General features: G+C 40.4%; 1 protein-coding gene and 1 long non-coding RNA gene across 4 annotated transcripts; one reads left to right on the top strand and one right to left on the bottom strand.

The window, feature by feature from the left end:
• Positions 1-57,103: 57,103 nt before the first annotated feature.
• Positions 57,104-89,977, bottom strand: LOC125921219 (uncharacterized). Of its 3 annotated transcripts, XR_007457343.1 has the most exons (8): positions 89,842-89,977; positions 87,566-87,659; positions 84,913-85,937; positions 82,077-82,156; positions 61,324-61,432; positions 60,082-60,156; positions 58,568-58,692; positions 57,104-57,858 (listed from the first exon to the last, which is right to left on the bottom strand). It is a non-coding gene; the product is annotated as an uncharacterized LOC125921219 (long non-coding RNA). The 3 variants fall into 3 exon arrangements; XR_007457342.1 differs by having other exon boundaries at positions 58,568-60,156; XR_007457341.1 differs by having other exon boundaries at positions 58,568-61,432.
• Positions 89,978-90,087: 110 nt separating this feature from the next.
• Positions 90,088-120,573, top strand: TIPARP (TCDD inducible poly(ADP-ribose) polymerase). The gene is made up of 6 exons (XM_049628656.1): positions 90,088-90,349; positions 93,625-94,582; positions 110,542-110,710; positions 112,044-112,204; positions 117,569-117,847; positions 118,525-120,573. The coding sequence occupies exons 2-6, from the start codon at positions 93,666-93,668 to the stop codon at positions 118,970-118,972; spliced, it is 1,974 nt and encodes a 657-aa protein (XP_049484613.1). The 5' UTR covers positions 90,088-90,349; positions 93,625-93,665; the 3' UTR covers positions 118,973-120,573.
• The last annotated feature ends 23,606 nt before the right edge of the window (positions 120,574-144,179 follow it).

Genomic DNA, 144,179 nt, shown 5'->3' with positions numbered 1-144,179 from the left:
GGTAGGAGAAGTAGGGTTCTCCAAACAAGGAAGAAATGCCGGCAGTCATGTCCAAGCAGGTAACAGGTCAATGGTCGCAACATTGCAGGCAGCAGGATCCTGAGAGGGCAGAGAGGAGCAGTCTGGGAGTAATTCTGGGTCTGAGTGACCAAGTACATTCCTACATATTCAGGAGCCAAGAGCAGGAGGTGTGGCCATTATGGAGATGGGACATATGAATGTACTTTTATTTATTTAACTGCTCCATATTGTTTTTTATTTAAGCTTATTTATTTATTTATTTTGAGAGAGAGAAAGAGAGCACAAGCAGGGGAGGTGCAGAGAGAGAGAGAGAGAGAGAGAGAGAGAGTCCCAAGCAGGCTCCACACTGTCAGCATGGAGACTGATGTGGGGCTTGAACTCCCGAACCATGAGATCACGACCTGAGCCGAAATCAAGAGTCAGCTGCTTCACTGACTGAGCCACCCAGGTGCCCTCAATACTCCATATTGTTAAGTATTCTTCCACGCTTCCCTTTTCATCAGTTACTATGCTAAGAACTTCCTTTTTCATTTATTTTACTATAATATTTATTCACTTATGGTATAAAATAAATACATGCTCATGAAAAAATACAGAAAGATAAATAAATACCTATATTTCTACTACCCAGGAGCAACCAAATTGTGTGTGTGGTTGTTTTATCTGTGCATTGTGTGTATATATATATATATATATATATATATATATATCTGCGCACATATACATATATGTCCACATACAAAATTGATATCCTACTTCATGTAGAATTTCCATTCATGATTTTAGTTAAAGCTGAATTAGAAACATTTTAGGTAGTTGAATATCCTTTGATATTAGCATTCTGATAGATACGTATTTCATCATATAACTTATCAGAAAATTTTAGCCACTTCTTGATTTGCAGACATTTAGGTTGTACCCATTTTTTTCACTATTACAAGTAAGTCTATATTAGGTATAACTATTCATCTGCATCTCTGATTATTTCTTTAGCAGAGTCCTAGAAGTGGAGATATCGGGCCAAAGCATGTGCACAGTCTTAAAAATACAGTCACACAAATTGGCCTGGGGTCAGCTCTATCAAGGTTTAAGGTGAGAGGAAATGACAACATTTGGAAAGGCCCAAGGTGGTCAGAATGGGGATGGTGGGAAGCCAAGAACTAACTGGAACATGAGGGCTGTAACAGTGGCCTCATGGGGAAAAGACAAGATTTGTGTAGGTTGCCATTCAACGAGATCAAATCTTAACATAGATGATGTGGATTCTCATTTTAACTTACACAGCTGTCACAAGTGGATGGACCAATGGAAAAACAAATCCCTCTTCACCCCTTACCTCCATTTCACTTCTATGCTGGCTTGAGCCCCATCTGCCCTCAGAGAGAATTATCTCTACCAAGGAATGCAAGTAGAACAAAGTAGAGAATTTTATTTGCCAGAAATGTTCCATAGTCTTTTTTCCCACATCGGTCAAAAAGAGAACAACACTCCCCAGAGGACTCTACAAACTCTGCTCTGTGGGAAACGAGAATAAATGGAGTTCTCCGGCCTTGTAGAGCAGACGGACAGAGTCGGCAATTAGGAACAGGAGTCCTGACAGGTTTGTGCGGCTCGGAATGGATCAATGGGTGAAGGAAGAGTTGGAGAGGGACCACTATGGGGAGCGGGGTGAGTAACAGAGACATTTAAGGGCTGCCATGAATACAGAGCTTTAGAAAAAAGAACTGTGGCCAAGGAGGATTCAGGGATGCTTTCTGTAAGGTGCCGTATATTTGGTCTGGCTCTAAAAACCACCAACATCAAAGATACACATGAATCTTCAAGGCTTCCAGAGACAGATTTATGGTTTTTTTTGCATGTGACTCTGCCCAGAAGATGGGCCACATGAAACCTAGGAAAAACTTTTAAAAGCAACCAAAACACAAGCCACCATGTTTTCTTTGGAAAGGAATCTGGAGATTCTACAGGAGAAGATCTACAGGAGATCTTTGTAGAATTTTTCGAATTCTACAATTCTATAAATGTGTAGAATTTATTTGCTTCACTTTTTTTTTTCTCTCTGGTCCTTCACACGCATGTTTAACACCTTTCTATTTTATAATTGGATTGACTCGCCATGTGAGTTTGGAAAAGGTATTCTGAAGTATTCGGCTCTGTAATTTTCTTTCCTCCCCTTACCACATTCTCCTAATTGAGGATAGCTTATTATGATGGCAAAGGCCTTGCTTTACTTTGTCCGGGTACACTCCATAGCCTCCATCCAGAGCTTTACACCTAGTGTTGCGATATACACACTTGCCAAGTTTTAGTGAAGGCAGAAAAAATAATGGGTATTTTTATATAAGTAGAAACTTTTCAATCACTAAAAAGCCTGATTTGTCTTCATTTATTCATCAAATCAACAAACACGGATGGAGGGTTTAGTACAGATAAAACTCATTTTTTCAGCCTGTTGTACAAAGTGCTGTTCTGTTCTCCCTCAAGAATGTGACTTTTCATCTGTTGATCATTTTAAAATTGGCTTGTAAGCAAAGCACAATGTAGAAGAAAGAAGAAAGCAGAGTTTCCTCCTGATAAAGACTTGGCTTCCATTGTTGAAGGGCAGAAGAGGTCAGGTGGTGTTCTCCATTTCTAAAGAGCAAAGCACCCTCTTTGTGTTGAGATGTTTAAAATTCTTTAATCAAAAAGTGCTTTGGCCTGATAATTTAAGGTATGTATTTGATTTAGTTTATCTTATTTGAGGATGAAAGGAGAAAAGAAATGTGGTTCGGGAAGGGAAGAAGCCTTCTCCGGCCACTAGCCCCAAGACCAAAAAAAAAAAAAAAAAGTCAAGAACAGATACTTCAAAGGACCAGTGGTCTCAAAGACAAAAAGGACAGGGGTTTTAGGAGTTGACCCTTTGAGGCTGCTCCCCTACACTGCAGTAAGAATCCCGATGGAGCAGACGGAAGCTAATAGAAGAATTTGTAGCCTTCAATCTCCTTTCACCATGTTGGCTTTCCACCTCGAGCCTGGCACTCTGCTGGTCTCTCAGGTCACATGACAGCAAGCCCTTGACACCAATAAAGGAGTCATGGAAGGGAGAGAACAGTGGAATGACCGACCCTCCCCTTTTGCCTGGGACTCTGGGTTTTAGCACTAAGGGTCCTGCATCCTGGGAAATCCCTCAGTTCCTTACAATTTTTTTGTCACAACTTCAGAATGTTCATATTACATCTTCACAAGTACCAAGTCACTCCATTGTAAAACCAGAAAGGCAGCGAGTATGGGACTGAATGACTGTGGGAAACGGGGAGAATCTCAGTCTGTGGAACACATTTGTAAACCTCTTGCTGCAAATGCAGGGGAGGCAGATCCTACGTCATTTTCAGGAAGGCCACAATCGTAAAAGGATAGAGAATTTACTTTTTACTCACTTAAACATGTAGAATGCTGTTGACATTTTCTTTATTATTGATGTCTTTAAATCAGTGAAGTTTGTTGATTTGTTTTGGATTTAGAGGATATATTTACAAAGGATTTCATTGGTTAATTTACAACTATGTCCCCCCCACGGCTTCCCATAGCTGCTCAACTTTGAATCCTTTTTTTTTTTTTTTAATGTTTATTTATTTTGAGAGAGGGAGACAGGCTTCGAAGCAGGCTCCACACCGAGAGCTGAAGAGCCTGATGCAGGGCTGGAACTCACGAACTGAACTGTGAGATCATGAGGTGAGCTCAAGTGGGGCGCTTAACCCACTGAGCCACCCAGGTGCCCCAACTTTGAATCCATCTAACAACATGGTATGAGGAATGTAAATCTCATGCTTAGGAAAGTACTGTTTTCCCATTTCTTAATGTTAAGAACCATGTTAATGCTAAGAACCATCAGCTTCACATAATACTAACATACAAGTTCAGGGTTTCTAATAAATTAGGCACCCAACATTGCCAAATCCTTTCCATTCTTCTCCAAATGCCAAGCTCACCAGCCCTCCTCTCTTTCCTGTGATTCAAGAGGCTCATAAGAAGCCTGCCCTTTGGGGCACCTGGGTGGCTCAGTCCGTTGGGCATCCAACTTCAGCTCAGGTCATGATCTCGCAGTTCACGAGTTCAACCCTTGCTTTGGGCTCTGTGCTGACAGCTCAGATCCTGGAGCCTGCTTTGGATTCTGTGTCTTCCTCTCTCTCTGCCCCTCCCCTGCTTGCTCACATGCTCTCTCTCTTTCTCTCTCTCTCTCAAAAATAAACATTAAAAAAAAAAAAAGCCTGCCCCTTTGCCATCCTGCTAGCAGAACCTCAACCCTGACTCCATCCACACCCCCATTTCTCCCTTTCTCTTGCCAAAATGAAAGAATACTTATTTCTAAGTGCATAGTCTACCTTCTACCCCGTCCTCACCTACCTCTCAGGATGTCAATTATCATCACCTCTGCCTCCTTATATGGCTTCAGTTGTTCCTTCTGTATGGCTCTGTTCTTCAGCATTTATAGGGGCTTAATTTGCTCCCATCTTTAAAAGATATTATTTCTCCATCCCAGTTGTTCTCAGCTCTGGCTATTCATTAGAATCAGCTGGGGACCTGTAAAAACTTTATCCTGGGAGGCTGCACCTCATGACAATTAAGTCAGAAACGACAGGGGTGGAACCCAGGTGTCAGAATGTTTTTAAAGCTCTCCAGGTGATTCCATTTTGCAGCCAGGCTTAAGAAACACTGATCTAACTATTCCTCCAGCTACCCCTATCTTCCTCATTCACTGTCATATTGACGTGCCATCTCCTTTCTCTGACCCCCTCATTCATGCCTCTAGAAGCATAATCTGGCTCCTGCACCCTCCACTCCCCTGCCCCCCTCCACCTCAGATTCTTTCAGGAAAGATCATTGAACCTTGTAACAGAAACAGAACAATGCATGGGTACGTCCAAGATTCTGAATATTCTGTAAGAGGACTGCTTGAGTTATGACTGTTCATAGATGGCTTGAGGGGACAAGCTGAGGGTTGTGGAGTAGGCAGAGTCTCCTGATTTCAGTCCAACACCTCGCAAATAAGTAGGTCTGCTGAGTTGATTCCAAGTGAATTCTTTGGCGGAGAATAGAATAAATTGCATATATCTTCATTTGGAAAAGCTGACTCTAATAGTTAACAATACCGAATTGCACATTTGAAAGTTACTGAGCGAGTACATCTCAAATGTTCTCCTCATCAGAAAAAAAAAATGTAACTATGTGAGTTGATGGATGTAAACTTATTGTGGTGATCATTTTGCAATATAAACATTTATCAAGTCATTATATCGTACACCTAAAATTGACACAATGAGGCTTTTTTCATGTTTATTTATTTGAGAGGAAGAGAAAGTGAGAGAGTATGCACGTGCGTGGGGGATGGGCAGAGAGAGAGGGAAAGAGAGAATCCCAAGCAGGCTTGGTGCTGACAGCACAGAGCCCAATGCGAGGCTCCATCTCACGAACCTGTGAGATCACAACCTGAACCGAAATCAAGAGTTAGATGCTTAACCGACTGAACCACGCAGGAACCCCAACACAATGTTATATATTAATTATGTCTCCATAAAAAACAAAAATGGGAGAAGAATAAAGGAGAAATGCTGACTCCAATTCTGGAAGTCCTTAGACCTAAATATGACATGAAAATCTTAAATGTTTTAATTCTATAAACTAGTCTGAAATAAATGATCTTAATAAGAAGCCTTAGTATACCTGTTGCAAGATCTAGTATGTATTTATACATATTGTGGGCATATTAAATATTTGCACATGCATTATAATTTCTTGTAATTCTACCCACTTTCCCTTCCTACAGAGTCATGCAGCTGTTAGTTAATTTAAGGAAGTCTATTCTTCTATGATTCTCTTGCACCATATCAGCTCAGAATGACGTGGTTCGTATGCGGTGGGAGCCACGGAGAAAAGATCAGATCTGGTGATGGTGCTGCTGGTTGAAATTCTGCGACCTTTTAGATGTTTGTTTTCCAAGGGAACAATGCAAAACAAAAGAAAACAAAACCAAAAAACTGAAGTTCTAAAAGCTGTTGTTCTTATGCTTTGATTAAAGTACAGTTTTTGAAATCTAAAATAAGTTCCAATTGCCAGTTCTGAGAGAGGCTGCTTTTCCATAGGACTCCTATGTGGCTTTTAAGAATTCCCAGGGTTAATAATTTGTCTTAGTGCCAAACCCCTGGCTTCATTTTCCTTTGCCCATCTGCACTTTTTGCATGCATACGGGCTGTTGGTGTGCATATGTATCCAAGCCTTTGCATATGGAATGAGTATGCTTTCAAAAAGCAGGCTCGTAAAAGTTCTAAAGGAGGTGGTGAGTACTTGGAGGGGGTCCAGCCACACGCTGCAGATGGCGCTGCTGTGATGCAGAAGGGGATTAGTTCACAGCTCTGATCAGTCCGCCTTGCTCCTCAGAACCTAGGTGCTCTTGAATGGATGGCATTGGCTCTGTGCATTTACTATGTATGAAGGGCTTTCATACGGCACTAAAGATGAAATTCCGGGAGAATAAACACAAGGCTATTTTTTAATGAATGCAGAATAATGTCTACTCTCCTTTGTTTGCCACTTGGAGGAAAAAAATGCTCTAAAGGCTAAAACCAGTGTCAGTGTTTGAAAATAATGAAGAATAATAATAGAGATCATCAAATTCTCTAATTTGCTGTGAAAGAGGAAACAAATACTAGGCTAGCTATGATATTGGGGGTGTCTCAGTCTTTTTCACTTAGTGCCACAGAAAGCCAATAATCTAGCGAAAGTATGTTTCATGTGCATTTAAGTCATGTTACTGCCTGAGGAGGCTGCTAGGTGGGAAGGGACAGTGGAAAGAGTATTTGGTCTAACAAAGAATATGTAAAACATTAAGGTGGGATAGCTGGGGAGCATTTGGAATGTCTAATTTTGAATTCAGGTATTTTTGCACCTAAGTTTTTGCCGATTAGTTAAAGTCTGCAGTAAAGGTTACAACAAAGAACAAAATAAACAGCATCAGCCCCAACTCGTTTTGACTTTGAGCTCTAGCCACAAAGCAATTGTATTGGGGGGGTAATGGCTGAGCTCAGGTCATGCCTGAAAGCTAGAGGAAGGAGACAGAATTGTGATTTACTTTTGAAGACTTTTGTTCCAATTAACTTGCATTCTACAGTGCCTAGCGCAGCTCCTGGTACATAGTTGGCACTCAAAAATATCTGTTGAAATGATTACCACCTACTGGACAAACACAATAAGGGCAGGAAGTGGGGACATGACAATACTTATCTGTGTTTGTGTAGCTGAGAGAGTACTGTTTTCCAGAGTTAACAGTGACCTCTGAGGAAGGGAAAGGGGAAGAAGAATGGCCGATGCACCTTGTAACACATGTTTTGATGGGATGAAAACACAAATGTCATGATTCTCAGACAATGCAAAGCAGCGAGAATCAAACATGATCTAAACCATTTACAAGGACAGGTGGAGTTTGCTTAGGAAGGACAACTTGGGTTGTGTTATCCATTTATACATCAATTCGTTCTAGGAGTGGACATCCTACTTAGTAGATGTCACTCTGGTCCCTCATGAGACATGCCCAGCTGGGAAGCCATGGAGTGGCTGTACCCCCTGGGTGCTTTCTGCAACTTGTGGATTTCTCAGATGAATTTTTTTAAGTACTACATGAGGGGCGCCTGAGAGGCTCAGTTGGTTAAGTGGCAGACTCTTGATTTTCTGAGAGTTATCTGTTATTAAGAAATGAAGGCTAATGACAACTTTTATACTGAGCCTATTTCTAAGTTATGAAGTATTAGCTTTTAGGGAAATGGCTACTGCGCAGAGGGTAGCAGGCACCAAGAGAGTAGATGTGGTTGTCCAGGTGCAGAGAGGAGAGCAGAGGGCCTAGGACAGACAAGGCGAACATGTACATTTTGGAGCAGGACAGAGTGAATAGCCTCAAAGGAGACAGAAGGAACACCCAGAGATGACCAGAGGAAAACCGGGAATGGTCACTGGGTGATACAGACACCAGGAGAAGAAAGTGTTTCCAAAACAAAGGAGCAAGTTTTCATAAATTAACAATAATAAGCTTTGTAGATTTATTCCGTGATAGTATTTTCTTTTTTCGACTTAGCTCCTGCAAGATCAGAGAGTTCTGTAACTACCAGGGTATTTCTGGGATTAGCGATCCAGCAACGTATATAACCTACCCAGATGCTTCATGAAGTATGTAAGTTTCGAATAAGTCTACCCTGACCATGCTTCCTAAATCTAATATTGAATCACACAAGCTGACAGCGGGGCAAAAAATTTGACATCACATTGTACTGGAAAACTGTAAGTAAAGGATAGCTGGGGGTGTTTCCTCTTAACCTTAAGCACCGAGAAATCACAATTATAATTATATCTTCACGTGAAGCCTCTCCATCACTCTGTATTTTTTACTATCTAAATAAAGACCTTTTCCAAGATTGTTTTGACTTTTTAAGAAAATAAATATTATTAAGATTATTTCTACTTTAAAAGTAATACTCATTAGAGAAAATTCTCATTATAGAAATTTACAAGAAATTGGAGAAAATCGTCCATCACACCAAAATGCAGTCTCTGTTAACATTTTTAAGTGTGTTTCTTTTCCATCTTTTTCCCCACACATTTAAAATTTCCTTTTTTACAGTTCTGACTACATTTTGTAGTTTTATGTGTTGTTTTTTTCTCCACTTGACGTGATATAATACAATTAGTTTCCTACTTTATTTTAAAGTCCTCATAAAGATTATTTTCCATGGCAGCATTACATAATTTATTTCACAAGGCCTGTATGGTTAAACATTTGCATTAATTTCATTTTTTTTTACTATTATGAAGAGCTCTGCTTTTACCCCATTTATTAATGCTTTTGCAATTTTTCACAATATTTAATTTAATAGATTAATAATTATGAATGTTTCTGACACTATTGATTTAATTTGCTAAATTGCTCTCTAAGTTGGGTCCCAATAGTCTTTGTTAAAAGCACAGGCTTCAGAGTCAGATTGGGTTGAATCCCAGCTCCATGGGCTGGAGTGAGGCTCTAAGAGGCCATCCCTCATAATAAGGGTGCCACCTGCCTCCCCGCCCTCCCTGCAAAAGGTAGCTCAAAGTAAATATAACACCCAGCTGAAAATAGGTTGCGAGGGAGGCTAATGAATAAATGTTTCCCTGTGATGACTTTAATGTTTTTAGTTTTTGAACACCAAACTTCAAACTCTATTAAATGTTTTCTCTTTTTTGTTGCTCCTACTTTACTAGTCCCTTTGACACACGTTTGGTTCATTTGTAGAGTGAGAGGGTCCCAGAGAGCCACCCTTTGTGCCTTCGAGAACTTGGCAAGTTCAATGGGTCTCTCTAAATCTTACCCCTTTTTTTTAAATTTTATTTATTTGTTTTGAGAGAGAGAGAAAGAGAGGGCACAAGCAGGGAAGGGGCAGATAGAGAGGGAGAGAGTGAATCTTAAGCAGGCTCCATGCTCAGTGCAGAGCCCCACGTGGGGCTCAATGCCACAAACTGTGAGTTCATGACCTAAGTTGAAATCAAGAGTCAGAAGTTTAATTGACTGGGCCACCCAGGTACCGCTCTAAATCTTATCTTTAAACCAGAGATAACAATATCTATTTCACTGGTTGTTTCAGGGGTTAGCATTGTTTGCTGCTTTGCACAGTGTTTATCCTGTTAGTTAGCACTCAATAAATGATAGCTGCTGTTGATATTTTTATTTATTTTTTAATGTAATCTCTATGCCCAACATGGGGTTCGAACTCATGACACTGAAATCAAGTGTCGTGTATTCTATGATTGAACCAGCCTAGTGCCTTGTTGACTTTTTTTTTTTTTTTTTTTAAGTAGGCTGCACATCTAGCGAGGAGCCCAATCCCAGGACCCTGAGATCAACACCTGAGCCAAGATAAAGAATTGGAGGCCAATTGACTGAGCCATCCAGGCTCCCTGCCCCTGTTGATATTTGATGGTTTACATTTTTTTTAAGTTTATGTATTTATTTTAGGAGAGAGAAAGGAGGGGGGTGGGGCAGAGAGAATCCCAAGCAGGTTCCGTGATGTTAGTGTGGAGCCCAACATGGGGCTCAATCCCATGAACTGTAAGATCATGACCTGAGCTGAAATCAAGAGTCAGATGCTTAACTGGCGAAGCCACTCAGGCAACCCAGTGGTTTACATTCTTTAACATCCACAAAATAAGACAGTACTTACCATTACAAACAACAACAACAACAACAACAAAAACCCTTTAATCTTATAATGGTTTTTAAAAAATGGAGTCACAAACTTCTTTAATTTACCTTTCCTGTTGCTTACTAATGAGGTTGAAGCTTTTGTCCGTGGGTGTGTTAATAGATTCTATTCTCATTTAGAATTGTGCGTATGGGCTCAAATCTCAGTTCTTCCGCTCATTTGCTCTGTTATAAGGTCCTTGGTGGCAAGCAACCTAGGCTCCTATTAGGACTAAATAATAAGCAAATATACTATTTCCCATAAGATGGAACCCCACATAAAGCTGCTCCAGGGGGCCTAGTAGGATTAAGATTCTGGGGGGTAGGTAATGACTACCAGAATCTCTACAACTCTGAGCCAGTTCTAAATTTTACAAATCCCTGGGAAGGACTCTAACAGGGTATGGACTGACACACAGGCTCATCTTAGACCAATCGCCACGACCATAGGAATGTCAACCCGGATGGTCAGACCTGCAGCAAGGCTCTCCCTGTCATCAGGGAGAAGAGCTAGTGTGATTGGTGATCCCATCCAAATCCCTTCAATCAAGTGGCTCCAACAAGTGGCTCCCGGAAGGAAATGCATGTGCCTTGCAGTAGGAGGAAGGGTGGGGAGATTGCAGGAGAGGCAGCCAAGGTGCTGAGTCGGCAAAAACAACAGTTGCAGTATACAGATTGGCAGGCAAGGCCATCTGTGATTTCCCCTGACACAGCTCCAGTCTCCATCTTCATCACTCTCATCCTGTGTTAGGGACCCTGAGCTCCTGTAGAGCTCTTGGTCTCCTGGGCTCCACCTTTGCACGTGCCACTCCTTTTTCATCTAAGCCCTCCACCTAGCTTATTCCAACTCGTACTTCGACACATATTGCCGTTGTCACCTGCTCTTGGAATGCTGCAAGGATTTCACACTCCCCCCCCCCCCCCCCCCTCCGCCTTCAGAAAGGGCTTAGAGTAGTGTCCAGGGCTTCCCCCTAGCATGGCACCTATCACATCACAGTGGGGCAAACTCCAGCTAGGGTAAGCAGAAAGGGGTTTATTACAGGGTACAGGTAGCTTACAGAATATCAGAGAGGCAAGGGAGCCGCGCTTGGTTATTACCCAGCCTGGGAGCAATTCAGCTCGGAGAAACGTCTAATATCCTGCAAAAACCCTACAGCCAGCCGCTGTCTGCCACTAAGTCCCTCCAACACTAGAACTAGGATTCCAGAACCCCTACAACTGTCACAAAAGCCAAATACCACCACCGCCCTTCCTACCTGAAGGACCTTGTGGCCACCCCATGATAATATTTGCTTTCACCTTCTAAATCTCTGCTTGGCAGAGGCCTATTCACAAAGACAATCTAGCTGCAGGGGAAACTGAGAAACGTAGTCTTTACCCCAATAAGCAGGATGTTGGAGTAGTTCTGAACGAGTGAGTTTCCAGTACCTTCCACAAAAGCTGTGTTGTTACAGACATACATATTTATTGTATTCATATTGTCTTGGTTGTTTCCAGAAATATTTTTAGTTTAACCTCCAATTCATCTGATATTAGTATTGCTAAGCCAGCTTTCTTTTAGGTACTAATTTCCTGACATATCTTTTCCCCAACCCTTTATTTGTAACCTTTCTATGTTATTTTGTTTGAGGTATATAACTTGTAAGCAGTATGGATAATTGGAATGAAAACCAATCTTAACAGCCCCGTCCTTTAATATATGAGTTTAAATATTTGTGTAATATGATTAGGAATCTAATAACTTATCTCTGACATTTTATATTTTCGAATTTATGAAGGTTATTTTTTTTCCCTTTTCTATCTTCTTTTGGACTTTCAGGTTTTCCTAATTCCTTTTCTTCTCGACAAGTTTGGTGGTTACACATTCTATTTCTAATCCTTTAGTGGCTTTAATAGACTTAAGTTTATATTTTCTTAACAAAGACAATAGTTAAACTATATGTCTAGCCTCCCCCCGGACAAGACATTTAGAACAACGTAACCTCCCTCCTGACTCACCACTTTATCCAAATGCCCATGTTTTTACTGTCTAGGTTTTGGCTCAAAATGTTTTTATCTGTGCTCAAAAAGAGGTTTCTCCATGTGATCACTCATCCATCTTGATCTAGAGGTTATGACAACCATTTGATCTCTTCCTTTCTCTAAATTCCTCCTGGGTCCACAGACTTTCACCTCCTTTCTTCTTTTTTTAAAGTTTACTTATTTATTTTTGAGAGAGAGAGAGAGAGAGAGAGAGAGAGAGGGAAGGAGAGACAGAATCCCAAGCAGGCTCCATGCTGTCAATGCAGAGCCTGATGGAGGGCTTGATCTCATGAACTGTGAGATCATGACCTGAGATGAAATCAAGAGCCTGACGCTTAACTGACTGAGCCACTCAGGAGCCCTTCACCTCCATTCTTTTTTTTTTTTTATCCAAGTTAGTTAGCATATAGGGTAATAATGATTTCAGGAATAGAATTTAGTAATTCATCACTTACATCTAACACCCAGTGCTCATCCCAACAAGTGTCCTCTGTAATGCCCATCACCCATTTAGCCCATCCCCTCCCCACCCAACACCCCTCCAGCAACCCTGTTTGTTCTCTGTATTTAAGAGTCTCTTATGGTTTATCTCCCTCTCTGTTTTTATCTTATTTTTGCTTCCCTTCCCCTATGTTCATCCATTTTGTTTCTTAAATTTCACAAATGAGTGAAATCATATGATATTTGTCTTTCTCTGACTGACTTATTTTGCCTAGCATAATACACTCTAGTCCCATCCACGTTGTTGTAAATGGCAAGATTTCATTCTTTTTGATCGCCAAATAACATTCCACTGTGTGTGTGTGTGTGTGTGTGTGTGTGTGTGTGTGTGTGTGTATCTCACATCTTCTATATCCATTCATCAGTTGATGGACATTTGGGCTCTTTCCATAATTCAGCTATTGTCGATAGTGCTGCTATAAGCATTGGGGTGCATATGCCCCTTCAAATCAGCATTTTGGATAAATACCTAGTAGCCCAATTTCTGGGTCAAAAGGTAGTTCTGTTTTTAATTTTTTGAGGAACCTCCATATTGTTTTTCAGAGTGGCTGCACCAGTTTGCATTCCCATCAGCAATGCAAAAGTGTTCCCTTGTCTCTGTGTCCTCATCAACATCTGTTGTTTCCTGGGTTGTTAATTGTAGCCATTCTGATAGGTGTGAGGTGGCATCTCGTTGTGATTTGGGTTCGCATTTCCCTGATGATGAGTGATGTTGAGCATCTTTTCATGTGTCCGTTAGCCATCTGGATGTCTTCCCTCACCTCCATTCTTGACTCCTCATACTGCTTTATAAGGTCTCACAGACCCCTCCCTCCTTGCCTTACTGCATCATTCTGTGAACCCTCCACCTGGGAGAGGCAAGCAGGTGCTCATATGGTGAAAAACATGTGCCCTGAGTGTGAAGAACACGAAACCACTGCAGCTTCTCAAGCTCTCTTGCCTATGCCCACCATTCTCTTTTGCGGTTCACAACTTCAGAGGAAATAGAAGCCATCAAACGTTTTCACTTCCTTACCAATAAATTCATCTATACCCCCACCCACATTTCCCTCTCAGTTTCACATGAAACAATGACCTTCTTCTACCCCTAGGACAGCTTTCAGACGTAGTTCCTCGATTCCTACTCCTGACTTCTGTATTTTTAATTCTCCTTCATTAATCGCTCAATACACCAGCAGACAATACTAGCTAAATCATACGTAGCATGTTGCTTGTAGTGAACATTTAATAAATATTTATAGAGTATACAAATGAGTCAATTTGTCAATAGGATATTTACAAAATGGCCATAATAGCTATCTTTCATCTGAGACACTGTTAAGGTTATCAAGACATTGCAAACACTCAGAAGCATAAGTTTTCACAAATACTTGGAGATCACATCATGAACTCATACAACAAACACCCGAGACCTACAATTGCCCTATTATGGGCAGTGGGGCTAGACTGTGAATAAAATAGTCAAGTATCCCACCCTCATGTAGCTGACATTCTGGAGGAGGAAAGCGGGACATACATAAGTAATCAAATAAAATAATTTCAAATGGTGGTAGGGGCTATGAAGAAAATAAAATGGAGTCATGGATAGTGAGGAAACATGAGAAGGCATGTGTGAACAAAAGCCTAAAGAACAGAGGGAAGGGAGGACGAAATGAGGAAAGGAAGGCAGTTGCCAGACCATGATATCACATGTGGATTCAGTTATTTAGGGCTTTGGCATGCCACTGACTTAAAACATTTTTTTTAATTTTTTTATGTTTATTTTTGGGGGGAGAGAGAGAGAGAGAGAGAAAGAGAGAGAGAACCAGTAAGGAAGGGGCAGAGAGAGAGGGAGAGATAGAATCCCAAGCAGGCTCAGCACTGTCAGCCCAATGCAGGGCTTGAACTCACAAAAGGTGAGATCATGACCTGAGCTGAAATCAAGAGTCAGAAGCTTAACCAACTAAGCCACCCAGGAGCCCCCTTGGTAAGTATTTTTAAAAGCTCTCTCTGGTCACTTGGAGGCAGAGCAAAGGCTGAGGGAACCCTTAGAAGAGTATTATAGTGGTCCAGGCAGGAGAGGGAGGTGGTTTGCATGAGTAGTGGCAAAGGAGTCAGAAAGAAGCAAAAAGATCCCACGTAAACCTTGCAGGAGTCCTACTGACTGCACCCAGAGACCAGACAGGGGAGAGAAAAAGGAGGAATCAGAGATGATCTGAACAACAGAGAGGATGGTGACGCATCTCCCACGGGGTAGAAATCCGGCTGGTGAGTCGTTCCTTACGTGTTAGTGGGAAAGTTATAGGAGACTAAAGGAGAGACTGAATCACACTGTAGCAAACTGTGCCCCCGTCCCCCAAAGACCCCAAACAAAAAATTCCGGTCACAAACTGCTCAAAGAAACATTCTGGGCACTGAGAGAGCTGTGGTGGACTTTGATTCGCTTCCTTGCCTTGCAAATGAGCTCTGTAGCCCTGTGCGGTGTGCGTTTGCCAGCAAAGCTTATATAACTTCATTTATCACTAATGTTGTTGGCGTTTTCCTTCCAAGAGCAAGTATGTCTCTACAAGATGAAATAAAAAAAAATCCAGAAATTTAAAATTAAATTAGCTTGGAAATGACTGGCATTTTTCTTCTTGTGTAAGGTCACTCTGCCCTTGGAGGCCAGCGCTGGGGAAGTGACACATTTCTTTCTCTGTCCCACACTTCTGCTTATTTTCAGGCAATAAAAAGCCAATCCTCAATGTTTCCAATGCTTCGTGCATGTGGCAAATATTTTTATCCTCGTTTAAACCTTTAATTTCAAGGTATGTTATGTAAAAGGTAGAATGCCAGACCACTGGTTTACCAGGCCATTTCCATGTGGAAAACAAAATTCTGTACTTGCGGAAATAATAAGCTGACTCTTCAGGTCTCCACACTGTTAGTCTGCCTGCTGCTTCAATTTGTGTAGTGCTTTTCAGTTCTTAGACCATGATAATGTTGCCTAAGAGAAGGGCCTCATGGTTAATAACAGCTTACTATACATAGTCCCCGTGCTAGCACCAATCCCATGAGGTATGCACGATTATCTCTATTTAACATACGAGGAAACCAACTTCAGTAACTTGCCCATGGTCATTTGGCTGGTAAGTGACAGGGCCAAGACCAGAACCCAGATCTGAGTCTAAACCTGAAGATTTGTTTTTTAATTTAAATGTTTGTATTTATGGGGCACCTGGATGGTTCAGTAGGTTGAGCTTCCGACTTCGCAAAGCTCAGGTCACGATCTCATAGTTTGTGAGTTTGAGCCCTGTGTCGGGCTCTGTGCCGACAGCTTAGAGCCTAGAGCCTGCTTTAGATTCTGTCTTCCTCTCTCTCTGCCCCTCCCCTGCTTGTGCTTTCCCTCTCTCCCTCTCTCTCAAAAATAAATAAACATTAAAAAATTAGTAAAAAATAAAATAAATGCTTTTACTTATTTTTGAGAGAGACAGAGAGAGCACGATCAGGGGAGGGGCGAGGGGGGCGGTGCACAGAGGATCTGAAGCAGGCTCTGTGCTGACAGCAGAGAGCCCGACAAAGGGCTCAAACCCATGAACCACAAATCATGACCCGAGCCAAACTGGACACTTAACAAACTGAGCCACCCAGGCGCCCCTAAAACTGAAGATTTTAATGGCTCCCAAGCTAGGGCAGTGTAGAGTGGAGCTTCAATGTGCATATACCAGAGCCAGCCTCCTGGGGTCACATCATAGCCCTACCACTTATTGGCTGTGTGGATTGGGCAGTCCCCTGTGAGATAGGGGACGCTCACGGTACCTATCTCATTGGGTATTATAAGAATTAAATAGTTAACATATATACAGCACTTAGCTGTGCCTAGGTTATGCCATGAGAGTGTTAGCTATTACTTTGAAAAATAGTTTCATTAAGATATAATTCACATACTATACAATTCAAACACTGAAAGTGTACAATCCAGTGGTTTTTAGTATATTCAGAGAATTGTACAACAATCACCACAATCAATTTGAGAGCATTTCATCACCCCAAAAAGAGAGCCAGGACTCATTAGCAATCCCTTGCCCCTCTCACCCCACCTCTAGCCATCGGCCACCACTAGTCTACTTTCTATCTTTATAGATATATAGATTTATAAGAATCTACTGCATATCTATTATCCATTCTGGACATTTCATGTAAATGGAATCATACAATATGTGACCTTTTGTTTCTGGCCTCTCTCACTTAGTAGGTCTCAAGATTCATACACACTACAGCATGTATCAATACTTCATTTCTTTTTATTGCCAAATAATATTGCATTGTATAGATACACCACATTTTATTTGTCCATTCATCAGGTGGTGGACATTTGGATTGCTTCCACTTTTGGCTATTGTGAATAATGATGCTAGGAATACATGTGTACAAATTTTTGTGTGGACATATATTTTCATTTATCTTGGGTATAAAAATAGGAGTGGAACTGTAGCCATTGCTTTGTACCGCCTCTCTGTGTAGTTATTTCTGAATATGAAGATACATAATTCTCTTTCTTGGTCTGTGGCTTTGACAATGCACACACACACACACATACACATACACACACACACACACACACACACACATATATATATATATATATATATATATTTTTTTTTTTTTTTTAGCATGCCCTCCTTTCTGTCCCTTGCCAATCCTTTGGCCCTGCTTCTTGGCCCTGCTTCTTGCCTGAAGACCTGCTTGGACTCCACAGTTGGGCCAGTGCTTTGCTCTGTGCTTCCGTAACATCCTGAGCTTTGCTTTACTATCACCTTTTGCACATTCTACTATACTTACAGGACCCTAGGGAAGGGGGTCTTATCTTCCTCACCTTTGTCTTCCATGCCAAACACAAGGCCTGGCGTGAAGTGGTTGCTGAATGGATGCTAATGAAAACTAAGACAGAAACGGGCGCCTGGGTGGCTCAGTCGGTTGAGCGTCCGAATTTGGCTCAGGTGGCAATCTCATGGCTCGTGAGTTCCAGCCCTGTGTCAGGCTCTGTGCTGACAGCCCAGAGCCTGGAGCCTGCTTCAGGTTCTGTCTTCCTCTGTCTCTGCCCCTCCCCCGCTCATGCTCTGTCTCTCTCTCTCTTAAAAGTAAATAAACATTAAAAAAAAATAAATCATGCAGCCTTAGTCTGAATTGACAAAATAGAAAAACCAGGGAGTATTATTCAGATAGGGAAAAGAGTCTTCACTTTACTAAATCACTTAGCACAACCTTCTTATAGATAGTGAGTCCCCCCGGGAAAATGTTGCTGGAAAGGTGGAATGTCTGCCACAGAAATACCCAGAATGCTTTTAGTGATAAGTGAGGGACGTTTTTAACTTAATGGTTACTCATTTCAAAATATGTTAGAAATGAATATAACTAGAATATGAAACCCACTATATCATTGTTTAGAAGCAGTCTAAAATGTTTTTTTTAATTAAGACTAGTCAAACAAAATATGTATTAAGTAAATAATGGTACAGATAGAACACAGATACAGCAAATACTGTATGAATGGTACAAAAGAATTCAAGTTTCAGAACACTATTTAAAGACATTTAAATATGAAAAGTTTAGGGGCACCTGGGTGGCTCAGTCCGTTAAGCGGCCCACTTCAGCTCAGGTCATGATCTCCCAGTCTGTGAGTTCGAGCCCTGTGTCGGGCTCTGTGCTGACAGCTCACAGCCCAGAGCCCGCTTGAGATTCTGTGTCTCCCTCTCTTTCTCTCTGCCCGCCCCACCCCTCACACTCTGTCTCTGTCTCTCAAAAATTAATAAATGTTAAAAAAACATTTTTTTTGGATATGAAACGTTTAAAGTACAAAGTACATTTTATAAAGCTGTGCTTCCTTCAGCTTGCTTGGGCACACAGATCACCTGCTAAAATTGCAGATTTGGGTCAAATAAATATGAATGTCCCTCCCTCCACCCTGCCAAACTCATATGTTGAAATGGAGTCCCCAATGTGATAGTGTCTGGAGGTGAGGATTTTGAGAGGCGATTCGGTCATGAGTCTACAGCCTCACGAATGGGATTAGTGCTCTTATAAGAAGAGGTCAGAGAGCAAGCTCGTGCTTTTTCCACCAAGTAAGGACACGGCAAGAAGACAGCTTTATAAACCAGAAAGAGGGCCTCACCAAGAGCCTGGCCAGACTGGCACCCTATCTCCGGCTTCCAGACTTCGGAGCTGTGGGAAGGAAGTATTTGTTGTTTAAGCCACCCAGTCTGTGGTCATTTGTTATAGCACTTTTAACAGACTAAGCTAGTGACGGCTGAGATCCTGCATTCTAGCCAGCACCCAGAGGATGCTGGCGCTGCTGATGCCAGATCACATTTCGAACAGCAAGGTTACAAAGCATAAATGCAAGTATAAAGTCATATCAATAATACTACCTACTACCTCTTTACTTCCGCTATGTACTGGGTACTCTTCTAGGTGTTTGACAGATATTAAATTTATCAATGTTCACAAAAATCCTGCAAGGCAATTACTAATATCTCCACTTGACAAATGAAAATGTAAAAATCAGAATTGGCTCAACGTTTAGTCCTAAAATTTTTCCCCCACAAAGCAAGACACGTGGGCCAAAAGGAAGTAATATTGCTGTCTTTATTTGCATTATCATTTCTATGAAACAAAATAAATCAAGTTTGAGGGACCTAAACCACTGCTCAGCATCGGCCAGTGCAGGTTCTCGGTGCTTGTTCTATTCACATGTCCTCTCTGTGGCCTCATTGTGAGTCAGAAAGTAATCTGGTCCAGGGATCAAAGCCTGAAACATTTTCCCATTTCCTTCCCCACATTCAAAACAAAACAGCTCTGGGCAAGGGGTGCATTTCCGTCCCATGGTTATTTGATGAAGACAAAAAAAAAAAAAAAAAAAAACCGACTAAAACCCAATTTGGAACAAAAAAGCATTCTTAAAGCAAATACCAATTACCTATGGTAAAATAAATACATACACACATATCCATATGCATGCTAATGTGTACAATGGTTTCAGCTGCCATTAGGGGAGTTATGTTGATGTCTCAAGTTAATACTACTAATTTATTGCCACATGGAAAATACTGTGAGATAAGTACTGAAATATATATATTATATATATAATATATATGAGATGATATCCAGAGAATTGAATTACTCTTTTTAATTACACACACACACACACACACACACACATACATATAGTAAAGATTCCAAAGCACCTCATTAAGAATAAACCCAAGACAAAATAATTAAAAGGCAGGTTTCTTTTTCAGAGGGTCCCGGGGCCCTTTGAGGTACAGGAGGGGGAGATCTATTGCTACAGATCACCAAGATGCCTTAGGTGACTTCAAAGGGGAACTTTATTCCTTTTCTGTCTAAATGGTAGATTTCAGAAAACTGAAGATGTAGGGCTCAATCTGGTCTGCTCAGTCTGGCCTGGTTTTTTGTTGTTGTTTAATCTGGAAGTGTCCATGTTAGTGCAGATACCTGACTTCTTTTGAAAATGGAAAGACTTGGGTTGCCTGGGTGGCTCAGTCGATTAAGTGTCCAACTTCTGCTGAGGTCATGATCTCGTGGTTCGTAGGTTTGAGCCCTGCGTCCAGCTTTGTGCTGACAGCATGGAGTCTGCTTCAGATTCTCTGTCCCCCTCTCTCTGACCCTCCCCTGCTTGTTCGCTCTCTCTCAAAAATAAATAAACTTCAAAAGAAAGAAAAATCTAAGTGGAAAGACTCGACAAGACTGGACCCACATTCTGACGTTAGCTTCAGCTATTTGGGGTGGAGGAGTGCCTGTCCCTCTTGACCATGTCAGCAAGTTTCACTCATGGCCATTACCTGCCTGACCCTGTAAGCTTTTGAATTAGGAATTCCTGGTTTATAAGTAGGGTTTATAAACAGCCAACATTTGCTCATCATTATCCTGGGGGAAAATCTGGCCCAGTACGTTGGAACACTGAAAAACAGTTTCCTTTTAACAAAGTGAAAGCAGCTGGTTCACACAAAGATTTATTCATTGAGTCTGTGGATGCCAGTGTGCCCGGTTGAAACACTTTATATTACTCAGATATGCCAGTGACAAATCTTCCATGTTCCCCCCTGCAGCGCAGCTGGTGGTCAGTTGGCCTACTCCTGGCTCACTTTCAATGAACTTCATTTTAAGCACTACAAGTGACTGTAGAGATGGCTCAATAATTTTCCCATGTGGTTTTCTGGTCAGTAGGAGGTGGACTTCCCGAGGGTCTTAAGAGTCAATAGAATGAGGGGAGATTTTCATATATGGTGGAGACAGACGCTATCCAGAGAATTGAGCGACTCTTTCTAAAAAAGCCAACCCTTTTTCAATTTACTTTGTAACTTTTCAACTTGTTAAATTTAGAGGATAGAGAACATTACAGTCATCTGGCTTTTGATCCGTTCCGTAAATATTTACTAAGCACCAACTTTGTTGCCACATACTGTGCTAAACCGAGGACACAATGGTTAATGAGATGGGGTCCCCTGCCCTGGAAAAGCTCAGTCTGGAGGCGGTCGTCCAAATATTTATACCCTGATGGCAACTTGCGAGGAGACTGGTGCTGTCTCTCAGGTGGAGCAAAGACCTGTCCATCAGGATCCCCAAAGAGATCCCACAACATTCCCATCTGTTTGCTTCCCGACAGACACAGATATATTTGCCTTGAAACGGGTTTTCCAAAGGTCTTACTGTCCCCCACCCCCAAGACACCTCCAACCGACACAAACACCCTTCACAAGAGCGAAACCTCAAAAGCCTCCAGGGCGGGGTAGCGGCCAACCAAGTGGGCTGTGGTGAACTGTAGAGAAGTGGTCACTGCTCAGGTACTGCCAACTGTTGGTAAAACCAGAAACGCTGCCCCAGCGTTGCCAGAATGTCAGGGTTTGTAAGGGAAGCCAGGAATTGTTTGTATTTATTTATTTATTTATTTATTAGTGTAACATCTTTTTGAGAGTTAGAATTCAAATTTATTTTTAAACCCAGTTTGGGTCATCAAAAATGGGTTTGCAGGAAGGTTTGTTTTCCCCCCCCCCCCCCCCCCCGCAGTGTGATCTCCGATTCCAGGAACCCGATGCTCCACCCCCTCGTCGTATTTAAGAGAGAATCGTACCAAGAACTGGCAACCCGGAATTTGCCTTTTCTAGGAAGTCCCACTGGGTCGCTCATGTTTTTGAGAATCCAACCCAGGGCACTATTCAGACTTCCTGGATCTTTCTCTTTTCTCTCTCTCTCAATATTTCTCTTTCTCTACTATTCTACCAATAAATACTTATTCTATGAAAGAGCAGAACTTGATTACATTTGTCAATCAATTCAAGTTACGCTTTAAGAGTAATCTTCGTACCCTAAAAATAAATAAATAAATAAATAAATAAATGGAAGGGTCAGAGAATGATTTCCCTAAAATAATCTTTTAAAAAATTTAAAGAGTAATCTTTGTAAGCTATATATATATATAAGATAATAACATAATTTGGTTCTTCTGACACGAATCCTTAACTTTTCATATCTGTGTCATTCTGGTTTGGAATCAAAGTCCTCACCTGGGCCCTTGTCCTTTACTTCTGGCCTGGTCTTGAGCTAAAAAGTCTGAGTGCCTTACCTTTCAGTGCCTACAAAGACTTCATTCTTTACCATCCCCAGGTGTTCCATTTGCCCTGCCTAGATTGTATAAGCTAATTACATGAGAGATTTTGTTTTGCTTTTTCCATCTCCCTGTTCTCAGAGCTGTTTTCTTTTTATCCAACTGCAGTTCAAGAGAAACAGGATAGAACTGAGAATGCAAAAGCCTCCCTGATTTTGTTTTTGTTCAGAGAAGATATTTTCAATCTTTAATTATTTTACTGCAGTTTCTCACCTCATTAGGACCTACTTTAGGCACAATAAGTAGAGTTCACTTTAATTAGCAATCCTGGACCGCGAACTTGCCTTAGCAACATCTCAGAAGAGGCCTCAACTTTAAGAAGGCTTCAGATCCCCTGCGTTTCTAAAACTGTATTATAAAAAGCAAAAACAGAACAGATATACAAAACACTGTCCCTAACACAATATATTTGTTCAAAACATTTTAAGCACCTTGGGATAGTTATTTATAATAATTTAAGAACTTTGGGATGCTTTGACCGATGTTTGGTCTTTTTTTTTTTTTTTTTTTAATCTCCTCATAGTTGCCACAAAAGAGTATGTGTTGCATATAGCCAAACACTGATTCTTCTCTGGAAATACCTGCCCCTCAGGTACTTAAAAATGAGCATTTCATCATCGTGACTTCAAACTGAGGCCTTAGTAGTTAGTAATGCCTAAATGTGACCTCATTTTCTGAGAACGAGGAAAGTGACTACAGGACGCAAGACAATAATAACAGCTGGCAGTTTTAACACGTTTTAAGTGCTTGCTGCCCGCCAGCATTGTTCAGATCACTCTGCCTGAGTCAGCTTATTGAATTCCTATTATCATCCCGTTCTTCCAGGTGGCATAGCTGAGACAGAGAGAGGCAATGTATCTCGCCCAACGTCACAGAGGTAGGAGCAGAGCACGGACTTAAACCCGCACCCTCTGGCCCCAGAGTCTGTGGCCTTGACCACTCGGCTGCCCTGCTTCTTGGGCTCGAAGAAAACAGAGCAGAGACAAGGTTAAAGTTGATGGTATTTTCCTTATAAGTTTGCCTTTGGTAGCTTTAGTTCCTCCATTTGTCCCCAGTTCTTCATTTGTAAATCCCGACAGTGTATTTACCAGGATGTTGTGGCAACTCGTTATTTAAATGTATTCATGGTTCCTTGCATCTTGGAAGAAAGGCTACATAAATATTACAGAACCATTTAAAAAATATATGAAATGTATCCACCTGAACATATGACGACTGAATTTCTTACCGTAAATAAATAAATGGGTGCTGACTTTCTAACCAAGTCTTGAGGACGTGGTTGCTCTGGGTCACTCTGCATAGTTCACAATGCAGGCTGTTGAGGCTACGGGCCTAAAGATCAGATTCTACGTGAGGCCTCAGGAAACTGCATCCCAGGCAGTGGCTAGGCCTCCGTGTGCCTTTTTCTTCAACCCTTCTCCTATACTAAATGCCATAAGAGGAATTTGAGAAGAAGCAATTGAATGGATAGTGATACATTCATATAGTGGAATACTACTCAGCAAGGAAAAATGAACTAAATACACATACAACAGGGATGAATTTCACAGGCATTTATGTTGAAAGGAGGTAGACATACTGTATAGTTTTTTTTCATGTTGAGTTTAAGAATAGGCCAAACCTGGGTGGGTGGGTGGGTGAGGTGTATATAGACTAGGAAGGGGCACAAGGGAAACTTACGGAGTGGGGAAAATGTTTCGTGTCTTTCCCTAGGTATGGTTACACACAGCTATATAAATGTGTGCACATCATAAGGTTGTGCACTTGTGATTAGTTCACTTTATGCATGTTATACCTTAATAAAAAATAAAATGAAATAAAAAGCACATACATAGAAGACTGTTGAGCTGCAAATACGTGGTGGGATCGGCAGCCAGAGCTGAAGGCAGGCACCAGCTTACAGTAGGGCTTGTACTTCAAGCTGAGGGCTTGCCCTTTATTCAATAAGCCCAGGGGCCTCTTGAAGAAGTGACCTGATCAGTTCGGAGTGTTGAAAGCTCAGTCAGCATCACTCTGTGTAGAGAGAGAACTGCAGCTGGGCAAAACAGAAAGCAGGGAGATAAGATCACCTTCAATAGTCCTCATGCAAGAAAACTAATTCTGTTTCTATCAACTTGGGGAGGGCACACTTTCTGTAAATACAAAGCATCCACCCTTGGGTTGGGGAAGGAGGCAGTGCTATGTGGATCCGCCTGCCACACCAGGCATGCAGACAATTCAAAAATGGCTTTTCTGTGGCTGCTGAGCCACTGTGGGCTCCCAGGGCAGGCCTTCCTGGCTCGCTGCCCTTCTCAGCTTCTCCTACTTCCCCACCCCCAGCTCCCATCATGGTCACAGTTTTCTTCTCTTAGCGGCATTTGCATAGAGGAGGAGGAGGTCGTCACTGCTGTCCACACTGACCTAAATAAAATGCAGTGGTCACAGGGTCATTTCCATGGGGAGTGTGTATAATTTGCACATCCTCATGCAGACATGCTGTCAAGATGCAAGGAATTTTCCGTATAACAATTAAACGTTGCAGATGAAGGTCAGCATTTTTAAAAAACTGAATTGAACATAGATGATATTTAATGTGTCTGCATCATAGCTGCAAGTCTTTTAATTTTTAATATTTGTGTCGAGCTGTTCCTACATATTCAATAAACATTTTTGAGAGAGATAGAGAGCGAGCACTCACGCGTGTGCGGAGGAGGGCAGAGGGAGAGAGAGAGAGAGAGAGAGAGAGAGAGAGAATCTTAAGTAGGCTCTATGCTCGGTGCGGAGCCAGATGCAGCCCTGGGATCATGACCTGAGCCAAAATCAAGAGTCAGACGCTCAACTGACTGAGCCACCCAGGCACGCCTCAATAAACATTTTTAATAAAGGGGTCCCTGCATGGCTCAGTCGGTTGAGTGACCGACTCTTGATTTTGGCTTAGGTCACGGTCCCAGGGTCGGGGGATCGAGCCCCACATCAGGTTCTGCGCTGGCAGTGCGGAACCTGCTCAGGATTCTCTCTTTCTCTCTCTCTGCTCCTCCCCTGCTCATGTGCGCACGTGTGCTCTCCCTCTCTCTCAAAATAAATCAATAAAACATTTAAAAAAATACATATACACGTGATAGCGTTATGTCAGTAATCTGGGTTATCTTCTGATGTAAGCTTCTTCAGGTACGCTTCTGAATTTTTCATCAGACACGGCTAAAGTAGCCATGTATGGCTGTTAAATAAGTCAGATATTTAGATTTCCAACATATATTTCAACAATGTAATACTCTAATTTAAAAAATGAATTTGCGTGTGTATGTGCCCTTGCATGCGACATACAAGTACTTAGTTTGCAAATGGATTACCTAAACCTTCGGGTACTCTCAAGACCTTTAGCAGTTCAGATAGCATAACCCCTGATCCAAAATTTGTACAGCTAGAAGAAAAGCTAAAGATCAGTCAGTGGAGCCCACCTACTTTGCCAATGGAGACAGCAAGCTCCGTCAAAGCCAAGGAACTTGCCCAAGGTCACCCTGTTGATGAAGGGTTGTTCCCCCTGCACCCCCTCAGGTTTTTTACTTTGCTTTCTTTCACTTCCAGGTGAGTTGTTTTTAAAATATTTTAAGTCAAAATTCACCCTGATAATTTGAAGAGAGGAAGAAAGGGATACTGAAAAATAACTACATATGTATGAATAAGAAAATGACCCTCGGTGGCCGTATTAACCCAATTGCTAACTGGGAAAGACAGGACAATAGAACAAGGTACAAGATTGATCACATCCCTAGAGAAAGAAGAAAGAAAACACCAGTGAGGTGTGGTCAGTTTTGCACATAGGCACCAGCTGATGCTCTTAATCCAGCATAACTTGATCACTGCCAGGACCGACAGGAGGGGAGATAGGTTGGAATTTAGATATATAGCAAAATTTTTAGAAAACAGGATTAATGCAAAAACAAAATCCATGATAAGCAATAAAAATTGAAATATAGACAGGATCTGATGCTGCATTTGCATTATCCCGCCTCACTCATTTTGCCCTGATCCTGGCCCTGGTTCCGATAAAACTTTATTTACAAAAATAGGCAGCTGGCCTGTGAGCTATGGTTTGTCAGTTGGTTTTTAAAACATTGCATTAAAGTATCATTTATCTTGATTGCTCAATTTTTCTGGCATCATCCTTTTTTTTTTTTTTTAATGTTTATTCATTTTTGAAAGACAGAGAGAGACAGAGCACAAGCAGGGGCGGGGTGGAGAGAGAAGGAGACACAGAATCCAAGCAGGCTCCAGACCCCGAGCTGTCAGCACAGAGCCCGACATGGGGCTCGAACTCACGAACCGCGAGATCATGACCTGAGCCGAAGTCGGACGCTCCACCGACTGAGCCACTCAGGCACCCCTCTGGCATCATCCTTTTAAAGTTTGTGCCCAGAGAAAGTGCCTCACTTACCTCACCTTAGTCCTGGCCCTGAGGTGGACCTGGAAAACTGTACAGAGGCTAAGTTAGATGATGAGGCAGCTCGAGTGTAAACCAAGATGAAGTTATGTTTGCGTTTGTTCATGTAATTACTTTATCACTTAGCTACCTTGGATTCCAGACAGTACATTTTTATGGGTGAAAGTGAACAGAGAAACTATCGTACCTCCCAGGCCTTGTAGAGTGTGCCAGGGTGCAAGAACCTTCCTGATCAAAAGCTCACGGAGCCCATCGGGAGCAAAGCAATGGCGCTAATCGGTCCAGGGCGGAAACTAGTGTTTTAGCAATGCCCACATTACTTCAGTGTCTAATATCCTGTAACCTCACATTTATACCTCCTCAAGCTTCATGGGAGAGCCCCTTTGGTTGTTTTAAAGTATGCATTATGGTTCAAAAGCAACTCAGGGGTCCAAAGAAAACCACAGGCCAAAGATGAAGTCAGAATTTCTTCAGGATATGAGTGGTGATTTGTCTCAGTCTTATGACTCTCATACACTCATTTTCCAAATAACCTCCAGTCTGAAAGAACATATCTGAAATGTTACACCTCCTGCAAGAATGTACAGTACAATGATTCCCTGTTCCAGGACATTATATGCTTGAGTGACTCTTTAACAGACTTTGGATGTTTTGTTTTCCTACTAAGGTGTCATCTGAACTCATACTTGCATTGAGAGTCAGCATGGCTTCCTTCTAACCGATTTAATACATACTTAAGGATTTCCTGATGTCCAGATCTGAGAACATCATCACCCATGGAGTCATTGCGAAAGTGGTCATAGTGGTCTTTAAAATCTGCAAACAGTTCTCAGAAGGGCTCTTGTGATATTTACACACATCTACCCCCACCCCCCAACAAAAAACAAACCATTGACTTTGGGCTCATCTGTACATCCATTTCTTTTGAGACGAATTCATTTCTGGCCATGAGAATTTTAGCCAGTTGGTATGACAGCTTTTGGATTTTGTTGCTGCCAACTGGGGTGATTGTATCCACGAAAGGTTTTTTCCTTCTCTCTTTTTAAAGTTTTATGCTGTTGTCATTGCTGATTCCTGAAAAGATGGTGAGGTTTCTTTCTCTTCATATCTTACCAGCTAACCTATTTGGTGTATCATAAACAAAGGATACATAGCGTTTTCGTCATTCTTTAAGGAAGAGAAAGGTAAGTCATAATAAATTTCCCGGAGCCAAAGAACACCCCTGCATCTTTTCCCTCAGAGGGCATTTGGGGTATAAAATTAGAACAAACCTGAGGACGTGTTGGTATGCATCTATGTGCTGTGGTTGCCAAGCACAAGACGTGAGGTAAGTCCCCGATAAATATCTTAGGAGGTACACACTCGTACTGGACAACCCGAAAATGACTGCCCTGTTCTGGAAAGAACAGAGCGCTCCCTTCAGCAATTGAGAGGCTTCTTTCTCTGTTCGAGCCTGCCTGTACTTGCTGAGTAGCTCAGCTGGCTGGAGCATTAAGTACCAACTGCTCCGCAGGAGAGAATGAGCCCAGATTACTCCAGGGGTGCTGAGACGGGAATGCTCTGCATGGACTGAAGGGGAGGGACTCCAGAGGCGAGCCCTGAAGAGCTAACAGACTGTGGGGGGATGGGGGCCACAGGGAGCAATCTGGCTAGCAGGGCCTCCCTGGAGGCAAGGGACACCTGGACCACTTCCATTTTTCTAATGGTTCTGATGTAGTAAAACATAAATGTTTACAACACATAAAATTACAGACGAAATCGCTTTTTCCTCCCTTTGGTGTATTTCTGTGGTTATTTTACCACATTGGAGATTGTGTCCAAAATCCATACTTGCGGCCCTCAGTGAATGTGGCCTCAGCCAAATGCCTTCCTGGGATGCCTCTGCCCGATAGTTCGCCCCCCAACTCAGACAAGACAGCCCAACAGGCAAAGGCCCATGCTGTCCTTAGAGCTAGCTTCTTTTTTACCCTCTACCCTGGGTAGTCTGTGCCCTGAGTAGGCCTCCAAAAGTATATGCTGAATAAAGGAACTGGGTGTTCTTTAAACATAACAAAGAAGTTCACCACATCGTTCTTTTTCTGATAAGTTCCCTACTTGGTTCCCCCTAACAATGCATCCTATCTACCTTTGTAGTTCTAGCTAAGCACCATGTTTTTACAAAGTCTGTTCTAATTATTGTACCCAGTTCCCTCTATATGCTCAGAGGTCCTCCTGGGCTTGGGCTTGGTCAGAACCATTTAGAATAGCTTAACACTCCCACACCTCCACCCCCACTTCTACCTCTGCCTGGAAAATTCGAGCTCTTTGCAGTCGGGAACCATGTCCTATTCTTCTTTTGTACCCATAGTATAAGGCCTCAATTTCACATGTGGCCTGGACATTGGAGTCTCCTGGGGCCCCAGAGGCTTAGCCATGAATTCTGCTTTGGACAGGTATGACCCCCACCAGGGAGGAAAGGCTCCCCACTTGGCTGGTTCCCCTAACAGCTGGACCAGCTACACTCCACCTGGGCCTCAATCTAATGTATCTTACTTTCTGTCAGCCTATGAAATTGTTCAAACAAGCCAATTACATTCTCTCATGGGAACCAGAAAGCACCCCACCCTCTTCTTAGCCTGCCTCCCACAGCTCCTGCTGGTTTAGTCAGCTCCCAAGTACAGTCCCCTTGTGACCCTGCATGGTGTGTGATATCCTCCTACAGGCTGTGAATGAATATGACTAATAACTGTTGTCAATCTCATCCATTAGGGTGTGGAATCCCTCCTTCAACAATGAGGTTAATAGGGGGTGACCAGAACAGTATCCCACACAGAAGGATAAATTTATATTGATTGTATAATCTTCATTCTGTGAAGTTCCTAGACCCCCCCCAACCCCGGCCCCCATAGGAGACTGAAAATTAAATAAATAGATGACAATAGATTTATTTTCCTACAAAGGATCTATTTGAATCACATATCAATGGCTTCCATTCACATAATTATATTTCAAGCAATCTTTTTTTTTACTACTCACCATGCTGTCAACCAATAAAAGTAAAGTTGCCTTAGGGCAATTCTGTACTTAATTTCTATACTACTGATCTGGCATTTACATTGTAATTCCTAATTGCTGATAGAAATATTTTGTAACACTGTCCACTTATGAAAACAAGATGCTAGTATCAGTCAATATAATCAAGAGACTAAACCAACTGAAAGCATATGAGAACTCAGACTTTTCCCACACAAGAATTTACTTAATCTGTTTCATTGCCTCCATTTATCTCACTTCTTGATAAGCAAAATTGGCAACAGTGAAGGCACTAAAAATCAAATAGAATCTTCCTGGAATCTGCAATTAGCATTAAGCTTATCAGTGCTTCAGAGAAAGTTTCATTGGCATTACTCTGCTATTTTATCACTTGGTTTCCCAAAGTTCGAGAAAAAAAATAGTCACTTTTTTTTTAAACTTTTACTTTGCTTATTCTAAAACCGTAGGTAAAAAATGTATAATAGGGGCCCCTGGGTGGCTCAGTCGGTTGAGCGGCCGACTTCAGCTCAGGTCACAATCTCGCGGTCTGTGAGTTCGAGTCCCGTGTCGGGCTCTGTGCTGGCAGCTCAGAGCCTGGAGCCTGTTTCGAATTCTGTGTCTCCCTCTCTCTGACCCTCCCCCATTCATGCTCTGTCTCTCTCTGTCTCAAAAATAAATAAACGTTAAAAAAAAATTTTTTTTTAAATGTATAATAGCTGGCAATTCCCCTGTCCAGTTTCCAAATTACAATCATTCCTACGGGGGCCACCTTTCCTCCCAGTGCCCTGCCACTTCTCCCTTCTGCTTAGTGCTGGTGACTTAGAGACTAAGGCTTTGAGAGGGAAGAGGAAATCAGGAGAATTGATAAATTGATAAATTGATAAATAGATCCATTCCGGTATCACTCTTCCATCACACAGGGGATGTAATGACTTGTTTTCTAGCCTCAGCTATCCAAGAGGAAAATTCCAGGAGGCAAAAGTTAGCAGAGAGTGGTCACTAAACAATTCCAGCAAGCTTCAGAACATAAGCCAAGTGCAGGGCCCTTCTCTAAATGTGCAGCCGGTGCCTGAAATTAGGCAATATCCAGCCTCTCTAATGCTCCTTCTCCCAGAATGGATGGTAAGCATGGAACGCTTGGTCTGTACTATGTTTCTTGCTGATCACGTGACAACTAAAAGACTATCACCAGAAGAAAGTATATGTGCTCAGGGTTGGGAGTAAGCAAGGAAACGGGCTTGCTCCTGGGACTAATCATTTCACTAGGTGTGAGGAGGGAGCCCAGCTGGGCTGGCCTGCATGTGCTTAGTAGTTCCGTGGGCTCCGTGTGCAGATAGATGTCTTGGCTGTTCACCACTCATGGTCAAGTTCCAAAGGCAGGTTCTCCAGGCTTATGCTGCTCATAGCCTTTGCCTTCAAAATGGGCAAAGGAAGGATGGGCTTTGCTCCCTACAGTGGCCGGAAAAGGTGGAAGGAAGTGCAAAATAAAATAAGTTTAATAACTTCTTTGACATAGAGGTGGGGGTCAGGCAGGATGCCAAGCCCCTAAGGAAAAGCAGGAAAGATACCTCCTGAAATAAGAATTCTGCATTGAATGGAGGGGGAACCATCAGGGCAACAGCTGGTTTGCAGTTTTTGTGCCCAAAGTTCGCCTACTTTGCTGCTTATTGCTGCTGGCTTGATCAGGCAAAGAAAACAAAATCTCCACATTCAATCACTTGATATGGAGACCTTTGTCAGTATCCAATATACAAACTCTCCAGATTCATTTAAAAATTTTTAGGAAAACCATAACCAAAGAGGAAAAAGGTATTTTTCATAATCCAAGTATTCAGTACTAATAGTTTTATGCTATAAAGTATGCTAAAATTTTAGCTATTATATATGCTAACAATTGCATATATACATATATGCATGTTTTGAAACCAGATTATATAGTTATATAATCTATTTTTTAATGTTTAAAATTTTGTCATGCTTGTATTTTCATGTTAAGAAATGCATATATATATATATATATATATTACATAATTTTTAAGGCTACATATTCTTCCAAATGGATAGATACACCATAATTTACCCATCTATGATTGGATAGTGTAGATAAGTTCCAGTTTTCTGGATCAATGCCCTACCTATAGAATTGGGTTCTAGAACTGATAGTTCAGACAGGCTTTTTGGAATTTCTTCCAAATTTCTTCCAGCTTTACTACTGATGAACCTTCGCCTCCACCTCCTTCTAAATACTACCTTAATTTCTTCTAAAAATTTTCATCATAATCCACACTGATATTACACAGAAATTCAATTCAGTGTAGTAAGAAAGCGCAGTTGGGAGTCAGGAAATGTGGTGTCTTAGTCTGATCTCTAGCATTGTGATAAGAAAGTACAGTGCAACTATTATGGACAAACTGTGTCCCCCTCCCCCAAATTCATATGCTGAAACACTAAAGCCTAATACCTGAAAATGTGACTGTGTTTGGATACAGGGCCTTTAAACAGGTGAGTAAGTTAAAATGAAGCCATCAGGGTGGGCCTTAATCCAATTGTAACGGTGTCCTTATAAGAGGAAATCTCGATGCAGAGAGACATATCAGAGGGGCATAAGCACAGAAGAAAGGCCATGTGAGTTCCCCGAAAGAAGGAAGCCATCTGAAAGCCAAGAAGACAGATCTCAGAAGAGACCAAGCTTGTTGATTGGACTTTGATTTTGGACTTCCAGCTTCCAGAACTGTCTAAAGAGAAGTTTCTGTTGCTTAAACTGCCCAGGCTGTGGTATTTTACTATGGCAGCCCTAGCAAACCAATGCAGCAAACTTTGAATACATTACTTAAATCCATGAGCCTCAGTGTTCTTCAAAGAAACTAGGGAGTGAGAGTATGAAGTCTGCACAATTCTGAAACCTTAAATAGGCTATTTATTTCTAATGAGGTTGGCACTAACGAGAACACTGAGCTTCCCTGGCACACACATACTCATATTTCATTGTCCTGAATGGCTTAGACCTCTCCATTCCTAACTCCAACAGTCACCTAGAATTATAGGTACTATGAAAGGCTTGGAGCTATAAGCTAGCTGGAAAGGATATGGGGAGGAGATTGTAATGTCCATCCAAGTTAGGAGAAAATAATTTAGTTTCTGGTTGTCTATGATTTCTGTATAATCGGGATGCATGCACAGGAAAGTAAGACCATAATCTGCAAATATATTTCAAACATAATAACATTTTAATGAATACTAAACATAAAAATTAATGTATTTGATATGGCTATATGTTTTATAGGCATTCACCTAAATATTTCATGAATTTGGACATCACCATTTTTTTGTGCATTTAGAAACCAATACAATCTTTTCGGGTTTCAAATATTCAGGCCCCGGGGTGGGGGTGGGGCGGAGGTGGTAAAATGCTCTTAGACTCTAGGCATTGTGCTTAATGAATGAAAACACCCCGGAAACAATATGGGATATGATGGTAATTAAGAAAATACCAAAGTGTGGTAAGCTTTTGTGTTCTTTGCCTAAAGAAAAACTATGTTTATAGGACTAGAGTCCCCCTGAAAGCTAGGAAGGGGGGGGAGAAAAATGGCATAAATGTTCAATGTGTATGTGGTGCGATCCAGGGAAATAAATTTGAGTAGTAAAATCAAAGATGTGGGCAGGCTTTACTAGTTCCCTTTTCCTTACTAATATATCCTCATAGCATGATGTACGACAAAAAAGAAAACCAGAACCAAAACCACCACCACCAACAGCAAAATCAAAAAGAACTACATTTCCCTCTGTCTCTTACAAACTGTGCTATTTGACACAATACTGGTCAATGAGATTCAAGTGAAAGTTTGCTGGATTTCTGGAAAAGTCTGCGTTCCCATCATAGATGTCTCCTTTCCTTCTTATTACTTTCTTTTTCTTCTCCCTATCTGGAATGCAGTTTACAGCTGGAGGTGAATTGGCCACCTTGTGACTACGAAGTGACTGTGAATAGGGGATCCCCACACCAAGGATGGTGAAACAGGCAGGAAGAGCCTGGAGGTTGCTGATGTCAGGGCACTGCTGCCCCAGTGGGGGACTGGCCTCCTCTAGATAAATGGGAGAGAGGGGCACTTACCTGAGGTATCAGGTTGTGCTTTCTACTGCATGCAGCTGAATAGGGTCCCTGATAAATGAAGAGAGCTTCACTGATAGGCAGTGTTTTAGTTGGGCCTAAGGATGAATAGGACTTAAATATGAGTTAAAGTAGAGAAAGTTACTGCAGGCTGAGGAAACAGTGGCAGAAAAGTGCAGCAGAAAATAGCATTTATTTTATAATGAGAATGAGGCAGGGTTCATTCATGTTTGTTTATTCATGTGAAAACATGAGGCTTAAATGCTAGCTTGAGAACAAATTTATTTTATTTTATTTTATTTTAGAGAAAGAAAGAGCATGAGCAGGAGAGAAGGGGGGTGGAGAGAGAGAGAGAGAGAGAGAGAGAGAGAGAGAGAGAATCTCAAGCAGGTTCCATGCTCAGTGCAGACCTGACATGGGGCTCGATTCCACCACTCCTCATGACCTGAGGTGAAATCAAGAGTTGGATGCTAAACTGACTGAGCCACCTGGGTGCCCTAAGAACAAATTTTAAAGCAGCCTACCCAATAGAAATATAATATGGGCCATATATATAACCTAAAATTTCCTGGTAGCTACTGTAAGAAATTAAAAAGAAACAAGTAATAGTAACAAGATCAATTACACCTCCCCACACCCCCCCCAAAAAACAGCTAAAATTAATTTTAACACATTTAACCTATATATACATGACATACCATTTCAACATGTAACCAATATAAAAATTATTAACAGCGTATTTTATATTCTTTTCATTTAAAGTCTTCAAAATCTGGTGTCTATTTTACACCTGCAGCACCTCTCAGTTAGGACTGCCCACAGTTACAGTGCTCAATAGCCACATGTGACTAGTGGCTCCTATATTGGACAGTGAGATTTTAGATCTCGAACCTCAGATTTAAAGAGTGAACTTTGGGGGCACCTGGGTGGCTCAGCTGTTTAAGTGTTGGACTTCGGCTCAGGTCACGATCTCGTGGTTTACGAGTTGGAGCCCCGGCGTCAGGCTCTGTGCTGACAGCTCAGAACCTGGAGCCTGCTTCGGATTCTGTGTCTCCCTTGCTCTCTGCCCCTCCCCCACTCGCTCGTTTTCTCTCTCTCTCTCTCTCTCAAAAATAAATAAACATTAAACAAATTCTTTTAACTGTGAACTTTAACTATAGAAGTATAAACTAAGCCACAATTTAATTTCTGAGAAAACCTTTAGTATATTCCAAGCATTACAGTATTGTATTTTATTTCAGAATGTTATGGCTCTGGTTTTTGGAGAAAACCCCCGCAAATATAGTTTTTCACGATGGTATGTTTCTGTGGAACAGTAACACCAGTGGCCCGGAACCCCAAATCAGGGACATCTGCTGAGGCCTCTTAGCCTTAAAATACTTCTTTCACAATAACATTCCTTGGAGTATTTTCAAGAAAACACAGAAGCCAATAATAAAACAAGCCACGACAGATAATTATGATCAACATGTTAGCTAAATGTCCTCTTGAACTTTTTTTATATATGGCTACTTTTATACAGTTGAGATCATACTTTTTACACTATTCTGTATTCTTAATGTCATTTCATAACCTTTTCTACTATTAAAACATCTTCGGAAACATCATTCTCAATGGCTGCCTTATACTATTTCTTCATTATGAATAAAACAAATTTTTTTTTTACTATTATCCTAATGTAGCCACGTGGGTTGTTCCCAACTTTTACCACTGTAAATAATTTGTACCAACCATCTTTACACATCAAACGACTCTCACAGCTTGGTTTATTTCCCGAGGATAAATTCCCAGAGGTAAAATTACTGGAACAAAAAGTAGGAACACTTCTTGATCTCTTGATATAGATTTGCCAGACTGCTTCCCAGGAAGACTTGAACCAATTTACACTCTTCCCAAAATTGATTGAGCATCTATAGCCCTTCACACTGTTACCAACATTCTGTATTAACCTTTCAAAACAGGCAATGGAGGGAGAATAAGCGTGAGAAATGCTATCTCAATGACCTTTAATTTTGATTATTAGTTAGAACAAACATTATTTCCTTTGCTCCGTAGCAATTAGCGTTTCTCTCGTCAATGTCATGTACTATTAATGTATTAACAATATAAATACTTTATCATGCTTTAAAAAATATTTTTCAGCTTGCGTATCTTTTAATTTTATTCTTTTTTTAAAGTCAAGTTTATTGTGGTGTATTTTATGTATAGTAAAATCTGCCCTTTTTAGCATGAAGTTCTATGAATTTCCATAAACACATACAGTCAGGTAACCAGCATTGAAATCAAATATAGAATATTTCCACCGCTTCTAAAAGGTTCCCCCTTGTCTTTTCTTTTTTTTTAATTTTTTTTTTTTAACGTTTATTTATTTTTGGGACAGAGAGAGACAGAGCATGAACGGGGGAGGGGCAGAGAGAGAGGGAGACACAGAATCCGAAGCAGGCTCCAGGCTCTGAGCCATCAGCCCAGAGCCAGACGCGGGGCTCGAACTCATGGACTGTGAGATTGTGACCTGAGCTGAAGTCGGATGCTTAACCGACTGAGCCACCCAGGCGGCCCTCCCCTTGTCTTTATGTAGTTAACTCTTCTCCCTTCTCCATCATCTGGCAACCACCCATCTTTTTTCTGTGCCTATAGTTTTGCTTTTCCACAAGGTCATATAAATGACATGATACAGAATATAGCCTTTTGAGTCTTGCTTCTTCCAACTAGCATAAAGCATTTGAGAAATTCAACCATGTTATTGTGTTTGTCGGAACTTTGTTCCTTTTTTTATTACTGAGTAGTATTCTATTGTATATGGAATCCCGCATTTTGTTTATCTATATACTACTTGAAGCACATTTGGGTTATTTCCAGTTTTCTCAATAATGAATAAAGCCACTAAACATTTACATACAAGTTTTTGAACATAAATTTCAATCTCTCTTCGGCAAATACCTCAAAGTAGAATCTCTGGATTCTATCACAAGTATATATTTAACTTCATAAGAAACTGCCAAATTATTTTCTAAAATGGCTCTACCATTTTGTATCCCTGCCAAGACCATAAGAAAATTTCAGTTGTTTCACAGCTTTTTAAAAACTTATTTTTATTTTTAAATTATTTTTTAAAATGTTTATTTCTGAGAGAGAGAAAGAGAGAGAGAGAGAGTGGGGAAGGGGCAGAGAGAGAGGGAGACCGAGGATCTGAAGCAGGCTCTGAGCTGTCAGCACAGAGCCCAATGCAGGGCTCGAACCCACGAACCGTGAGATTATGACATGAGCTGAAATCAGGAGTTGGATGCTTAACCGACCAAGCCACTCAGGAGCCCCAATTGCTCCACATCTTTGCTGCTCCTGGGTTTTGCCAGTTCTGCTTTTGTTAATTTGTTTTTTTAGTCATTATAGTCGATGTGTAGTGGTGATTTATTGTGGTATTAATTTGCATTTCTCTGAGAAGTGACAAAACAAAAATACTTAGTGCTGTAACTTTTCTAAAGAAATTAAGAGTGTTTGTGAATTCAAATGTATTGATCTTTTTATTTGTTATTTTTTCACTGGGTGGAAAGTTCTTTCCCAATGAGAAATCAGGGGGAAAAAAATCAGCCATATTTTTAGGGTTCTTTTTTTTTTTAAGGATTTGCTCTAAATTATCCACATTTTAAATCCACCTGGACACATTAGTTAGTTATATGATGGCAGTATATTTATTCACTAAAAGAGAAAGGCTAGGCAGCTTTCTCTATAACCTTTATCGACTAATCCATTCATCCCATTTATTTGTGAAGCCTCCCTTATTAAATAAGAGGGTCTATTCCCAGGCAATCAAATCTGTTTCATTTATCTGCCCATCCATTTGACAATTACTTTTTAAGTATTTTAGTATGTGTCAGGCACTATTCTAGGTTCTGGGAATACAACTGTCAACTAACAAATAAGGGCCCCAAACTCTTAGAGATTACATTCTTGTCAGGGGAGCTAGATCATAATTAAAGAAATTAATAATTGTATAATATTGTGGGTGCTGATAAAAGCAAAGAAGGAAAGGAAAGCAGGGTAAGGGGCATTTAATGATGAGCAAGCACCATTTTGAGTAGGTTGGTCAGACCAATCTCTCTGAGGAAAAGATATCTGAGACCTGAGTGTATTAAGGTTGTGGAACAAGGAGATATCTAGAAGAGGAGCATTTCAGGCAGAGTTACCTGAAAAGGCAAAGACTTTGAAATGATGGCAATGAGCTTGACATATTGGGGAAACATGGAGGAGCCCATTGTGGATGAGGCTAATTGATGGTGATGCTGAGACATCCCAACCTTCAGCAGTAATTCAACTGTGTGCTGAGAACTGGGAACCAGGGAGAGAAGGATGAAAAATCACAGATAAACTGTCTCAAAGGCACATTCAAGCACAAGTGCCTCAGTCACAGCACTTGTCATTCTGGGAATGGTCTTGTCAACAAGCACTTCAGTTAGCAGTGATGTGATTCCAGGTGTGCTGAGAGAATCTCCAAAAATAGTGCACAAGTCTTGTGATCTAAGAAAGAGTTTGAACACTGCTTTCCTACCCAACTGAATAAACTGAGCAAAATTACCTATTTGGTTTTGAGAAAGTAACATATACCTGGCTAAAAAAAATTCGAGCAGTATGGTGAAAGCATTCAGTTAAAAGTTTAAGGAGGAGATGTATGTACACCTCACTACAAATATACTAGCATATACATGGAAGATTTCTGGAAAGATGCACAAGAAATGACTAACAGTGCTTATCTCTAGGGATCTAAAGGGTTCTGAAGTAAGGAAAAGTAGAACAACTTACAGAGTGCCTGGGTGGCTCAGTTGGTCAAGCATCTGACTTTGGCTCAGGTCATCATCTCGCAGTTTGTGGGTTTGAGTCCCGCATTGGGTTCTGTGCTGACAGCTCAGAGCCTGGAGCCTGCTTCAGATTCTGTGTCTCCCTCTCTCTGTCCTTCCCCTGCTTGTGTTTTGTCTTTCTCTGTCTCTCAAAAATAAATAAGTGTTTTAAAAAATTAAAAATAAAAAACAACTTTTAACATGCTGTTTTGTACTTAGAATTTTTTACTGGACCTTTTTATTATGTGTATATATTTAATTTTCAATTAAAACAAATTAATTGAAAACACAATTATAGCTTTTGTTTTTATCACTCATGCAAGGGGCCCTTGAAGCTCTCACTGCAGAGGTGTTTAGCCAGGGTGTCTCAGTGGTAACCAGGACGAAATACAGTTTACCTGAACCTCAGCTTCCTAGCTGCTGCTGAGCCAGAAGGGCCCAGAGCTCCCTTCTAGCAACAGAATTTAGGCTTACCTGAGGAATGGTGGGGAAAGTTCAGTGGGAATCCCAGCTCTGTGACTCACTGTGGGACACAAGGAAAATAACTACTCTGGGGCTTAATTTCTTCATCTGTGAAATTGGGGAAATAATGCCTGTTGGTGGCTTTTTATTTATTTTTTATTTATTATTATTATTATTTTTAAATTTATTAATTTAGTTTGAGAGAGAATATGCACATGAGCAGGGAAGTGGCAGAGAGAGAATCCCAAACAGGCTCTGCTCTCTCAGCGCAGAGCCCAACTCAGGACTCAAACTCACAAACTGTGAGATCATGACCTGAGCCAAAATCAAGAGTCAGACACTTAATGGACTGAGCCATCCAGGAGCCACCCCTGTTGGTGAGTTTTTAATGACCGAGAGAGCTTCTGTGTTGAAAGGAGCACTCCCAATTACTTGTTTTTTAATTAATATCTATTATGTTAAAGGTTTTCATTTGTAAAGCTCATGTCTTTTAGGCCATGAAACATAATACAAAGATTTTTTTTTAATTTTTTTAATGTTTATTTTTGAGAGAGAGAGTGAGTCAGAGTGTGAGCGGGGGAGGGGCAGAGAGAGAGAGGGAGGCACAGAAGCCAAAGCAGGTTCCAGGCTCTGAGCTGTCAGCACAGAACCCAATGTGGGGCTTGAACCTGTAAACCATGAGATCATGACCTGAGCCAAAGTCAGATGCTTAACAGACTGAGCCACTCAGGTGCCCCACAAAGATATTATTTTTATGTTGTATTTTTACGCTACTGTATGTCAGATCATATGTTTTTATAAATCAAATGGAACACCTTTCACTCATTCTTTGATTGATGTTCAATTCATTCACAAATTTAATGAATGAGAATTTTTTAAACAGTAAATACCTCGTACACAATTAATCAGATTTTCTTTAGACATTTCAAACCATAATTAATGAGTTTACTGCATCTGATTCTCTCACTTAATAATGCAGACTTATAAATCTCACAGACAAAATCTTTGAGAGTTTAAACAATTTTCTAATAGATCAGACATAAGAATTTAGTCACATTTTCTTAAGCATATAAATATCTTTGAAAAATCATATACATATATGACAATTATTTTTTTTAAAAACCTACCATTAGGGACGCCTGGGTGGCTCAGTTGGCTAAACATCCGACTCTCAATTTTGGCTCAGGTCATGATTTCATGGTTTGTGAGATCCAGCCCTGCGTTGGGCTTGGAGCTGAGAGTGTGAAGCCGGCTTGGGATTCCCTCCCTCCCTCTCTGCCCCTCTCCACTCATTCTCTCTCTCTGTCTCTCAAAATAAATAAATAAATAAACATTAAAGGAAAAAAACTTGCCACTAAACCATTTGCACACAGATATTACTACCTCAAAGTATACAAATTTTAAATAGTTTTCTGGGATTTTACTCACCTGCCATCATAGGTCAGCTGAGATGACTCAGTTGAAAAATGAATCAGATTTTGAACCCATATCTTGAGCTTTTATCGCATCCCATTTTGTTTCACAATTTTGTATACCTATTGACTCTCATACCTATTGACTCTCACTCATTTTATTGACTTTATGAAAATTAAATATGATAAATAAACATTCTTACCTAGTATTCAGAACAGCAGAGGTAATCAGTTGTTCATCAGAGTTTCTTAGAGCTCAAAAGCAAGTTGAGGCAGATTGTAAATATTGGTCCTTCTTTCCCAGTAACAAAACCTTGATAGACTACATTTCCCAGCCTCCTTTGCAGCTGGATATGGCCATGCAACTAAGTTCTGGCCCATCAAATGTAAGCAGGAAAAAAGATGCAACTGTGGAAATTACAGGAATTCTTCCTTAAAAGGAAGAGGTTCAGCCTTCAACTTCCAGTTCATCTTCCAACTGCTTCAGGAGGGGGAGCTCCAGCAGTTACTGGGTGCCACAGCCCAAGGATGGCAAACAGAGAAAGCTGGCAGGAGTTCTAGTCCCTGATGATCATGGAACACCATGCTACTTCTGTACTCACCTATAGGTTTCTTTTAAGTGAAAGGAAGATAAAATTCTACCTTGTTTAAGCTGCTATTTTCCATGGCTCTATTACTCACAGCTGAACTTAATCCTGACAGGTGTCCTATGTATCTTCGTGTCCCACATTCCTCACTATCAGAGTTCTGCATTAAGAGCTAGATAATCAAGAATGCCACATATATTAGATACATGAACACAGAATTTACAAGATACTTTTTAGTTGTTGCCATATTAAGGTCATAGGTTTATGGGTATTAAAATTTTTCTTTTATAATATTTTACAGATGCCAATTTATCTTATCAATAAGATTAAATTATTTAAAGAATATCCAAAATGTCCCCAGGTAGCATTTATTGTGAAAATAAAATAACATGAATCAATGCTGCTTGCCCCATGCCAGGATCAGCAGAAGAGGCCCTCAGCCAAGTTCACTGGAGTCTCATGGGTACTAGCCTGTCACTTATGGACCCTCCCAGCCTTTGGCTCAACCTCTCCTACACTATGCACTGCCAGATTGGCTTTCCTCATCTATTGTTCCCAAAGAAGCTTGGCAGAAATATCACAAGAAGTTGGAGTTTTCTTTTTCATTTAGTACTTCAAATATTTGAAATTGTATAAGATGACTCAATTCCAGGAAACTTCAGGTATCCTGTGACACTTGTTCAGTGAAGTGTTGAAAAAAGACCCACTCCAGGGTCTTACTGAAAGACATGAGCAAGCCAACTTGTAGGAGGCAAGGACAAAATGTAACTTCAGGAAAGTGTCTCTTTCATTCCCTTGCTGTTTGCAGGTCTTCTCTGCCCCACTCTTACATTGTTCTCTTGAGCTCAGCCTCTGTGTGCTTGGCTCCACAAAAGCCCTGCCACTGACTTCCCCATAGCAACTGGCTTGCAAGCTCCTCCAGATTCTATTTATGAATGTGTGTTTAATTATAAACCCTTTCAAATCCTTTGAAGGGAATATTTATTAAATGCTTATTAAAGCCTGTTTCTTAAACACTATCTTTCTTTTTTCTTTTTTTTTTTTTTTTTACCTCTCTTATCCTTCAAAGTAGGCTCTGTGAGGCTCATTTTACAGATGACAAAATGGAAACTCAGGGTCCCACGGCAAGTACTTATTGAAGCTGTGCATTAATCTAAAATTCATGCAGTTTTTTTTCCTACTCTTTCCATCAGCCGTGCCAGAAAGAAACTGGGTCAATTAATGTCACTTGCTACCAGCAGAATGGAAGGATCACAGTCTTTGGAATCAGACATACCTGGGTTTGATTCCATTTTGGTTATTTCTGAGCTATGTACCAACGGGCAATGTATTTAAACTTGGTTCTCTCATCTCTACAGTGGGAAGAATAATAGTACCTACCTAGTGAGATTGTCAAGAGAATGTGAAAAAGAGCTTGGCACATGCTTAATACTGGATGAATAGTAGTAATGATCGCTTCTTAAAATTAGTTTAACTTTTAACATGATGACTGAGCATCTAGCATATGCCAGGTCTAGGAGTTCCAATTGCTTTTATTTTTTTTAATTATTTTTTTAAATTGAAGTTTAGTGGATATACAATGTTATATTAGTTTCAAGTGTACAACAGAGTGATTCAACAATTCTGTACATTACATAATGCTCATCCCAATAAATGTAGTTACCATCTGTCACCTTACAACGTTATTACAATATTATTGACTATATTGCCTAAGCTGTGCTTCTCATCACTGTGACTTACTTATTTTGTAACTGAAAGTTTGTACCTCTTAATCCCCTTCCCCTATTTCACCCATTTCCCCCCCTCCCAGTTTGTTCTCTGTATTTAAGAGTCTGTTTCTGTTTTTGTTGATTTTTTTTTTTAGATTCCATGTATAAGTGAAATCATATGATATTTGTTTTTCCTTGTCTGGCTTATTTCACTTAGCGTAATACACTTTGGGTCCATCTATGTTGTCACAAATGGCAAATTTTCATTCTTTTTCATGGCTGAATAATATTCCATTATATACATACCATATCTTCATTATTCATTCATCAAAGTACACTGGGTTGTTTCCATATCTTAATGTGGCAATATAGGCATGAATATATATATTTTTTGTTTTGTTTAAAGTTTATTTATTTTGAGGGAGAAAGCAGGGGAGGGCCAGAGAGAGAGGGAGAGAGAGAATCCCATGTAGGCTCCATGCTGTCAGAGCAGAGCCTGATGCAGGGCTTGATACACGATCTCACAAACCATGAGATCATGACCTGAGCTGAAATCAAGAGTCAGATGCTTAACTGACTGAGCCATCCAGGTGCCCCATGAGTAAATCTTTTTGAATCAGTGTTTTCTTGGGTAAATATCCAGCAAGATATTCTTGGATGAATAATCCAGTGGAATTACTGGATTGTATGTATTTCCATTTTTAATAAAAAAACATTTTTTTAATGTTTATTTTATTTTTGAGACAGAGAGAGTCTGTCATGCTCTGAGCGGAGGAGGGGCAGAGACAGAGAGACACAGAATCCGAAACAGCTCTAGGCTCTGAGCTGTCAGCACACAGTCTGTCACGGGGCTCAAACTCGTCAACGGTGAAATCATGACCTGAGCCGAAGTCAGATGCTCAACAGACAGAGCCACCCAGGCGCCCCTCCATTTTTAATCTTTTGAGGAAACTCCATACTGTTTTCCACAATAGATGAACCAATTTATATTTCCATTAATAGTGCATATCTTCAACAACACTTGTTATTTCTTATCTTTTTTAAAAATGTTTATTTATTTTGAAAGGGGGGATGGGGGGGGCAGAAAGAAAGAGAGAGAGAATTCCAAGCAGGCCTCACACTCTCAATGTGGAGCCTGACGCGGGGCTTGAACCCATGAACCATGAGATCATGACCTAAGCCAAAACCAAGATGCTTAACCAGCTGAGACACCCAGGCACCCCTATTTCCTGTCTTTTTGATGCTAACCATTCTGACTAGTGTGAAGTGATAGCTCATTGTGGTTTTAATTTGCATATCTATGATGATTTGTGATGTTGAGCCTCTTTTCATGGGTCTTTTGGCCAGCTATATGTTTTCTTTGGAAAAATATCTATTCAAGTCCTCTGCCCATTTTTAAATCAGATTATTTGTTTCTTTGGTGTTGAGTTGAATATGTTCTCTATATATTTTAGATAACAACCCCTTATCAGATATTTCATTTGTAAATATCTTTTGCATTCAATAGGTTGTCTTTGTGATTTGTTGATGGTTTCCTTTGCCATGCAAAGGTTTGATGTATTCCCAATAGTCTAGTTTTTGGTTTTGTTTTCCTTGCCTACGGAGACATATCCAGAAAAATGTGACTAAGGTCAATGTCTAACAGTTATTGCCTATGTTTTCTTTTAGGAGTTTTATGGTTTCATGTCTCACATTTAGATCGTTAGTACATTCTGAGTTTATTCTTGTGTGTGGTATAAAAAAAGTGGTTTAGTTTTTTCTTTCTTTTTTTTTTTTTTGCATGTAGCTGCTAGTTTTCCCAACACCATTTATTAATGAAACTGTCTTTTCCCCATAGATTAATTGACCATTTACTTGTGTGTTTATTCTGAGGTTTCTGTTCTGTTCCATTGATCTTTGTGTCCAGTTTTGTGTCAGTATCATACTATTTTGATTACCATAGCTTTGTAGTATATCTTGAAATCTGGGATTGTGATATCTTCAGTTTTTTTCGTTCTCCAGATTGCTTTTGTTATTTAGCAATTTGTTAATTGCTTTTGTGATTCCACACAAATTTTAGGATAATTTGTTCTGATTTTGTGAAAACTGTTGTGGGTATTTTAATGGGGATTGCATCAAATCTATAAATTGCCTTAGGTAGAATGGGCATTTTAACAATATTAATTCTCCTACTTCATGAAAGTGGTAATATCGTTCCATTTGTTTGTGTTCTCTTCAATTTCACAATGTCTTATAGTTTTCAGCATACAGGGCTTTCACCTGCTTGGTATAATTTATTCTTGGGTATTTTATTCTTTTTGATGCAGTTTTAAATGGGATTGTTTTCTTAATTTCTTTTTCATTGTTAGTGTATAGAAATGAAACAGTTTTCTGTATATTAATTTTGTATTCTGCAACCTTACTGAATTCATTTATTGGTTTTAATGGTTTTTTGGTTGAGTCTCCAATTGCTTTGAAAATGGTATTGAAAAAATAGAAATTCATTCCTTCTTCATATATTTATTGAACATCAACTCTGTGTCATGACTGTTCTAGGGACTTGGGATCCTAGAGCTTAAATTTGTAGGAGGGTGGTGGGGGAGGAAGAGTAAGTATAACAAATAAGTTAATTATATAGTATGTTAAGAGATAATAAGTGCTATGGAGGTAAAAAAAAAAAAGTAGAAGAGTGGAGTAACAAGTTTCAGTATTACACAAAGAAGTGATGGCAGGCCTTATTGAAAAGATAAGATTAGAAAAAATTCTGAAGGGAGCAAGGAAGTCAAGCAAGCAGACGTCTGAGAAAAGAAAAGTAGATTTATTATGAAGCTAGCATAGCTTAAATTTCAATATCCCTAACTTGCAGGGGCCCCTTCAAGAACCTGCATCTAATTTTGCATTTGTGATTTCTTAGTGAAGTTTCACAAACTTGCATACATATCCCTGTGGCAAAGTATTCCCAGCAGAAGAACCAGTTAGAGCAAAGGCTCTCAGGTAAGCATACCTGCCTTGCTCAGGGAATAGAAAGGAGATCACCATGGCAGGAGTAGAATGAACGGAGATAGGCTTTTGGGCATTGGAGGCCACTCCAATGACTTTGGCTTTTAAGGAAAGCCATTGGAGTTTTGCATTAAATTTTGACATGGTATGACTTACATTTCAAAGCATTGTTTTGCTTGGTATATTGGTATCAGGTTTAAAAGAGCAAGAGCAGAAGTAAGGGAATGGTTGGGAGGCCATGGCAGTAATCCAGGGGAGAAAGATGACTTGGCCCAGTATGGCAACAATGATAATGGAGAAGAGTTTGGATTCTTGATATATTTTGAAGATCAACTCAACAGGATTTCCAGATGGATTGGATATAAGTTATGAAGAAAAGAGAGGAGAAAGCATGGCATCACCATGGCTAGAAGCCATCACTTCTAGAAAGTGAGCCTAGAGAAGGGAAGAGGGCCAAGTTCTGAGGCAGGAGGCATATCAACCTTTCAACAAGAGTTTGGAAACATTGACCTTATATTTCATTAAAATAATTCTTTCATATAAAGGCTGAGATTTAATTCCTTTAGCATTCACTTGTAAGATTTTTTATTTTAGAGAGAGAGAGAGAGTGCACGAGCAGGGGAGAGGGGAAGAGGGAGAGAGAAAATCTCAAGCAGGCTCCACACTCAGCTTGGAGCCTGTCACAGGGCTTGATCCTATGACCCTGGGATCATGACCTGAGCTGAAATCAAGAATCAGATGCTCAATTGACTGGGCTACTCAGATGCCCCAGCATTCACTTGTAATTTATCATTTTGATCGTTAAATTAAATGAAACTAAAGTGTACATAAGGCTTAATTTTCCCTCTCTCATTCTGAAATTCAACTGAGATGCATTATACGAGGTCAAAGAAAAAGGCATCAGAATTAGAATCCACAGGTGGGTGTTCTACTCCCAGTTCTACAGGTAATGCAACTGTGAACAAGTCATTTAAACCTCCAGTTGTTGATTTCCACATCAGTAAGACTAGATCATTGAAACAAATGTTCCATCCCCTTCCATATTTGTATTATTTTTTTGTGTGATGAGTCTGTACTTGGCAACATTTCTTGTTTTCTTTGTTTTATTCTTGATATGGTATAAGGAAAATAATTATGAGTAGAGGCAACTTAAAGAGTGCTTTATTTCTCTCCCTCACACTCCTCTTGGTCTGCAAGGGAAGGATATAGCCTGAACCAAAACTGAGTTGGAACATGATCCCCTCTCTTTTTGCATGATTACTTGGGGAATATACTACACAGTTCCTGTTGAGAAAGGGGGGTTTCACTGGCCTGGTAGTCTGGGGATATCCTGCAGGTCTTTCATCAGATGTTCTCCCATAAGGAAAATACAGAGCTGGAGTCAGAAACAGCTGCTCTTACATGTGTTGGATCATGAAGCCCCTTGAGAATCTGATACAACAGCTGCTCTATTGGGTCAACAGGAAAATACCATTGCCACCAAATATTAGAAATGGAACCCTTGTCCTTTAACAAATAAAGAGGCCGAAGACAGAAATAAAGAGATTTTCCCTAGGCCTTGCTCTTAGTAGTAAGTAGTGACTGCAGGACTAGAATCTAGGTGTTGAGTCTCAGCCAATGTTCTTCACATTATATGATGTTGCCTTTTATATTTTCCTGCAAAGCTAGTTTTCTTAAATGTTGGGGTTTTTTTTGTTTGTTTGTTTGTTTTTGGTGGGGGGAATGCATCACGTTTTGTTTTGTTTTTAAATTTTTTTTTTTTAACGTTTATTCATTTTTGAGACAGAGAGAGACAGAGCATGAACGGGGGAGGGTCACAGAGAGAGGGAGACACAGAATCTGAAACAGGCTCCAGGCTCTGAGCTGTCGGCCCAGAGCCCGACGCGGGGCTCGAACTCACGGACCGTGAGATCATGACCTGAGCCGAAGTCGGACGCTTAACCGACCAAGCCACCCAGGCGCCCCCACGTTTTGTTTTTAATTCACATTCCACAATATTCAACCTTTTAGAGTTGTATATCCAGAGTTGTGCAATCACAGCCACTATCTAATTTTAGAACGCTTTATCACCCCGAAAGGAAACCCTGTACCTATTAGCAGTCATTCCCATTCCTCCCACCCCCAGCCCTAGACAGCCACTAATCTACTTTCTATCTCTGTGGATTTGTCTACTCTGGGCGTTTTCATATACATGGAATTATACAGTAGGCTGTTTTTTGGTGACTGGCTTCTTTCACTTAGAATATCGTTTTTAAGATTTATCCATGTTGTAGCACGTATCACTACTTCTTTCCTTTTCATTGCCAAATCATGTCCCATTGTATAGCATATTTGGCTACCTGTTCATCAGTGGATGAACATTTGAGTTTTTCCCACTTCTCGACTACTATGAATAATAATGCCATGAAACTTGTGTACAAGTTTTGTGTGGATATATGTTTTCATTTCTCTTGCTATAAACTAGGAGAATTGCTGTATCATGTGATAAACCATGCAATGTTTAGAGCGATGTCTACAGGTTCCAATTTCTCCACATTCTAGCCAATAATTCTTACCTTTTTAAAATTATAGCCATCCTAGTAAGTGTGAAGTGGTAACATATGTGGTCAGTGGCCTCCACATTGGACAGAGTAGAACTAAATAGTAAGTAACTAAAATGGAATTCAAAGCCAGATCATAAACTCTACCATCAGTTTTTTTTTCCCAAGCCAAAACTTACTGAGCTTTTACTGTGGTGGTTACTATACTAAGCATTGTCTTAGATTATCTCATTTAACTCTCATGACACTTCCATCAACAAGTACTGTTACTGGCCAATTTTATAAATGAGACTGGCTTAGAGAAGTTAAGTTCCTAGTGGCTGGTAAGTAGTAAGTTCAGGATTTAAGTCTAGGTCTATGTGTATCCTGAACTGAAGTCTTTAACTGCTACACTGTACCGCTAAATATTTTATTCAGTAGACTTACTTTTCCAAAGTGAGTCTAATCAATCACTACTTTCCAAGTTTTACCCTCACCACATATTGTTTCTAGCTCTCAGGATATTTGTATACTTGTTCTCAAATTTAGGTATCAGAATCATCTACTTTAATATGCTTCATTAGCTTTGTAGGTGTGTCTGACATATTCCAAACCTGGAGAACCACTGAGTCTGTTAGAATTAAGTTCAGCTGCAATTAACAGAAATGGTGCCATAAACGAGAGAAATGTATTCTTCTTACCCACTAAGGAGCCCAGAGATAGTTGGTCACTCTAGGGTTGATATCTAGCTCTGTGGTGTTGGGACTCAGGCTCCTTCTACCTTGTTCCTTGCTTTGTGTGGCTTCATTTTCCCCAAATCATCTCATTGTCCAATTGGCTGTTGGAGCTTCATCTATTACATCTGCATTCCAGCAGGCAAGGAGGTGGAAGGGGGAAAAAATACACATTTTCCTTTTAAAGGTTGTCCAGGAATATGCATGCACCATTTCCTCTTAATTCCACTGGCAAGAATTAGGACATGAGGCTGTGCCCTGCTGCAAGAGAGGCTGGGAAAAGTAGTCTTTATTCTGAGCGGCTATGTAGTCAGCGCAATATTGGAGGTCTCTCTTGCTGGAGGAATTAGGAGGGGTGAATACTTGGGACAATTAATCTCTGTCACACCCAGGAAAGAGGACAAATTTACCTAATTCCTATCTCTACTTTTGACATGAGACCTAAGAGTAATTCTTTCTATGAGAGATTTTAGATCCCATAATGAAGGTGATTATGGCAGTGGCTATCAAATGTTGCAGCACATGGGAATCACCGGGGATCTTAAAAACTACTGATGCCTGGCTTCCACACCCAATCATTCTGATTTAATTGATACGGAATGGAACCTGGGCATCAGGTATTTAAAACCTCCCATGGCTATTCTAATGTGCAGCAATGTTTGGGAACAACCCTCCCTAAGTTTGGGGGATCTTCCACCTAAGATCCATTGAGTGTGGATTTTCTCCATTGATGGCCTTTCTCTGAATTAAAATCCCAGCAGTTGGACTGGTGTATGTTCCTGGTATTAAGGTTAAGGATGATCAGCGTAAATCTATTGTCAGCCCTGCAAAAGACAATTCAGAGGGCAAGTCCTTCTGACAATAGCCAGTGACATTTTCATGTACAGAGAAGAACATGTTTTAATTGTATCTATATTTAAACACATGCATTATTTCTGTGTGGCATGAAAATAGGTATCCTGGTTGTGTGTGCGTGGCAGGGCTCAGACATGACGGTGAATCATCCTTGAGCACAACATTTACATTTCAAACACAAGAACCTATTCAGTTCGAATTCGGAGGGCCCTCTCTATTTGGCAGTATGCTTGTCATCTAAAAGCTCAAAATAGCCTTTTAGAGATCCAAACTGTGTGAGCTATAATCTCAAACTATTACTAGCTGTCAGATATTTTATCCATTCAAGCAGATAAGTGGGCAAAGGTTATGTTTTCCTTAAATTGTTAATGCGAGGTCTGTCTTTTAAGTTGAGATGTGAAATGAGAAGAGGAATAAAATAGAAAATTTTCAAAGGAGAAATCTAGCCAGGTCATTTCATCCACCTCTTCACCTTCAGAAAGAATGACATTAAAACATTGTAAATAGATGAGAATCTATACTATTTTTATAGCTCTTAAATGACAGGATTGCACAACCCTGTTCTCACTGCACTACATTTCATGGTAACAATTTGCAGCTAGGAAATTCTTCTTTGCATAAAACTCTTTGCATCAAGCTCTGGCCAAGTTAATCCCATTTCCTCCTTGCTAGTTTTCCAATTCAGATGGACAATAGCATTCTTTGGAAATTTTTTCACACACTTGGAAACTATAATTAAATAGGTCTCCAGGTTTCTCTTTTCTAGTCTAAATAACTGTCTCTTCCAGTTTTCAGGTGCGATCAATTTCATGGCAATCTTAACAGTGGGGTTCTCCAAACTGTCTACATTTAAAATCACCTGAGGAGTTTTGGCATCTACTGATACCTGTGTCCCACCCCCACATATGTAATTCAATTGTCTGGAGTAGGTCCTGAACTTGGGAATTTTTAGAAGATTCCCAAATAATTCAAAATTGCAGAGCCACTGTCTGAACCTACCCTATTACCCTCCTTCTTTCCTCCTTGCTTATAGAACTTCCATAACAGTCCCAGATAAAGGATCATGATTGGCCTAAAACAGTGGTTCCCAGATATGACTACATTAGAATCACTTGTACAGCTCTGACAATAGGAATGCCTGGACTCCACTAACAAATTAAATCAGAATATCCAGGGGTGGGACTCAGGGAAAAGTGTCTCTAAAAATTGCTCTTCTTATCTTAAATTCCACATATATTTGTCTTTCTCTAATTTGCTTAGCATAATACACTCTAGTTCCATCCATATTGTTGCAAATGGCAAGATTTCATTCTTCTTGATTGCCAAGTAATACTCCATTATATATCTATATACCATGCCTTCTTTATCCATTCATCTGTTGATGGACATTTGGGCTCTTTCCATAATTTGGCTGTTGTCAATAGTGCTCCTATAAACATTGGGGTGCATGTGCCCCTTCAAAATATCACTCCTATAGCCTTTAGATAAATACCTAGTACTGCAATTGCTGGGTCAGAGGGTAGTTCTATTTTTTAACTGGTTGCACCAGTTTGCATTCCCACCAGCAGTGCAAAAGGGTTCCTCTTTCTCTGTATCCTTGCCAACATCTGTGGCTGCCTGGGTTGTTAATGTTAGCCACTCTGACAGGTGCGAGGTGGTACCTCATTGTGGTTTGTATTTGTATTTCCCTGATGATGAGTGATATTGAGCATTATTTTCATGTGTCTGTTAGCCATCTGGATGTCTTTTTTGGAAAAGTGTCTATTCATGTCTTCTTCCCATTTATTCATTAGGTTGCTTTTTGGGTGTTGAGTTGGTAAGTTCTTTATAGATTTTAGATACTAACCGTTTATCTGATATGTCATTTGCAAATATTTCCTCCCATTCCATTGGTTGCCTTTTAGTTTTGCTGATTGTTTCCTTCACCGTGCAGATACTTTTTATCTTGATGAGGTCCCAATAGTTCATTTTTCCTTTTGTTTTCCTTGCTTATGGAGACGTGTTGAGTAAGAGGTTGCTGCGGCCGAGGTCAAAGAGGTTTTTGCCTTTCTCCCCTAGGATTTTGATGGCTTTCTGTCTTACGTTTAAGTTTTTCATCCATTTTGAGTTTATTTTTTCCTTCTGCATGTCGCTGTCCAGTTTTCCCAACACCATTTGATGAAGAGACTGCAGATGAACATAAGGGAAGCAAAAATGATATAGAAACAGGGAGGGGGACAAACCACAAGAGACTCTTAAATACAGAGAACAAGTTGAGGGTTGCTGGAGGGGTGTGGGCTGGGGGATGGGCTAACTGGGCAAGGGGCATTAAGGGGGGCACTTGGGATGAGCACTGGGTGTTATATGTAGGGGATGAACCACTGGATTCTCCTGAAGTCATTATTACACTATATGTTAACTAACTTGGATGTAAGTTAAATAAATTTAAGAAAATAAAAAAGTGCTTTTTAAATTTATATTTAATTAATATTTTTAATCCACCACTAGGGCTGGAAGCCATTGGTGGGAAGACTGTTCTAAAGTGTTTTCCTAAAATCAGCAGCATCAGCGTCAGTTGGGAATTTGAAGTAATATAAATCCTAACCCAGGCCCACTGAATCAGAATCTTCGTGGAGGTGGAGCTCCCAGCAATCTGTTTTAACAAGCCTTCCAGGTGATTCCAATGCCTACTAAAGTTTGAGAAGCACTAGTCTAAGCCTATTTTGATGAGTTTGTGTCCCGATTTCCCAGCCTCCCTTTCAGCCACAGGTGGCCATGTGACCCAGTTCCAGCCAATGAGACCTAACAGAGGTCTAGGAAGAGGTGGTTTCTGAGAATGCTTTTACTTTCTTGACACAAGGGAACAGACGAGACTGGCAGTGTGCCTCTGCTTCTACCTCCCTTGCATCTTGAAGGTAGGTGATCCCTGGAACTACAGCTGTCATTTGGGGGGCATGAGGCAAACAGACCCAACTAAAGCCCAAGAGAATCACAGAGATGCTGACTCTGATGTTCGCACATCCACATGTTAGTTATTGCTGACCAATACCAGCAGTAACCTACCTCCAGACTCCAGTTATGGGAAAAATAAACCCCTACTTGTTTAAGCCATTGCTAGTAAGGTTTTACGTTGATTGTAGCACAACACAATCTTAACTGATAGAGAATCAGATCTTCAAATGCTTTGTCATGGAGAAAACTCAAAATTGAATAGAATATTTATACTTAAAGCTGATCATGCTATATTTAAGGGAGTGTCACCTTCCAATTGTGGTACTCTAAGTACTACATCTGTGGATCCCAGTGTGGCTGTATACCAAGATTTACATGAAGGAGCTTTTTTAAAATGATTCGTGAACCTCACCCTAGGTGTACTGAGTTGGAATCTCCCAGATTTGGACTGGGAGACTCTGTAACTTAACAAGGTGACTATTTTTGCCTCCAGCTGGCCCGAGTCTACAGCATGGCTAAGGCTAGGGTAAGGTAAGTGAAGAGCCTAAAGTGCAAAATTGAAAGAGGTATTCAATCTTAGGGTTGTGCAAGTGTAGGGCTGGCAGTTGCATGACCCTGAAAGTAAATGCCTCCTTACATTTTGTGCCCTAGGTACCTCATCTAGCCTCACCCTAGCCTCCACTCTGATTCAGATAAAATTTAACAGGTGGTACCTCTCATTACAGAGGAAACTCAAGTCAAATAATCCTTTATACAAAACAATCCATTAGATCAACTGAAATGTTTAATTTTTCAGTGACTGGTTCCAAGCATCATAAAGCCAAACACATTTACCTAAAAATGATGCCACATACAGTTTCACTTCAATTTGGGGTATGCATCTTGGTATCAGATGACATCAATATCCCCCTGAGTTAAAAAATAACTACAGCACTGATTGTCTCAGTCCCTGTTCACCCACATGAAAACAGGAATGTGATCCTGTGAGAAAAGAATTTAATTAGGTGAGTCAATGGGTGTCAGATAGCATGGTGGTGGCAGAATCCAGGACTAAGATCCTCCTGTAACTACTAAGTACTCAAGTATCTGTTACTCGAATTAAAAGTGGAAACTAGTAGGTGTTTGTAAAAATGTGTCGAGCTTGGCTATTCCTGTTTCCCAAAAGCATTTTAGGACACACAGATGCAGCAGTCTCCCAGAAATAGAAGTGTGGGTAACTTAACCCAAAGTTGTGGTTCCTGTGTCCAGCCTGTGTTGGATGGTGCGTCAGCAGAATGAATGGTGAAGAATCTCAGTGGGCTGACGTTCTGGAGCTTCCTGAGCATGCCTTGTTAGGGCTGGGAGGGAAGTAACGGTGCTGGTTGGGCAGGCTAAGGGAAGGAAGCCTGCACGTTGAGGCAGGGAGAAAGACTCGGACTAAAGCTTTAGATTTACCTGCTTCACTGCACATTTCAGGTCTCTAGCTTTTGCTTTTATAGGTGCAGGACTGATGGAAGTAGCTGGTGGCTAGTAGCAGGAGGGCAGCCTCCACCAAGTGAACTATAAAAGGGCCCTCTTGTCACACCCTCCCTCTTGCCGCAGAGGCATTATTAGAGCACTTCTCATTTTAGTGTGGCTGGTGGGCACTCCAGCATCGATGAGGCAAATATTTAACAAGAAGTTGCTAAAAATAATGACTCCTCTTTCCTGCCTGATGTGCACTAGGCACTCTGACTGACTCCTTCTCACTCTGTGATTGGCTCAGATTTATGGCAGCGGGACTCTGTGTCCTGTACCTTACTGTGGGGAGGGGACTGGCTGTGGTCCTGTGAACCAAGAACTGAGTAACTGTTGTCTTAAGGCTGCTTCCCTACTTCCTTTTCTGACCGTCCTTATGCAGGTAAGGTGGCACTCAGCAGCAACTGGCAAACCAGGACTGGATCAGCGGGTTTGGAGGGAGTCCAAAATGTGTTTGTCAGCCAGGATGATTGAGAACACACACCTGGTACCAGAGTGCAACACAGACCAGCCAGTGCACTTGGACAGATACGTGCTGCTTGCTGGAATCTGTGCTCCTGGTACAGGGAGGTCCTAGGTGGCTCTGCCTGCAGATTCACACTCCTTCCAACACAAAGTCTGGGTGTTTTTGTGAGATGCATTCTGAGGCATGAAGGGAAGAAATTACATGTCTGGGATTTGCTTTAAGAATATTTAGGGACATCTGGGTGGCTCAATCAGTTAAGTGTTTGATTCTTGATTTCAGCTCAGGTCATGATCTCATGGTTGCGAGATCAAGTCCTGAGAAGGGCTCAGTGTGGAGCCTGCTTGGGATTCTCTCTCTCCCTCTCTCTCTGCCCCTCCCCTGTTTGTATTCATTCATTTCCCCACACACCCTCCTCCCTCCCTCTCTCAAAATAAATAAATAAACTTAAAAATATTTAACTATAAGAACTTCAAAGAAAAAAGGGATTCAAAGGGCTACGTGAAAGGTGGCAAAACTGTGTTGAATCACAATATTGGGTAAATGGCAGTTTATTATGCTATTCTTTCTAATTTTTCTGATTCTTTCTAATTTTGTGTATTAACATTTTCACAGTTAAATCTGTTTGAAAGGTTACATTGATCATTATAAACCTTATAAATCTTACAATAAGTTTATGTATGCCTTTGCACACTACCCACTTGTTTGAACTGACATCAAGAAATGGGGAGCTGTGTGGAATCTGATTGGGAACATCCTTTCTACCCAGTCCCATCAACCCCTTGCCTGGGCTCAGGACCTTTATTGTACAGTGAAAAGATGGCAGGACTGGGGCTCCAGAAATCTGGGTGCAAGTTTGGTCTGTTCATTACAAGGAGACTTTAGATAAGTTGCTTGCTCTCCAGCTTCTTTTTTTTCTCTATAAAGTGGGGATGATCCTATAATAACACCAGCCTCAAGTTACTGGAAGATCATATGAAATAAGGTTCCTTGTGTGTTAGAGAAGTGTTATTGACACCAGCAGCACGACCTTGGACCAGGTGGCCAAGTGCTCTGACGTCAGAGTCCTCAGTTATAGGATGAGAGGGAGAGCACATCAGCATTCCCAAGGCTGTGGGAGAACAACCCAGGAAACTTATGCAGCTGATTCTGCACTGCAGCTCAGTTGGGGGACAGCTGAATTAAATAATGGTAGTGGTTCTCTCATGCTCTAACAGTGAAATGGCTGTCGGAGGATTAGGAGTCTATTGTGCCAAGTTGTTTTGACAGTTAGGTGCGGGTCACAGTTTTAGGGTTATTTCATGGTGATAACTAGTTAAAGAGAACCATAATAAATGAGGAGGAGGAGGAAGTCTGAACTGCTCTGGTGAATCAAGGCCTTTATTGAGGGGTAGGCCCGCAGATTAAGAGAGTAGAGGGGGTCAGCTGTTCCGCTCACGCAGCTGTTATGTAAAATGACTGGTAAGGGGGCTCTCCTAAGCTACCTGGGAGAGCTGATAGCAGGAGAACAACTGCCCAGGTGAGGGCAGCGCCTATAATTTCTGCACTCTAGGGGAACTTTGGGGTGATTGGTCCAGACAGCAGGGCCACATGTGGGAGGGTGACCTTGTAGTCCTGGCTGTAGGCCTGTGCCTCCTTCACGGCTAGGCCCAGGAGATTGGCTGCCCGCTGTGCCTGTGCCCATCTCATTGGCTGCCTCTCTGCTTTTCTTTGCAGCACATTCCAACATTTGTACATATTTGCTTCCAAGTCACTTTTCCCACATTCAGACTTCTTTCAAAATTCTTGTTTGTCTCCTGTGAAGAGTAATCCAATTCAGGATTTGTTGACTGCCTCTTAGGTTCAAGACCTTGTGCTACTGACCTCAGACGGTACAAAAGGCAAAGGGAGGTTTTTCCCTAAAGCCCCAGCATATCGTGCAGAGGGAATGGAGAGTAAGACAAGCACACAGGTAACACCAACACACAAAGAACCTGGCAAATGCCACAAGAATAGTGAGTTGTGAAACTATTTTAAGGAAAAGAGGCCACATTTCCTTTTTAAGGCCACGTTTCACATCACAAAGAGTTGATGGAGAAAGTGCATTAGAGATGGGTCTTGAATGGTAAGTTTTCTAGAGGTAGAGAAGGATGGGATAAATATTTAGGGAGGAGCAGTAGTAAAGGCAGGAAAAGGTGGCGCATGTTTGGAGAATGGCAAGCAGTGCCATTTTGTCCCGGCCCTGGGATGAGTAGAAGACCAAGAGGACACAGACGCAGATTTGGGCCATTCAGAGGAAGCACTTACTTCAATTTGCTCAGCAATAAGGGCCCCTGAAGGTTTCTGAGAAAAGGCCACAGATGAGGACTTCAAGAATGCTAACGTAGTTCCAGTGTGTAGACTGGAGAGCCAGATGGACCAGGCTACCTAGTGTGGAGATAATGAGTGGTGGCCCTCAGGACAGGCCACAGGGGCCACCACATGTTGGTACACAGAGTCCAGGAAACCATGGAGTCAGGCTAAGCAGGAGGCGTCTTAAGGTATTCTTCTGCTACTTTTGTTTTTTACTGTTTATTTATTTATTTGGTGGGGGCGGCGGGGGGAGGGACAGTGAGAGAGAAAGAGAGAGAATCCCAAGCAGACTCTGCACTAACGCAGAGCCCGATGTGGGGCTGGATCTCACAAACATGAGATCATGACCTAAGCCAAAACCAAGAGCTTAACTGAACAACCCAAGCTCCCCTCGAGGTGTTATTCTTAAGACTCTAGATAGTATGAGGTAAAAAGCTCTCTGTTTTACATATATCCTTGAGGTCTGGAGAGGTCAACATTTTCCTGTCATACACTGGAAACACAAAATCAAGTTTTCTTCCCAAGTGGGTCTTCTTTCAACATTGACAAATTCACCCTCCTCTAAAATCAACAGCTATTCCACAGGGATCTGTAAGAAAAAAACAAAAAAAACAAAAGTGGTTGAGCTGAAGGCCAGGGTAGCCTGCCTTCTTCTGCCTCAAAGCTTCTAAACCGCCCCTGAGTGTGGATGATTATATTCTTCCATGTTACAGTTTCCTTGCTCCTGCCCCTGTGCTCTCGGTTCTGTTCTTCCCTGCTTCTTACACCGTCTGGGAGGTCTCCCTCTTGAATGGCTCCATCCCTCCAACATCCATCTTGCTCCTGCTCCCTACATTCCTCCCGCTCCAAACCACCATCTCTCACTGCTACCACATAAGAATCTCCTCACTGTCTGCTTGTGCCCTTGTACCTTTCGTGGCCCCACCCTTTAAGCCATAGCCAGACCTCTAGAGTGATCCTGTTCAGAGTGAAGTAACACCATGTAACTGTCTTGTTTCAACCCTCCAAAGAGCACGCCCCCACAGGCTAACATCCAAAATCCTTAGCTTGGCCTATGTGGTTCTTCATGACCTCGCCCCTGGCTCCCCCTTTCCCTTGTTCTGTAGCTACTCTGGCCTCCTTTTTGTTCTAATACCTACCAAGCATGTGCCAGACTGTCTTGGCCCTTACTTTCCCCTCTGCCTAGAATGTTGTTCTTCAGATATTATTATGGCCCACTCCCTCACTTTAGGGTTATGTTAATGCCACCTCCTCAAAGAGGCCTATTTGGACCACCTTGTCACTATCTGTCCACTTACCCTGCTTTGTTTCTCTTGGTAACATTGACCACGATCAGTCTTTGTGTAATGTCTGTCTTCTCCAGCAGGATGTAAGTTCGATCAGCATAGGGTCTCTGTTTGGCCCACCTCCGTTTGTTCAGGGCCTGGATAAAAGCTAGGTTCTCAATAAATACTTGTTGAATGAATGAATGTGGAGATCCTCTTTCTAGAAAATACTACTTTGGCTCTGCTTCTGTTTCTTGGTCCTCATTTGCTGTGGTCTTTGAAGGTTGTGACAACACTATGGCCTTGCCCCTTGCCCCTTAACCAGCATGGAGCTAAATGTTTCTCTTCCTCCATATCAGACCATTTGTGATACTTTCATGGACATCCTAAATTTAAATTCGCCCTAAGATTTACTCTTTACTCTCTTTCTCTCCCTCCCTCTTCCTTTTCTCTATCTTCATCTCTCATCTTTGTGCAAGATGATACCCTAGTATTACTTTCAGCCTACACCTCTCTAAACGTCAGTCCTTCCAGTGCCTACTGGGCATCCTGATGGCACCTCATATTTCATATACTCAAAAATGTCTTCTTCCTCCTCACCACTATCTTCTTTGGCTCCCAAGTTAGGAGTCTTAGAATCATTTTTTTTATTCCTCCTTAAGACTCCCTTTCCTAGTAGCTACCAGTATCACTGGATCTTCCTTCTAAATGGCTTTTACATCTCTCCAGCTATTTCCATTCCCACAACCACCACCTTGGTATTACCTTTGCCTGCCTGGCCAGAACCAGTTCTGATGGTTCCCTTCCTGCTTGTAGGCCCTTATTTAAGGGCCTTGTGTCTCTGCTTCAAAAAGTCCCTCTAGGCTCTGGGCCAGTTAGCTTCACCTCACTGATGACTATGCATTTTCAGTCCAGGTTTGGCTTCCTACTTGTCCTTGCACTGCCCAAGGCTCCCGATCCTGTTCTTAACTGCATGTCTGGAGGCCATGTAGGCCAGACCCACTCATTTCACAGCCTAGGCCCAGCTTCCATTTCCTGAGACAATGAAATTTAAGGTTACCCCTTCACCAGCCCCCTGCCTCCATTCTCCCCTCCTCATCCTTAGTTTCAAATAAAAGTCAGAATCATTTTCGAAAGAGTTGCTTTAAGCCTTGGCTACCCTACTAAAAAATTAATGGCTCTCTATTTCCTATAGAATGAAGACCAAATTCCTTAGCCTGAAAGTCAAGCTTGATTGTGGTCTACCTTTTTAGCCACAGAATTCCTAAAATAGACCTAAGATGCAAATGCGTAGAGGGGCTGGGAAGGCAATGGAAGTGAATAATATATGGGTCCTGTATAACATGATAAGGAGTGGTAGAGACTGTGGCAAAGTGGAGAGCACATGTCCTGTTTAAAAAAATTGTTTTAATGTCCGTTTATTGTTGAGAGCGAGAGAGACAGAGTGCGAGCAGGGGAGGGGCAGAGAGACAGGGAGTCACAGAATCCAAAGCAGGATCTGCGCTCTGAGCTATCAGCACAGAGCCTGACACGGGGCTCAAACTCACCAGTGCAAGATCATGACCTGAGCCAAAGTCAGACGCTTAATCAACTGAGCCGCCCAGGGCCCCAGAGCATGTGTCCTGTTTAGAGAATAGAGTCAGATTCTGCCATGAAGGAATTTGAGCATATTTTGATTATTTAACAGAAGCTTGGAATCTGGGGTTTTAGGCAAAATTTCTGGAGTTTCTAAATGTTGGCCCAAAATATATATAAATATAAATATGGCATAGTAAAAATCGTATCTGCAGGCTGGATTCAGTCACAGAGCCACCAGTTTGGAATTCAGCCTCTGTATCACCTAAACCAGCCCAAAGCTCTTGACCTATACTTATTAAACAGTAATAATAGCAATAAGCAAGTGTTAGAACAGTGTTAAAGATCTAGTTCCAAACCAGGACCTTGTCTTTGGTATAATCAGAAGGATAATTAGAATGGTGGTAATATTTTCATGATAAGTCAATGGCATTTGCTGCCCTGTTAGTGTACAACCTAAAACCATCCTGGAGCACCAGCAGCAACGGCCCAATTTATGAAAGCACAGACAGAGCATTTCCCAGACTGGTGTAAGATACATAAGAAATGCTTGTTGTAGTAAATGGGTATAAGACACCATTCTTCAAAGAGTCTGTGTTCTAAACATTTGTTTGTCAGGATTTTGTTTTCAACACAGTCCCAGAAACAATGATATAAGTGGGACCACAGAAGTGATACTGCCAATGGATTATTTTACATTTGCAGTGAAAAGAGTAGCAAAGAAGGCTGGTGCAGATGTATGGTGTGGTGGTCCAACCCCACAAACTTCCTCTGTCCTAGTGGCCCTGGTCAGAAATAAACCTCTGATAGACAGGCCTTCAAGGAGGAGCATGGACACAAGGGTTGGGTAGGGTGGTTGATAAGAGTGCCAGCCTCTGATCTGAGACTTCCCAAGTCCCTCTAACCTGGACTTGTCAGCACTGCCCCAGGAATGGCCCTTCTTTGAGGCTGGGGGCTTTGGGGTTTGCCTAGAAGTAAAGAAGGTAAGAGCACAAATGTGGGGAACATCCTTCTAGCTGTACTAGAACTGAAAGGGGCCACAGGACAAGGCAGTTTTCCTTCCTGTCAGGGGCACTAGTGCTGTGAGGTTGAGAGTGGGAAGGGAGCCACACTTGGAAACGTCTCCAACTTATTCAGGTCAAGGGTCCCTCTCACCTCCCCACTCCTCCCAGTCCTGCCTCTCCCTAGGAGCAGGCTGGAGGCATTTCCTTTACCTAGTATTTCACTCTTTCTCCAGAAGTTCAGCAAGTGGAGCTGACAGCACCCCAGGGGACTCCTACCATTTCCTCCGTCTCCAGGGAGATGCCTCCTGAATGAAAGGATCTAAAAAGAGATACACACACATTTATATATACGCCTTCCTGTTCTCTCAAGCACCAGAATATTTTCTGCTCTGGGCTCCCACACTCCACAGCCTCATTATCTTCTCTGAGATTTTTCTCTCCTTCCTCATACCACTGCCTCTGCTGCCACCCCCACCACACACACACACACACACACACACACACACACACACACACAGTTTCTGCTGTTATCTTTGAAGGCTAGGAGAGCTACTAAGAAGAGAGAAGTGTTTCTAGAGCTTCATCTACCTCACAATTTGTTCTCAGCCTCACTGTGTGAATATTGAGGCTATTCCCAGAAGTGCTGGAAGGAATATTTTTCTTTCCCCTCCCCTGTTCACTACCTTCTCCTAATCGATCAGTGAGCCCACAACTCATTTCAAGGTTTCTATTTCAACCTAACTTTCTTCAGTCAAGACAGCACAAAAACTTCCAGCTCCTTTTCCTCCTCCTCCCTCTCCTACCCTTTGCTCTACTCTCCCATCCCCCTAGTTTGGGAGACTCTCTGGCTTTTCTATTTTTTGCCATTGACGAAATTTAAAGCTAACAGTAAGACACCACAGGATGTTCAAAAAGTCAGATGCAGGGGCACCTGGGTGGCTCAGTCGGTTGAGCATCCGACTTCGGCTCAGGTCATGATCTCACGGTCTGTGAGTTCGAGCCCCGCATCGGGCTCTGTGCTGCCAGCTCAGAGCCTGGAGCCTGCTTTCGATTCTGTGTCTCCCTCTCTCTCTGCCCCTCCCCTGCTCATGCTCTGTCTCTCTCTCTGTCAAAAATAAATAAACATTTTAAAAAATTAAAAAAAAGTCAGATACATTTGTTTGTAAACAGTATTTTAGTTACTTTTCAAATAATATGCTAAATGTTTTTCTTCAACCTCCAAACCCCTCCTCAGGTGAAGCATCTCTAAATGTAATGCAGTGGGTCCAACTGTTAATCTGAAAAGTGCAATAAAAACAGAGTATCCAAAAATCTGGAAACCGAGATAAAATTGTGTATTTATTGTACTTGTTTAGATTAACAGTTAAGCCCTCTGTTGTAAATGGAGAGATTCCTCACCTGAAATGTAGCTGTAGCTGAAAACAGAAATGTAAGTTTCTCCTGTGCTTTCTGACATGACAAACACCTCGCATATTTCCCTGTGATTTAAAAAACTTAACAAGCGGACCATATGATTAGTACACATTCCCCTTACAGTCTTTGGAGCTAAATGGATTAACATAAGAGCTATTTATCTACATGTAAATCCTCCCATGAGGATGACCAATTCAGATTCAGAGTAAGCTTATAATATATTTATCAGGATATACCAAAAATAAAGATGATTGTGAATTTTGCATTTTAATGAAATTCTGAAGCCTCCAACGAGAAGCTGAGTAGAAAAGGGTCATAGTGTCCTATTTCTCCTTTTCTCTAAAAATAGAATTCCTTTTATGAAATATTCTATCTGTATTATACAATAAATCTAAATAAGTGAGGGAGAATTTGTGCTCAAAATGTTGTCACCTCAGCAGAGCTAACTGTGCATTGACCCTGTTCCCTTCTAGCTCTGGTGAATAATTGCAATGAGTGCATTTTCCCATTTTCAATTAAAACTATCTCAGAAGCATGTTCTATGTTGCTGTGTAGTCCTTGTAATTTGAATTTTAATACCTACACCATATTTTTAATTATTCCCCTGCTATTGGGCACTTATTTTGTAATCTTTTCCATAACAATTAACACTGTGGCTAATCCTTGTTTATTTAGCTTTTTCCCTTAGGGATTATTTCTTCAGAGGTAGGATTAAGTAAAGGTCAAAAGCCTAGATGTGAGGGGTTTTTTATTTCACCCAGGAACCAACAGGCTCTGAGCGCCCCACCCATGGTCTCCCACCTTTCCCATCAGAGACAGACAACTCTCCATCAGAGGTTTATCAAGTGGCTGCAGTCCCCCCCGCCCCACCAGAATGCCGCGACAAGCTCAGAGTTCTTTCAGAAATATATAGGCTTAAGCATTCTGACCTTTCACCCCATGAGCTTGCTATATGTTGCCACCACGTGATTCTCGACAAAAAGTAATACCAGTACTATCAGATTATAACAATTTCACTGAAAGAATGAAAAGTGACCAAGTAATGACATTTAGAAAGTTGTATGCCCCTTTAAACAATGTAAAATGGTTCTCATTGTTTTAATTTGTATTTATCTTTTACATTAGTGAGATTGAACTAGTTTTCATGTACTTGTTTACTAGTTATATCCTCTTGAATGAAACATCTATTTCTTTCCCCAGCTCATTTACTTGCAAGAATCTAATATTTTTTGTATGAGCATTTTATAAAACACAGATTTTAAGCCTTTTAAATATATGCTAATATTTTCCAGTTTATTTTTTCTTTTTGATAGAATTCTAATATTGTGTTAATAAGCTATACTCACCTCTAATTTCATAGCATTGTTTCAGAAAGCTTTGAATATAGATTTTGGTTCAAAGGGCAATTTGGTTTTTATAAATCACTGGCATACAGGTTTCCAGAGGAAATAATAATAAATTGTCAAGTGTTGGATTTTTATGACATGCCAGGATTAAATGATGGAAATATCTGTGGTCACTGCTAAATGTAGTAAACTCTTTTTTCTTGGACCATATAAACAGAATAATCAATACAGACTGGGACTTGAGGGAACCTCAATATAGGTAACAGGGTTGGGGCCTTTGGAATGTAGAGAGACAGGAGCTGGGCTTTCTTGGGATGACATGAGATAAGGTCATGTGATATGGGATGGACAGATGAGGTGTGGACTGGGAAGAACCGAGTTAAGAGGAATTTCTCTCCTTTCCATATCCAACCTCTTGCTGATCGCCAGATCAGATTTCCATAGGAAGTAGTCATTTACAAATATTTTTAGGGTCTCCCTTCATTTCCTTTCTCCTTGCTATATTCCTTCCCAAACTCGATCACTCCTTCCTTTTCCTTTTCTTATGGCAGGATAGCACAATTACAATGGGGTCAGCAAAGCTGGATCCAGGCCCTGCCATTTGATTATTACTTGGCTTTTGCCACATTACTCTCTGATCCTCAGTTTCCTCTTCAGTAAAATGGAAACAATAATAGTACTTATTTCTGGAAAGTTGTTAATGAAGATTAAAAGAGAAAGTGTTTGAATGCTTAACACAGTGTGGTAGACTATTTTATTCACAAATAAAATAGTGAAATGAAGTAAATGAAGTATGAATAGAGGTGACATATGACACTTTGAGGCAGAAAATTTAAGAGCCAGTACACAGTTTGCCATGTTTTCTCTCTGCCATAATGACCAGCAGTCCTCCAGACAGAAACTGTTCTATCCCTCTAAAGTCTCAAACAGGACACAGAATAGTCACAGTCAACATGCAGTGGGCATGTAACATGAGCAAGAAAAAAATCTTTGTGACAAGTTTCAAACCACTGGCCTTTGGAGGTTGCTTGTTATCACAGCCTAACCCAGCCTATATCGATTGATAAATATAGTATATGGCATATTGTAAGAGCTTATATAATGACTGGTGAGCTGTTAGCCAATGTCCAGTGCTCAGACAGGCCTAAAGGACATTTGGGTTCTGACCAGCCAGAATGGAGTGTCCTTGATCACACATAATAACAGCTTCAAAATACACAAAGTAAGAACTAATAGAACTTCAAGGAAAAATAGGGAAATCCACAATTACAGTCAGATATTTCAATACTTCTATCTCAATCAGTTGAACAAACAGAAAATCAATAAGGGCATAGAATAACAACCAACTTGAACAACAACCAACTTGATCCACTTGGAATTTACAGACTATTCCATCCAACAATGGCAAAATACACATTCTTTTCAAGTGCACACAGAACAATTATCAAGATAAACTATATTCTAGGCCATTTAACAAGACTTAATTAAAATCATTCAGTATATTCTCTGACTACAAAGGAATTAGAAATCAATAAAAGAAATATATCTGGAAAATCCCTAAATATTTGGAAATTACACACTTCTAAGCCTATATATCAACAAACACAGGAGGATTAGAAAACATCTTGAACAGTATGAAAATGAAACCAGAACACAGAGAAATTTGTGGGTGCAGCAAAAGCAGTGCTTGGAAGGAGATCTATACCTTAAAATTTTATATTACAAAAGAAGAAAGGTCTAAAATCAAGAATCAAAGCTTTCAACTTAAGCTGTAAGAAGAGAATTTAAACCAAAGTAAGCAGAAGGAAAATAAATAATATTAAGAGAAATAATAAAATAGAACACAAACAAAAGGGAAAATCAATGAAACCAAAATCTGGTTCTTTGAAAAGATCAATGAAATCAATAGACAAGAAGACACGGATATTAGAAATCAAAGAAGGAACATCACTACAGATTATATAAATAGTAAAAGCATAATAAAGTAATATGAACAACTTTATCAATATATTTGACAACTTAAATGAACAAATTCCTTAAGACACAATCAATGTTGATTCAAGAAGAAATAGAAAACCTGTTTAACTTCATATCTGTTAAAGAAGTTGAATTCCTAATATCTATTTTAAAAATTGAAGTCTTGGGGCACCTGGGTGGCTCAGTTGGTTGAGCATCTGACTTCGGCTCAGGTCATGGTCTTACAGTTTGTGGGTTTGAGCCCTGCGTCAGTCTCTGTGCTGAGGGCTCAGAGCCTGGAGCCTGCTTTTTATTCTGTGTTTCCCTCTCTTTCTTGCCCCTCCCCTTCTCATGCTCTCTCTCTCTCAAAAACAAACATTAAAAAAAAAAACTTAAATAAACAAGTAAATAAAAATAAAAATTTAAGTCCTAATCTGAGCCCAAGTCTAGACACAGATAGATCTACTAGTGAATTTCCTCAAACATTTCAGGAAAAATATAAACAATATAAACCCCTTCAAAAAATAGAAGGCAGGAAGGAATATGTCTTAACTGATTTTACAAAGCCAGCATTACTAATATCAAAACTTGTTAAAGATATAAGAAAAACACTGACCAGTATCACTCATGAATGCACATGCAAACATCCTTAGCAAAATATTAGCAAATTGAATCCAGCAGTGTTAAAAATTATACTATATCATGATCTAGTAAGGTTTATCCTTGGAAAAGGAGGTTGATTTGAAGTTCAAAAACTGATAAATGTAATTCACCATATTAACAGAATAAAGGGCAATACAATATGATCATCTCAATAGGTAGAGAAAGCATTTGATAAATGTTTCACTTATAATAAAATCTGTTAGCAAATCAGGAGCAGGGAAGTTACTAAAGCTGAGTAAGGACATCTACAAAAGTCTACAGTTGACTGCATGAGAAAACATGGGAAAAAAACTTTAAACCTGGGATAGGCAAAAATTTCTTAATAAGAGAAAATCATAAAAAATGAAAAAACTGAACTTCACTGAAATAAAAAAAACTCTGCTCTGAGACAATATTAAAGAAATAGATAAGCCCCAAACTGGAAGAAAATATTTGCAAAATGCACATTTCACAAAAGACAGGCATCCAAAATATGTAAAGAACTCCTAAAACTCAATAGTATGTAGGTAAAAGAATCCAATGAAATAAGGAGCAAATGATTTGAACAGATACTTGACAAATGAAGATCCATAAATGGACAGTAAACACATGAAAAGATGCTCCATATGATTAGCCTTCAGGGAAGTGCAAAGTAAAACCACAGTGGGTCACCACTATACACCCATTAGAAAGGCTAAAATTAGAAAGACTGAAATACCAACAGTTGGCAAGGGCATGGAGCAATTAGAGCTGCCATACATTGCTAGTGGGAACATAAAATGCTATAAATGCTTTGAAAAATAATTGGGCGGTTTCTTAAAAAGTTAAACATTCACTTACCATACAACCCATGAATCCCATTCACAGTTATTTACCCAAGACAAATGAAAACATGTATCAGTATACATCTGTACATGAATGTTTGCAGCAGCTTTATTCATAGTATTCAAAGCTGCAAACCCAAGTATCTAGCAACAGATGAACTGATAAGTTATATCCACACAAAAGAATATTACTCAGCTATTAAAAGGAACTAACACATGCAACACTATCAGTCGTCTCAAACAGTATCAGAGCAAAAGAAAGTAGACATAAAAGAGTGCATATATACGATTCTATCTTTATGAAATTCTTTTTTTTTTTTTTAACGTTTATTTATTACTGAGAGACAGAGAGACACAGAGCGTGAGCAGTGGAGGGGCAGAGAAAGAGAGAGACACAGAATCTGAAGCAGGCTCCAGGCTCTGCAGAGCCCGACGTGGAGCTCCAACTCACAAACCATGAGATCATGACCTGAGCCGAAGTTGGTCACTTAACCAATTAAGCCACCCAGGTGCCCCTATGAAATTCTAATAAGGCAAAATCTATAGTTACAGAAAGCACATTAGTGGTTGACTAAGGAGTTGGGGGTGAGGGAGTCTGGACTGAAAACAAGTACAAGGGAACATCTTATCGTGATGAAAATTTGTGGTTTCTTGACTGTGGGTGTAAGCATGGTTGTATTTGCTTGTTAAAATTCATTAAACCATTACTTAGGTGCATTTTATGGGAATTATACACCAATAAAATTTATCTTGTAAAAAGTTACAGGTAGGGGTGCCTGGGTGGCTCAGTTGTTTGAACATCCAGCTCTTGCTTTCGGCTGTTATTATCCTGGGGTCATGGGACTGAGCCCCGTGTTGGGCTCTGTGATGAGCTTGGAGGCTGCTTACAATTCTCTCTCTCCCTCTGCCCCTCTCCCCTGCTTGCTCTCTCACTCTTTTTCTTTTTCTTTTTCTTTTTTTTTTTTTAACGTTTATTTATTTATTTATTTATTTTTTTAATTTTTTTTTTTCAACATTTTTAATTTATTTTTGGGACAGAGAGAGACAGAGCATGAACGGGGGAGGGGCAGAGAGAGAGGGAGACACAGAATCGGAAACAGGCTCCAGGCTCCGAGCCATCAGCCCAGAGCCTGACGCGGGGCTCGAACTCACGGACCCCGAGATCGTGACCTGGCTGAAGTCGGACGCTTAACCGACTGCGCCACCCAGGCGCCCCTAACGTTTATTTATTTTTGAGACAGAGAGAGAGCATGAACGGGGGAGGGTCAGAGAGAGGCAGACACAGAATCTGAAACAGGCTCCAGGCTCTGAGCTGTCAGCACAGAGCCCGACGCGGGGCTCAAACTCACGGACCGCAAGATCATGACCTGAGCCGAAGGTCATGTATATATACATGTATATATATATATACACACATATATATATACATGTATATATACATATATATACACACACACATATATATATATACACGTGTATATATATATATGTGTGTATATATATATATATATGTATTTAGTGGATGAACTGTTTCATGAATAAACACTTATTGAACATGCTGCATAAAATATACAGTGATACTGTTTGGAGTGATAGAAAGGTTTTGATGATGGTTGCACAACATTGTGAAGGCAGTAAATGCCACTGACTTATATGGTTAAAACATATCATTTTAATGATAATAGGAGATAAAATTTATACATACTCCTAATGAAAAAGAACCTACAGCTTTGGATTTCAGCTCTGCAGAGGCTATATATAATCTCAGAAGAGTCACTACAGTTCTTTTGTCTGTGGCTAAAATGTAGAGGAAGATGTTCATTTTTAGTGTCCTTTACAGTCTTAAGATGGGGATGTTTGTGGAACATCTTGACAGAAAAAGTAAAAATCTGTATTCCTTGTGTGGTGCATTAATAATCAAAAAAGCTTGATCTATCAAGCATTTGTCTAGTCAGATAAAATTTCCACCAACTGAACTATAGCTTACTTCCCACACTAAAGCTATAAAAATATAGGAGATTCAGCACCTGTTAGTAAAATTATGAATTGAAACATCTTGAGTTCCGGTGTTAAATTGTTCAGTATAACTATATGATTAGCATTCCTCTTCTTCTTTAGAACTTATGTAACATGATTTGCTTGCTTATCTTGAATAGTTCCCTAAAAATACCAATTTTGTTGATATGGTCAGTTTTTAAGAAATGTTCTCAAAGTGACAAGTTGACAAGTATCATTAGTTTATTTCAGATACTTACAGCACTTGAATGAGTGTTCATTTTATGGATATAAAACATTTACATGTTTCTCCTTCCCTTAGTGGAAATTGCTTAAGAACTAATAGTGTCTAAAAATGATTAAAATAACCTAACAAGTACAGAGGAAAAAGAGGTTTAGTGGTTAAATTAGTTTTGATGAATACATACTATTACTTCCTATCCTAAGAACAGAATAAAAAGATACCCAATAGTTTACTCTAGAGGAAAGTTTTACTCCTTTACTCCCTTTCCATTTCCTTCTCTACTGCTGCATGGCAACCATTGGAGAAAGGCATGTGAGATTCCACGGTGGCATCTGCCCTGATGTAGAGCAGTGTTCTGGCGTCTATTATTTTTTGGCTCCAGTAGACTACCTAAACTTCCATTACCTTATTATCAAAATACCACGATGATGAGTTTCTCTCCCCCAAAGAATCCAATTCACTTTACAGTTAATAATCAGCAAAGAGCCACAGGGAGATTTTTTTGAAGAAAAGATAAATGAACCATGTGTATTATTTTCTTTACATAGGCTAAAGCTTTGAATAGAATACCAGGTGGGAGTTTGCAAGATATTTTAAATATTTCAAAAACCCCAGTAAAAATTTTAATAATACTAAAACAAAGCTACCTGGCCCTACTTTGGCTTCCAATTTTCATAGCATGCTGGTTAAATGCTCTAAATAGGGGTTATATATGTCTAACTAGAAGTGGAAAAGTAAATTATTACATGATGAATGTAGTTTGTTTACTAGACAGATGTTTTTAAAAATATGAGGTCCTTATAGGAAGAGTATAATGAATCAAATCCTTATGATGAAAATGATGGGAATCAGGAGTCTATACTAACCATTTGGTAAGTAGTCCTCTTTCTTTACTGCTGCTGTGTAAGTGGGTATTTATTATTTGTGATTTATACCCTAACTTTTTCTGAAAGCATTTAAATTGTCCCATGCTGGCTAAATAGTCTTTCAATATTTTGGTTACTTTCTTAACTGCCCAATGAGGGGATGGTAGAATACCTAAGGAAAAGGAGGACCAACTTGGATGTCTCTCTGAACTTCATTCTGTTTTTCTTTTTTTCTTTTTTTAATGTTTGTTTATTTTTGAGAGAGGGAGAGAGAGAGAGACAGAGTGCAAGCAGAAGAGGGCAGAGAGAGAGGGAGACAAAGAATCTAAAGCAGGTTCCAGGCTCTGAGCTGTCAGGACAGAGCCTGACGTGGGGCTTGAACTCACAAACCGTGATATCATGACCTGAGCTGAACTTGGATGCTTAACCGACTGAGTCACCGAGGCATCCCTGAACTTCATTCTGTTTTTCTAACAGGCATTTTATGGCACAGAGTAAGTGGTTTCACCTTGTCCCACTCACTAACCAATGGGTTGTTGGAGGAATTTTCAGGTCAGATCCATTTGTTGCCCTATTTCAGGAAATACTTACTGAAAGCCTACTCTATGTCAATCCCTGTACCTAATATCGAGTGTAATTAGGTGAAGGGAATACACATTAAAGAAGTAGGCAGAGTGTTCAGGAAAGGGAACAGTTTATGCAAAGTCCTCAGGCAGGAAAGAGCTAGGCTGGTCTGGGGAACAGAAAGAACAGCAGATTTAAGTTCTGTGGGTGCAGGAGAGCACAGAATGAGATGAGCTTGGAGAGGCTAGCAAAAGCCAAAGCATGCATGGCCTTGTAGGCTATATTTGGAAGCTCTTAAGAGTTTACTCTCTGACTGTTCTGGATGAAGAGACTGGCGTTGAGGTAAAGGTGGTAAGAAGTGTATCAGAGAAATCAGTTTGGGGACCAGGTGTTGGCTTAGACCAAAGTAGTCTAAGGGAGATAAAGAGAAGTACATTTGACATTTATTGTGAAGGTATGAATCATTAGGTTTATGGATGGATCAGCTGTAGGAGATGAGGGAAACAAAGAAGTTTCTGGCTTGGGCAATTGCATGAAATAGAATATCATTTATTGAATTGGGAAGACTGGGGAAGAACAGGTTGAGCTGGGAGGAGTTGAAAGGGAATTAAGAGTTTGGTTGGGGCTATAGTATGTCTGGAATGCCGAGAGTCATTGAGAGAGATGTCAAATTAGTAATTACTATTTACAAGTCTGGAGCCTATTTGATATATGGTTGATCAACATAGACTGATGGTATTTAAAGATATGTTAGAGGAACTCCATATTTTAGAGATTGAAGAGGAAAATGTAAGGAGACAGAGAGGAACAGGGAAAGGAAGTGGAAAAGAAACCACAATGTGTAATATACCAGAGGTCATGAAAGGAGAATGGTCAGGTGAGAAGTATGCAGCTTGATACTACTGGGCTGGGAGCATGAGGAGAGTAAAGTGACTATTAGACTGGATGCCACAAGGGTCATGGAGGTCTTAAGCAGGCAGTTTCAGGAATGTGAAGGATACTGAAGACAGACTGGAGAGCAGGTGAGATGGAACAGTTGCATTTGAGAAAGTACAAGCACATAACTCTTTGGCAGTTTCGGAGAGCATATAAAAAGGGAATTTGGGGTGCCTAGGTGGCTCAGTTGGTTGAACATCCAACTTTGGCTCATGTCGTGATCTCAAGGTTCGTGAGCATGAGCCCCGCATCAGGCTCGTTGCTATCAGTGCAGAGCCCACTCCGGATCTTCTGTCCCCCCACCCTTTCTGCCCCTCCCCTGCTTGTGCTCTCTCAAAAATAAATAAACACTTAAAGAAAAGGAAATTCAAGAGGAGACAGATATGGGGGAGGCAAACGGGGCTGAGATGCACTAAGGTTTTAGGTATGGTGAGTTTCACGTAGCTGCAGAGCATCCAAGTGAAAATGTCTAGTAGAAGGCAGGATTATGACTGGAGAGAGTTTGAAACCATGTATGTGCAAAGTTGGGCAAGAATCTCTGGCCCAGATGCCTTTTTAATGAACCCTGCTCATGTTTAAGGTCTGAAGTAAAAGATTTAGCACATAATCCCTCTTTTGAACGTTCATCTTGGACTACTCAGCTCACCTAGTAACTATTCTATCCTCTCTCTAGAATCTGCAAGCCACCTTAGTCCTTTACTTGGCCCTTTGGGGTTTTTCTGTAAACTAAATTTCTAGAGGGAGCATTTCTAGGCTGCAAGGTATATCTTGAACCAACCTCTTGGTTGAATCACCCTCTTAGGGACTGTGGCAGGCTTTAGATAGCTTAATGAGATATGCTGTGAATGGAACTTTGTCTTTCCTGGAGTCAGTTAGTGTGAGCTCTTGGGCCATGGAATGGCCCAAGATTTTCTTTCAATATTGGGAAAAAGAGAAGAACTATGAGAATCAGAGGATGGGAGGGCTTTTGGAAATGGAAGCCATTACATACAACTGCCAAGAAGTTTTTCAGCCCTTTAATGAAGACTGTTTAAGATTCCTCATGGGAATGCTTTCATGTGAGAGCAGCGCATGAGTATATTTTATAGGCTTCTTTTCCTTTTTTTCAAAATAACTTTCACATACACCTACTCTAATAAGTTACCGTCTTGTATGAACTGATTCAATTGTCAATAATAATTGTAGAAGCCAGTGTGGGGGCTCAAAACTCCAACAAGAACACAAAGTATATTGTATTTCAGCTTAAGTAGGTGGAGAAGCAGTGAACTTTTTCTTGTTCTAGTGACATCCATTGACTTATATATGGTTTCTCTGTGTCCTGAAACTGTAAGTTCAGTAGAAAGGGGCAGGGACACATCATGGGCAGAATGTAAGAGATGATTTATAGCACATCAAAAAAGGAATATCTCATTGCATTAGTTTCCTACGGCTGCCACGATAGTGTCATAAATGGGTGGCTTAAAACAACAGAAATGTATGGTCTCCCAGTTCTGGAGGTCAGGACCCCAAAATCAAGGTGTCACCATGGCCTTGCTTCTTTTGAAACTTGTAAGAGGATCCTTCTTTTCCTCTTTCTAGCTCCTGGTAGTTGGCCAGAAACCTTTGATATTCTGTAGTTTACAGCTGTGTAACACCAATATCTGCTTTCATCATCACATGGCATTCTGTGTCTTTACATGGCCATCTTTTTTTTTTTTTTAAGGACACCACTTATGTTGGATTAGGGGCGTACCCTACTCTAGTATTACTTTATCTTAACTACATCTATTTCTAAATTTTTGTGGTGCTATTTCCAAATAAGTTTACATCCTAAGGTACTAGAGATTAGGACTGCAACATATCTTTTTTTTTGAGGAGACACAAGTCAACACCTAACACTCACAAATTTTCACAAGAGAGCTGAAGGGAAGGAAAGAGGGAGGGAGGAAAGTGGTAACTATGGATAATGAGTTAGGAGGCTATTGTCTCCATTACTGTTTCCAGACCACCACTTTCTTACCCATAAAAGGGCAACAAAAAATTGCATCCTAGGGGCCCCTGCTATTTGGCTAAACTACCCTCTCTTCCTTTCTTATGGTAGATACTGTTATATACTAACCAGTTACTTCTCTCCACTAAATATTGGGTGGTGGTTCTCAAACTTTGTTGTCTATTCCACATCACCTGGGAACTTAGTAAAAATAGATAGAAACCCTGGCCGTATCTTACTTCAACAAGACTGTCTCTTTCAATGGCCCTCAAGGTGATTCTAATACACTCCTAAGTTTAAGAACCACTTGCACAAAGCTTGTAGTCTTTCTACCCCAACATTTGGCATTCATAAAGATGACTCATCCAACACCAGACCTCTCATTTCTTGGCCTCTTCACCCTCAATGACCTTCTATTCCACTCCTTCACAGCCTGCCCCACCCACAGCCACACTCTGGACCTTGCCAGCATTATCTCACTAATCTGGGCTAATCAGTATTACAGTGAATGAGCTGCAACTCTAGAGGGCAGAATTATAAGGTGAGTTCCTTTTTGCTCCCAATTGCCCTTTCAACTCCCTCTCTAAGCTAGTTTTTGTTTTGTTTTCCTTGTTACTAGAGCAGACCACTAACTTTTCTGGCTTTCAGGTTATAAAAATTCTTCTTGGAACTCTCAGTCACAAGAAAAGTCTCAGTGCAATCATTAAAATGTTCAATAGAATTTGAACCATCTTCAAAGCTAAAGCTCCTCTCCTCCCTCATCTTGTTCCTGCTGCTCGATGAAAAGCCTGTGGAGGGAGAGAGCTTCTCTTTCCTCTCCATCCTATTCCAGTTCAACTGCCTCTGTATCCTCCCGGATTGGATCAAGAGGAGAGAGGAGAGGTTGTGGTTTCACTTGATTGGCACAGACACAATCCATCATTGCAGCCTTTGGGATGGCAGAATCCCATTGTTGACTCTTTCCTTTGGCTATTTTTTGTGAGTTTTGAAGAGATATTTCCCACTTGGATCACTCCAGTAAGCTGCCATGATGGAGGCAATGTCTCTCACCTCCCACTGACCTACAATTTCTTCCTCAGCCCCTGGCCATCTTGTGGCCACTCCCTCAAGCTAGTCATGCAACCTGAGATAGCTCCAGACTGGCTCCTCCCATAGCCCTGCATCTGACCCAGGAGAAATACTCACTTTCCCCTTGCCCAGCTGCTGGTGGATGTGTGTAGCCTGCTCCCAACACAGCTTTACATACTGCCCTCCCCTCAATCCCATCCTGCCACCACACATACCTAATTTGGTAAGAGCTTCTCTTACCAGCCCTTACACTCTTCAAACTCAAGGAGGCACATTTGAAGCTCTCTTCAATGGTTTCCTTAAAATCTCTCACCTGGTATAAGAGGAGCACCACTCCCTTCACCTAGGATAGAAGGGAAGAAAAAGAAAAAACCAGGGTACTCCAACAGTTCTCCAAAGAAAACTTGTCTCTCAACTTTTCAACTCCAGTGCTTACACAGACTCCAGGTGGTTGATGGATTAACCTAATTTAGAAAATGGCTAGTTTGCTTGTTAAACAATTCTCATTAGGACCATTACTTGACCTCAAGGGGAGCCTTCTCTGATTCATGGTCTCCTTTACTTTCTCTCATCACTAGCCTTCTCCTGCTTCTCTTACTCCCAGGTTAGATTTCATGGTCCATACTTTCAGTATTCCTCTTGCCAATACCCTAAGTTCCTTTGTCTCTTTATTGTTTCATAACATCAATCTGGAAAAACTTCAAGCTTGGATGAACTCAATGGCCCATATCTTCCATGCCTGCACCCAGGCAACTGTGCACCACAACTGAGAAACACAAAAGGGCAAGCTGATATGACTATAATTTTCAGGTGACTAGCTCTTGGTCCTCAACACTGCTAACAATTCTGTTATACTTCTTTGGTCAACTGCTCTCTTGCTCTCTAGAAGGGCCATTTCAAGTGTTCTCCTACTCTTTTTAACCTCTAATCCCCTATCTTAGTGTTCACTCTCCAAAAATAACTCCCCTTTTATTTCCTGGAGAAATCAGAAGTCATTGCCTTATAATACCTTCTCCCTAGCAAATTTATTACCCAACCTATACCTTTAGCCATCCTATTCTCTTCCCCTCCTGTTAAAATAGAGATATTCTTTAGTCCAAGACCAACTCCTCTGTTGCTTTGGACCCCATCTCCTCCCACCTTTTTTGGAACTATATCCATTAATTGTCCCTTCTTGCAACTTCAACCTCCCTCTTCTGGATTCTTATTAATGTCTAAACACACTAGCCTCCCCTATCTTAACAAGCCTGTAACAGCTTACACTATAGTTACTATATACCACTATTGTTCTAAGTATTTCACATATGCAGATTATTCAATCATTATATTGTCCCATATAATAGGTAATATTTTTATCTCCATTATTTTTAAGAGGAAACAGATTCAGACAGATTATATAACTTGCCCAAGATCACAGAGCTGATGGATAAAGTGGGTTTCAAACCCAGGCAATTTGATTCCACAGCCTTTTCTATTCTCTGGATATCCTGTTGGTCTGTTTTTATTGTCTATTGTTTCTCTAGATTTTCTATTGCATTGTCTTGTCTCCTCATGACCTACTTCCTTCCTTCCTCCAACTTTTATTATGGTAAGTTTAAAACTTACAGAAAAGCTACAAGAATAGAACAATGGGCACCTCTATATCCTTTATTGAGATCCACACACATATCTAGGTATACAAACACACATACAGGCAGTTACACATGGCATGATTCATATTTCTGTTACCATAGTATACTAACTATATCTGCATAAAGGACAACTTCACTGCCAGAGCTTCAATCTTCAAATCACTCTATAATTATCAGATTCCCATTACAATCAGTCGTAGTACCCAATCAAGACACTTCTTTCAAAATTTGTCAATGATTGGTCCCTCCCTGCACATCTGTTATTCAGTTCAAACACAGACAGCAAAGCATGCAATTGTGTTGCTTCCTTTTCTCCCCATGATAAACTCACATGACCCTTTACAAAAATGATATTTGAAAGAGGAAATTGGCCAAAAATATGAAAGTGCAGGAAAGAAGTTAAAAGTGATAACACTGAAAGTGAAATCTGAATTAAGCACAAATGGAGGTACAAAAGAGACAACTGGGAATATTGACACTGTCACCATTAGTAACACTCTAGATATACAGCCAGAGGAACTCAGTAGATGCAAAGTTACTGAGATTAAGGAGGAAAGTGGTTACGATGAAAAGGTTGAAAATGTCTTGGAGGAAGTGACATTGGCAAAAACTTCACATCAAAAGAACTTCTGAAGATATTTCACAGCATTATAAGTGCAAATGATAAACTGGTGCAAGCTGATCCAAACTCTGAAGTATGACCATTTGCAAAGGCACAGAGAAGATGCTTGATCCAAATAGCTATATGATCAGAAGAACTGTTCAAATTATACTTGTTTTTCACAAAGAAATGCAATACTTCAATCCTCAATGTTTCTATTGTTTTAAATGCTAGTGTGCCAATTAAAAATTAGTTTTACTATTTTCTTACTTTCTTACATTTATAACTGGCCATCATAATGTTTTGACAAAAATGTTTAAAGTTCATGGAACACTGGTAATTTTTTCCACTGATAATTAAAATTACTTAGCATAATTTCACTTCACATGGTCACTTGAGTGCTACACTACTATGCAAAGTGAGTACTGCATATATGTATATTTTTTTCCTGAACCATTTGAAAGGACTCTACAGATATCATGGTGCTTCACCCTCTGAATAGTTCAACGTGTATCTTTATCTTAAGAACAGAGATACTTTTCTACATAATCACAGTACCTCTCATCACTCTCAAAAAATTAAATATTGATACCATAATATATTTATCTAATATTCAGCACATATTCAGATTTCCCTAATTGAATGATATCCTTTATAGCATTTTCTGAATATCCAGTATATACATAAAGATCAAGCATAACCTTTGGTTTCCTTTAATCTAGAATAGTTGTGCTGCTTTTTTTTTTCTTTTCCTCTTATGACATTATTATTTTTAAGGAGTTCTTTAAAATGTTCCATTATTTGGATTTGTATGATTGTTTTCTCTTGCTTAGAGTAAATATTGATGTTCTAGAACTGGTTTCTTCCACCTGCCCTACTCCTACTCCCCAGACAGGTTCTAGGTAGCTATGGCAAGGTATGGTTAAATTTCTGTAATGTTCTTCTCTCCCTTTTACTCTTTAACCTCTCTCCTTAACCAACCAACATGTAACCAACCAATCTTCTTCTCTGCAAAAAAAAAAAAAAAAAACATGAAATAACTCCACAACTAAATCCCTCAACTCTCCCATACTTTCTTAACAATAACAGAAAATCATCATCCATTTTCTTCACTTGATTGTTTCAAAGAAAACCTCTCTTTTTATGCCTTGGGTGCTCAAATGCCCTCATGTTCTCTATCCCAGTCAAAATCTACTCTCAAGATGGAAAGTCCTTAAACTAAAATTGAAATGACTACCAGCAGTTTAAAAAGATACATCTCCCAGGGGATGATTTGCCTTTTAGCAAAGTACTATGAAGATGTATGCCCAGTGCCCATAAAGTTCCCAAGGCATAACAGACTCTGACATTTTGTTGAAGTAAATTGACCTATATATAGCTCAGTGGGCAAAATTAAAGATTTCCAAATCAAATTGTCCTAATGAAAGCACTACTTTCAGACTTATAACTGTTTCTATTGACAATTGACAACAGTTTATACAGGAGAGTGCTAGAGTCTTGGATGACCAGGTAGGCATTTGAAAAAAATCTTTGAAATCTTGGCAAATAAAATAATTCTTGTAATATAATTACATTGGACGGCTTATCTTACCAACTAGCTTATAAACTTGAATTTAAAGAAGACATTACTCTACTATCTTAGGTCTTATTCTCCACAGCTCCTAAAACAAGTCTAATTTTCTGCAATTAGACTTCAGTATACGCTTGCCAAATTAAAAAACATATTTATGTATATATACTTTATAAGAATAATACATTGATGATGGTTTGTCCTCCTCTGTTCACCATATCAGAAGGCATATAATGTCAGTTAATGGTCGTTTTAAGTGTGATCATTTCGTTAAGGTGGTGTGTATCAGACTTCTCTACTGTCAAAATACCTCTTTCCTTTTGTTATTAATAATACATAAGAAGATACTTGGAGACTATGTGGATATCCTATTTTCCAATTGTTTACCCAGTGGTGTTAACATCCATTAATAAGCATTTCCTTATCACTTACTATTCTGGTGGTTACAAAATTATTTTTTAATGCTATCAATCCATCTACATTATTAACTGGCATTCCTCTGTAAAGAAGAGTTTTCCCTCCTCTCTTTGCCCTTTGTTTATTTTTATCAACTCATGGATTCTTCTGTGTCCTTTGACATATCCCATCATTTTGTGAATGCTTATCTGATTATTTTTAAGTGAATGTCAGATATTGCATTTAGATAACTGTAAAAATAGTTTGAGGTCTAAAATAATATCTTTGGCCAAGGAGGGTTTATATTTGCTTCTGGCAAAAGATTAAGGTCACTAGCAATCCTAGATCACCTTAATCCAATTGAGGGACCTGAGAGGATTTGAAGCTAGAAGGGATAGTCTATTTCTAGTTTACCATTACTGCCAATGTAGTCCTTTGGTTCCCAACTTATTGCGTGTTGTCACGCCCCTTGACCTTCCTCAGACTTCAACTTTTATACCCCTTCCCCTGTTAATCTGTCAAAAGTTTGGTTCAGCTTCTCCGCCACCTCTTTGGGAAAAGTGTCTCTAAATATTCTCACCTCTCTGGGTTTCTTTCTCTCAGATCTTGTTACGTTCATTCTTCATGTTAGCTCCTAGAATGATTTTTAAAATATTTTGTCCAACTTACGTGGATTTCCTCAGTAAGAATATTAGCCTGAATTACCAAATCTATTACTGGAAGTGAAAGTTCACTTTACCCCAGAGTTGACTTTTAAACTTTTTTCTTAAAATGTTTATTTATTTTTGAGACTGAGTGAGAAAGAGAGAGAGAGAAAGCAAGAATGAGCGGGGGGGGGGGGGGGGGGAGAAAGAGAGAATCACAGAGACAGACACAGAATCTGAAGCAGGCTCCAGGCTCTGAGCTGTCAGTACAGAGCTTGATGAGGGCCTTGAACTCACAGATTGCAAGATCATGACCTGAGCTGAAGTCAAATGCTTAACTGGCTGAGCCACCCAGGTGCACCCCCAGAGTTGACTTTTAAAAATAAAAATATGGTGATGTCATTTTCCTAATTAAAACATTTCAATGACTGCCTATTTTTGTCTTCTTTTTATAAATGCTTTATTTAAAAAATTTTTTTAATCTTTATTTTTTTTTTTTGAGAGAGAGACAGAGCGTAAGTGGGGGATGGGCAGAGAAGAGGCAGACAAAGAATCCAAAGCAGGCTCCAGGCTCTAAGCTGTCAGCACAGAGTCCAACATGGGGCTCAAACTCATGAACTGTGAGATCATGACCTGAGCCAAAGTTGGATGCTTAACTGACTAAGCCATCCAGATGCCCCTGAAGATTTTAAGTAATCTCTATACCCAGTGTGGGTCTTGAACTCACAACCCCGAGATCAAGAGTTGTATGCTGTACCAATTGAGCCAGTCAGGCACCCCTATTTTTCTTTAGAATCCTTAATTAGGCCTGAAAGTCTACATCTCTAGATTATCTCCAACCACTCTCCTTCTCACTTTCTACTTTCCAGACCCAGGAGCTCTCTTCTGCATGCCACACCTTCACAATTCTGGCTTTGGATTTGCTGTTCCCATCCCCTGATCATTGTTAACTGCCCCTGCCCATCTCCCTCTGATCTAGTTAATGCTGAATCATCAGAACTCAGCCAAATGTGGGGCGCCTGGGTGGCTCAGTTGGTTAAGCGCCCAACTTTGGCTCAGGTCATGATCTTGCATTTCATGAGTTCCAGCCCGGCATCAAGCTCTGTGCTGACAGCTCAGACAGAGCCTGGAGCCTGCTTCGGATTCTGTGTTTCCCCCTCTCTCTGCCCCTCCTCTGCTTGTGCTCTCTCTCAAAAAATGAATAAATGTTAAAAAAAAAAAAAATTAAGAAAGAACTCAGCCAAATCTTTCTTCACCAGAGATGCCCTTCCTGGCTCCCCTAGCCTAAGTTGGTCTCTGTCATGGCATCCTGTTCTTCTTCAAAGCATTTACTGAAGTTTGTAATTATATGTTGATCTGAGTAACTATTTGAGTAAAATTTGTCTTCTTCCATATGCTAAATGAAGGCAGGGATTTTGTCTGTTTTGCTAACCATTGCATGCCCAGTAACTACTTACAGCAGGTATTCCATAAATGAATAAAAATGATCATCAATCAACAAATCCTTTTCTGGGCCATTTATCTATGCAAATAGCCCAACAATAGGACTGCACCCAGAGTTTTGGTGATGCAGCTAAACTTTCCTGGTTTTTAACTTTGAAGCCTGATTAAAAAAAAAAAAAAGTCAGTTTTCTTTTTTCTTATGGTCTCATTGATTTCACATCAAAAGAGCTTTATTTTTAACCAAAGAAACATTGTGTTTTGGTGACTTGGCAAAACTTTAAAACCAAGAGGTTACTTTGGCTTCAGTGTAAACATGCTTATTATTGAGAACAAGTCATTCAGATTCTTGACTTCTAATTTAGCTAACTCCTCAGAAAGTGAAAAATAAGAGTTTCAGGCAGGAGATGAAATCAAAATAATATAGGAAATAATATTGGAAATATTTTCTTTTGCTTAATATAGATTTTCCTGATACAGCAAATTTCCATCTGTTTTACATTTGAAAAAGAAAGACAATTGCTTCTTTAGAATCTGTAGGCAAGTAGTCAATAAATAATGGGAACTCTAATTGATAATATAAGATTTTGCTTCAGAATGAGATTTATGCTTACATTACTAGAAACTTGTATGAGCCTTCACTGACTTTTTAATTTTCATATTTTAATATGCTTGATTTGGAGTTGGCTATTTTTTCCCTCTAAACCCATAGAACATATAAGTAAATGTTAACTGTTTCACTTCTTTAGCCTCAAAGTAATTTCTTATTCAGTCAGCTTCCCTGTGTGGGATCTTCACTGATAAAGTGGGGTAATAGGAACTATAAGTTAGCTTAGGTTTATAGGAATTAGAATTTACCTTTGTTGGAGAAACGAGTGGACACATCACCACTGGACAACACCTCACTTCCAGGCTTTGTGAAAATCAATCTCCTTCCTCTGCAAATGCAAAATACAGCCCAGTACTTACTTAAAAAGATATATTTTTAAGCCCTCCTAATTAACCTTGTCAAATGAAGGAATCAGTGTGTTTGCTCTGTAGGTTTAGAAATGCGGATATTCTTAGACATGGTAGCAAGCAATGCTAGCTTCTCCCCTAAGCGCTAGTCTTCATTATCCAACTGCCTCGTAACCATCTCTACTTCGATATCTATTGTATCTCAATCTTTGTTTTAATGTTTGTTTGTTTATTTATTCACTTAAAGAGAGAGGAGGGGAGGGGTAGAGAGAGAGGGAGAGAGAGAATCCCAAGCAGGTTCTGCTCTGTCAGCATGGAGCCCAATGGAGGGCTCAACCTCACAAACTGTGAGATCATGACCTGAGCTGAAACCAAGAGTCGGACGCTTAACCAACTGAGTCACCCAAGCACCCCTATTATGTCTCAATATTAACATGTCCAAAACTACACTGTTTCCCCTTGCTCTCAAAAGTCTGCTTCCCACAGTCTGCACCATCTCAATGATTGACAACTACATTCTTCTAACTGCTCAAGCTACAGAGTGAGGGGTCATTCCTGTGTCTTCAGTTTCCCCCATAACCCATACCTAATTAATAGCAAACCCTCTCAGCTCTACCCTCAACACATATCCAGAATCTAATCACATCTTATCACTATCATGGTTACCACACTTGTTGAACCACAATAATCTCTTCTCTAGACTATTAACTGATCTTCCTGCTTTCACTCCTGCCATCTTACAAGGTTCTTCTACAGACAGCAACCAGAGTTATCCTTTTAAAATGTAAATTATGTAGTAAATTATATAGCTTTCTGTGTCAATGTAGAATCCAAAGTCCTTACCATAGGCCTAAAAGGTATGAAATCTGGCCACTCCTTTGCCTTCTTCAACAGAACTCTATTTTGTTCATTCCAATCAAACTGGCTTCTGTAATTTTCCTCTGGCATGCCAAGCTTACCTCTACCTCAGAGCCTCTGCATATGCTGTTCTGTTTACCTGGAATGCTCTTACTCTAATATTTTCATGGCCAGCTCCTGTATCTCCCTCAGGCTTCTGCTTAAATGTTTTCATTTATGAAATGCCTTCCCTGCACAGCACATCATTTTTAAAAAGCACCTCATTCCCTTATAGCTTTTTAATACCTTAGCCAGAATGACTATGTATCTCAGTTTATCCAGGGCAGTCCTGGTTTCATCTGCATTATCTTGGCATAATTATAAATAATTATTCTCAAAGTGTTTTTATTTGATAAATTATGTGGTTGTATACCCTTACCATGTCTTATTTTTAGAGCTTTCATCATCACCTGATACTACTTGTCTATTTCTTCCCATTAGAATGTTGATAAGAGTTGACCATTTTATTCTCTGCTCTGTCCCTAGCACTTAAAAGTGCCTAGAACACATGCTCAAGTGTTCGGCAATGAATAAACAAACGAATGAATGAGTAGGGGTCATAACTATCTGATTATGTCAAGTGTTTTCCTGGGAATTAGGAAAAAAATAAATAAATATAGTTCCTGTTCACAAGCACAAGCCCCACCTGAGAGATTCTGATTTGACTGGTCTTGTGTAGAGACTAGTGATGTTTATTTTTAAAGTGGCTCAAGTAATTCTCATGTATAGGCCAAACTGAAAACCTATGGTCCAGGAGACATCTGCCTAGTGGAAGAGTCCAAACAAAAGGCAGGTAGGCATGAAAACCATCTTTCCTCAATGAATGGCTAGTGTGCCAGTGTGCCAAATCACCATTTTTGAAGTTTAGACATCAACGCGAAAACTGATACTGTGTACACGATACTGCCCAATGTGGCTAGCCAGGGCTCCTGATGAATTAAATTCCTAAATTCCATTTTTGTCACTAAACAAAATCTTGCGTATTGGCTTTGTAGAGTCTGAAGAGCAGAAAAGGAAACTATCATGGCCTCACAATAGTATGAGTGGGGACAGGAAAGTTGTCCCACAGAGAACTGATTCTGGGACTTGATGTAAATGAGCACTTGGGCACGATTTATTTGCAGGGAACAGCTTTGTAACCAAGCCTGTGCTTATACCCTAATTATAGCCTTTTTCTTCCCCCTAAAGTTTATTTTCTGAGCACGCACGTGGGGGAGGAGCAGAGAGTGCACATGGGGGAGGAGCAGAGAGAGAGAGAGAGAGAGAGAGAGAGAGAGAGAATCCCAAGCAGGCTTTGCACTGTCAGCATGGAGCCTGACATAGGGCTCAATCTCATGAACTGTGAGATCATGACCTAAGCAGAAATCAAGAGTTGGACACTTAACCAACTGAGCCTCCCAGATGCCCCACCCTAATTATATCCTTAAGATAAACTCCTACAAGTAGAAATGCTGTTAACTCAGATGGATCTCTGAACATGATTTTCAAGATCATCTTTAATTGGGAATTCATTTTCAAAAAGTAATTGCGTTTTTTTAGTTGTACTCCAAGTAGACAAGTGAGTTTCTTAACATGCTAAAGAATAATAATTCTAGGTACTTTAAGAAATCTCCTGTTGGCAATTCTCTCCTCTGACATTATGCAGTTAGGCTTAACTCCTCCTCATATATTCTCAGCGCTTTGCCTGTATATCTCTATTTTAGCACTTACCACACCGTAGTGTATTTGTTTGTTTTCCTATTTGGCCATACCTTCCCCCTCCCCCCAAGTCTCTGTCCCCTCCCGATCTCCCACTATCTCAAGTGTTTTAAAAGATTATGAACTCCTAAAGCAACAGTACCTAGGGAACATCTTCAAAGCGCAGAATCCCTTGCCTCTGAGATTTGGGTTCAGGAGGTCTGGAATAGGGCAGGAGAATCTGCAGCAGACTTCTGCAGGTCATCTGTGTGGTCAGTTCACAGACTTATAAGAAACTGACAGAGAATAGGGACTATCTTAGTCATCATTGCATAACTAGTACCTGGCACACACACACCCAATAAATTGTACTGAATCAACGGAACGAATGATCTGGAAAACATCTGGGGACTCCTCCAAGGAGATCATTGTATATAGACCCCAAACCAGTTAGATCAAATAGCACTTTGATTATGTGCTGTAGGAATTACACAACAGGTCCAAAACTTGAAGGGGATTGAAGAGCACACTTGATCGTCATGCATCCTGTGAGAAGAACAGTCGAGCAGATGATTAGGCAGCTGACAAATGCAAATCTTAGATAAACAGAATAGTTTGTGATCTGGCATAAACATTATAGAACTCAGGCTATTCCTATTTTATGCTTAATTTTCTCTAGGCCTTGTATCTTCACCTTTCCCAGACAGAGGTACCTTACTGCCTCAGCAGAGGTAGAGAAAAGTGAGTCTCAAGAAAGAGATTACAAAGGAGAAATATTTTTAAAATTTGGAAATAGTCCTTAAGGTTAATATTTTATCACTTTATGAAAATATGAATCTTAAGTTCACATTTATCAAAGCATGTTCATGTCTGGCTCTAAACCAACCTACCTCTGAGCTTTGAATTAATTCACCCTTATTTCATGCTGATTAAATTCCCTACACCTTTAGTTTCTCTGACATATCCTCTAGCAGCATTTTCCAATCTTTCTGCATCAACACCATATTTAAAACCCACCTGAGGGGCGCCTGGGTGGCTCAGTCGGTTGAGTGTCCGACTTCGGCTCAGGTCATGATCTCGCGGCCCGTGAGTTCGAGCCCCGCGTCGGGCTCTGTGCTGACCGCTCAGTGCCTGGAGCCTGTTTCGGATTCTGTGTCTCCCTCACTCTGACTCTCCCTCATTCATTCTCTGTCTCAAAAATAAATAAACGTTAAAAAAAATTTTTTTTAAACCCACTTGACGTAAATAAATTTCAGCCCAAAACTTTTCTTGTTCTAGAATGCCAAGCGTGCAGCACCCCCTCAAAGGGAAGTTAGGTAAGTTCCAGGGGCTGACCCATTAATAACAACATCAAAACACAATTTTCAATAATAGATTGTATGTTTAAAAACAATAGTAATTCTTTTGTCTAGATAAGAAGTTTGACTTTTCTTTCACTTTGACTATATTAGATACATTCACATATGAATTTCATTTAAGTTAAATAATAAGTTGTCTTTATATACATAGTCAGAAAACATTATAGTCTGGACTTAGCACTCACAGATAAGGAATTGTCAGTCTGCCATTTATGCAAGTTGGTTGTGTTCATGTAATCTCAGTATAGCATTGCTAAGAGCTAAGACCTCTGTTTTCAAATCTCGAGTCTTTCACTGTGCTGAGTCACATTAGTCACTGTTTCCTTCTCGGTGTGGTAACCAGAAATGATTATCTTTCTACCATAAGGATGTTGGGGAATTAACTATTACTAATAATTGTGAAAACAGAAAGCAACAGATACTGTTACTTATACTTTATAGCATGTCTTATGTTAATAAAAATGGGAGGGAAAAAATGGGAGGTCTTGGGTCACCTGAAATTTCCAGTAAGTAGTCTTGGCTTTTACATGAATAAGTTGTTCATTGGAAGTGCTCTACTGAATTGATCAGCCATGCCAAGGCAAATCCAGTGGACACGGGTAACAGAAATTAGCGACAAAAGGAATACACAGAAAGGAATTAGAACGTTTCAATCCTATAAATACATTTAAAAAGAATTAAATGTCTTAGGGCCATATATAGGGCCATATGTAAATAAAAAGTGTACACCTACCTATACCCTATATGTTGCATGTATAGGTTTCTTTTGTAGTTTTGAAGAATATTTGAGAGGAGCCACTTATTCATGTATGTTTACTTACGATATTTAATCCAGTGACTTGAATGTAGTAGATACTCAGTGAATAAATGATTTTTTTAAAAAAAGTGAATTGACAAGTTCTATGACAAGGACCCAGTAAAGTAAAACTTGTTATAGTTACAGACTATTAAATGGCTATTTGTTCAAAAGATTGTGTTAACATGGAAAGCTATTTATAGTGTTAAAAATACGAAAATACAATAATAATGATAGAAAAAAAAAACCTTTGAATAAAACAGACCACAGCAAGATGTTAAAATAGGACTTTAGAAGGTTCAACTATGAGTATTCTTGTCTCCTCTCTACTTTCTATTTTTTCTTTAATAAACCTATTTCTTAATTATACAATTTGGTATACCTGTGAAACTGGCAGGGAATGTTATAGGAGTTGATGTACTACTTTGTGACAGCTTATATTTCTGACATAAGGTCATGTTGCTATCTAATTGATAGAGCTTCCAAGCAAGAAGACTAGTTAGAAGCTAACTTATCATAGTTTATGTATTAGCTAAGAACATGTTTAGCTGCACATAACAGAAAACAGTCTAACCAAATTAGGGTTACAATGAGTTCAGGGGTAGCCAGTCTAGGACTGCTGCTGCAGCTTCAAGATATCATGAATGACTCAGATTCCTAACCTTTCTGCTCCAGAATCCTTATCTTGGGGATCTCTTCTTTATATTTCCCACATCATGTTCACTTTCATTTTTGTCATGAGGCTCCATCTCCATCCTTACATTGTGTTATAGGAGAAAGAAGAAAAGAAGAAATGGAAGGGGTGTCTATATATGTTAAGGAAGAAGTGGTTTTCTAGAAATCTTCACCATGTGTCTAGAATTATATGCCATGGCCACTCATAAGAGTATGAAATCTAGGAAAATGAGTTTTTTGGCTAGCCACATTGCTAGCCCTCCCCCTTCCTCTAAAAAGTATCAGGCTCTTTCTGATAAGGAAGGGGCAATCATTAGTATCTGCTAACCCTCTTCTCATATAAGGAATATACTTATCCCCTCCCTAAGAGAAACAATCTCAAAGTTTCATCCAGTTACTGTAATGAGCTCACAGTCCAGGATCCAGAAGTTCCAATGATATGGAATACTCCCATTGTGTGGCTCTTCATGCTCTGGGAACCAACTTTTAAAGAAAAGTTATTTGCCTCGTACTCCTAATAAGTAACGGTGGATAGACAAGGTACAGGATGGTGGGGAAAATGGGAAACACACAGTGAACACTGGTACACAGAACATCACATATCTTGTTAGGTAACTAGCAAGAAATCTATGCCCTTGGTCATTTAATCTGTCAGTTCCTGATTTTGTTCTGTAGGAGGACCTTCTTTATCCCATTATCTTCCAGGGATCACGTTTGGGGTGGACCTTGTGGAAAATACCTCTTCTGGAGTAGTAAACCTTTAACAGTCTGAGGAACCTAGATCCAAGAGTGGTGAGTCAAGAACCTGGTGCCATTTTTCTCTCTGGGGCGATTGATGTTCTGAAAGTAGTAGAGGCTGAGAACTAGCTAGAATTTTCAACTGCCTCAGGGGAAGTGGGTAGGGAATGGAAGGTGAAAGATTTGAGTTCAGGGCCTGAGGAAGAAAGACTTTCAAATTGGTATTCCAAAGGGCTACACTCTGGAAGTAATGTTTAACTATTAATCCCTGGATTAAGGTGGTCTGTCCTTAATCTAAGTGACCCCCGCCCCCCCAAATGAACCACACCTTCTCATATTCCTGGCCTCTTATGGGCCCCTCCTACACAGAGTCTGAGTTTGGTCATATGACTTGCTTTGGCCAATCACACATTAGTAAGCATGATGCAAAGACTTGCATTCTATTTCACCTATTAGCCTCTGAATTCTGTCCATATCAATCCTACCTTAGTTGAATGGCCATGACTTGATGCAATGTGAAATACGCCTGCAGGGGAGGTACTACCCTTAATCCATTCTTTGCTGGTGTGTCACCCAGTCTGGTATAGAATAGTTTAAGAAAGCTTGAAACAGTTACTTCTATTACTACTGCTGCTTAGTTCCTGTTTTCATAGGCTTTCATGTTTTGTAAGGTCATAGTTGACTTCTTTTTCAACCCAGAAAGTCTCCGAATTATGGAATTCAGTCAGTTTAGATCTGAGGCAGAGAGCACAGCTTTGCAAGCTGTGGTCCCTTCCCTCTGCCAGCTGTTGGGGATATAGCCATAATTAACTTTCAGGAAAAGAAAAGGGCCTTTCTCCTCCAATATGTAGGGATTACATGAATTGAACGTAGTGTTTCTTCCTCTACCACTGAAAGGCTGTTCGATATAGGAAGAGGCTTACCATCCAAGCCATTTTACGGTCCAGAAACTATAGCAAAGTCACATGCAATGTATATACTAAAGATGAGTGTATGGTACTCTGCAAGTTCCACGAAGACAGGCATGGCGTCTGAGCTGATCAAGGCTGTATGTAGCCTAATCCTAGTTACACACACAATAGACACTGAGCAAACATTTGCTGAATGAATCAATTATTCACTACGGTGTTTAAGGGCTTTCAAGCACATACACTCGCTCTTACTGTCAAAAGCCCAAAGGTAGGTTTCCCTTCTGTTACGCTGACTATGTTTCTCGTGAAACGGAGGAGTGCCCACGACCGACCGCGTCGGGTAGGCTACTGGCCGGGGTGCGCTGCTGGGCCGGGCCGTCAAGTATGCGGAGGGCGACCCCGTCTGGCCACAGTGGCAGTAGCAGCCGTTTGTCTCCTCTTGGGGTCCAGCGGCGTCAAGGGCAGGAGGCGTCTTACGAGGCAAATAAAGCCTACTGTACAGAAACCGCTCGTTCCGTTTCACATCCTCTCGGGTGCTCGGGTTTCCTCGGAACACCGTGACCTTTCACGTGTCTGCAGTCAGGTAGGGCCTGTCTCACGGGGCGCACACTTACCCTCTTCACAGCCGTGCGCGCTCTCCAGCCCGCGCGTGGATCTGGACCCTCTGGGACCCAGCTGGCCGCGGAAGGACACGCCCCCTCGCGGGAGCACGCGGCCGCCGCAGGCACCCCTCGCGCGCCTCCCTGCCAGAGAGCGCGCACGCGCACGCGGGGCGGGCCTCCTTCCCGGCACCCACTGAGCGCCCGGCCCTCTCACCCCACCCCTCTCCCCCGCTGCCCAGGCTCCGCCTCCGCGACGGGGCAGCAGAGAGGAGGCGACCGGAAGCCACTTTAAAGCAGAGCTCGGGGTGACAGGCGAGCGAGCTGGATCGGGAGTGCGGTTGCGGCTTTCTGCACTCCCGGTGGCGGAATGGCCAGTGCGCTGCTTGTCGCGTCTCCGGCCTGCGACCCTTAGACGCCTAAGCCTGCCCTGCGCGCCGATCCTCCCGCGCGGACGCTGCCGGCGAGCCGGCGGTGAGGCGACTCGGCTCCTGCGGTCCGTTCTCTCAGGCAGCGCGATCAGGTAAAGGGCTCCGGGTGGGCTCTGAGGAGCCGACGAGAAACCTTAGCTGGGATGGTGGGCGAGGACGGGGGTCTCCGGCTTCGCAGCCTCTCACGGATCTAGGGGTGATTGATGTTTAGACTGTGCCTTTTTCTACCAAATTCACTCGGATCCCGTCAGTACCGGGATGGGATTGGTGTACACTTCTTAATCACTTACGGCCTCGGGCAGGTGTATAAATCTGAGGAAGACATTGAAGGGTTTAGTCAGGGTCGCCGGCGTCTCCCCAGTCCCACTTGGTCTGGGTGGGCGCGGGGGCACGTCTATGCGGCCTCCCCCGCCGGGCGGACCCCGAGCGCTCTGAGGCGAAGTGAGGAGAAGCACTTCGCAGATTGAGGGGCAGGGCACGGCAGCTGTGGGGAGCCTTTCGGCAGACCCGCGTTCCGGCGGCAGCCCAGAAGTTTGCAGGCAGTTTTCAGATCAACTTTGAAGGCACAGGAGTCCTCGCCTTCCTCCCCACCACCTCGAGTAGCGCCGACCGCCTTCCCCCCACCCGCGCTTCTCGGCTCATTTCTGCGAGCCTCTGAGACTCGCAGGACGATCCTCGCAGGAAGGTCGGTTGAGGGGGCGAGCAAGCAATTAAGTGTGGACGGCGCCCTGAGGGGCTTCTGGGATGGGGGGAAGCCTGGGCGGGGGTCGCTGGTTGGGACGAGGCTGCGGGGAGGTTTTGGGGGCGCTCCGGAGCCTGCCGCGGGGAAGGCGAGGGTGCGATGCTCCGGAACGCCGGGAATTGGCCGAGCCGGGCGGCGCCTCGGTCGCGCTGCGCGGAGTTGGCGCGGCCCCGGGGGCGGCGCTGCGGAAACCGCCGCGGCCGGCAGGAGGCGTCTCTCGGACCCGGGCTCGGCGTCCGGGTGTCGCGAAGGGGCTGCGCGGGGGAAGAGTCCTGAGTTTGCAGCGGGCTGTTTCGGTGCCCTGCGCCGGGGGCCGGGAGTGAGATCACGAGGTGAGGGGTGGAGCGGTAGGTCGCCTGCAGCGGGGGGACCGGAGGAAGTGTCCTTCCAATCTTTATTTTTCTGTTATGCAAACTAATTGAGGAACTGGGTTCTAGTGACTTCCCCACTCCAGCCACTTCAGTTCTCCGCCTCTTCCTCAGTCTTATTTCCCAGTTTGACGGAGGGCAATAACAGGAAAAGTTACCGTGTGTGTGTACACCTCTATAAATAAAATTGGTTCAGTGTCTGTTTTGCCTTGGGTGGATGTGGTAGGAGTGGCGTGTGTGTGTGTGTGTGTGTGTGTGTGTGTGTGTGTGCACGCGCGCGCGCGTGTCTGTGTGCGCGCGCACGCACGCGAGGGGAAGGCACAGGCGGGTTTAGTGGGGTGGAGAGGGAATACCACAATCTGTGCCAATTGTGCCTTGAGGCAAGAGCACCGAGTGATGAATAATAACGCCTGGCTTGGCGGCTTTCCAGTTGATTTATGTCTTATGTCAAGTCCCTCCTTCCCTAACAATGCCAGCTCACACCGAACTCTTTTTCTGCCTTTTCCTTTTGTACTTACCGTGTGCCCTAACACCTGGCTCTATACAGTTGAACGCTAAAAAACAGGTTGGAACTTTCCGGGTCCACCTATATGTGGATTTTGTGTGCTACTGTAAATGTGTTTTCTCTTCTTTGTGATTTTCTCCACCTTTCCTGTAGCTTACTTTGTTGTGAGAATACAGTACAATACCACATGTAACACAAAATTTGTGTTAATCGGCTGTTTATTATTGGTTAACGGTAGGCTGCTAGTAGTTAAGTTCGGGACTCAAAAAGTTATGGATGGATTTTTCCAGGGGTGGGTTCCATGAACAGCCTCTTCCTCCCACCCACCTTGTTCAAGGGTTAGCTGTACTGTGCTTTCTTTGAGTTTGATCATTATGAACTTTTCATACATAGATTTATGAATGTTTCCAGTTAGATCTTTAATATTCATTTTTCTGGGGACTCAGTTTTATAATTTTGTTATTGTTGACCTATAAAGGCTAACAGAACTAGATTTTTAACAGGTGCTTTTTCTTCAGTTAAAAAATATTATGGAGCACCTGTGTGCATTGTGCTAGGCATAGTACTGGTCACCTGGGATGACTATTTGATGAAGCCACGGACCCTTGCATCAATGATCTCTTTTTCTTTTAGTCTGTTGGCTGAGAGAGAGAGAGAGAGAGAGAGAGAGATTAATTGCTTATAACCAGCTTTTTTCCATCTCCTACAGTGCTAAGGAGGAGACAATGATATTTGTCATTTTACAGAGTTTTCTTTGCTTTTGACTTTAAGTTCTAGTTTTTTTCAAGGGGTCTGATTCTTTGAAGAGAGCACCTTTTTGGTTTGAGTAGCTCATTAGGAAGCTGATATTTGGTGTGTGTGTTTTATATTCTTGCATTATTTTTCTATAATATGGCTTCATTTGCTTTAATAGATAAAGTCATATATGTGTCATTTCTGAAGACAAGGACAAGGAAGCCCTTTTGCAATTAAGAAGTTGTGTTTGGTCTCTAAAACAGCCTATAGTGGTTGCTGCTAATGTAGCTTCTGTTGCTAAACAAGCAACTGGTATTCCTTCTCCAATAGTGGTAATGTTTTGGGGATTGTAAAAGTAGACCTTTAACATTCTTCAGGAATATATTCGAACTTAGAAGTGCTTCAACATGCTCCTGGCTTTCTCCCACATAATATTTCCATTGAGAGCCCCTGTTTCCTGGGTAGATCCTCATGCTTTAAATTCACTCACTATTTAACTTTGAAGTTAATCTTTAATTTGGTGAACTTTTTTTTTCCTTTTTTCTTTTTTTTTTTTTTTTTTTTTTTTTTACAAAGAAACCGTTTTGTCACCTCGTGAGATAGGTGATAAACAACTGTGAAGAGAACCACAAACCAGAGAAGTTGTGGTTTCCCTGCTGTCATCAGTTAGCCACACTTATTTCTACACCTCACCCCCCAACCCCACCCTAGACTTACAGTAAAAACTGATACTCCAGCAGAATTACCAATCATATATTGTCCACAAATAAATGTCAAGAGTCTATTGGAAGATACTATCTCTTTACCTTTACCTGCTATGGGCTTTTGAATAGCCTTGGCTGCTTTGGAACCTTAATTTCTCATTAAAATTTAAAATTGACCCATAAAGATGAAATATGGTATAAGAGGAGTGACTTCAGGGACTTAGTCACAGACTAAAACAAAACATTTTGATGAATGAATGGGATCCAGTTGTTGTCAGCTTGCAAATGATCATCTTCTTTCCTTTCCTGGTAGGATTTTTAGACTCTGAGGAGCAATTGGAGCTCATCCACACCATGGAAATGGAAACCACCGAACCTGAGCCAGACTGTGTAGTGCAGCCTCCCTCTCCTCCTGATGACTTTTCATGCCAAATGAGACTCTCTGAGAAGATCACTCCATTGAAGACTTGTTTTAAGAAAAAGGAACAGAAGAGATTGGGAACCGGAACCCTGAGGTCTTTGAGGCCAATTTTAAATACTTTGCTAGAATCTGGCTCACTTGATGGCGTTTTTAGATCTAGAAACCAGAGTGCAGATGAGAGCAGCTTACATGAACCTATTGTGAAAAAACCCCTGGAAATCAATCCATCATGTGCACCAGCGGAAAACAGTATGTCTGTCCTGATTCCTGATGGCACAAATGTTGGGGGCCAAATACCAGAAGCTCATCCTTCCACTGATACTCCAGAACAAGTGGTTCCAATCCAGGATCACAGCTTTCCACCGGAAGCTATCAGTGGGACGGTGGCAGATTCTACAGCAGGGCACTTCCAGACTGACCTTTTGCACCCCGTTTCAAGTGATGTTCCTACTAGTCCTGACTGCATAGACAAAGTCATGGATTACATTCCAGGGGTTTTCCAAGACAACAATTTTACAATCCAGTACATTTTGGACACCAGTGATAAGTTGAGTACCGAGCTTTTTCAGGACAAAAGTGAAGAGGCTTCCCTTGACCTTGTGTTTGAGCTGGTGAACCAGCTACAGTACCACACTCACCAAGAGAATGGAATTGAAATTTGCATGGACTTTTTGCAAGGCACTTGTATTTATGGCAGGGATTGTTTGAAGCACCACACGGTCTTGCCATATCATTGGCAGATCAAGAGGACAACTACTCAAAAGTGGCAGAGTGTATCCACTGATTCCCAGGAACACTTGGAAAGATTTTACTGTAACCCAGAGAATGATAGAATGAGAATGAAGTATGGGTATGTATTTATAACTACTTTAAAACTATTGTTAAATCCTATAGAGAAGGTCAAGAGGCTAAATGCTTATTAGTAGGGTAGTTTCTTTCAGTAGTAACCTAACAGGTTTTATTCTTTTCTTTACTGTTACTCTTTCGGCTGTATGCTAACCTGGTTTTTCATGTTGGTTTAATGCAGAGTATTCACCTAACCAGATTATGAAGTTTTATGACTTGAACAATCCATATGTCACTCTGTACAGTATGTGTGTGCCAGAGAAGTTGCATATACATTGAATGTTGTAAATCAGATACTGTTTTAATCACACAAAAGAGCTTGCTTTTGAAAGAAAATCCAAGGTTAATCTTACTGTAGCACAAATAATGAATACCAAATTTATTTAATTTTAAAGTTTTGCATGTTGAGTAGCTGCTAGTTTTTTAAAGGAAAATACTATCATTTGGAGATATCTGTGTCCCTCTTTCCATTTTGAATGGTATGGTTTTTCTGTGAGCTTCTTCCCAAACTTCTGAATCATGCCCAAACATTAATTTTTTTTTCTTTTTTAAGTTTCCTTAAGTCTTTCTACCTTTAAGTTTATTATTCTGTTTACCTTGTAGAGAAAATTGTTCTACAATTCAGGCTGTTTTCTTAGACCTGAGCAGTGAGTTGAAGGGAAATTTTATGTAAATAGATATGTTGATTTACAGGGAAATTTTATGTTAATAGATATGTTGATTTATCATTTACATAAAAAACAGTTATCCTCAAGTTTTGTATGCAAGACATGTATGTAAATAATTCAGTTCTTTTAGTGCAAATTCACTGATAGGGACCTGAAATTTCCACATCTGAATTCTTACTTAATTGAGTATAAATTGAAAGAAATGGTAGTTGCCATGTGTGAAGTTGCTAGTGTAAAAATGGCTGTGTAGTAAGCGTTAATCTTTACATTTCAAATTTGTTTCTCCTGTAGTCTAGGAGTTAAAGTATGTGATGTTACTAGCTATTTGTCTATGACCAAGAGAAAGGATTAAAATTCTATGAGGGGAGAAGAACACATCTGTCCATGCTACCTGACTTGGGAGACAATGAGGGCAACCTGACAGCTTCACAGATAATGAATGGCCTGATACAGTACTGAGAGGCATGACCCATAGAAAGGAAAAATATGCTGAGAATCCTAACCCACAAGTCTGAGAGAAAACTTTCTTAAGAGTCATCTTTGTTCACAGATAAGTTGGGTTACACTAACCCAAGTGTCTGGAGAGCCAGCAATCAAATGGTGTCAGTAAACGTTTCCAAGTTGTCTAATTTTGTTAGTCTTGATGTTAACCTTCTGTGTTCTAACATAGTGCCAGGGCATTGTTGGTATTGTAGAAACCAGGTTTTTTGTTTTGTTTTGTTTTGTTTTTTAATTTGTTCCCTTTTAGTATTAGGTAAGTGGTTTTCTTTTGATATTGCATTATGTAAGTTGTATAGTACACAGATCTGTGTGTCTTTTTAGCAACTTAATTATCATGAGACTAGAACTTTGCATCATTTGTTTCAAAAGGGATGCATGGGATAAAATGAGAAACAATATAAGACCCAAGTTTAAGGCATTGTTATATAGAAGCCCCTTGGGATAAAAGTAAGATAATACTAAGAATGTAGCTTTCCTGATCAGGAAAATCAAGATGTTATCAAGACAATACATTTATTAATACTAGGTTTTCAAGATTCTATCTTGCTTGGGTAGCAAAATTCTTAGATCCTGCAATAAAGCTAAGTACATTTAACTTTCTTTTTTTTTTTTTTTTAAGCCAGCATTGGAAGAGAGAAAAATGTTTTCCATTTTATCTTAAAAATCTTTTTTTAATAAAGTATTGTCCAAAATCTCTGTTGCCCGTGAGCTAGCAATTCTAATTGGTATGTCAAGGGTAATTAATTTTACATATTCTCAAAGCCACTGTAATCCTTCCATCTCCAGATTGCAAAACTGCAGAACAGTGGCCTCCCACTTCACTCTTATGAAGCAAATTTCCAGTCTGCTGAGTACTTCAGCATCTTGGTACATTAAGTTTCTATCTGTTTGAATTGGTCAGGAAGAAACTAGCAGGACTATTGTCCAACGCATTACATTCTGTTACCATGAGCAAAGCAAGACAGGTATTTTGATCTCAGAAAATCCAAGAACTCTCTTAGATCAGGTATTTTATTCTCTGGTAAAATTACTTGGCTGAAAAATTAGATAAAGCTATAGGCCTATAGGCATACAGTGTTGGATAATTTACAAAGTAGTTGCAGTGAGTGCTTGATTTCCAAGTCTTTTTTAATGAAGTAAACTAATATTTATTTGACACTTAAGAGCAAAAGTGTCCGTGAATTATTGTAATTACTAATTCTGCTGCTACATTGTTAATGGTAGTAAGTGGTCCTGCTCTGATAAAAATAGCAAAAAAGTATTAACAGTTAATTACTAGTAAAGTGAAGTTCTCCATAGACAACAGTAAGAAATATAAGATTGTAGATAGCTAAGTGTCAAAAATTAGGCTTTTGGGAAGTTGACCTGTGGTCATTGCAACCTGGTTTTCCTTGTATTCCGAAGCGATGTTGTGTTTCCTGGCAACAAGATGCAGATAACGGCATGTTGAGCCTTGCTGAGAGATTCACAAACAAGCTGGAGCAGCCCAGGTTCACATGGTTACCACATTATTTGGCTAAAGCTATTAATCTCTGTGGTCAGGCCTGTAAAGCTGGTCTATCTGTACAGATTGCACATAACCAGGAAGTGTGTGTTCAGCTGTGTATATGTCCAAGTCTGGCCTAGCAGTCTTCGGATGCAGAAACAATGAATGGCAGTTGTTTTTCCCACTTATTTTCAGCAGTTTATACGACTTGGTAGATCATTATTATATGCTATATCCGTGAGATACTTCATTGTATGTATGGAACTTGGGAAGAGTTCATAGTTCTGGGTCTCTAGCAGAGACAAAAGTTCGTAGTCTCAAAACTGCAGATGAAATTCTTTGTTTTGCAAATGGATTGGATTTAACATCTAATTTAATCCAAATTAGATGTACAGTATTTATTTTATTCTCAAGAATGAAACTGGAAAGGAAGTTGAGCCAGATAAGTTCACAGGTCTCTTCCAACTCTTTAGTCAAGATGTCTAGATGCTAAAAATGTTTTAAAAAGAGGATTTCAATAGTAAATGCTTACTTGGTTTATTATAGTGAAATTATTTTAATTATTCTTTTCGAGTTTTGTCTTTATCCCAAATTATGATACAATCCCACTTCGCTTTTTCACTCTGCTTTTATATATCTCTAGATGTTTATTGCTGACATCAACTGAAAGTAGTTGTATGTATGAACTCCCCATATTTAGATGCCAAGGCTTCTTTTGTACACGGGATGGGCTTTGGAGAATTTCCAGATTCCAAATACACAGTTAAGAAAACAACATTGAATGTTGTGTTTTAGATTAAGAAAACATAGTCTCTGACAGCTTAGGCACTCATCCTTAGTAGAAAATGATACTAAATGGCAGGACTAAGCAATTTTGAAAGAGCTTTACAAACTGTGTGGAATACTGTTGTGGATAATTGAAATTGTGGAGGATGTGCAAATCTCCCTTTAGCAACTGAGATCACCATTGTTTTTCATTTTACATTCATTTTAAAGTGTGCCAGAATACAGAATAGTCTTCCAGTTATTATCACCCATAAAGAAAAGGCACTCTGCAGAATATGTTTTGGAGGTAATCTGTACGTGAAAATATGACCAGTGATTATTTCGAATTCTGAATTTCCTGAAAGGGGGAGGGTGAAGAAGAAAATTGCAAACCCTGACTCCATGGTTAATTTTTCTCAGAGGCCAATGTTGTTTTCTCCTCTTTTGGAATTAAGGCTTATTGATATGAGAGGGAGTTTTACTAGTTATGGTTTAAGCATAGAGTGTTGTTATAGCCTTAGTTTTGAGTGATTGTGATTGCTCTTAGGAGTTTTTTGTGTTTTTCTTTAATCTGGCCAAGGGACAATACCATTAGATGATTTCACAGGAACTCTGTGAAAGAAGACAGAGAGGACTGCATATTAATGATAATCGAGAGCATATGCTCCTATTTTTTATTTGACTTGAAGAGTGCGTTATCTAAAGTAGAGCAAGCTCCTGACTGAACTATACTAGAATAGTTAATTTAGCCAAGTTAGCTCTGGCCTGCACAGCTGTGATGATATAGGAACTAACTCATTATGTGTTATTGATAACACTGGAGAGAGGAGAACAGCTGAAACTTACTATGCCTTGTGACTTTTTGGTATTTCTTGAATATACACAGCTGGATGAGTTTGAATTTATTTTAAAAATTCCTGCCTAAGAGAAAGAGAGAGCTCCATAAGCAAGAACTGTGTTTGAAGTGACTTTCAAAATGTGTGCCTTCTGCTTTAGGATAAAGCAATCCAATGAATTATTTTTTGTACCTCTTTATGCTCTATTTACATATGAAATAAAACTAATTGGCTTCTGTCTACACTAATCCAGAGGAGTTACTGGGTCTGTGTAGAGCTATCATGGGAATCAATAGCAATCATCCATTTATTTCCTTTCTGTTTTTTTGTCAATAAGCAGATTAGACTTTTTGAAGCAGCTGTCACCTGGCTGCAGGTTGGGGTCAGTCTGTTCCTGAAGTATTTATGGTAATGAAAATGAACCTTGCTAAAGCCAAAGATGTATAACTTTTAAATCAGACAGTTGAAGAAAATAGCTTATAAGGTTATCTGGCATGATACAGTATGCATTTTCTTACATTGACTCTAAAGCTTTTATTTTTTTATTATAAATAAGTGGGAAAAAATAATGGTCCATTCAACATTTAAGACTTCATTCTGCATATGTGGACATGAAAAAGCTGCAATTTGATGAAGTCTGCTACGTTCCTGTATCTCTTTCTTACTTTTACACTAGAATTTCTGGATTCTGGATTTGCATTCTACTATGAAGCAAGTAAATTCATAAATTTTGTCTGTGCATCTCTGTTCTAAGTGACCCTTAGTTTTATATTAGGCTTGGGGGCTCTTTCTAAAGGGTGAAACAGTATGGAGCCCGTACAAAACTTGGCTACGCAAGAGATGCTACTAAAATCCAGCCATTTGACATTATGACTGTTTTCCTATGACCTCTTTTATTTCTTATCCTTTGATTTGAGACCACCAGATTCCGCATACTTTATCTGATTGTAATAATTTTGATCACACTTAAGTTAGTACCTGATGTCCTCTTGATCTAGATCAGCAACCCTTAATAATTACTGGTGTCCTGTTTGAGAGTTGCACTTGCCTTTTTTGTGGAAGGAAAACTTAAGTACGTGTGTATATTTTTACAAAGGAAAAAACATACTTGGAGCTATAAGATGATTTTTGATTATTCTGGCACAACTTTATAAGGCTGGTTCTGGTAATTGGATACTGTTAAGTTTTGCAAGAAATTCCCTTCATAAAAGCAGCTGGATTTCTCTTTTAAAATATATCTGGGAGTTTTAAACTAAAGTGAAGTGAACATGAGTGATTTTGTATCTTTGGAAGACACAAGAGTGCTGAGGGTTGAGCCATGTTCTGTTTCATTCTGGGTTTGAAATTTTTAGGTAATAGCTTAAGATCTTGGGTTGAACTGAACTTTGTGACACCATAAACACAAACTGTATAAAGGAATAAAATACTTAAGTTCTAAAGTTCACCATTTCTAGGAGCAAACAAGTACCTTTTAGGTATGAGGAACTTTTTTAACAAAATCTGATGTATTGTATTTATAGGTTATCTATGGTATTGCTTTCTAGAGTCTAGGAATTATTATGCACAGACTTGCCTCTATTTAAAATCCCTGTAAGTTAAAAAAAAAAATTAAGAAAAAAAAGGGGTCACCTGGGTGGCTCAGTCTGTTAAGCCACTGAGTGCTGCTGACTTAGGCTCAGGTCATGATCTCACAGTTCATTAGTTCGAGCCTCGCATTGGGCTCTGTGATGGCAGCTCAGAGCCTGGAGCCTGCTTTGGGTTCTGTGTGTCCCTCTCTCTCTCTCTGCTATTCCCCTGCTCGTGCTCTGTCTCTCTCTTTCTCTGTCTGTCTCTCAAAATTAAACATTAAAAAAATATCCCTGCAAGTGTTAAACCTCATCCAGCCCAGTCCCTGATATATGAACTAAAAGCCTTGAAATTCTAATATAAATTCCTTGTTAATAGGAGAATTTAAAATGGCAATGGGTAAGTTCTGAAATACATCCTGAAGTCTGGCAGGGGGAAGAAAAAGGATTTTATGTAAAATAAATTCCATTCAACTTGGTAGTTTATAAATAAGGTTTATATTTGATTTGTGCAGAATTACAATATAGCGGTCTTGTGCTAACTATAACCAATTCTGTGATCACTAAGTTAAATTTTAGAAGTTGATGATATTAATACTTTTAATTGTGAAACTTAAAATTTTCCTTGCTGACCTAACCTATTGCTGACCTAACCTGTTGCTAAGACAAGCGTAGAAGGGAGTTAACTAAGCATTCCTATTTGCTGTGTCCACACAACGAAATGTGTCTGTCTCCTTGATCTTTCTCTCTCCTATGTGCTGTTTACTTACTGGCAACACCCACTTGGCCAGTAAAGAACCTTTGCATGGTCATCACGATGAAAGGGTAAGCTCTTATGACAGTGAGAATGCTAATGACTGTTCCCTTTCACATTCTACAGAAACCAGTGATTTGCCAGTATGTGTGCCACAAAATGTGTCAGGAGTGTATTAGAATCTCCCATGACTAAGTTATTTGAGAAAGAGTTCAGGAAATTTGTATTCTTTATGCAAATGGATGTCCTTTATTTGGGCACTATTGCTTCTGGGCAAAAGGAAGGGTTTGTGAATAGTCTTACTTGAACATAGCACTTCTCTTATGACTGGAAAATATGTTTGGGCCATACTTACAGGAATTTCTCTTTGTTACGTTACCTTCTTTCCTTTTTGGATTAAGAGATTTTTAAACTGCCTCTTCTCATTTGACATATAGCCATAGAGTTTAGGTGACCTTCTTTGCTTGAAATTTTTACCAGCACTGAATAGTCAGGGCAAGAACGGCAGCGATAGGGGCCCAAGGGTGATTTTGCTTGTAGTAGTGTGTGTGCTTTCAGAATCTTGCCTGCACCCTGTGATCTTCACAGCTCCTGCAGCTGATCAGGGCGTGGAGAGGGCAAATGGTACAAAATACTCTAAATATTTCCTGTTGCGGTTGGTTTTTGGTTTCTGACTGTCACCTGGCTTCGCTCTTTCACTTCCAGGCATTGAGAGAATAAAAATAAATGCAGCAGAAATACTAGATTTGCTTTCTGAGGTAATAAAAGAAAGACCTCCTTGAATGGGGGTAGAATATGTGAAACAGAAGGAACTTTGTTTGCTTACTTTCTGATGTTTCGATTGTCCAAATGCTGCCACACATCAGAAAATAATTTAGGCTGTCTATTGATAAAATTGAATCTATCAGAGAAGCTTGGTTTTGTAGAATCCCTCTCCCCTCGAAAGAGTTACTGATTAAAGATCCTTTTGAAAGGTTTTGTGATCATAGTTTATGAAACTTAGATAATTAAAAAAGTATCTCTTAATATGTTTTCTGTAGGGAGTCTTTTGTTTTCCCCCCTTTGAGAAATTTGCTTTAAAAAACTCAGGAAGTGATGAATTCTCTATATGGTGAGTTTGCATATATTCAAATCTCTAGTCTTGAGACCTCTCATAATAAGCCATCAAAGTGTATATTTTTAATTTGCTCATTTATCAGTTAATCTGCACTAACCAGGCAAAAAGGCAAGGCTAAATTGAGAAAATTCTGAATAAAAACCTTTTTTAAAGGAATTCGTAATTTTAAAAGTCAATCTATAAATAAATTAAGCTAATAGATTGTATCTTACTGGTGGTTATTAGAGGATATATTTTATAATTTTTATAATTATTTCATTTACGTGTAAATGAGTTCTGAATTGTTTGAGGTTATTTGAAAGTAATTTTTAAAGCAATTTTAGCACTTACATACAGTTGATTTTGTAATTAAGTAGAAAAGTTATATAAACAAATATATTTCAGCCCTCTTTCAATGGTGTCAAATTCTATATCCATAAAATTAATCAGTATTGTGCCTTGAGTACATGGCAAACAATTTTTATTGTCTACTTTGAGGTAAGATAGAAACTTCACAGTTTTAAAAATATTTCACTTAACAAATGGGATACTTACTCCTCTTCATTAAAAGCCGTAACTTCATAATTTAAGGCAGTGTAAGATATGATACACATTAAAAAAAAAAAAAGTCTGTTATATGCTGTCTATCCCAGCTGTTCTTATAGAAATTAAGTTTCATTTCCTCTTCAGCCCATGGTTGACAAGTATGTCTCACTTAAGTTACCTTCTAGGAGCCTCAGGACATGTGACTGAACTTGGATAAAAGTTAAGGCTGTATGACATTTCTGATGTCTTCAGAGTGCAAAATTTAATCCCATGCCTCTGTAAATAGATAGCAGTGAGATCTTCTGATCTCATAAGTGTAATTTTATTTATGAAAGATTTTAGGCTTATCCACGTCTTATTAGAAAGTTCTTTTGTGTTCTTTCCTTTGATCTAGTAGTTTTGTAATAAAAACAAGCAAAAAACTTAATTTAATTTAGTAAGGTCTTTTCCTCAAGTGAATATTGTAATTTGCTTTTAGTGGTTGCATAGGGCACAGGGGTGTATGGTACTTTTTAAAGGTTTAGGAAACACTTAGGTGTACTCAAATGTGTCTTAGTACGAAGGTTTTTGAGAATAAACTGTGTTATGTGTTTGTTTAGTTACCCACCTACTTTTGGAGAATACAGAATTCTGAAAGCTTAAAAATAGTATTCTTTCATGTAGGAAATCTACCTGCCTTCCTTTTTTCTCCTCTTATTTATCCTCTCATTTTTATTTCAGTGTGTTCATTCTAGAATGACTTTAAGACCATAGGTAGATGTCTAACAATTTGTAAATCAGACATGGGGTTTAAGCACACAGATCAGAGTGATTCTAGACAGCATCCATTCACTAATTTTGTGCCATCTCATTCACCTGCTTCCAAGATATCTCAGGAGGTAACAAGGGAGCAGCACATACAGTCAGGATTTTGCTTTACAATGATCACCTTTTTAAAAATTGATTCCCAGAAACTCATTGTGAATCATCTTAAAGTGAGGATATTTTTACCCAAAAATCATTTGAAGTACTTAGAACCATAAGATAAATCCATGACCCAAGTTTGATGTTAATTGTTCTACGGAGTGAGCTAAGCCTCAGCAATCCTGTCTTGATGAGGTGAGGGTCTCCTTGGAAGTGGATAGATTGAATTGTCAACATTTGATTCTTAGCCTGCCCATAACTACTGAGGGTCGTATGCATCATAATATAAACTTCCAATTTTGATTTGTAGATATGTCTGTGCCTGTAGCTACTCCTGGATATAAAGGGGGAAAATCCAGTTGTTACCAAGACCCATGTTATAGTGTAGAAGTTAAGTATAGAATTCTAACCTCTGGTAAATATTGAAAGATGTTGGTACGTATGTAAGAATTTATAGATAATTTTTATTGCCTCAGTAACTCTGTATTATTTATTTGAGTCAGTGTTAGCAAAAATCTTAATTAGTAACAGAATAAATGATGGTTTACTATGTTTCCGAAGCATAAAGTTAGAATGCATAGTCCTCTGAAGTTTAATAACTACACCACTATCACATAATATGTTGGTATTATATATGCCATGGCTTTGATTCTCATCACCTTGTAACATTTGAAGGGATATGCAAGCTTCTAAATATTCCAGCATTGCTAAATGAGTCCTGGAAACATCAAAGCCAGGTATCAAAAGCCAGCTATATTTTGTGTGTCTGTGAAATTTCTTCAGCAGCAACAAACATGTCGCATCTATCATGCCTGTCTCAAGTCTGTAGCAGAAGACTACATCATAGTAATAAAATTATTAGAGGACCTATTAAGTGTGTCTAGTTAACTGATTAGGGCAAGTGTTAGTTTGGGATCATAGGTTTATCCTTGTAGAAACCAGTTAATGCTTAGAGGATAGAAGCCAAATTTTGGAAATCTAACCCATGTGATTAAAACTGTACTGAGTAGGCCCAGAAAACTCATTTTTAATTGACCTTTACTAAAATCTGAGTTCTATATTTTATTTGCATCATCTTCCCACTTAAATGTGTTCTACCTCCTGCAATTCCTGTCTCATGTAATGGCACCTTATCCAGTCGTCTAGATCAGAAACTTGGGACACATCCTAGACTCTACGTTCCCTTCAGCCTCACATGTAATCTTATTTTATGTAGTTAGAGTCTAACTCTTAAATACCTCTCAAATCACCCCTATTGTTGCCTCCTTAGTTCTCAGTCATCGTTTGTCTCATGTGCAGTTCTAGTAGTTACAGATGGTTAAGCATAGAATAATAAATATTAATAATAAACATGCTTATAAGTATTTAGCAAGTAAGTGCCTGTCTCCACCCTTCCCCCTCACCCTTCCCCACCCTCCCCTACCAAAGATAAACAAATCAGTCCTTCATACCACCACTGTTGCAGTGGCTTTTTAAAAGGCAAGTCTGAACTTTGTTAAAAATCCACCAGTGAGTCCTATTGCCCACAGAATCAAGTCCTGACCTCTTAACCCAGTATACAAAGCTCTACATTATCTAGCCCAGCCAAACTATCCAGTCCAGTCTTATCTCTTATCATCCCTCTCACACGCACATAAACCCTGACCTCCCACATGAACTGTATGTACTGCACGCCCTTGGGTCTCTCGTGCCTTGTTTGGTTGGCTTCTACACATGTCAGTCACTCTGCATGTGATGTCTTGCCTCCCATTGTCTTGCTTGATGACCAGCCAGACTTGGCTCCCATTTCATCTATTCTAGAATACCCCCATGATCCCCTTTCCTGACCCTTTTTCCAGCAGAGGTAGGCCCTCTGCCTCTGGTATTCAGAGCACCATTGTGCCACACTTCACACTGTACCACTGGGTTTGCTTCTCTCTTCTTAACTGACACTAACCTTTCTTCATCTTATCCCCAGCACAGAGCCCAGTGGTTAATATGTCTACTGAAGATGCTTTTGTTTTTGTCGCATTTCTTTTCTTGGTTTCAAACAATTTGTAAATACAGAGAAATTATCTGTAACAGTTATATTCTTTACTGAGCTTCCAAATGCATAATCCCAAGAACTATTTATCTAACAAACGTCATGTTCTTACTAATTTCTATTTTGTTCAGGAACGTTTTAAAAAATAGTTTTGTTTTCATTATAGCTCTGTTTATTATCATTTACATCATAGGCCCTGTTTACTATTTTTTTGTGTGTGTGTGTGTATTTGCAGTATACATAGAAGACTATACACTGTGGGGCATTCTTTCTGACTTAGTGTGGGTGTTGGTGCTCTATACATAAGACAACATTCTCCAATATTTGTTATCTAATTGGTATGTTGAGATATTTGTTGAGTAGGAGGAAAACGATTTTATAAAGCATCTAAATTATGAGAATGGGTGTTCTTGTCAAAATTTTAAATTAGTTTTGTATCTGGATTCTTACAATGGTATGTGTGGTGTTGTGTTTATTGGTGAAGCACGTGGAAACAGAATTGTGAATACTTCAGTAGTTCAAGTTCATTCTTCCCTTTGTAGAAAAATCATCAATCTTTTTACAAGATTTTTGTTCCCGATTTCATCAGATAGGGTTATATCTTGGGTAAGTCAGTACTGATTGATTTACCCACATGATGTATTTAGCCAAATTTAAATCCTGCACGGTGGCTATCTCCCATACTCAATCTTTTCTGGCTGTCCCTCAGTGGGGATGCCCTTAGGCCAGATAGGGTTTTCAGCTGCCAGGATTTTTGCACTCTGCTTTTACAAAGCCTCTCTCTACCTCTGAATCTCTAGCATTGTCTCTCTTGCTCAGTCTTCTCACATCCTGTATTTACTGCTTTGACCCTTTATCACCATCTGCTCAATACTCTAAATTTGCACTCTTATTTGAGGCTCTGAGACTCTGGGCTTCCTCAGTTCATGGCCTGACATCTCTCACATTGCCTATTATATCCTGGTTCACATTCCCTCATCTGTTATGTACCCCTGTTTGAAAGATTTCCATTTCCACCTATTTGCACTGCTCCTGTCCTTCCCTGTCTGCACTCTTGCAGAAAGCACAGTGCTTGAAGAACTCTTTTCTTGTTCTTCCACACAACCTTTTTCTTATTGGCATTATTTCCTATTATTTAACTGTTCCTAAAATTCTTTCTCTTCGAGAAAGCTATCTTGGATTGGTGCAGTAGAGCCTCTTAATTTTTCCTGACCTTTTTCCATTCCTGAGCACCAGTAACCACCTTATGTCCCATAATGAATGCTGCCATTCCTGGACACCAGTTACCTCCTCTCCCATCATGCTGCATGCCTACTCTTTGTCCTCTCATTCCCAGGATGTATTTGCCACTGATAAGTTTGGATAGGCAGATGTACCGACTCTTTGGCTTTATGTTTTTGTTAGTTATTTCTCTCTTGAAGCCCCTAGAAGCCAGGAACTACATCTGTTTAATTCTTTGTGTATTGCCTAATACAGCCCACCATCACTATTATCACACATACATGACTCATAACTGCTTTCTCATAATAGGAAACAATGGTTTGATAAGGAAAAGTGGTGTATGTTGAAAATTTGGCATCTGTACTGCATGCATTTTCTACTGATGCAGATGGAGGAGAAAAGAAACTCTTGGCTTTGGATTTTTGAAGCATTCCCTGTTTAAGGGAGAGCAGGTGTTAAAATTAATCTTATAAAAAGATAATTTAATGTTTTTCAAATTTGTTGTTTTGTCTCTGCAAAGTCTAGAAAAGCATATTGAAAATCAAATAGAGCTAAAACAGTACTTTGATACATCAATCCAAAGAACAGTTGATTGTAGTAAATTAGGATTTGTCATAGAAATTTCATAATGCCCAATGGACTGAAATGCACAGAGGATGTGGCAAAAGCTGCAGTTTTAGATGTCTTTCTCATGCAAATCATTATCTATGAAGTCTTAATAATACAAGCTTAAATAGAAATTGCTAGAGTGATGTCCAGAATAAAATCTGGTACTTGAACAGCAAAAAGCATTGGCTGTTTATAATGCATATTAACATAATAACTGCTGTTCTAAGAATTCCTTTTTTTTTTTTTTTAATTTATTTATTTTGAGAGAGAGAGTGTAAGCCTGGAAGGGGCAGACAAAGAGGGAGAGAGAATCCTAAGTAGGCTCTGCGCTCAGTGCAGAGCCAGACGTGGAGCTCTGTCTCACAGCCGTGAGATCATGACCTGAGCGGAAATCAAGAGTCAGATGCTTAACCAGCTGAGCTATCCAGGTGGCCTGTTCTAAGAATTCCTTAAAATACTGAGGATTTAACTCATAATTGGAAACAGTTACTGGGAGATAAACTTAAAGTGGAGAAAATCTGTTTGTATACTGGAAACTATGTTAAGAGGGAGAAACAGGTTATTATTTCTCTGCTCAATGAAATCAGACTCTCCTAAAATTAAGTGAAAATTGTTTAAAGCAATTCGATGTGAAGTTTAATTTAGGTATAGGAGTTGCAGTTTTCAATGTTTCTTTTTTTTTTAAGAATTTTCCAGAAACAACTTTTCCTTTTGACTTAAATATCCTTATTTAACATAAATAATTTTAAACAAAGAAATGTCCAAATGTAATTTTAAACTACATTTTATTGTTTTATTCCCATTTTACACTTAATTAAAAGAATATGTTCCTCTCCTCTCTCTCAAAATAAATAAAACTTTTAAATATAAATGTTCCTTTTAAGATCATATCCCACTATTTAGGTCTTTCTTTCTTTCACCTGTTTCTTTCTTTCTGTCTTTTCCTCTTTCTAAAGAAACATACTGCTTTTTACAAGTTATGTGCTTCGTGGCACCATTAGTTGGATAGATGACTTAGTTTTTGTTTTGTTTTGTTTTCAAATAGAACCTGTTTCAAAAATTATGAACACTAGGGTGAAGGGTGGGAAATAGATTTTCTTGCCCTGACGTTTGCCAGGGGTGTTATCGAGATATGTTATTAGGTATTAATGAAAAAAAAAGCTAGAGCACTGTCATAGGTTTGGAAGGATACTTTATAGCCCTCATCATGGTACTTGAGTATTTACCTTAGCATACAAAAGGGACTGAGGAATGGTTGTAGTAAGTAAATTGTTTAGCCTTGTGTAACCAAGTTTTTTTCCCAACATTTGACCACAGAATGCTTTTTACGGGGATTACCCATTCACAGTCCTTGAAGCAAGTGTTCCAAGAGCAGAATTTGGAAAGTGTTGTACTAATCAACAAAACCCATAGGTCAAAATTAATAGTTTTCAAAATCCTAATTTATGGCAAGGAAATTAGTTAATTAATGGGAATATTTGTTCAGACACCTGGATTTCACATGAACCAGTCATTGTGAGTGCTACTGGATCTGGAGTATCCTGTGAGTTAGAGGCATCCATTTAGAAATCTGTTGTGGAAAGGGTAGAAAAATGAAGGAATGTGTTTAGAAACTTGGTCACTCTGCTGATACCTATGATGTTACTTTAGGATATATTTTATTTTTCATGTTTTCTTAGGAACAATTTGAAACATACAAAAAGAGAGAACAATACAATGAATATTTTTCTGGTTCCTTAAAATAATTGTTCAAATGCTTCAAACACTAGAGGAAGTTTCATTAAAAAAGGACAAATGTTTGGGGCGCCTGGGTGGCTCAGTCGGTTAAGCGTCCGACTTCGGCTCAGGTCATGATCTCACAGTCTGTCAGTTCGAGCCCCGCGTCGGGCTCTGGGCTGATGGCTCAGAGCCTGGAGCCTGCTTCCGATTCTGTGTCTCCCTCTCTCTCTGCCCCTCCCCCGTTCATGCTCTGTCTCTCTCTGTCTCAAAAATAAATAAAAAAGTCAAAAAAAAAATTTAAAAAAAGGACAAATGTTTTAATGGGACCATCCATTATAATTCTTAAATGATCTTGATTCATACAGTGAGATTTTCTCCTGACAGTACTGAGATATTTATCAAGTGCTGATTCAGCAGCAGCAGACCAGATAACAAAATGACAAAAATATTCTTATAACTAAACTTAATCCAAACTGTTTTTCTCTTCATGTTATACCAACTTTTTCTTTTTCCCTTCAGGATAAAAGATAGTATTGATATTGGGTAGAATAGCAATGCTGGTCTCATCTGGGGTCTTGTTATTTTTTCCTTTTTTTCCTGTCTTTTTTTTTAAGTTTTATTTGTTTATTTTGAGAAAGAGAGAGCAAGTGGGGTAGGGGCAGAGAGGGAGAGAGAGAGAGAGAGAGAGAGAGAGAATGAGAGAATGAGAGAGAGAGAATCTAAAGCAGGCTCTGTGCTGTCAGCCCAAACTGTGAGATCATGACTTGAGCCAAAATCAAGAGTTGGATGCTTAATCAACTGAGCCACCCAGGTACCCCTTTCCTGTCTTTCATCAGGCAATATTATATATTCCTGTATTGGCTTAGGTAAAGTGATGCCTCTGAAAAAAGGGCAGTCTTCAACAGAAGTTTCTTTTGTTTCACTTCCGGCTTTTTATGTCAGCTTCATCTTAAAACTGACCCCCTGATTGTCTGAGACCAGGGTTTAGTTCATCCCACTGTAGGGAGGGTGGGATTATGTTGATTGGTTTAGGTCAGTGACTGTGGGATAGCATCAGTCCTACCATAACTCCATGGCCTGGAACTTTTGGTCTTGTTAAGAGAAAGCATGTAGAAAATGAGGAAACCAATAATGTCCTTTTACTCCAAATAAGACAAGTTTTGAAAATTCTACAACATGCTCTACTACATATTTTTAATGTTTGATGAGATGTTTAGACATTTCTTTTTTGCCAATGTATTAACAGTTCTTTTTGGGGGGGTTCTTTTTAGAGGACAAGAATTTTGGGCAGATTTGAATGCCATGAATGTGTATGAAACAACTGAATTTGACCAACTACGAAGGCTGTCCACACCACCCTCTAGCAATGTAAACTCTATTTATCACACAGTCTGGAAGTTCTTCTGTAGGGACCACTTTGGATGGAGAGAGTATCCTGAGGTATTTATAGGTTCTTTTTCCAAAAAGTACATTAAAAAATTTTTTGCCTTTCAGTGTCCTTTCTTTCTTCCTTTACAACAGTGACTAGACAGAACAACAAATCAAAGAGCTTATTGATGTAAAATTGAGTGTTATTGATACAAGTAACATTATTCGGTCTTGCCTTTCTGAAGATGCATTTCTTTCCATTAATCTTCTGGAATACGTAAATACAAACCACTATTATCAAAGAGGTAAAATGTTTTCCCCAATATCTTATACTATATAGACCAAGTAGTTACATTGGTAAGTACTCAAACTCAGTGCCTCTTTGGAATAATTTTAATGAAATGAGCACTGGTGTAAGTCTGGCTATTTCTAGCTCCTGGGCTCGTGGTCATTGGATCATGTGTTACACTTAGCATTTCGGAAGTCTGACGGGAAACCAGCACTCTTAAGCCCCTGTAAGAAATACTTGACAATGTTTATTTAGCTGTGGTCAGGCAAATCAGTCATTTAAAATTCTGGCATATGCATCCTTAGTCTGAGATGGTAAGAATAGCTCATCAATCACAAAGGAAGGTTTTCAAAATGATGGTGGCTTTACTTTGCCTCTGAATGAGAATTCTGAGTCAGTTTTAAAAATGATGAAATGGGCTTTAGAGATTAATTTCACATTCCAAAGATCTGACTTATTTAATTTGATTAAATTCATTTACAGCATTACAAAAAGGGAGAACTGATTTCTTTACCCTTAGGTTTTATTTTTTAAGGCAATAACAAAAGAAAACTACCTAATATGTTAATTGCTTAATAATACACAATGGAATTAAAATTTCTGAGACTCTCTTAAGTAGTCACTAGTATCTAATACCTTCCATGGAGAATAAGAAGCTCTTTAAAATGTATTCTCAGAATACTTGGGCTGTCCCTGTGTTTTTCCTCTGAAAGATTTCTTGGGTTTAGAACTTAACTAGTTTATTTGAACTGTATACACTATCATCTTTAATCCTCTTCTGAAAATTCCCGTAAGAAATATAAACAAAAAAATCTCTAGGACATTGTTAAGGCCTCAAACTAGAATAGAGTAGTTCCCTGGGCCTCAATGTTTCCTATGTTGGACCGTGATCTTCTGAAGAGGGAGCATCTTTCTATTCTGCATCTTTGCCCCCTATTCCCTCCCCAAAAATCCTGTGTGTAAAGGGATTAATTTGACTGCCTGTACTTTATTGAAACTTTATTGATGTTAACAGCAAGGTTAGCTATTTTTGCCTTTATAGTAACATTTTTCATATTTCATAGTGATTGCTTTTTTCTAACTTTTTTTTTCTTTACCTTCTGTTTTCTGCTCCAGTCTGTTATTCGATTGATTGAAGAAGCCAACTCTAGGGGTCTGAAAGAGGTCAGATTTATGATGTGGAACAACCACTACATCCTCCACAACTCATTCTTCAGGAGAGAAATAAAAAGGAGACCCCTCTTCCGTTCCTGTTTTATACTGCTTCCATATTTACAGTAAGTGTCCAGTGGAATGCCTAATCTTTACTCTTATTTTATGTAAATGTACAACTGAATGCCAAAGAATAAAAGATTTTAAGAGACTAACGTGGTTATTACTTCGAGAATGTGAAATTTTGAGTTATTCAATGGGTTTAAGTCTTTAAAGAGTAGCATTCAGATAAGCTACAATTAACCTCACTAAAAGAGTGATTATCCAATTGGTTTTTTGAACTGAAAAGCAAATAGAAGTAACATTTTTACACAATTAAAAGTAATTATATCTGGAATGAGGCAGTTGGCATTTGTGAAGACTGAGTTTCCTGATGATGTCTTTCCATGTAATGGGACTACTTCCTAGTCCAGGTAAACTGCCAGGACAAGTAGGGAGAGTCCTCCAAGGTTGCTTTCTCCCATTCTTCCTTGAGTGAATTTTCTTGGGAAGAATCCTTTTCAAATAATTTGCATTCTCATGTGCTAGGTAAGGCCCACCTTCCTGTAACACTCACTAAAATTACCTGTCCTATTTCTAGGTTGAGACTGAACTCATCCTTCTGAATTATAGGTGAGCTCTTCTTCCATTTTCCCAAGTGCCATTTCTTTTTCCCCACCTCTAAATAGCCCACTGGCACATCTCCATAGATGCCAAAAAGGTGGAGCATGTTACCAATAGCATAGCCATCTTTGAAAGTTAGTAACTCTAGGGAAATCGTTATGTACTCTCGTCAGATATACCATATTTAGAACCCGATTTTTAAAATACTAGGTTTACTTGGTTTTATGGACTGGGGAAGCCTAGCGTAATACTGGTTTTTCTCTTCTACGAATCTTAGAGATGCTGTTTTTATATTCTTACTAGTTTTTTTTTTTTAATTTCAGTCTCAAACTGTTTTTCCCAGATTATGACAGAATCTTAATGATTCTAATTATGAGATTGCAAAGGGAACATTAAAAACAAAATGCAAAAAAAAAAAAAAATACAAATGAATAAAAATCCCTGAAATGCTCAGTATCCAAAAGCAATTTTTAGTAATGCTGATTTTAGAAATGCATATTGGCTTGGGGTAAATGTGTGCTTTCTTTCTAGTCCAAGTGTGAATTATTTTACCTTGTAGGTTTCTTTTTTTTTTTTTTTTTTTTTTTTTTTTTTTTTTTAGAATCTAATAAAAATGCCATTTCTGTGATTTCACTAGCACAGCTGGAGATAGTGTCAGCGTCCGGTAGTTAGGAACATATTGTCCTCCTAGTGAGACGGTAGAACTCATTAGTGGGACCAGCAGCTTGGCATGCTGAGACAATCAAGCAAGATGTAGCTTCTGAGTGAGAGTAAGAATGCTCACCCGAGTACTGCATTGTTGGGGGGGTTTTACAGAACATGATTTGAACATGATTTGTTTCAATCCTAAAACAAGTAATTGTAGAACAACCCCTCCCCCTTTCTTTTTAAACTTAGGCTTACTTTGTAAAAGTATGAACTATAAACGTCACAAATTTGGCACCTTACTATTTATAACATAGGCTTAATAAGAGAACAAAGAAATTCACTCTATTTTTTCTTCTTTTTCCTTTTTAAAATTTCCTATTTTAGTCTTCTTGTCTGGAACAGTGATAATCAGGTATAAAGTAAGAGCTTAGCAAATCAAAGAGATTATGTAGACACTTGAGTGAGAAAAGAGCAAAGCAGCAGCAAGTTCATCAGAGTGGAATGGGTAAATGCAGCCCTTCAGTTCCTATCTGCCCTAGAGTCTGGAGCTGTGGGGCACTTAGACTGGCCTAGTGGGAAGAAAATAGAGGCCGATTAGTTTCAAAAAGCAGACTGCAGGGATGCATGGGTGGTTCAGTAAGTTGAGCTTCCGACTCTCGATTTTTGGCTCAGGTCACGATCCCAGGATCCTTGGAATCAGCCCCATGCCAGGCTCTGTGCTGTGTGTGAAAACTGCTTGTGATTCTCTCTCTCTCCCTCTGCCATGCTCCCCCACTCTCTCTCTCTCTCTAAAATAAAAAAATTTTTAAAAAGGCAGACTGCAAAAATAGATGTCAGAGAGACCACAATTTTAATCTTATTAGCCAGGAAGAAAGTTTTGTTTTTAAGTAAAATACAGACAGTTAAATTAAAACATAGGTGTCAAGGGGCACCTGGGTGGCTCAGTCGGTTAAGCGTCCGACTTCAGCTCAGGTCACGATCTCGCGGCCGTGAGTTCGAGCCCCGCATCAGGCTCTGGGCTGATGGCTCAGAGCCTGGAGCCTGCTTCCGATTCTGTGTCTCCCTCTCTCTCTGCCCCTCCCCCGTTCATGCTCTGTTTCTCTCTGTCTCAAAAATAAATAAACGTTAAAAAAAAAATTAAAAAAAAAAAACAACATAGGTGTCAAAAAGGCTACAGTTCTCAGTGAATCAGAGATGCCTAAGAATTGGGAATGCCAGAATAAGAGAGGTGGGGAGAGAAGACTTAATCTATGAATTTCCTGCAAATTTGGCTCTTTATAAATGAGAATTTCCCTGGTGGTGCTTTTTATTCCCTTCGGTTTTATTGAGCTGTAACTGGCATACACCTCTGTCCATTTAAGTTTAAGGTATATAGCATAATGACTTAACATACATATATATTGCAAAAATGATTACCACAATCAGGTTTAGTTAACATCCATCACCTCATAGTTACAAAGAACATATTTTTTTTCTTGTGCTTGCTGCTTTTTAATGAGGCTGATAAGAAGGAGCTTATTCTTTTAATATTATTGGAATACTTGAGCGAGGCAGCATAAGCAAATAAATCTCAGATTTAGAGGTTTAGGAGTTCATTTCAGCTGAAAAGACATCTATCCGGTGCAGTCACCTCATGGTCATGGGAAAGCCTGATAGAGTTTCTTTGACTACTCCTCAAAAAGGATAAAATAAATTAATTTTTACATCATCATTAAAAGTGGGTTAGGAAACATCTTTTGAAGTGGCAAGGGGAGTGAAAGAGAGTGTAAAAGATGACCTTGGATTCTGAAAATCCGTTCTTCAGAGGTCCTGAAGTATAAATTCTATACCCTTCAACTTTGCCTGGTACCGCACTGTGAAGCACGCAGTATGTCATTGGAATACTCGTGAGCTAAATATGAACTCGGCATTCCTAGAAAATAAAGCCACGTTTGTAACTGTGCTTGGAATATGTATTTCTAACCCATAGCAACTGGAGTATAGAAGTCCCATCAGACAACTGTCTATCTGCATTTTTATGTTTCAACCTAATTGGGATGTTGGCTTGTTAAAAGTAAGCATCTGTAGGTAGGAATGGATGATAAAATCTAATTTAATGTTTTAGGATGGCTAGGATTTATTTACACAGGCTCATCTTTAAGTATGTGAGTCTTCTATGGTCAGTGCCAGGTTTTCAGTACAGCTGTGACAGCAGCCTAAAACCTATTTTGGGCAGAGTGGTTTGGGAGAATCTTCCTTTCCTTCCTCAACTCAGAAACCTCTTTTGGTAACTTCAATCCCTAATAATACTGGAAAACCTGGTAGGCTGGAACTTACTCTCTTTGTAGAGCAGGAATAGAGGGAACAGCTAAAAATAAGGAGCTTATACTCTATGTTTCCTGCCATTTCTCCAGAGTAGTGATGGCTTTTTAAGGAGTTACAGACCTTTCAGAATCTGATTAAAGCAGTGGGGCCTCTCTTCAGAAGAATGTGCCAGTGAATGAAGGCTCTGGAGGAATCTGTCAGGGATTTATGAAAATGCTCCAGAGGACAAGAACTGTTGTGCCTCTGCCATGAAGATTGGAACAACCAGTGCCCCTTTAAGTTGACCCCCGAACTTAAAAGCACCTAGGGATTCTGTAAGCCCTGGCTCTATCCAGAACTTCTCTGTGTCTCACAGGGACTTTCAGGCATAATAAGTTGTAGGTACAGTGACTTGAAGGGGACAGGTGTTAGAGGAGGCAGTTGTGCTTCTGTAGCTTTTAGCTTTTTAACAAGCCATCTCTTAAAAGTCAAAAAACTGTGTGGTGTGGTGGTGATGGTGGGAGTGGGAGTCAGGCAAACCTGAGTTGCAACCATGGTATACATCCATCACTTTCAAGCCTTAGGGGAGAAATTATATCTATATCTATGTATCTATATATCTATATCTATATCTATATCTATATATATCTATATATGTATGTATATGAATTATGAAGTTTATAGAAGTAGAGAATGCTGCATCTATAAACTATGATAGATAGGCCTGGATTCAAATCCTGTCTCTGTTCTTTGCTATTATGCTAGCAGGATCTTTATTTGAAAAGTATGGATAACCAAGCCATCTTGCAGGGTAGTGATACTGTGTGTAAAAAGCCTGTCCGTAGGATGTGCTTATTACTGTAAGGTGGCTGTGATTATGAGGAGGGTGATGGTAATATATGCTCTTGGAGACTATTTGCATGTTCATTCAGAGTCGTAACCTCTGTGTCACAAAGCTCTTCTGAAAATTTTAGTTTCTTAACCCATTTGGCACACTCACTGCTTCCTTGTGACCACTCTGTGCTGATGAGTGTTATAATACCCTGACCCTGAATCTGGGTCTCAGGGCCAGGATTTCCTATCCCTCTGATTCTCCCCTTTTCCTCTGTTTTGAAAATGGCCAAAAAAATATAACTTAAATTTAAGCATTTAATTGGGCAGGAATAAGTAACCATCAAGCTGCTACTTATCTAAACACATCTTTCAAAATGTAAAGACCTGAATTGTTAAAGGTTCAAGAATATGCATTCTGGTGTCTAGAGCTTAAAGTTAATTAGCTCAATCTTAACCACACCTAAAGCTATAAAATTTGAATAGAGTTGATGGTTTTCTTGTTATGTGATATTGAAAAATGAAGCAAAAGCCAAATGTCAGCTTTCAGTGCCTACTCCATTGATTTTTGTTTGTTTCTACACAAAAAGTATAAGCTTTTTTATTTTTAATATCTTATGTCATCTTCCCCTGCCTGCCTTACTTTGTCTCCCCATTATTCTGCTCCCCCCACCTACATAGCCTTTAGTAATGGCAAATTTTTTGCTTAGTACAGCAAAGTTTGAACAATGCATATAAATTGTCGTTCCCTTGAAACAGTTTCTTTAACTGTAAGCAAAAGAGGAGTCCAAGATTCAGAAAGTAAAGATATTTATAAATTGGCTCTTGCTTGCCTTGTAGCAGTACATTCCAGAGTTTTCTCCACCAGGAGGATAGGTTATCTGTATACAGGCAGTGTTACTCTAAGTTTTTTTTCTTTAATACATAGCATTTTCTATGTTGTTTTTTGAATAAGCATTTAAGCTATACAAATTATAATATTAGATATTGCTATAGAGCACTATAATGTGAGATGTGCTTATCTCTGAATGTTTTACATTGACATTCCTTCCGCTCCCTTCTAGGACACTTGGTGGTGTTCCCACACAGGCTCCTCCACCTCTTGAAGCAACCTCCTCGTCACAGATTATCTGCCCAGATGGGGTCACCTCAGCAAACTTTTACCCTGAAACTTGGGTTTATATGCATCCATCTCAGGACTTCATCCAAGTGCCTGTTTCTGCAGAGGACAAAAGTTATCGAATCATTTATAATCTTTTTCATAAGACTGTGCCTGAGTTTAAATATAGAATTTTGCAAATATTGAGAGTCCAAAACCAGTTTCTTTGGGAGAAATATAAAAGGTGAGTCAGCGGTATGAAAAGTTCAAGAGAACTTTTCTTAATGTAGCTAATGACAAATGCAGAACATAATAGTAAAGACTTTCACAAAACCTAATATGTTCGTATTTTTTCATATATTAACTCACATATACTCTTCAAACAGACCTATAAGTAGGATTGTTGCAGTGTACATTTTACAGAGAGGAAACTGAGTCATATAAAAGTTCAGTAACTTCCCACATGTTATACAGCTAATAAGATATGTGCTAGAGTTTGAACCCTGGCAGTCTAACACCAGAGGCTTTGCTCTTAATCACTTGACTGTGCTGCCTCTCAAATAACAAATGTGGTACAAAAAGAATACATGCAGATTTGAGGAATCTCAGAATTAAGAGACCCTCAGGTTAGTGGAATTAGACAAGCCATCCTGAGAAGGTAAGTCTTTGAGCTAGATTTGGAATGGAAGACAAAGTAAGTGAACAGGTGTTGGGAAAAAAAATGAAAGGGCTTTTCTTGTCTGCAGTGGAAAAGATAAGTGTACACTTTTAATATGATCGTTGATGACATTGTGCCCTTGAAAACTACTTTAACACTTCCTCCCCATTGAAACAATAAAGAGAAGTTTATGACTATGTCTTGCCTATTAAATTGATATGTACCTTCCTTTTTCTGAATTCCCTGCCCACTGTTTGCATTAGGAAAAAGGAATATATGAACAGGAAAATGTTTGGCCGTGACAGAATAATAAATGAGAGACATTTATTTCATGGAACATCCCAGGATGTGGTAGATGGAATTTGCAAGCACAACTTTGACCCTCGAGTCTGTGGAAAGCATGCTACAATGTTTGGACAAGGCAGTTACTTTGCAAAGAAGGCAAGCTACTCTCATAACTTTTCTAAGAAGTCGTCCAAAGGAGTCCATTTCATGTTTCTGGCCAAAGTGCTAACTGGCAGATACACGATGGGCAGTCATGGCATGAGACGGCCCCCTCCTGTCAATCCTGGCAGTGTCACCAGCGACCTGTATGACTCTTGTGTGGATAATTTCTTTGAGCCTCAGATTTTTGTCATTTTTAATGATGATCAGAGTTACCCTTATTTTGTTATCCAATATGAAGAAGTCAGTAACACTGTTTCCATTTGAAAAATCTTGGTACGGCTAAGTTATTTGATATGAACTCAATCCAGCGTTTGTAGCAGGTTTTGGATGGGTAGGACAGAGTGGGAACAGCATTGGACATTAATAGGGCACTTTTAAGACCCCTTTTTTTAAGTGCTAGAAAGTGAAAATTTTTTAAAGAAAAACACAAGTTTTAAAATGACCACTTATTCTTTAATTATTTACTAATTGTTGTTAGTGTACTCAGTGTGGAAAAGACTAAAGATTGCATTCTCTTTTTATTCACACTTGTACATATAGGCAGCAATGGTATTAGGAGCATTTAAAAAAAAAAAAAGAAAGAAAGAAACTGAACAGCCTAACTAATTAAATGTGACTTAAGCCTGGTAGAAGTTTGGCCAAATGAAATGGAGGCTGTGAGCAAGGTGAGGATTCTATTTATTTATAATGATAAAACTGACTGGAGCTGGTACTACCATACTTCTTCCCTGTCCAAAGCATCACTTGTGGTGTAGGATAAGTTCACGAAATTCTGGTGGGTGGAAAGAAATTTTTATTTTCTATCAGCAGAACTGAAATGTGTCACCCGGCCAGAGAGCGACGACTTTAATTGTTCTCCAGAGTTTGCCATCAAGTGAAAAAAAGAAACCATTTGAAAAATTTTTGTCACCAGCAAAATTTTTCACTAACTGGTTATATAAAACATGATTATTGTGTTGTTAAACTTCAGCCTTAGAAAGCTCAGTCTCTTCCATTATCATCTACCCCAATCTGAAGGAATCGGGCAGCTAGTTTGGTTAAAGCCAGTCTTGAGGATTACTAGTATTACTTTATTTTAGAGTTCCAGACCTAGGCCCTGACTGAAGGTTTTAGAGAAAGGAAGTTACATCTATAACTGAATTGATAAGGTTTATGACTGTGCTTTGCACAAAGTAGACTCTCAAAAGTATTTATTGGCTTGGAAGTGATGTTAAAGGTGGTTATCCCACCCCTGTGCCTGCTCTGCCAGATGCAGCTGGGTTCCCTGGCTGACTCTGTACTTTACACTACTTAATAGAAACACAAACTGGGAAATTGTGCCACTGGCCCAGCTGGAGCGATGTTAGGTGTGTATGCTAATGCCTCACTTCAGAGAGTTAGCAGCTAGGTATACTTTGCCTTTAGCAAAGCAAATACCTGGATTGGTAGAAGTGGAAGTGGTTGTTCACAAAAGAATTCACCATGGAATTCTTTCAGATACCAAGCTCTCCTAGTATGTTTGTGGTTATTTCATTTACACAAAACTTTTCAGGAACTCCTGTGTTGTTTAAAACAAGATATATCTATACTGATGTCTCAGTGAATCAGTCTGTTTAAGCACTTATCAGGGCTTCCACACAATTATTTATTTTGCCCTAGTTGATCTTGTTGTTTGCTGCCATTGGCATGAAACAGCCAACTGGCTGTTACAGTTGTTCTTTCATTCAATTATAACTTGTAAACCAGTGATTCCCAATCTTTTTCAAGTTAAGACACCTTACCATTGCTTATTTGATTTTATGAAACTTGTTCCTTTTTTTCTCCTTAAAGGAAAATAAAGCTTTATGACATATTTATTTTTTTAATAAAACTAAGCAAAAATAAAAGTTCTGGTAATTCTTTAAAACTTTTTGTTGTTGTTTTGGTTCCATTTAAGGTGACCGAATTCAGCACATAGTGGATGATCTGTAAATGCTGGTTGATTGGTTGAATGAATGTGTGATTCACTAAATGAACAGACCCAACCAGAACCTGCTACTTAAACTTTGGTGCTCTAGGAATCAGCAGAAACTCTGTTAGGAGTCAACTGTAAGTGACAAGAGAAGAGTGAATATTTTATTTTGCAGGTAAATATTTGAGGAAAAGGGAAACAGCTATATATCAGCAAACAGCTGTAGTGAAAAATATGGGCAGGTTGTTCCCCATCAACAGGTGCTGAAGGAAATAATATGAAGAGGAATATAGAAATCTTGTCAGCTGTCAAGCACCTTAGCTTTTAGCCAACTTAATTAAAAAAATTTTTTTAAGTTTATTTATTTTGAGAAAGCATGCACACATGTCTCAGGCACAGGGGAGAGTCAGGGAGACTCTCAAGCGGGCTTTGCACTATCAGAGGCTGTCCACCCAGAGCCTGAAGCAGGGCTCAAACTCAAAAACCATGAGATTATGACCTGAGACAAAACCAAGGGTCAGATGGTCAACCGACTGAGCCACTCAGGGCCCCCTCAGCCAACTTAATTTATACTGTGGTTAAGATTTCCAAGGAAAAGCTGCAAGCTCCTTGAAATATTCCAATGTCACACAATCCTATAGACAGGAAGGGTTTTTTTATTATATGCAAAGTTTATAAAGATTGGATCCTTTGTTTTTTGTTTTTTAAATTTTTTTAATGTTTGTTTTTGAGAGAGACAGAACGTGAGCAGGGGAGGGGCAGAGAGAGAGAAGGAGACACAGAGTCTGAAGCAGGCTCCAGACTCTGAGCTGTCAGCACAGAGCCCGACATGGGGCTCGAACTCGCGAACCGCGAGATCATGACCTGAGTCGAAGTTGGACACTTAACGACTGAACCACCCAGGCACCCCAATATTGGATCCTTTGTAATTATAAATTCTAAAACCCAACTCTGCCTTTTGCTACCAACCTATTTTAGTAAGTGATTGTTTGGATATAAAGAAAATCATTAGAGCTGGAATACTAATCTTTAAAGAGGAATTTTTATTATACGAGGTCTGAAAATGACTGAAAAAGGATATATTCAATACTTGGGACGCCTGGGTGGCTCAGTTGGTTAAGCCTCCGACTTTGGCTCAGGTCATGCTTTCACGGTTCACGAGTTTGAGTCCCGTGTAGGGTTCTGTGCTGACAGCTCAGAGCCTGGAGCCTGCTTCCGATTCTGTGTCTCATTCTCTCTCTGTGCCCCGCCCCCACTCATGCTCTGTATCTAGCTCTCTCTCTCAAAAATACACATTTAAAAAGTTTTGTTTAATGAATATATTCAACACTCAAACAGTGCTATACAGTCCATTTAAATCAGTGGGGTTGTTCCTCCATTTAAGGAAGGTAAGATGACCACAAAATGTTTCTGGTTTTCCTTAATTGGGATCAAATAATCAAAATGTGTTTAGAAAATTCTGTATGACCCTTCTAAAATCTAATCCACATTACTTATGTTGCTGCTGTTGTGTGTATTCTTTTTAATAACCTAAGCTCTTCCATTATAACTATACTATAATGTTGGGAAAAAAATCACTTAACCTTTCATATGGTTAGTTTTCTCACCTTTGAAAAAGAAGTTTGTGATTTTGAAAGACTACAAATAAGAAATCCTACAACGCACACATTTTTTGTAAAGTTCTATACAAACTGATAGTGTTTATTTACAAATTAAAAGCGAGATACATAATCTTTAAAGAGGATAGTGTTGGTTTTCAAAATCTGCCCTATCCAGTTTATTGATTTAGATACTCTTGCAAGCAAGTTAAAGACATGAAACAGTGCTTTTTACCTTCTTTTCCTAACCTTTCTCATAAGATATGGTAGAAAGAAAAATTTGCTGTTGAAAGTTTTCATCAGCATTATTAGTTGGTCTTACTTGATATGTTATTGTTCAACTCATTCCTCAGCATACCTTCTAGGAGCCTGTCAGATGAGCTCTTTTAAAGCTTTAATCTTACATGAATGGAAGTGTTTGTGTGTTAGAAGTGTTTTGTGGACACTTTGCTAAATTCTCTAAGCTGAAAGCAACGGTGCCCTACTACTCTGAGCATGTCGGAATTTCGTGGACTTAATTGCCCTTAAGCACCTAATGATTAATAAGAGGAAAAGGATTATAGACTTCTATGAGTTCAGTGATCTTTTCAAGGAAATTCGTATTACTCATCACAACCATATCTGTGTTTGATAAGTAGAATATACTTAGTCTACAGACATTTGGTGCTCAAATGGATTAATGGGCCCCTTACAATAACTCCCAGATGCTGCCAGAGTTTATACCCAACAGGCTGGAAGCCACTGGGCTAAACTATTTCTGTATTCAAGTTTTATAATTGTGTGTCTCCTTAATTATGTCCAATCTTAAAAGCCTTAAGTCAGACAGCTAAGGGGCTCAAACTAGTGTGCAAGAGCCTCTAACCCTTGTAATACCTAGCAAGTTTTAGGTGCCAGATTGTCATTTGGTGGGCCTTCCATTTAGATACATCAGCTGCACTACGTAGTGTTTCACGGTACATTAAGGACTGGCAAGCGGACCCTAAACAGATGCTACTCAACTACGTGATAATGAGGGACTCTTCAATGCTCATCGTTTTATAAACTGGTTTTTGAGCAGCAGGGATGGATTTTGGGGACTCACCCACACTTTTCTGATAAAGGCCGTGGTTAAAGGTCTGCATTTCCTAGGATCTTGGTCAAAAGTTTGAGTTGTAATTTCTAAGCTGAGTGCAGTGAAATGCCCTACTTAGGTAGAGCAACCATAAATCTAACTAGCATTGGTCTCAGTGATCTAAGCTAACTGAACCCAGAAACTACAGCTTTAGTTCCAGCAACTCATAAATATAGCTTATTTCTAAACGCAAATTTCTACCTACATGACTTACATTTTTCTAAAAATACGAGTTTGTAGTTTTACTTGTAGTTAACTTGTAGGCATATACAAGTCAGTGCTAGATAGGAGTAGAAATGCAGATTTTGTAAGTCATTGTTACTCAATTTTCTGATGAATTACTCTCATTTATCAGAAAGCAATGGCTTAGTCGCAAGCCTGAGAAAGTTATACAATCTTAATGTGTGGCTTGTGGATGGAGATTTAAAAAATGTAAAGCAGTTAGCCCTGTGCCTAGCTCATGATATACAATCAGATTTTAGCCACTGGAGTACTAACAGAAGTGGTAGTATGGTAGGCTAAATAATGACCCCTAGGAACCTGTGAATATGTTCTGTCATATAGCAAAAGAGGCTTTGTGGACATGATTTAATCAAGGGTTTTGAGAAAGGGGGCCCAAGATAATCACAAAGGTTCTCATAAGAGGGAAGCAGAAGATGAGATTGGAAGATGCTATGCTGCTCATCTTAGAAGATGGAGGATGAAACCATAAGCCAAGAAATGCTGGTGGTCTCTAGAAGCAGGGTAAGGTAAGAAAACGGTCTCCCCTGGAGCCTCCAGAAGTATTGCAGCTGTGCTGACATCTTGATTTTAGGACTTCTGACCTCCAGAACTTGTAATAAATTTGTGTTGTTTTAAGCCACGAAGCTGGCAGTAATTTGTAACAGCAATAAGAAGCTAATACAAGTAATAAATGTAATATAAATTATATTAAAGGATTATCAAGAAGTTCTTCTAATATAAATTAGCAATTGAAAAGGGGACTAAAATAAGAAGTATTTTAATGCTTGTTGGAAATTTTAAAATGTTATGTGAAATTCCAAGACAAACTACCAGTGGCTTTCCGAGAGTGGAATATATACATGCTTATATACATGCTAAAGACAAACCTCACTTAAAATAAGGTTTCATTTAAGGGATATTTATCTTTTTTTTAATGTTTTTTTTTTTTGAAAGAGCACTAGCCAGGGAGCAGCAGAGAGGAGGGAGACACAGAATCCAAAGCAGGCTCCAGGTTCTGAGCTGTCAGCACAGAGCCCGACGTGGGGCTCGAATTCACAAACTGTGAGATCATGACCTGAACCAAAGTCAGACACTTAACCGACTGAGCCACTCAGGCACCCTTGGAGAGTATTTAAATACTGAATAAAGACAAGCACTATAGTTTGATAGCCCAGTCTTCGTGAAAGGGAGAAAACAAACTACTTTAGTGAATTGGTGGAAAAGATGTTGGGATGGAAAGTTTTTATACCAAGATTGTCTAAGAGTGGGTATACTTTGCAGATCCAGACCTCCTTTGGGTGATCTTTTGTTCTTACATAGGAAAGAGTGCACAGCTATTTAGAAAACGTTTGTTGACTGGCTTCTAGAACCCTGGGAATTCCTCCTTGAAAAGGCACTGTGCTCCACAATATAAAGTAGCTTCCTTTACCTTAGCAAAGTACAGAGGTTTTTCTCAGCCCCTTTCTGTTAAGGAATATCAGAAACGCCAGTCTTTGTAGAGACCTCATTAAAGTCTCAAATCTTATTAAGCGTAACTCCACTCCTAATTGTCTTATTTCCCTATATTCAGGAGCTTCTTACCAGAAGACAGCATTGAGCTTTGCTTTGAAGGAAGGGACATCTGCTTAGCTTTGCTTTTCTCTGTAGTAGCTTCTTCCAAAGAGTCTTGCAGAAGGGTCAGGGTAATCAGACTGTTTTGGTAAAAATGCATAAGGGTGCCTTAAATCATAATGAATGTAATGAATTCTTTATCCTAACAAATCCAGAACAGGTTATTCCAACACTAATTAATTCAAAAAGTGCAGCATTTCCGAGGATTCTGTATAATTCCCTTGGTTCTCCCCTCATGGTTACAAGATGACTCCTGACTACTCTAGCCTCAGATAAGACTGCATCTTATTTGCAACATTCAAAAGTAGGAAGGGATGAGCTTCAAGTAGTTCCTTTTTTTTTTCTTTTTAATTTCAAAAGTTAGAAAAACCTTACATAAGCACCCCAGTGGGTTGCCATTTTTGTCTTACTGTCCCGGGTTGTATCATGCGTCCATGCCTAGCCCAATGCCTGGCAAAGAAGACAGAATCACTATGAATGATTTGGACTAATCAACATTCACTCCTTAGGGCAGGAGAGGGATCCATTAAGCAAGTTATCACCCATACCTGAGCAAGATTGAGATGTTATTAGGAAAAAGGGAAATGGCTGTTGGGGAGAAAAATCAATAAGTATCTTTTACACATACTGTTTTTCAGGTTAAGTTGAGGGACTGCATTATAGGGCACTCTTTAGGAAAGTTGTGCAGTCTATTTCACAAAGACCCTAGGTATTCATTTCCTTAAAGACCCAATGGTTATGGCAGGAAAAGACATTGTTTCAGAAAGCCTGTAAACTGACTTAAAGCTGGATTTACCACTGGTTGGTCTTTGAAACTTCCAGATTCTAAGTGGAGCTATTTTTAATGTGAAACTTTGGCCTTCTTAATGGACTGACATTAAGAAGACCTGTGCAGCATGAGGGGCAAGAACAAAAACTGATTACTTAGATTGGAATCCTCGAATCATTATCTCTATGTGAGGTGACTTGAGCAGGTTAGCATCTCTAAGACTCCGTTTCTTCATAATAAATAACCTCATGGTCTATACAAAGATTAAAGGAGATTTCATGTAGAACACTTAGTGCAATAATAATGCTCACTTCTTTTTAAGTTCAAGGACTCAAATGAGACCAAATTGAAGATCTGTATTTGGGAGTAGGGATAAACCCCTGCAAAGATAAAGCATCCATTTTCCTCAGTTTTAGACTCAAAAACTCCTACTTTCTAGTAAAAAAAAATTTTTTTAATGTAAACCATTTTTACATATTTTTAAATGTAAAGACAAAATACAGGTAAGCAGAATATAATGAAAATAATAAATTAACTGTCCACCTTCTCTCAGCATCAAAGCCACGCCCCCCCCCCCCCTAGGTTTTTGGAACTGCTGTGAAAGTCTGGCGTTCTCAGAATTTGGGAGGGGAATTGATAAGGGGCAGCATCAGAAATGGACTCATCCTTCAGATTTGCTGGGACACTGCAGGTCTTGAGCTTGTGACGGTGAGAGTAGCCTACTTGGAGCTGATAAATGTAAACCATTGCCAGCAAGCATACTCAACTAGCTTCCCTCCACTAATGCAAAAAAACATCTGATGGAATTAAGGCATCACCAGGCGGTATTCTGATAGAAACCTGGGAAAACCCAATTCTGGGGATGCCCAGTTCTGCCTTGGAGCAGTCACTTCACCTTCCCACAACATCTCTGAGGAGGTATTTGCCCAAAGGAAGCAAAGCAAATAAACTTTCTCATTATTTGGGGTCTTGGCTCCAATCTGTAATATCGTACACTGGACTGAAGTTTGGAAAGCTACTTTGTCTGTTACTAATTAGAACTAAATGCTCTCAGATCCAGCAGGGTATGTAGGAGCCCTGCCTCAACTATTCCCTACTTTTAATCAGGTTTTGCTTCTATGACGCAGAGAAAGACCAGTCCAACTCACTTTCCTGCCAGCTCCTGGAAAAGAAAAGTATTCATTATTTAGAGCAAGCGTTGATGAACTTTTTGTATAAAGAGTCTGACAGTAAATATCGTAGACTTGGTGGGTCATACAGAATCTCATAGCTACTCAACTCTGCCATCGTAAGCAGCCATAGACCGACCACGCATAAGTGAACAAGCATGGCTGTATTCCAGTAAAACCTTACTTCTAGCCTGCCACCCACCTATGCTACATGGCACTTTCATTCAATCTAAATAATTGAACCAAAGTTCGCTCATTTGATTTGTTACTTGGGATGTCCAGGTACCGTATCAAATACTAGCTTCTAGTTCCTACTGTAATTGTGCTCCTAACTACAGGGAAAGCGTTATTATTACCTTTTAAAATCTGATGCCCTTTCCTTCCCTGTCCTATACTAGATTATACTGAACTCAAAAAGAAAACTGAAAGCCTTTAGGAAGCCTATACCTTTGTGTTGATATTATCTGTGAAGGCATGCTGCAAGGCTTATATTTTCTCTAAGGGCATTGGTAAATCATGAGGCCACTATGAAAAGGCTTCCACCATTGCACTGATACGCCCACCAATTGAAAGGCCATCCCATCCTTGCTATTCTGGTTTAACAGAAACTTCCCATCAGAGGGCAGAGTAGGCAAGAAACCAACTGGCTCCTAGAGTAGCAGATAGTCAGTCTCTGACTGGGGCACCAAGCGGATGGAAAACTTTTCTGACTTAGGGGTTTTCTGTCCTAGGATGACCAAGGGCCTAAAGAAGCCCCTAAAGGCAAGGGGTCACTTATAATTCCTCTTTTTTAAGTTAGAGGTGTCAGGACTGTGGTAGCACCCCCACCCTAGGGCCAGGAAGTAGAGCAGAGAGTTTTTCCGGAGACACAGGAAGACAACAGGTTGGAAAGGGTAGGAATAACATTACAGAACTACAACCATATGTTTGATAAGACTCAGGATCAGCCCCAAGTCTGAAGAGGCCAATGTCAGAGCCTGCAGTTGGGCCGTATGGAAGCAAGAGATGTTGGTGATGGTAGCAATGGTGATACAGTGGTGATGGAGAAGGAACATGGTGATGGTGATGGTACTAATGAGGATAGTGATGTTCATGGTCAAGGTGGTCATGTAGATCAGGATGGTGGTGATGGTGATGATAATATTGTTGCTCTTCTAGGACCTGATCTGAAAAGAAAGTGGGGGTAACGCATTTTCTATCGCACAGCTCCACTATAGAGACTCATAGGAGAAGGGAAATATACAAATTTTGACCTTGATTCCTGCCTTAGAACTCAGTCTGATCATTTGGAGTTAGGAAAGAAAAGCAGTAAACTCACAAGCTTCTATGAATTGTTTAGCAAAAGATAGAGACCTATATGGTGAATGACTTTTTATTTAGAAAGATATGTTAATGCTTCTTGATTTGGAAAATAAAGGGGTTTTTTTTTTGTTGGTTTTTTTTTTGGTTTTTTTTTGGTTTTTTTTGTTTTTTATCTACTTCCACTCTTGATGGAAAGGATCAGGGCTGCCTTATTGTACAACTCTAGGGAGCATTCACTCATCAGTGTGACTGGTACTCCTGGAGGAGTTTAATGCCCAGAGTGCAGCTATGCTTAGGCCTTGGCATAACAGCCTGAGAAACTGGGGTTGGACCCCAAATTCAAGGAAGAGCTAAGAAAGCAAAAAGTTCTTTTTTTTTTTTAATTTTTTTTTTTTTATGTTTATTTATCCTTAAGAGATAGAGAGAGACAGAATGTGAACAGGGGAGGGGCAGAGAGAGAGGGAGACACAGAATCCAAAGCAGGCTCCAGGCTCTGAGCTGTCAGCACAGAGCCTGACGCAGAACTCGAACTCGTGAACCATGAGATCATGACCTGAGCCAAAGTTGGACGCTCAACTGACTGAGCCACCCAGGTGCCCCAGAAAGTTCTTGAAAAGGAAAGAATAGTGCCAACAACAGAGAGATAGGCCAGGCCTAAGCCTGGACAGAATCAATAAGACATTCCCAGCAGTGGGCAGCAGTCCATGAACTTAGGCAGGGTGTAGTGTGATACTTACATTTTAAGTTGTTTCCTGTTCTGAACTATATTTACCTTGTGTTCTCCACAAGTCTTAAGTAAAGTCTTACAACAGCCTTGAGTCTTAAGGAATACTCAAAAGAAACTCACGTCTGCTCTCTGAGTCCCGTAGAAAAGGAATAGGGCAGAAGCCTGCAAGTGATCGACAACCGAGCCAGGAGAGAGACACTGGGCAACCACCACTGGTTGTCACTACCAAAGAATTGAAGCCCCCTCTGTGGAAAGTCGGGGGCACGTACTGGCCTTCCCATAAGTAAGTGACACGGGAGGAATTGAGTTATTTTCCTGGGATATTAAAGAAGGCTGGAGAACGTGGAGATACTGAGGTACAGTAATAGTATTTATTCATGTTTATTGAACACTTACTGATAATTGTTGAACATTTGCTATCTGCGAGGCTCTTTGTTAAGTGCCCGATGGGCCTTATCTCAATTTACAGTTGAGAAAATAAGGCCTGTAGCAAATTATTTTGATGAAGAGAATGTAGCCAGTAAGTGGTAGAGCCCTATTTAAACCTGTCAGCTAAATTCCAAATTGAGAGTCAAAATCAGTGGTCTCCAAACATTGCGATGATACATTCCTATCATTAAAATCTTGGGGTTGGGCCGCCTGGGTGGCTCAGTCGGTTAAGCGTCTGACTTCAGCTCAGGTCACGATCTCGCGGTCCGTGAGTTCGAGCCCCGCGTCGGGCTCTGGGCTGATGGCTCAGAGCCTGGAGCCTGCTTCCGATTCTGTGTCTCCCTCTCTCTCTGCCCCTCCCCCGTTCATGCTCTGTCTCTGTCTCAAAAATAAATAAACGTTAAAAAAAATTTTAAAAATAAATAAATAAAATAAAATCTTGGGGTGGGGCATATCCCAATGTATGTGTATTTATTTACTCCTAAAGTATATATATCTTCTTCTCCACTTTAATAAATTATATATATATATATATTTTTTTTTTAAACACACATGAAGATAGAAATAAAACAAGAAAAAGATGAGGGAAATAATGTAAAATAAAAGACAAAAAATTGTAAAAACAAGAAATGTGTTTTATATTTATTAAATGTACACAAATATTTTTTCTCCCTAAAAAAGTACTACTAATCATGCTTGAAAAAAGTATATCACAAAGATACTTACATCCAAATTGAAGTCCATTACTGACAAAGCTTACTAACTCATACTCATTTTTGCATTCTTTTTTTTTTTTTTTTAATTTTTTTTTTCAACGTTTTTTATTTATTTTTGGGACAGAGAGAGACAGAGCATGAACGGGGGAGGGGCAGAGAGAGAGGGAGACACAGAATCGGAAACAGGCTCCAGGCTCCGAGCCATCAGCCCAGAGCCTGACACGGGGCTCGAACTCACGGACCGCGAGATCGTGACCTGGCTGAAGTCGGACGCTTAACCGACTGCGCCACCCAGGCGCCCCTCATTTTTGCATTCTTAACTCCCTTAGACAAAGACTCCTGTTGGAACTCAGCTAATAAATATTCCTATTTCCAGATGTCCGTCAGTTATTCTTGTAAACTAATATAAAAATGTTGTATTTTTATATTTTTTTAACATACAGCTTCAAATTCCATTGAAACTTCATTTTGATGGCATCTAAATAAGAAAATTCTGCTTCTTGTGTTTCTGAAAAAGCATATGTGAACATTTTTATGATATATTTACAGCTTTTTAAAGAAGCAGAAGCATGTAAAATGGAAACACATCAAAATATTCTTTTTCAAAATGCTCTGTCTACTGCAGGTTTCTTGTAAAATATGTGAGCATTTCTCTCTCCTTTAAAAGTGAAAGGCAATTTCACTTGAAAAGACAGTTGAAATGTGGGGAGGGGTTGGTTTTGTGTTTGTTTTTCAAAAATATCTTCTAGGTCACTAGAATCAGCTACTTGTCACCAGAAAACAGGGTCAGCAACTTTGAAACATTAGTGTTTTTGTAAAATAAAAGTGCATAACTGATCTTTAATTTCACCTTGTAAGAACGTGGTCATGAGATAGCTAGTGAATCTAGTTGTGATAGAACGATTTTTGTGACCACAGCCCTACCTCTCCCATCTTATACAGTTTAACAAAGTTGGACTATTTCAGACAGGTTTTGGCAAATATTTTCTGTAAAGCACTTGCTAGCAGATATTTTAGGTTTTGCAGGCCATGCAGTGTCTATTGCAACTACTCATCTCTTCCCTTGTTATCTGAAAGCAGCAAGAGACAATTTGTAAGCCAATGAGCGTGGCTGTATACATAAAATTGTATTTACAAAATGAGCCATCAGACTGGATTTGGCTGTGGCCATAGTTTGCCAACCCTAGATTTAGGGTGATATCATCTTTTTTTTTTTTTTTTTTTTTAATGTTTATTTATTTTTGAGACAGAGCATGAACGGGGGAGGGTCAGAGAGAGGGAGACACAGAATCTGAAACAGGCTCCAGGCTCTGAGCTGTCAGCACAGAGCCCGACACGGGGCTCGAACTCACGGACCGTGAGATCATGACCTGAGCCCAAGTCGGCCGCTTAACCGATAAAGATATCATCTTTAAACCCACTCAACCAAGCCCAGATAACCTGCGATGGTTGCAATACTCTGAAAGGGAAGAGGGAGCAGATGTCTCCCTCTGCTCAGGGAACCCCTCACTCTCTCCTGAGGGTACCTTGCCTACTGTACATGATACGTGCCCAGCCAACAGACTGGCCTACATGGGGTGCCAGTGTTATAAAAGTGAAAAGTTAGAGAAACTTAAGATTTTTCTTAAAAATTTTAAGAAAATTTTTAAAAGCCTGGGTGGCTCAGTCAGTTGGGTGTCCCACCTCGGCTCAGGTCATGATCTCACAGTTCATGAGGTTGAGCCCCACGTCGGGCTCTGTGCTGACAGCTCAGAGCCTGGAGCCTGCTTTGGATCCTGTGCCTCCCTCTCTCTGTGTCCCTCCCCTGCTCTCTCTGTGTCAAGATAAATAAACATTAAAAAATGTAAAAAAAAATTTAGACAAAATGAATGTAAACAGGTGTTCCAATATTTTTGTCCTTCATTTCAATTGACCATTGTGTTATCCCACTCTTAAGATGAGTTAAAGCTTCTGCACGTCGACTTGTGAAAGCGGGTCATTGGGATAAGAACAGGAGATGCGATGAAGAAGAAGGTGTGTGGGAACTTTCCTGGCTCCAACAGTAGCCAATTTTCAGATGGGGGAAGGCATCAATGTGAAGGCTGCCTTCAAGGATGAAGGTCAAGAAGTCCAGAGACTGGACTAAGGGAAGAAGAAACAGAACAGGGCCTGTGGCCTTTGGAGAGACTTTCTGATCGCCATCCAGACAAAGTCTGTCGTGCCTTTACCACACTACATTGTTATGATTTATTTAAAGGTAGACGAGACTCGAGTGCTTTGAGTGTATCTTTGTATTTTCAGTACCTTTTTTAGAAACCAGGTGTCATAGACAATCAATAATAATGTTTGGTGAGTGAGCGGATGCAGACGTGCACCACAAGATTTGGGTCCCATTCTTAAGGAATAAGATTAATTTAAGATTAGCTAAGACAGACATGTAAAAATATAAGGCACAATATGTTCCCAAAGTGTCACTGTGCATCACAGACCCAGCCCAAGAACAGGAAGGAGGACATTGCTGTGACTCAGCGGAATGGGATATTTCACCATCTCCGGGAGACGTGTCGCATGAGGACATGTAAGGTGACGCAGCAGGTTTTTAAATGGTCTTTTCACAGGGTGGTTATAATTTAGTTGATTTGATCAATATAGACTGCAGGACGGAAAAATTCTGGTAAAACACAAACGACCTCATGCCAAATTATGTGGTTTTTCTAGACTCACCCAACTGGAAAATGCCAAATTCCTTCTCACTTGGTGCCGCATGAGTGCCACAATGATTAAGTGCAGAATCCCAGACCAGGTCAAGCCATCAGCCAGGTGATGGTCTTAAACAGGCAGGGCTTCCCCTGAAGACAAAGGTTAATCTTATCTTCTGTATTTCATATATGTGAGCTGGTGTCAGTTTATGTCTGAAGTGTCATTAAGTCTGGACATTATATGTCAACTGAGATTCCTTTGGTCACCATTAAGCTTTGCAGGCCCTTGTATAGGTTTGCTTGCTCTCTCTCTCTCTTTCTCTCTCCCTTTCCCTTCTCCCTCTTCCTCTCTCAGCTCAGCTTTCTGAAATTTTATGCTGAATCAACATAGTCACTTCTCTTTGGGACAGGGAAATGGACCACACGGTTTGAAAGAGAGTGAATAGAGGTGTGAGTAGAATGTGTAAGAAGAACATTACTTTTTCGGTAGCAAAGAACTCTGCTTAGAGAAAGAAAACAAATTCTAGCCCCGCCTTTTCTGATAGCCTTATCCAAGCTACTTAACCCTTCTAGGCCTCAGTTTCCTCATATGTAACATGAGTGGATTGGATCTCTACTGCCCCTTCCAACTCTATGATTCTAAGACAAATTAAGAAATAATAAATGTATAGCTTCAATCACCAATACTAATCCCTTGACCTTAGAGACGTAATATGTTTCACGAGGAAAATCATCAGATTCCAAGCTGAGTGACTCCACAGAAGCATCTCAAAAATGGAAGGTGAGAAATCCAAGTTGAAATCCAAGATTATTGACACTCGTCACTCTGATCACCACAGACATATTGACTGCCTACAATAGAGCAGTCCCTCCCTGGGGCAGAACCTCTTTCAGTGTTCATGTCTAGAGTCCTGTCTGAATTATTCTCTCTCCCTCTTTCTCTCTCTCTCTCTCTCTCTGGCGTTTCTCTCTCCATCTCCACTTGCCAGTGCCCACACCACAACCCTTTCCCTCCCTCCTCCAAGAATACCAGAGAATGTGTGTCCTCAAGAGCCTCAAAAGCCTTCCCTGAAACCTGATCCCGAGGACGAGGGACCCTGATCCGGAGTTAGCCAGCCCTCTGCAGTGACCCACTTTTTAATAACTTCCTCCCCTGCAATCAGGTTCTGCCAGCACAGATAACAGGGCTGCTGCCTGGAAAGGCCTCCTGCAATACTGAGTCTGTCTTTCTCTCCCAGGGCTCCTGCTGCCGTGCAGACTGGCGGCCTGGGAGCCGGTGCTCAGAAACACCTTTCATCTGGACCTGACTTCACAGAGGGTGGGTAGACTCTGCCAAGAACTGATGACATTCACTGCTTCAGTGGAACTTTCAAAGCTGCCGTCCACGTGTCGATGCGAGCAGGTTCTGTCCTCTTTGCCCCTCCTCGGTCAGGTCCAGGTCGTGCTCTCTGACTCAGCCTCACGTGCAGCGGTTCTCCGGGGTGTTCCCAGGGCTTTTTCTAATGAGCCCTTTCTCCTTCCTGCAGCCCCACTGAGATTCAAACCGCAGGCTACTCTACCAATTCCCTGGGCTCTGGCCCTGCATGGGTTCTCACATCCACCTTGCAGCTGGTGGAAATTTTGCCTACAAGCAAGTTAATTCCTCATGATTCTACTAGATACATATTTAATGCATTTTTAAAATAGATCCTGCATGTCATTTCCATGGCTATTGCAGATTATTGATGGCACATTTTTTTTTAAAGAAAACTTTTATATGCATTGATGATTTATTTAACATGGGGCGGATTTTATCCCCAGCAGAGAAGAGGTTATACGTCTTACTTGCTGTTATTTCCCTGGCAAAGCATTGTAGGAAACCACAGAGACTGTGCTCAGAATGCAGACATCTGAGAAACATTTGATTTCCACTGTATTTCTTAACATTTTACTAGTAGCTGAAGACTCTTATCAGTCCATAATCATAAATGGACCAGAACACGAAATAGCTATGAGAGCTAAGAAAAACATTCTTGCTGGAACAAGTTCATTCTTAGAAAACAAGTCCTGTTCTAACTTAGAAGGAGGAAAATTAAAATCTCATACATGCATTGGGAAATGTTTTTTAAAACAAATCATCTTTTTCTTTGGCTCTCTCTCTCAACACCGGTCAGGTTAGTTGTTCAGATATTTGAATGGATTCGAAATGAGTGCACTGTCTCCCAAAAAGGATGTTCATCGTAAAGGAAAATGCCTTTCCTGAAACAATTCTTCAACTCACTCTCACAGAGACTCTACCTGAGCCCTGGCTGTGAAATGCCCTGTCGTTGAGCCAGCCAACAAGGCAAGGACACAACTGAATTTAGGAGCTTTTGTACTTTTAGCATTTAAAATTTGTTCTGGGACACCTGGGTGGCTCAGTCAGTTAAGCGTCCAACTCTTGACTTTGGCTCAGGTCATGATCTTATGGTTCGGGAGATCGAGCCCCACCTGGGGGGGCTCTGCGCTGACAGCGTGGAGCCTGCTTGGGATTCTCTCTCTCTTTGTCTCTCCCTCCCTTCCTCTCTATCTTCACCTTCCCTACTCTCTCTCTCTCTCAAACTAAATAAACATTTTTATTTATTTTTTTTAATTTTTTTTAACGTTTATTTATTTATTTATTTAAAAAAAATTTTTTTTTTTTAACGTCTATTTATTTTTGAGACAGAGAGAGACAGAGCATGAACGGGGGAGGGGCAGAGAGAGAGGGAGGCACAGAATCAGAAGCAGGCTCCAGGCTCTGAGCCATCAGCCCAGAGCCTGATGCGGGGCTCGAACTCGCGGACCGCGAGATCATGACCTGAGCTAAAGTCGGACACTTAACCGACTGAGCCACCCAGGCGCCCCTAAACATTTTTAAAAATAAACAAAACTCAGTCTGGCTGAAACTGTGATACAGAAGTACACACGAAAATAATGTATGAATATTAACTACATGCTTATTTATACTGTGAAGCTTTGATTGTCAAAACATGTTTATTAATTTGCTAGGACGTGCAATACGTAAAAGATGCAAATGTTGCAAAAGAACATAGAGGGTCTCCCTAATTCTCCTCTAACCCCTGCTGAGGCAAAAACCGCTCTCCGTTTCTCATATCCCCTTCCAAAGATAATATGTAGGGGTGAGTATATATTTTAAAAGATGACAGCATATTGAACACGTGGTTCATGCACGTTGCTTTTCTTCCCTTAGTTCATCTCGGAGCTCAACCTCAATCTTTTTAATGACTACAAAGCATTCGTTCCTATGGCTGTATCAGAATTTACTTTGCCAATCCTTTAGTGATGAACTTTTGGGTGGTTTGCAGTCTTTTGCTAATAAAAGCTGTGCCGTGGCGCATATCCATGTATTTTTTTCTTGCATATGTGCCATTATTTCTATAGATGAAATTCCTAGTGTGGTCGTTGGGTCAAAGGACAGTGCATTTGGTTAGATACTGCAATGTTGACGTCCTTAGAGACAAGCAATTCACCAGCATTCCCCACATATTTTCTCCCACTCAGAAAACAAAAAGTATGAGACGACAGGGCTCTCCTAATTACTCTCTTTGCTCTCTTTGAGTATATGTCTTTGTGGAATTGCTTTAAAAATAGAGAAGTAGATCTGACCGAACATGACACCATTAGCATAATATTAGCATTCGGGTCTCAACCAAACTGTTATTTGCTCAGCAAATCTTCCCGGGCCACCCCGCACACACATCGCCCATCACTCTCCATAAGCCTTTGTGTTGTCTTCCTAGCACTTATCGCTATCCGAAATTTCTCCTCTGTTTATGTGTTTATTTATTCCCCCCTACTCTGCCACCCTCCACCAGATGAACCTTGGGAGAGCCGGAGACGTGATCGTCTCTGTTGTTCACCCAGTACTTTAAACATTACCTGGCATGGACTCAGCACTCCATACGTGTGTGTTGAAAGAAACTGGGTCCAAAGGTACCCTTATTGCCGAGGGACGTGAGTTTGCTCTGGAACAGCTTTCCAGAGCCCTCTGAGAAAGGCAGGGGGTGGAGGGTGCTCAGAGGAGTTTCTACCCATTCTGGAGTATTTCACGGGCTTTGGAGAAAAAAAAATAAGGCTCACACCAATTTTAAGGAAAACAGTGGGCCTGGTTGAAACTACCTAGTCCTTTGATATGGGCCTGAAGGCAATTAATCATATTGTCCTTGGTTCTGGGCAAACTGTGGGTTGAAGTGGGATAAAAATTAACATTTGTAAAGTATTTGAAGAGTGTCAAGGACTCTTGCTGTGACTATTAGAGAATAGAAAGACATTCCCTAATGAATAACAAAGCAGAGGGCTTTGACTGCTGGTTCATCAAGCCCTCTGTCTGGAGGAAGTTCTCCCAGGTGATATCTGCTGTAGGGTGATTCACTGAACACAGGGAGTAATAAATGAATGTTTGTCAAAGGGGTGTTTCTAAATCCTCTAAGGTTATTCTGCTGGGTCCTGGGTGTGGCTGGCAGGTTTGGCTAGGCCTAATTAATTAGATTCAGCCGTGAGGAAAACTTTAGTAATGACTGCTGGTGTAAACATTTCTTGCAGCCCACTCACTGGAGGGGTGCCAGGAAGGCATGAAAATGTCATTTGAGCTTTCCAGACGTTATATATTCTGGGAGATACAGGGGATGCATGTGAATTTTCCCACTGGAAAATATTTCTCAGTCTTGATTAATTAAATGCATGAAGTAGGTTCATGTTAATTGCCAAAGAATGTGCATTTCTCAGGATTCTTAGAGAAGTCTGCTACTCAGTTTCTTATATAAAACTGAATCTCGTCTTGGGTGCATCAGCGCCATGCCGGTCAGGTGGCTCTGGAAGTTTAGAGCCCCTTACTCCCCATACCAGTCACCATCTCCGATTCCTTAAGTGAACAATTAATGTTTTTTCAAGCTTAAAGTGCTATGAAAGTGCAATTTCTTTTTTCTTTTTTTTTTTTAACGTTTATTTATTTTTGAGACAGAGAGAGACAGAGCATGAACGGGGGAGGGGCAGAGAGAGAGGGAGACACAGAATCGGAAGCAGGCTCCAGGCTCTGAGCCATCAGCCCAGAGCCCGACGCGGGGCTCGAACTCACGGACCGCGAGATCGTGACCTGAGCTGAAGTCGGACGCTTAACTGACTGAGCCACCCAGGCACCCCTGAAAGTGCAATTTCAAAGACAAGTCTTCTAGCTGGCCCCCACATCCAGCGAGATGGCTGTCTGTCAGCACCCCCATCGAGGAATTCTCCATTCACCCCTGGGCATGGCCTTCAGATCTGTAGATATTCCAGAAGTGGCCATCCCAGGGCTGTCTGTCCGAAGACAGCCTCATGTGTCCACACTCTGTTCCCTCCTCGTCAGACACACCACCTCCGGGGAATTCATTCTTGGTAGCCTTTCATAGAATTCCCTGCTCTGATCTCAGCAGGCTCGGGGACCTACTGAACTTCTGACTCTGTGGAAGAATGTGGTGGGACTGGGTCATCCCATGTGAGGCAGAACCAGCAGCACCAGAGGAGAATTTTTCTAAGTCAGCCAAGTGGTTTCTTTACAGGCCCAGGCTCTACAAGTGCAAATCTCCAAGTACTGTAACACCTAGCAAAAAGGCCTGGTAGTCACACGGGACCCTCTATGGGCTCTGCAAAGCCCTGACCTCCCCTAGACTCGGCATTAAAGCCAGGAAGAAAGTATAATGCCAAATTGGAGGGAACTAGAGGCGTTCAAAGTTTGAGCCATACAATTTCTTTTTTTTTAATTTTTTTTTTTTTAACGTTTATTTATTTTTGAGACAGAGAGAGACAGAGCATGAACGGGGGAGGGTCACAGAGAGAGGGAGACACAGAATCCGAAACAGGCTCCAGGCTCTGAGCTGTCAGCCCAGAGCCCGATTCGGGGCTCGAACCCACGGACCGTGAGATCATGACCTGAGCCGAAGTCGGACACTTAACCGATCCAGCCACCCAGGCGCCCCTGAGCCATATAATTTCTAAGACGTAATGACCAAGATTGATCTGAAGGCCTCAAGATGCTCCTCTTTTCCATAGCATATATTTTCCAGACCTCTGTAAAATACCCTTCAAAGAAAAATGAACCACATGTTTGTGTTTAAAAAATGTACAAGATTTTTAAAAAAGGTAATGCTAGAATTCCATCCCATTTAAGACTCTCCAATGTATTTCCTGATAGGTTATCAAACATCCATCTTCCTACTTTAGATTTTCTGCCCAGGAAATAAGAGTTTCCCCACAAATAACTTCAGTTGCCTAGCAGCGAAAGGTGGAGAGAAACACATACTTCCTTGCAGGTGGAATGAGGAGTGATGTTATGATTCCCATTCACAGGATCCACTGAGATTGTTCCTGAAACAAAATGCCCTCTAATCAAGAGAGCTGACCCTTAGAAAGGCTCATTTTGCCAAGGCTGGCTTAGAGTTTTACACTGTCTGCCCTTCAAAGGAATACCTAACAAGAACCTCTGTGTCCGTTCAGTTTTACAGAGCTGAGGGCAAAATAGTGAGCACATGGCTTTCTCTGTAAATCCTCTGTAACTGTCCTGTCCAGGACCTGTGGACAGGGTGACCAGCGTGATGTTGACAATAGCCTAACTCTGAGACAAGGCTGTATTAGAAAAGCCAGTGGAGGGGCGCCTGGGTGCCTCAGTTGGTTAAGCGTCTGACTCTTGATTTCGGCTCAGATCATGATCTCATGGCTCGTGTGACGGAGCCCCGTGTCAGGCTCTGTGCTGATAGCATCAAGCCTGCTTAGGATTTTTTCTCCCTCTCTCTCCGCCCCTCCCTCACTTGTGTGCTCTTTCTTTTTCAAAATAAATAAACTTAAAGAAGGAAGGAAGGGAGGGAGGGAGGAAGGAAGGAAGGAAGGAAGGAAGGAAGGAAGGAAGCCAGGATGGGGTATTGTCTTAGCTTGGACTGTCATAACAAACTACTATAGCTTGGGTGGCTTAAACAACAGAAATGTGTTTTCTCACTGTTCTGGAGGCTGCAAGTCTGAGATTGGGGTGCCAAAATGCCCAGACTCTGGTGAGGACCCTCTTCCTGGTTTGCAGATGGCCATCTGATCACCACATCAGAGGGAGAGAGATTTGAGAGAGAGGAGAGAGAATGTGAGGGCCCTACCCAGAGGCCCCCCTCCAAATACCATCACGTTGGGGGTTAGGGGCTTCAATATATGAATTTGGACGGGACACATTTCAGTTTATGGCAGGTATTAAAATGAAGGGAGCTTGGGGGCACCTGGGTGGCTCAGTCAGTTAAGCAGTTAAGCGTCCGACTTCAGCTCAGGTCATGATCTCATGGTTTGTGGGTTCGAGCCCCGCGTTGGGCTCTGTGCTGATAGCTTGAAGCCTGGAGCCTGCTTCAGATTCTGTGTCTCCCTCTCTCTCTGTCCCTCCTCAGCTCACTCACTCTTGCTCTCTGTCTCAAAAATAAATAAACATTAAAAAAAATTAAACATAGAGGGAACTTGAACAAACCATTTTATTTCTATATACTTGTATAGACTAAGACAATCCATAGCATAGAGGCCATTCTAGATGTGACCTTCTGTGACTTCTTCAGAGAACCTCAACTAAAAGCCTATTTAAATGGTCTTCATCACTGAGGTGGGTAGGTAGGGAGTGCAGGGCTCACAAAGGCACCAACCAGGTAAGACCCAGTTGTTAGCACTAAAGGCTAACAGAATGCAGCTGAAATTCATCCAACATTCAGCTAGTATTTATTGAGTCCCTACCATGAGCCAGGCATAGGTCCGGGATACTGCAGCCAAGGAAACATCAACATTGCCGGCCCTCATGAACTTTCCATTTACATATTGCACCAAAAGGCTGGCCCTCAATAATTCTGGTACAGAGCTAGAGGCTTTAGGAAGCTAAGGTGAGTACTTAACCAGTGTAGCATTTAAAAATTTTTTTTTTAATATTTATTTATTTTTGAGAGAGAGAGAGAGAGACAGAGCACGAGTGGGAGAGGGGCAGAGAGAGAGAGAGGGAGACACAGAATCTGAAGCAGGCCCCAGGCTCTGAGCTGTCAGCACAGAGCCCGACATGGGGCTCGAGTTCATGGTCCGCAAGATCATGTCCTGAGCTGAAGTTGGACGTTTAATCAACTGAGCCACCCAAGTGCCCCCAGTGTAGCATTTTTGAAATGTACACTGTTTGGTGTTTTTCCATGTGTCCAAGTTTTTTTTTCTATGTTTATTTTTGCGAGAGAGAGAGAGAGCGAAGACACACAAGCGGGGGAGGGGCAGAGGCAGCTGGCGGCGGGGGAGTCACAGAATCAAAGCAGGCTCCAAGCACCCAGCTGTCAGCACAGAGCCCAACTAGGGATGGGGGGCTCGAACCCATGAGCTGTGAGACCATGACGTGAGCCAAAGCTGGACACTTAAACAACCGAGCCACCCAGGCACCCCTCCCTCTGCCCACATTCTGAGATACCCAAGAATACGTGCAGTTCAGAGGAGGTGGAGCCGCCCCGAGTGGGAGCAGAGGAACAGGTGCCTAGCCCCACCGGTCCTATGTGGCTCTGTGGCTCACGTGCTTGCAGTTCAGCCTTGGAGCTACTACCTTTGCCCATTTCTTCATTGACAAAGAGGAGGTGATGTCACTTGCCTGTGTTCTAGGGAGGTGTGTGAATCCCCCACCAGTCAGTGTTTAGAAGGACTGCTTTTCAGGCATCAGGGCAAGTACGCACAATGAGCTTTGCAACTTGGCTTTGCGCAGCTAACGTCCTACCTGCCTTCCTGGAGACCCACGTGTAAACGCAGGACTGTGTGATTCACCTGACATCACCACCAGCTGCACGAAGGCACAAGGCTGAGGGAGGCCAGGTGGCCCACAAGAGAGACAATCAGGTAGACTTTGGGAGATAAGGAGCCCTTTTCTCTGGTTCCTTATTCAAATCCCTTCAAGGGAGGAATGACCTACCAAATGTGGGCAAGCAGTTTCCAGGACTGGTGAGTTTCATTCACACAGAAGAGAAAAAAAGGTTACCCCTAAGAGGCGTTTATTTTCCAAGAAGCCCTGGGCAGCCAGTGGCTGTGGGCGCTTGTCCAGATACTTCAGGTGGAAGCTGCCATTACCCGATTTACCCCCAACAAATTCTTTGATAAGGTGATGGCCACTGTGCTGAGTGGGGCATGGAAGATGCACTGAGTGGGGCTGGTCCAGTAGCCACCGACAGAGTTGTGGGAGGGGTGGAAGTTATGGGTTAAATTTGTATCCCCCGTTTTGTCCAGTGTTTTTCTTCACTTGGGGGTAAGAATATTTATAATGAATGATGAGATGGTTTATAATGACCAAAACAACCTGAGGGGTACCTGGGTGGCTCTGTTAAGTGTCCGACTTTAGGTCAGGTCATGATCTCCAGTTTGTGGGTTCGAGCCCCACATCAGGCTCTGTGCTGTCAGGTCAGAGTCTGGAGCCTGCTTCTGATTGCGTCTCCCTCTCTCTGCTCCTCCCCCACTTATGCTCGCTCACATGCGCTCTCGTTCAAAAATAGACATTAAAAAAATTTTTTTTCAAATGGAACACATGAAAGGAAGTCATATTGTCATTACAGCAACAAAAAAATGCAAAGGTGAACTCAGTATGAAGTTAAGACGTTGAAGAGCTTAAAAGATTGTCAGAACAAGACAGCTTTGCTGAGGGATTCGCTCTCCAGGACATTCCCACAATTTAAAGGAAAACTTTTTTCAGCCAACTTGTTATTCCTCCTCACCTCAGAATGAGCGAAAAGCTTATCCCAAGGAAAGTAAACTGTCCTAGCCGATGAGGACATTACTTCTGTTTAAACTAATACAAAATAGGAGCTGGATTTCTTGATAATTTGTAACTTGTGGCCAACTGCCCACCCTTCCTTCCTTCCTTCCTTCCTTCCTTCCTTCCTTCCTTCCTTCCTTCCCTCCTTCCCTCCCCCTTTCCTTTCTTTGCTTTCCCTTTCCCCCTTGCCTGCTCTTAGCCATAATTAACAGGTTTTACTCCTTTAAGTAAACCATGACACCTTTTTGACGTCTCTGTCCTCTGAGGTGTTCCAAGTGCGTCACATGCCCGGTGTGACTGAAAAGTAACAAGACAGAGTTCCAGATCTGGCTCGGGAGATAAGTCTCATCACTTTGTAGTCACAGGGCATTGTTGGGGGCCAGGAGATAATCAATGTCCAGGAGGGAGCTGGGCAGGCAAGCAAGTGACCTGGCAGGAATGTGACTATGTGACAGACGGCGCCCTGGGTTAAGTTCACAATAAGCCACAGTCCCACTATGGAAATTCTAAGAGACTAGGTAGGCATGGGTGATGAACGAGGTGGGATCAGGGGTTTACAGCCTTCTTAGGACCAGGTGTCTGACTGCATGCGTGAAATTTCCTTGGAGGCTCCTGGCGAATTCCTGAGGTGAACAGTGTAAGAATGAGATAACCAGACCAAACATGGCTTCTACACTTTGAGTGCACGTGTAGGGAACTCACATCCCACCCTTCCCGTGGCTTTAGTGGGCACCTTGAAGCTGCTGCAACGCATCCTTCCCTGCAGCCTGACCCCCCGAGGAGTCCTCTTCTGCCCTGGGTTCACAGAATAAGAACTAGGCCATGATGAATTCTGATTTCTACTCTGAACAGTTACCAGAGCTGAGTTCTGAGCTACTCTATTTTTTTTCCCCCTTCCTATTTATATTTGGTTTGTTTGGGCTTAGAGTCGTGTTTATTAGGCCGATCTGCTTCCCATCCAATAGTTAACTTGTGAATAAATAAATATTAGGAGCTGTGAGTTCTCACTGGGCGTGTTAGTACATCAGGCTGAGGAGTTCAAGGACCATGAGCCTTAGAAACGAATGACAAGGGCTACACATCCCCTTGAAAACGTGAGGACTGTCACAGGTTGCCGAGAAGAAAGCAGTCATCAACGTCCTTCACACTCTCGAATAGCAGACCTTTTACCCAGCACACCAAGCCCAGGATTCCAGCCTCCTCAGTGCTTTGGTTCTTCGTCCTGATGAGCAGCTGCTCTGACACAGTTTTCTGCATAAAACGTGCAGTCTGGCTGGAGGGATGGGCTGGACATGAATCCACTTTATGGTTTTCTCAGTTATGATACTTGGCACTTTTTGGAAACATCTATGTCTTCGTTGGAGTTAACTCTACAATACGATTGACAGCGTTAAATGTGGTCCAGGACATGCGCTCCTCTGTGCATATACCTTGTGG

This window comes from Panthera uncia, chromosome C2 (genome assembly GCF_023721935.1).
Source record: "Panthera uncia isolate 11264 chromosome C2, Puncia_PCG_1.0, whole genome shotgun sequence".
In the NCBI taxonomy this organism is placed as follows: Eukaryota; Metazoa; Chordata; class Mammalia; order Carnivora; family Felidae; genus Panthera; species Panthera uncia.
This window is presented reverse-complemented; position numbering and strand designations above follow the sequence as displayed.

What these genes read in the sequence shown, in the direction of transcription:
- TIPARP (XM_049628656.1), top strand. Translation starts at nt 93,666, where the DNA reads ATGGAAATGGAAACCACCGAACCTGAGCCAGACTGTGTAGTGCAGCCT. An exon ending in GATGGAGAGAGTATCCTGAG is followed by an intron (nt 110,711 to 112,043) that starts GTATTTATAGGT and finishes TTTCTGCTCCAG; the next exon opens with TCTGTTATTCGATTGATTGA. An exon ending in CTTTGGGAGAAATATAAAAG is followed by an intron (nt 117,848 to 118,524) that starts GTGAGTCAGCGG and finishes TGTTTGCATTAG; the next exon opens with GAAAAAGGAATATATGAACA.